Consider the following 143,642-nt stretch of genomic DNA (forward strand, 5'->3'; position numbering starts at 1 on the left):
TGCAAAGTGTACATTTCAGTGGTATTCAGTGCATTTGCATTACTGTGTGGCCATCATGACTGGCCATCTTTGGGATTTTTTCATCTTCTCAGACCAGCTCTTTACCCATTAAACAGTAACTCTCCATCCTCTCTGCCCCCTGACAACCGGCATTCTCCCTTCTGTCTCTATGAATGCGACTACCCCAGGTACCTCACAGAAGTGGAATCCTACAGTGTCTGCCTTTTTATGTCTGACTTAGCTCACTTAGCATGATGTCCGCGAGGTGCATCCATGTTGCAGCAGGTGTCAGAAGCTCCTTCCTTTTAAAGACTGTTTCCTATCCCATTGTATGGATAGGTCACATTTTGTTTATCCTAATTCATCCACGGATGAACTGTTTCCACCTTGGGGTTATTGTGAACAACGCTACTGTCGACAGGGATGTAATAATGCTTTCTTGATTGCTAACCAAAAAAAAAAAAAAAAAAAAAAGAAACGTTTTCCTTAAAATGATAGAAGTTCCCTTTTTCCTCTGTGTCAGTTGTTGCCTTCTTCTCCCCTGTCTTCCTCTGTCTCACCTGCTCTGGCCCTATAATGGATATCCAGCACTAGTGCCTGCTTAAGAGCTAATTCCTCTTTCTTTGGGTGACAGCCTCCTGATTTCCCTGGGGGAAAACACAGATCTTCCACAGGCTCTTGGTTTACCCAGTCTGGGTAGAGCTGGCAGCCTCCCCCAATCATTCGGCTTCCCAGCCTGTCCTCCCCACCCCTTCAAGGGGTGGACCTTGACCTGGGTCCAGCCAAGCAGACACTCCAACCCCCAGGCCCATCTTGACTGGCTCAGGGATGAGTTTATGGTCCATGTGACCATGAACATGAAATTCTGGGGATTTTTTGTGGATATTTTTGGGAATGCGACATGCTCTTTCTTCAGAGTTGCTGGGCTGGGCTGGGGTGGGGGTAAGACACCAGAAGCCACCAACAGCCCTCTTTGCCACTGGGAGGGATGAGCCCAAAGAGAATGGGAAGCACACAGAGGAAAAGGGAGTGAACCCGGAGAACAAGGGGGGGTGATATCTTTATTATGCCCCCTGCAACCTCCACCACCCCCGAAACCAGCTATAGCTGGGCTTTCCCTGGCCTTTTTAGGTCTTTTTCCTTCCTCAGCCCTGTTTGAGCTGGGAGAAAGGAAAGAAAAACAGAATCTGCTGAACACACTCTCTTTTCCTCCATAGCTTTCATTTCAGAAGCCTGACATCTGAGCAAGCAAAGCTTTCCTTTGTGTTTCAAGACCACAGACAATTGCTGGTGGGGGGCGGGGTGCAGGGCAACTCCTTAGTCACAGGGTGGCCACCTTTCCACCCAGAGTAAAGGTGATTAAGAGGTAATCTCTCATGAACTCTACAGTCAAATCAGGGAGATGTGTCAGACACATAAATAACTGTTACATAAGGCAAAACGTGAGAGCAAAAGTCACCTTCAGAAGAATGACCTGGTGTTTATGACTGCCACCATGATGGCCGGCCCCTGGACCGTCAGACACCTTGTGCCCTCTGTCACAATGCCAGAAATTCTGACAGTAATAGCAAACATTTCCATTCCCAATCATCCTCTCTAGGAATGCAAATACCTCAGTGTGAGTTAAGTATCCTCAAGGGAAAGGGAAAGGTGGTGGGACCAAGTGGGACCCCAGCCAGCAGCCCAATGAAGAGGGCTCAAAGGACATGGTGACCTCTGGTTGGAGCTACAGGGTTGCGTCCACGGCCAGGAATTTCTGAGCTGGGGAGAGAATGGAAGTCAAGGGGTGCTGGACTGTAATGGGCACAGGACCCCGGGAGTACTGGGGTAAGGGTGCACAGGAAGAAAGCCAAGGTCAAGGACTCAGCTAAGTGTACTCTGCAGTCAGGCACTGCCTTGCTCAATAAAAAACCAGAAATCAGAGGTATCCGAGTGAGATGGGGAGGGAGGTTAAGTTAAGACCACAGGTGTGAGAGCCCTCGGATAGCAATGGTTAATCCCAGGCACAGCAGATTCCTGCCTTCTTCCTCGAGTCCCACCAATAACAGTGTGAGGCAGATGCTCTGATTATTAGCCCATTTTACAGAAGAGAGAGCTGAGGCCCACCGAGGGGAAGGGCTGTGCTCAGGGCTGCACACCTGTGCAGCTGGAATTCAGCCAAGACTGCATCTGAGTTGGTGCCTTTTTTATTCTTTAAACGTGGTTAAATGTCATCTGAGTATCTTTTTTTTTTTTTAACTCTTTAGGTTTTGGGATTCATTATGCAAATTATTTTGTCTGTAATCATGGTCACACGTACATACAGAGAAAGTACAAATGCAAAGCACTGATAGAGTTAACATTTCTCAGTTCCCAATAACCGTGTCCTTCTGCTCAGGGGAAACAAAAACAATCCTATCAACTCAAATAATAAGAATTTTATTTTTGATACGCAGATTGTTATCTGTTAAAACTTCCAGTTAAAGATAAAGCATACCTTGTTTTTCACAGAATTTTTCACTTAAGGCCTGGAATGAATAAATTGTTAGACTCAAAATACTCAGTTCCTTGTTACCTTGTGAGGTTGTTTTTTTTTTTTTTTTAATGAGTCCTTTTAGGTTCAACTTACACATGGAAATTTATACTGGGGTTCAACATCATGGATTAAAGATGTTTAGATAGTATTAGGAAAACTGGCTAGCCTTATTCAAAAAATAAATAAAGTTTGAATCTCTGCTTCATGTTGTATCTGAAAACAGATTCTAAATAAACCCACGGTTAAAATGTAAAAGAAAGATCATAAAAAAGCACTAAAATAAAGCACAGGCAAATGCTTTCACAATCATAAAAGGGAAGAGGCATGGCATACATACTAGACACATTTTAATATATAGTAAAAGGGTCTATCAACCTAACCAGATCACATATGGGGCTTCTAAAACAGAAAGGAAAAACGATTACCAGGAATAAGAAAAATGAAAAACTGGGGGAAAATATTGCACATAATTATCAAGTGTTCCTCTCCCTACTATGTAAAGAGTTCTTACAAATCAGTGTGAAAAAAATCACAGAGAAAAATGGGCAAAAACCACAAACAAAGAATGTGTAAGTAACAAATTCACAATAACATATGAAAAGACAGTCATAGTAAGTATATCAGTGAGATATCATTTTTTTCCACTTATTGGACTGATAAATTAGAAGTTTGATAACACCCAGTGTTGATAAGTACATGGTAAAACAGCCTCTCTAATACATAATTGATGAGAATGTAAATATAAATGAGAATATTTTGACAATAGAAATCACCAAGTAAAATATCATATGCTCCAAGCTATCAATTCTATTTCTAGGAATTTACCCTTTGGGGGTAAATAGATAATTATGAAAGGATTTACACATATTGTTGACTGCCACAGTATCTATCACAGCAAATCAATATGGAAGCCATATAAATGTACATTAACAGAAGACTACTTAAGTAAGTAGTTATTTTAAATGATGATATACACTTGAGGCTGGCATCCTATAGCCTATAGGCCAGTCCTGGCTGGTTGCCTGCTATTTTATTGACTAAAAGCTAAGAAGTTTTTATATTTTAAGTGGTTACTAAGGACCTCTGTAATACTCTCTTGACCCACAAAGTAAAAAATATTAACTATCTGGCCCTTAAAAAAAAGTTGTCAGCTTCTGTATATAGATCTCTATGTAGTGCTATAGAAATTTTGGATGGTATAAAAGATGTTTTAAAATTCTACCCATGGCCATAAAAGAGGGCCTCATGATATAGAAAGACATCCTGTTCCATATTGTAATGATATTAATTCTCTTTGAGTTATTAATTTAATGCCATCCTAAGTAAGACAACAGGAGTTTGGGAGAACTCGGTAAGGCGATATGAAATATGTAACACTAGCTGCTGTGACATATAAACCTTTCATTTCAGTGGCTAAACACGTTAAATTATGTGTTGTTGCTGTTGTTATCACCCCTGAGTGTTCAGCAGGGGGCCATGTCTGCAATGAGTCACAGACCAGTGGCTTCCATCCTGTGTCCCCAGGATTATACATTTTTAGCTTCCGAGGTGGTCAGAAAAGGAGAACAGGAAAGGTAGAAAGGAGACACACTTCTCAGCCATGTCAAGGTCAGCAAGACCCGTACTATTCCCCTCACATCCCGTTGGCGAGAACTCGTCACAGGCCCACATCTTAGAGAAAGGGGTGCTGGGAAGTGTAGTCTGAGGCTAGCTGGCAGCTTTTCCACCCCCATCTTCCCAACACTAAAGAGGAGATGAATATTTGGGGGATAGGTAACTTGAACTTGCCGGTGAATTTCCTAAGGAAAATTCACGTGAGACTGTCCAGGAGAGAAAAAGGAAAAGTAGACGGAACTGGCTCTACCAGGTACCAAATAACAATAATCAAAATAGATTAAATAGTTTAGAAGTAGAAAAGAAACAGACAAGTCACTGGAGCTGAAGGAAGAGCCTAGGAATAGCGACAAATACTTTTAGGAATTTATGATTAAAGTGAAGTTTCAAATTGGTGGGAGTACAAGGAGAGTGGAGACTAAACAAGGAGAGTGAGGTAAACTTTTGGGAAGTAAAAGAAATCTAGATCATTATTTCTTTTCTACAAAAAAATAACTTTCAGAAAGAGCAAAAATTTTGATATAAAATATATAAGAGAATATGGATTAATTAATTTTTACTGTTGAGATGGGGATGACCTTTCTGAGCAGAACACAAAACAGGTATCACGTACAGAAAACGACTGACAGTTTGACAGGGTTGCATAAGCAGTCCAAAGGAAAAAAAAGCCTTTCCAACAAATTATGATGAAGTAACTGGACATCCACAGGCAAAATAAATAAATAAAAATTTAAAAAAGACCTCAGCCAAAGTCTCACATCTCATAAACAATGAATTCAAAATGGATCACAGACTCATATGTAAATTCTAAAACTATAAAACTTCTAGGAAAAAATATAGGAAGATATCTTTAGGACCTAGGGCGAGGCAAGACAAAGACTTGTTAGATTTGATACCAACAGTCTGATCCATAAAAGTATAAATTAATAAATTGGACTTCATCTAAAACATTTTTTTTTCTCTTCAAAAAATTCTATCAAGGGGCACCTGGGTGACTCAGTGGGTTGAGTCTCAGTCTTCGGCTCAGATCATGATCTTAGGGTCCTGGGATTAAGCCCCGAATTGGGCTGTCCCCTCAGCAGGGAGCCTGCTTCCCCTCTCTCTGCCTGCCTCTCTGCCTACTTGTGATTTCTCTCTCTGTTGAGTAGATAAATAAAATCTTTAAAAAAAAGTTGTTAAGAGATGACATGACCAGCTTTAGACTGAGAGAAAATATTTTCAAACCACAAATCTGACAAAGGACCAGCGTCGACACCACATACAAAACTCTCAAAACTCAATAGTAAAAAAAAAAATCAAAACTAAAACCCTACCCCACAAACCCTCAAACCAAAATCCAGTTAGACAATAGGCAAGGACATGGGAAAAATAATTCACCCAAGAGGATACCCAAATGGCAAATAAGCCCAAGAAAAGATGCTGAACAGTGTTAGACATGAAGGAAATGCAAATCCAAGCCACGACAAGATCACCGCACATAGCTACCAGAATGGTTAAACTCTAAGAAAAACATGTGACCACCCCGAATGCTGACGGGAGTGTGGAGACACTGGATCACTCATACAATCACTGGTCAGAATGGGCAGCACGTTGTCCCACTGGAAAACAGCTTGGCAGTTTTGAAAATCTACCCATGACAAAAGTAAAATAAAGTCCTATTGTTTTATAAAGCAAAGTATGGAATAAATATCCATGAATCCATACTCATGTAAAAAAATAAATAAACAAATAAATGAGGGAGAAGAAATCTCTCATGCAGAATTATCCCAGGTGAATTCTGTAGAAACCCTAATCCTCAAGGAGGTGAATCATGACTGAGCATGGTGACTTCCTTCCAAAGAGGACAGTATGGAAAGGTGGTAAGAAAGAGTAATTTACAGTGGAAAATCTTTCTCTCAATAAGTAAATAAATAAATAAATAAATAAGTTTTAATCGAGCTGACAATACTGTCATACCCCCTTCCATTTTGTTGGCAGCGAAGAATCCTCCTCATACCTATGAAAGGACTTGCTCAAGATCCTTGTCATTGTTCACTTTTTCAATGCCCACACCAGTTTTTCTAAATGTTCCTACACCCCAGGTTTGACTTCCCAGGACAGACACTAGGCAGGACTTGGGGTGAGAGGGACACTCTTCTGTGAGCTAGGAGAACAATGGAGAAAGGGAACCAGTCACACGAGGTGAGGATCTGGAAATGGGAGTCCCTTTCTTCATTGTCCCCCCTCTATGGAGATCTTTCAAGATGGGTTTTCTTCTTAATTACCCCTCTATTAGGTTTAATACCATGGATACACTACTTCTATTTATGTTCTCTGGTTCCTCGGACATGGATGCCTTGCATTGCATCTGTGGGGCCCTCCAGAGAGTGTTCCACGACTCAGGAGGAAATGTGTGCCATTTTGAAGCACGTTGCTCCTGCCAAGGAGTTGCTCCTTCCACGCTGCTCCTCCTCAACCATCCAGACTCTTTTCTGGCCAGAAAGTCTCTTCCCGCCCTGTGGTTGTGAAATGGTCCGTTTTATATTTGAGGCAACTACCTTGGAATGAAGCTCTGCACCTTGTACAGGCTCTTACACTTTCTTAGGAAGCCCTTAACCCCTCCACCTGGCTGGCTCTGAAAAGCATTTGAATCTGGACCACTCGATCAATTTGACCTCCAGGTATTCGCTGGGGGTTCTGACCTCAAACTCACTGGCGGGGAATCTTGTCTAAAATGTCCAGCGTTCAGGGACAATTTTTAGGCACATCAGTTCTGCAGGCCTCTCTCACTGTCCCCAGATTGTTGAACTTCTACTCTTGAATTGATCTAGCGCCCCAGAGATATAGAATTAGACTGCACCATTTTGGCCCCACTGAACTTCGTATTAAGGCACAGGCTCATGTCAAAGGGTCCTGGGGCAGCAGCTGCACACCCAGTCCCCTAGCACTCACAGCTATTTCACTGAGGATGCTCTGGAGAAGCTTCTCGAGTCTCCATGCAGGAGGAATTGTGCCTCTCTTGAGCATGGAGGGTGGCTGTGATTTTATGGAAACTGAAGCATGTTTTCATCCCTGGGAGGACTCAGGCGAGTCAGATTTACAACCCACTTTGTGTGAACAATAAAATATGCACAACTCAGGGTCTTATGTAATTTGTTGAGCTCATGTTTCACTCCCTGAAGTATTTATTTTTGCCTTTTCTGTTGATGTTCTGTCAACCCTCTCAATCCCTTTCATGGAACAAGGAGGGACACAAAAAAGAAAAAATACTTGGCCCATGGCAGGCATTTTATTCATAACCATCTATACCTTCCCCCCTTTCAAAAGAAAGTAAAACAACTCTAAAATTAAAATATAGTTTGATTCTGCTTTGAACTTTGTAGATTTTCTGACATCACATAAATATATTCTCTGTGCAGTACAGCAAATGACCTAAAAGCTTTCCATTCTCCTTCTCTCTTGCCCATCTTGGATTACAAAAGCCAGAAATCCAGACATTGTTTGCCAGCCCCTCTTGCAAGTAGACCAAGTTCCAGGGTGGCCAGATTTAGCAAATAAAAATAAGGAACACCCAGGTAAATCTGAATTTCAAATAAGCAATATATAACCTTTTCTGTTAAGTATGTCCCATATAACGTTACTTATATTTTAAAAATTCTGTGGTGTAAGGGCACCTGGGTGGCTCAGTGGGTTAAGCCTCTGCCTTCGGCTCACGTCATGATCTCAGGGTCCCAGGATTGAACCCCACGTCAGGCTCTCTGCTCATTGGGCAGCCTGCTTCCCTCTTACCCTCTGCCTGCCTCTCAGCCTACTTGTGATCTCTTTCAAATAAATAAATAAACTCTTAAAAAAAAAAAAAAGGAATTCTGTGGTGTTTACCTGAAATTCAAATTTAACTAGGCACCCTATATCTTATTTGACAATCCTACCCAGTTCCTAATATAAGATAGAAGGGGAAAGTATATTGAAGAACATTTGAGAATAATTTTATTCTGGATAAGCAGATAGAGACTACTGAAGAAAAGACCCATCTTTTTTACTACCAAGAATGCAGCTGTGATGCCTGGCAGTCTAGCAGCTACTTTATGATTATAAGGTAACATACAAAAGATTACAAGTCAGCACAGAGAGCAAATCAGGGTCTTTAATGATATTCTTCAATATCATTCAAAACCCACTTGAATTTTGGTGGGTTTGGGTTTTGTTTTCTGTTTGTTTACTGTTCATGGTTAGTAGCCATTTCTGCTACTAAATATTCAGAAGCTGAAAAAAACCTGTAACTTTGGAGAAAAAGAGCCACTCTTCATCATTGACATCTAGAACAGCCCCAAAGTTAGAAATGAGCCAAAATTGATCAGGAGTAGATGAGTAAATGAGACAGGACAACCACACCCTTAAGCAATGTTAGGGCCTGCACTGTTAGGGGCAAGGATAGGGGGGATACATGCAGTGCAGCAGTGAAAAGCACAAGTTCTAGCAGCACTTGGGTGGGTTAGTCAGTTAAATGTCTGCCTTCAGCTCAGGTCATGGTCTCAGGGTCCTGGAATCGAGCCCTGCATCAGGCTCTCTGCTCAGCAGGGAGCCTGCTTCCCCTCTTTCTCTGCCTCTCTACCTACTTGTGATCTCTCTCTGTCAAATAAATAAATAAAATCTTTAAAAAAAATTAACAGAACAAAACAAACAGGAAAAAAAATAAAAGCACAAGTCCTAGAGCCAAACTGCCTGGCTTCACATCTACTTCCATGAGTAATTAGGCTGTATGACTTTGGACAAATTGCCCAATCTCCGTGTGCCCTTATTTCTTCATCTAAAATGAGGATGAAAACAGAATGTGGCATAGACGTGTCATAAGGACAAGAGGAGTTAATACAGTAAAGCAATTAGAAACACAAATATATGATCTATCAGTGACCCCGGCTGGCAGGCTGACATGCTCCCTCCCACACGGCTGATCATCTAGCCAAGGCGCTGTTCCCTCACCTCTTTGTGTCCTACTGCCTCGGGAAAGCCTCCTTGACCAGCTGCAACGGCCAGGCTACTTCAGTTACATGAATCCGTGGCTGTCCCGCATGTGTGCCACGCGGGATGGCAAGTCATGTTTCACTGTGTCTTCTCCAAAATGTAAGAAAGACCTCAAGTCTAAAACTTGAGGTCTAAAACTATACAAATGGCTAACAAGTATTTGAAAAGATGCCCAAGGTCACCAACCATTAGGGAACCACAAAATTACCTTGAGATTCTTCTTCACACCCATTAGAATACCAGTTTGTGAAACAAACTGACCCAGAAAATAACAGGTATTGTGAGGTTGTGGAGAAACTGCAACCTTTACCTTAACTGATGAGAATGGAAAATGGAAAACAGTACAGAGGTTCCTCAAAAAATTAAAAACAGAATTGCCATATAAACTCAAAATTCCACTCTGGGGATATATACTAAAGAGAATTGAAAGCAGGAACTCAAACAGGTGTTTGTACGCCAATGTTCACAGCAGCATTATTCACGGTACTCAGAATCAGAAACACCCAAATGTCCTTTGACAGATGAATGGATAACTAAAACGTCGGAGGAGGGAGGTGGAGGGAGGAAGAAGCCTATGGTGACCCATGAACACCAGATCCTGGGCTTCCAGGAAGAGGAAGCACTGGGCACAAAGAGGAGGAAAAAGGACGGACGGGTCAATGGAAGGGTGTCTAGGAGGTGAAGGGAGGGGCCGCGAGATCACCCCTCAAGGAGAGAGCTGGTCACCCATGTCAGAAGTTGCCAAGAAGTTGAGACAGTCAAGCACTGAGAAGCGGTCACTGAGTATGGTGGTTTTGATGTCACTGATGTCCTTTCTGAGTTAAGCTGTGTGTGTAGAAATGACAAGAGGTTTTAGAAGAGGCGGGTGAGGGGCAAGAACTCCTGTGGAAAGTGAGGTTCAAGTTCCAGCCCGAAAAGCCGACACGTGTTTCTGAAAGCTGTCTCAGTCGGAGATCCGGAGAACGGTGGCAGGGACAGGACATGAAGGCCGACTCCCCAAGAAAGGGGGACCCTCTGCCCCTGGAAGCCCTCTGCGCTCCTGTGAGAAACCGCGAGATGCTGGAGCCACCTCTCCCCCATGTCGTGCTTCTCAACTTCAGCATTTCCAAAATATCTCCTCTGCGATATCTGCAACATCCCTGGACTTAATCTGCTAGTATTTCCCCAGTAACTGTCTTTTTTTTTTTTTTAAAGATTTTATTTATTTATTTGAGAGAGAGACAGTGAGAGAGAACATGAGCAAGGAGGTCAGAGGGAGACGCAGACTCCCCATGGAGCTGGGAGCCCGATGCGGGACTCGATCCCGGGACTCCAGGATCATGACCTGAGCTGAAGGCAGTCGTCCAACCAACTGAGCCACCCAGGCGCCCCCCAGTAACTGTCTTTAAATGGACTCCCCATAAGATGAAATTGGCAGGCACTTTAAGGGGAATCTCATAACACAACTGTCAACAGGAATGGTGCATCATTTGCCTTGAACAAAAGGTAACCCACAAAAAGAAATACTAGGGAAAAAAGAAATATAATGGAAGCAAAGCAAGGTTTTCAATTCTAGCTAGATTCTGCTGCTGTCTCAGTAAGTGAAGTTCGAACACTCCAACCTTAACCTCTGATGAAAACCAAAACCAAAACATCAGGAACAATCTAACATGGTATATATCTATATACATAAAAATGAAATAAGTATTAAAAAGCAATACTCACCCTTCCTACTAGTTATGTGCTAAAATATTTTCTATTCTATATTTTTCTAAAATAGTGGATTTGATCCACTAAATGGATTCACCGTCCACTACTGGCTTGATCCCACAGTTTCAAAACCACTGGATTAGTGAATGTTACAGAAGTGTTAAAGGCCTACCAGTACCAGCCTGAGAGCTTCTCCTTGAACTTCTTAATACTCGAAAGATCTCTGAAAAGGAAGTAACTTTTTCACAGGGCAATTCATTGTTATTTCACGCAGTATCAGTCAACCCCACCAACAGGCATGATGTCCCACTCTTTAGAATACTGACCGAGGATTCCGCTTGATGGGAGAAGGGGCTGTCCTCTCTTTGGGAGGGGAGAGGGCCAGGGGGTGTCCTCACTGCCATCCCACACAGGCAGGGACCAGCCCTACCCAATAACCAGAAGGGTCATCGTGGTGGATGGGCCTTACGTTTCAGAATTGCAGGATAAGCGTCCTGGACCCCATGCATCTGTCCAACTCCATTAGTATCCTGTGACTCCTGTAACAGATCAGCACAAACCTTTTGGCTTAAAACACTAACATTCTCTTATGGTTCAAGAGGCCAGAAACTTGGAATCCATTTCAGTGGTCTCAAGTTGTTGGTAATGCTGGTTCCCTCTGGAGGCCCCAAGAGTCTGTTCTCTAGCTCTTCCCAGCATCCGGTGGCCACCTGCATGGCTGGTTTGGCCCCTTTGCCACTTCCAACATGCACTGCTCCTCTCTAAGTCCGTCAGCACACCTCCTTGTCCTCCTCCACCCCCCCTCCTTGTAAGGACCCTGCGATTGCACTGGGCCTACCGGATACCCTGGGATAATCTCCCCATCTCAAGGTCCTTAGCTTAATCACACCTGCAGACCTCCTTCGCCATATGAGGTAACACATTCAAAGGTTTGAGGGACAGGAGCAGACATTTTAGGGGTCATCATTCAGCCGGCTGCAATAAACTAAGAAGGACCTGGTCCCGACCAGGGCAGGTCCCGGCCAGGGCAGAGACAGGAGCGGAGAAGAGCTCTGGCCTTGGGTGGAGGCCTGGGTCAAGGTAAACGCTCATGTGGACACCAGGGCTTGAGCTCAGACTGACTCATAGGGAGCAAGCCAAGGCTGGAGGAAGGTTTGGGATCTTTGGTATCAGAGCCCACCCAGGGCAGTGGGGAGCAAGCCAAGGCTGGAGGAAGATTTGGGATCTTTGGTACCAGAGCCCACCCAGGGCAGTGGGGAGCGGCGGAGGACCAACGCGTGGGTGATTGGCAACAAATGAGATTTATTTCAACCATAAGTCAACGGGCACAGAAAGGGGTGTGGCAGCCCGAGGAGCTGAGGCTTCTCAGGGTGTGGGATGAGGCTGACGGGCCAGGTCCGGCCACCACCCGGGAAATGCAGCCCAGCGACTCTGGGAAGGTCAGTGACTTCAGCTGCCAGCTCAGCATGGGCCTCCAACAGATCAGTAAGTGATTTCCTTCAAACCTGAGGGAAGGAAGCACACAGATGCTGTTAAGAGATGCACACCAGAGAGCAGCACAGGCAGACAGAAGTGGGAGAATGAGGCCCTGCTGGATACCTCCTCGCCGCAGCTCTGCGCTCCCGAGTGTAAGAGGACATCATCCACAAGGAAGCAAGCAGTTGGACGAGGCTGTGTTTACAGGGATTTTGAAGGGATTCAGAAAGCACTGCCACGGTTTACGGGCTCTGCGGTTAAGGCTGGAAGTCTACCCACTCCGCAATGGACCCTGAGCAAATGCGGAGACAGGACGATCCGCACCTCGCACATACAGCTGCCACAAAGCAGCCCCCGACACAAAAATGGGTGTTGTTGGGTGTTGTTAATTTATAAAAACAAGAATAAGCTTAATAGAATTATAAACAGACTACATTTCCAGAAGTGTGGCAAAGTTGAGTCGGTTCGGGCATAGTGTCATGACAGAAGCTTTATAAGCCAAGAAAATTATATTCTCATGAGATTTTCTCACTGCGAGGGAAAAAGGCTGTTATGATAGCAAGTGGAAAAGATCAGGACTCCAAATACATAAGCACAGAAATTCAATTCTGCTAAAAACAAAAAATTGCTAGAAAAAGAGTGGAAGGAAAAAGTTACCAGAGGTCATCTCTGAGTGACATGCAGCTGATTTCTTTTTTCTTCACTGGACTTTTTAGATGTTTCCAAAGTCTCTATTAAGAATGACAGTTTGGGGCGCCTGGGTGGCTCAGTCATTAAGCATCTGCCTTCAGCTCAGGTCATGATCCCAGATTCCTGGGATCGAGCCCTGCATGGGGCTCCCTCCTTGGCAGGAAGCCTGCTTCTCCCTCTCCCACACCCCCGCTTGTGTTCCCTCTCTCGCTGTGTCTCTCTGTGTCAAATAAAATCTTAAAAAAAGAAAAAAAAATGACGTTTTAAAAACTGGAGGGGGGGGCAGACAACAATATAAAACCCCACTAAAAAATTCTTTCAAATAAAAAGACAAATTTAAAAGGATTTTGTGGGCTGAACTGCTGGGTAAATCTATAAACTACTGGAACACTAAGCCCCAGGGGGGTAATTAACAGCCTCGTGTCAGCATGGAATGTTTGCAAGGAGCCGCCCCTGCTGTGTCATGTTCTGTATTTTGTCTGGACTCCCTGCCTAAGGCTGTATGTCTTTGGGCTAGTCTGCAGGGCAGTGCCCACGGGACACCTGAAGGGGGGCCACTCCAGTTGAGGCTACACTGGGATCTAAAATGGTCTCCACGGGGCCGGGGAAATGCCCAAGAGAGGACCCTGGAGGAAGCAAGACCCATGTAGGGCAGTTGGAAAGGAGCAACTGGGTTGAGACTGAAGAAGCGAGTAACACTGAACAAGGATCCATGCTCACGCCACAGCCTCCCTCTGCCAGGTGAGGGGACGTCACCTTCATCACAGAAGGTAAGGGGAGAAACTCGACCCGCAGTTACATGGGTTTGCTGGAGACATGCTGGACAATTTGCGTGCCTGACCTCTAGTAAACCTGGTTATAAGGTGATTCAAAAGACAAACACTGGTTACTTTTATTAAGATGATTGCTCTAAACTCTGACGGTGTTTTCCCTTCCAACAGAGGAAATGTCAGAGGATACCTCTAAAGGGCTATGGGTTTGTCTATGGAACTGTCTGAACAATTCACCTGCTTTCTGTGCTATAAAAATAGAGGACATGACAGCTCATTTTCCACCTACTGCTCATGGACACACGTGTCTGATACGCCAGTTCTTTCCAGGTATGTCTCACGGTGCTTTGGAGTCAAAAGGTCCCCATTTCTAGGGCAAATCAACAGAAGTAAAATCATGTACCGAGTTCATGTCCTCCTTTGGTTGCCCAACAAAGGCAGTAATGCTGCATGAGCTGTTCGAGAAGCTCCATTTCATCCAGGAACTCAAGTGACTCTATTCTGTGGGGAGAACAAAAGTAGGGCAACATCAAGTTCTACAATTATAAATGAAGATGGCAAGCTGAAGTTTATGGATATGGAAAAGTGTTCGTCTTATACTAAGAGGAAAGAAGCATGGTGCAATACAGTACCTATGATGCGATCTTTATTTTAAAAAAATACCATAAACAAAGTCAAAAGATAAATGACAAACTAGAAAAAAAAACTGCAACACAAATGACAAAGGGTAGATTTCCTTTCTCTGTAAAGAGTTGTTAAACTTCATGAGAAAAACTTTTAAAAAACTCAGGTTTAAAAGACAGGTAAAAGACATATTCACCAGAAAAGAAAAATAAGACGCTCTCAATCTCATTAAAATATGAGATACTTTTTCAACTATCAGATTGACGAAGATCAAAAGAAGGCTGATATGCACTTTAGCAAGGACATGGGGGAAAGATACTTGCTGTTCTGTGTTTACCAGTCAGATTACAAAATGGTACAACCTCTCTGTCCAGCAACTTGATCTCCTCTATCGATGCTGAAAATGCACACCCTCTTACCAAGCAATTCTGCCTTTTTAATTTTTTTATAGATTTTTAAAAATTTACTTATCAGATAGAGATTACAAGTAGGCAGAGAGGCAGGCAGAGAGCGGGGGGTGGGGAAGCAGGCTCCCTGCTGAGCAGAGAGCCCAATGCGGGGCTCGATCCCAAGACCCCAGGATTGTGACCCGAGCCGAAGGCAGAGGCTTTAACCCACTGATCCACCCAGGTGCCCCCAGCAATTCTGCCTTTTAAAAAAATATTTTGCTTATTTATTTGACAGAGAGAGACACAGCAAGAGAAGGAACACAAGCAAAGGGAGTAGGAGAGGAAGAAGCAAGCTTCCTACTGAGCAGGGAGCCTGATTAGGGTCTCAGTCTCAGGACCCTGGGATCATGACCTGACCTTCAGGAAGACACTTAACAAATGAACCACCCAGGTGCCCCACTCAGCAATTCTGCCTTTAAGATTTTGCCCTGTGAGGGGTGCCTGGGTGGCTCTGTTGGTTAAGTGTCTGCCTGCAGCTCAGGTCATGATCTTGGGGTCCTGAGATCAAGCCCCGCTCAGCAGGGAGTCTGCTTCTTCCTCTTCTTTTGCCCCTCCCCTGCTCATGGTCTCTCTCTTGCTCTTTCTCACGCTCAAATAAATAAATAAAATCTAAAAAACTTTTTTTTTACCCTATGAGTACAAAGATGTATATTCCAGAATATTCACTGCAGCATCATAGCATAAAACCTTAAGCAAGAAGAGCTGGGTTAAATAAATTAAAGCACATTCACACAATAGGATATGTAGCTATCCAAAAGAATGGGAAAGTCGCTATGTATCGACACAGAACAGCCTCTACCACTCATCATGGAGTTCAAAATGGCAGCTGTGCAGTCAAGAATGTGCAGGGCACACTGTTATCTACGAAAGGGACAGTGGGGGATCCACATGTGTGTACACACACAAGTCTCCTCTGTAAGAATACAGTTGAAACTGGTAATGGTGCTTGTCTCTTGAGAGGATGCAGTAGTCCGGGAGGGAGGAAAACAGGATTGGAGGGCTGGTTTTTCTTTTTACTCTACCTTACTTTATTCTGTACATTTTCTTTTATAATGTGCTGGTATGATTTTTTTTTCAAAAAAGCATTTAAAAATATTAGCTTTAAAACATACACACACACAAATATGCAAAACATGTAAAATAGATTAATACATTTGTTTCTGTTAAAATATGGGCACACTGTGGGCAATTCCAGGCACTTCCAAAAAGTATTAAGAAGAAAATTTAAAATGATCCATATGCCCACCATTCACAACAGTGACTGCTAACACGCAGGTACTGCCATTAGTCCCGGCTGGCGGTGGGGAGAAGTGCTTAGGTATGTGCATTTGCTATATGTGTTTCTGTGTGTTGTGTTTTTGTTCCTGTCCTGGTGGGCAGGCCTAAGGATCACATCTGAACTGAGAGTGACTAAGCATAACGTACTTGGCTTGCTTCCTACCTCCTCTTACCAGAATTCACACAAGGCAGATTTGCCTAACACCAAGTTCTACAAAACACCAACACCATAATGACGGCTCCAGGATGCTTAGCACCAAGTTCAGTTCTTAGAATACTAGATTGTGAAGCCGTTCCCTCGACCGTGAACTCCAAGGCAGGCATATCTTTTGGTCTGTTGTGATCTCTGTTGTATGCCTTGTGCTTAGGAAAGTACATGGGGCATAGCTGGTGCTCTGTATTTGTTAAAGAAACAGGCTTGCCTTAGATTTTTTTATACATAGTATCCAGCAGAAGCCCTTGGCAAATGTAGACACAAACTACCAGGTATTCAGACCTGGGAGGGCTCTGTGGCCTTGGGCAGACGGACCAAAGCCCATCCCATCTCTGGCAGGGATACACAGTGCTAGCTATACAAGGCCATGGAAACACGAGACAAATGGTGGCCTAGAAAAAATGGGTTCCTGTGATGGCTATTGACAGTTAGAGACTCCTCCCGGGGCATCCAGACGAGCTGCCAGAGCATTTCCATTTTAGATGCCTGACCAGGGCTATTCAAAAGACTCACCTTGAAAACCAGCTTGTGAGCAAGGAAAATTCTGAAAGATTTCAGAAAACAGAGACCTGATCTCATGGAGACATCTCTTTCACAAACCTTCAAGGTCTTGATATAAGTATTTGGAAAAAGTAGTGATCCTTCTAAAAATTAATAACAACTTCTGTGGAGAAGCAAGGTTTAAAATTCTAATTATCCTGTAAAAGACCTACACCTGTAGGTTCCCACAGGCAAGAGGAAACACAAACCAGGGAGCATAAAGTAACAATAAAACAAGAACTTAATTAAAGCTTGCACTAACAGTGCCCAGAGATAAATACAGTGTTGTTTGTAACAGGGAAATTAACGCACAACAAAAATAAACAATAAGGCACAACTAAACGCCCAGCTCTAGATGCAAATTTGTAACTACTATAAAATTATTATCACTAATTACTTCACCCACATATCAATATAAATACTAAGCATCATTGAACAGGACCTGGAAACCTTCTATATGTGGGTATATATTGGTATGTGAAGAGAAATAAAATCAATTGTTAAGTTTCTAAAAGAGGAGGGTGATTTATAGACCAATGCATGTAATATGAATCTACTGATTCAAAAACCAGGAACCTATATATCAATAAATATTCACCTTTTTTTACACACAGAAAAACACACCCCAACTTATTAACAGCAATTTCTGCATGTCATACGCAGCTTAAAATGTGTTTTCAAACAATTTATTTTATAATTAAATTAAAATTTTGAACAATTTATTTTATAATGAGGGGAGAAGTCTGCTTAAGAATTTGTGCGCAAGGGGCACCTGGATGGCTCAGTGGGGTGAGCCTCTGCCTTCAGCTCAGGTCATGATCTTGGGGTTCTGGGATTGAGCCCCGCATGGGGCTCTCTGCTTAGTGGGGAGCCTGCTTCCCCTTCCCCCTGCCTGCCTCACTGCCTACTTATGATCTCCCTCTCTCTCTGTCAAATAAATAAATAAATCTTAAAAAAAAAAAAAAAATCTGCGAGCAGACCCTTTGGAAGCCCTTGGACAACATCATTCTGCTCCTCCTCCAAAACAGAGGGATTGTGCAAAATTTCCACTTCCAGAGGGTGCTCTGGGAATGTTACAGGTGTGACTGCTTATTCTGACTAAAATAATCTGTGTTGTCATGGACCCTATCTCAGCAAGTGGCTAATAAGTTACTCTCAAGGTGCTATCAATGTTTAGTCTGTAATAGATTAACTTCTTTCAAAGTAAGTCTAGTTAGGGTTTGAGGATTTGTTGTTGCTGTTTTTTTACATTAAAGAGAGTTATGCCTTTAATTCATAACTGTTCGCCGTGAGGCTAACTACTGCTGATCCCGCACCTGCTCACTTCAGCTTGAGGCAATTTGCTGTACAGTTCCATCATGTCGACTGCTGACGCCGTTTCCCACCCATTCGACAGGAGCCGTTCTTTCTAGAATGTGTGGTGGAGAGAAACGGAGAAGGTACAAGGCACTGGCGTACAAATCCAAGACACTCTTCAAGCACATGAAAATTTCTCTTAGATGACTCCTCTTTTGAAAGCCTATCTTGGCCCCTACCTTCCTTCTCTTTACTTTGCAATTTTCTACACCAAACATGCACTGTTACAATGGGAGAGAGGTCCCCTAGGTATATTTAAAGAGAAGTACAGAAACTTCTCCAGGAGCAACAGTTTTGAAAGCATTCGAGTGGTAATGTGACGAAGACCTGTAAAATCTAACCTATTTTATGGAGGCAGGAAAAAAAAAAGATATTTAGAAAAATCTACTAGATTCCAGCGGGGTGCCTGGGTGGCGGAGTCAGTTAAGTGTCTGACCCTTGGTTTCAGCTCAGGCCATGATCTCAAGGGTTCTGGGACGGAGCCCCGACTCAGGTTCCATGCTCAGTGTGGAGTCTGCTTGAGATTCTCTCTCCCCCAACCCACCCTTCCTGCTCATGCGGTCTCTGTCTCTCTCTCAAATAAATCTTTAACAAAAAGGTTTATTAGATTCTGAGAAACTTAAAGGAAATGTCAAGTACAAAGGTTGGACCATGTTTGGATACTGTTTCAAACACACCAACTATATAATTTTTTTTTTTTTTTAAACAATTTAGGAGATCTGAACACACACTGGGCAGGGTGCTATGAAGGAGATCTGGTTGATCTGTGAGGTGTGGCAAGGGTATGATCCCATGGGTAAGAAAGTCCTTACTGGCACGAAATTCATACTGAAAGGTTTATGGGTAGAATGATATTTTACCTGGGATTTGCCTTAAAATATTCCCATGACAACACCAACACAAACTGGGGATAAATAAAACAATTTGGACAAAATGTGAATTACTGAAGCGGGCTGATGGGAAAAAGGGTGTTCCTTTTATCATTCCCTGTACTTTCATACTGTTAGAAAATCTGTATGATGAAAGTTTTAAATGCTGGGGTATAGAAAATGTCCACATATATTTTCCACACTGAGGACTTGGCCTTCCCTAGCATGATGAACTAGTGGCCCCCGTGTAGCCCCAGCTTCTCAGATGTGCGAAGGGAAGATGCCCTTCCCTGGGTGGCTCAGGGCAACAGAGTCCCCACTCTCTGACCTGTGACTCTAACGACTTGCAGGTCTGCACTCCTGCCAGGTCACATTGTCGCCTCCGTAGGTTCTCGATCATGATCTGTCCAAACCGGTCATCCATGTTCACCTGGGAAGGGAAAGAGGAGGGTGGACACAGCCAAAAGGGTTTCTCTGCTTCTTGAATATGCAAACTAAGACATCAGGACCCTATTTCTAACCAGTCAAGGCCGACATCTGTTGATACCCAGGGCAGGTCACAGAACTGGGTTGCAGGCACAGCATGCAGAGGTGACAAGGGCGTACACTGTGACAGCCTCAAGGGCAAATGGATGGGCGGCGCTCGGCCTGGGAAGTGGCCACGCCACTGCCAGCACACTGTTCTGTGGGTTTACTCATGCGTGCTCGCAAGGGTGCGAGAATGTTTATGACAGCATTACGTGTAACAGGAAGGACCTGGGAAGGATTTAAACGCCCTTCACCTGTCAAAGAAATTCCAGCATGGTCATTTCATGGAATATTGCATGGCCATGAAAACAGAAAAAAAAGAGGTAATACATGTAGATATAGACACAGACGCAGATATGGAATGATTTCATAGGTAACAAACTCTTGAAAGGTAAGGTACAGAGGAATGCGTAGAATATGCTCCTATCTACCTTTAAGGAAAAAAAAAAAAACCTTTGTCTACATTTATATATGCACAAAATAATTCTGGAATCTGGCCATTTCGCTTCCCAAGTTACAGGGCAAAAGTCCAGGGTAGGAGAGAGGCTTGCCTTTCCCTGTCCATCCTTTTGTAGTATTTGATTTTTTAAAAAAATTTTGCATGTAGTGTTACTTCTTAAGAACCATTTTAAACCAGTTTAAAAGACTACTAAAGTGTATATACACACAAATGCCACAAAACAGAATACAGTGTACATTATCATAAGGTATATGCTATTACCCTGTCACAAATAAAGTATCTAAACTTCATTGCTTTAATATATAGAATGATTCCCAGAGTTCCATGACAACGTTGCCAGACAAGAACCAGTATTACTCTCTTTTGGTGGATGTGTGAGGGTCATGGGGCACTAATGGTCACTGCCCACTATTTTTTCAGGATCGAAGGGTGTCTGTGAGCACACACTTCATCCTTTCACTCTTGGGGTTGGAATCCTGGCCTGACACTTTCTAGCTTTGAGGCTGGGTGGCTGTGGGCAAACTGTCTAATTCTCTGTGCTTCGGCCACCTTACCCACAAAACCTAGGGGGCTATTGTGATAATCAAGTAAGTTAACACATGCAAAACTTGTGGGATGTGCCTGATATCTAGTCAGCAAATTTTACAAAGTTGCTATCTTCTTGTATCAGTACTGACAGGGTCATCATTTATGCGGTTTTTGTCATTTTAAACTACTGATCAGAAAGTCATGGAAGGCATGGGAATATTTAATACACGTGAGTATGCCAATGAGTTTGCATTTGTTAGAAAATTAAGTTAAATGTTTCTGTTCACAAAATGAGGATGGGAGGTGGGAACCGCATCACTTTAGGGATGGCTTGGACAATGGAGTTGACAATGGCACCTCTCCAGGCCTGCCCAAAGTCCCAAAGTGATAGGATTTGTGGTCAAATTTTATATTCATATCCTGTTGAATAAGAGAAAACACGAGTGAGGGGCACCTGGGCGGCTCATTGGGTTAAAGCCACTGCCTTCGGCTCAGGTCATAATCCCAGGGTCTTGGGTTTGAGCCCCGCATAGGGCCTCTGCTCAGCAGAGAGCCTGCTTCCTCCTCTTCCCTGCCTGCCTCTCTGCCTACTTGTGATCTCTGTCAAATAAATAAATAAAATCTTAAAAAAAAAAAAAAGAGAGAAAACATGAATGAAACAAGATAGACAAACCCAGATGAACACTCACAATGTGTGTCAAGCAGAATTCATTTTCCCCAGGCATAGTATCCTGCAAGCAAAGACAGATTCCCAGGATCTACAGAAAAGACAAATGAGGCTGGCTACCGTTATACCCATTCATGAGGACTGCAGACTGAGTCTGAGGAGTGCCCCCAATTAAAAAGAGGTAAGGAAGAAAACTCAACCAAGAAACACCTCTGTAAGAACCTGGCCTATACAAGAACATGGCACAGGGTGTCAAAAGAGTGAACCAGGTCTAGCCTTAGATCTGTCCGTAGGTATGTTGTAGTGGGCAAGGCCTTGACAGCTCTTGTCTGTAATAAAATTTAAAAATAAAATGAGACTAAAAAAAAAAAAAAAAAAAAAGTAAAATCAGTAAAAGCAAAATAAAAGCAATAAAAATAGCTACCATGCGTGGGGGCGCCTGGGTGGTTCAGTGGGTTAAAGCCACTGCCTTCGCCTCAGGTCATGATCTCAGGGTCCTGGGATTGAGCCCGGCATTGGGCTCTCTGCTGAGCAGGGAGCATGCTTCCTCTTCTCTCTCTTTGACTGCCTCTGTGCCTACTTGTGATCTGTCTGTCAAATAAATAAATAAAATCTTTTAAAAAAAATAGCTACCGTGTATTCAGTGCTTGTCATTGGCCACAGCTACACATCATCTCATGAGTTCTCTTAATAATCCAGAGAAGTTTTTCCCTTTAAAAACAAGGCCCTGGGGGATGCCTGGGTGGCCAAGTCCATTAAGCTGCTGCCTTCAGCTCAGGTCATCATCCCAGGGTCCTAAGATTGAGTCCCACATCAGGCTCCTTGCTCAGCAGGGAGCCTGCTTCTCTCTGCCTCTGCCTGCCACCATTATAAGGCCAATGCCTGCTTGTACTCTCGATCTCTCTCTCTCTCTCTGACAAATAAGTAAATAAATAAATAAAATCTTTAAAACAACAACAAAGACCTGAGGCTCCAAGAGATCCAGAACAGCTCAGGCCTGCCTGACAGCCTGACAGTGCCATAAACGCTCCTGTACAAATTAACTCACTCACTCCTCATTACAATCCTATGAAGTCAGGACTGTTATTATTCCCATTTTTCGGATAAGGAGACAGGCACAGAGAGATTATTCAACTTGTCCAGGACACACAGCTAAGCAGTCTACCTCCAGAGCATGGACTCCCAACCACCACGCAATTCTGCTGAAGGTCACTGAGCCAGGCATAAGAGCGAGAGCCAGGATTCAGACCCAAGCTAAGTAATTTTAAACCTCGAAAGCATAACCCTTTCCACTAGGGCAGAAGAGAAAAACAGGCAGCCAGTGGTGCAAACCCAGTGATCTCAGAAATCAGGAAATTTTATTCTCAAATAAAACCAAGACTGGTCTTGGACCAAAGTCCTGAAAAAGAGTTCTCAACCCTAACTCACACACCCACACAGTAACAAGCAACTGGCACCGAGCGGGGGACCGTCCCATCAGATGGGACATGGACACTCGGGTTCACCGTAGTCCTCACCACTCCTGCCTGCCTTACACTGGCCAACTTGATCCATGTGCATCACTCCTGCCTCTGAAGGAATCGGAGTCGGCTACCCCTCCACCCATAGGACAGCCCAAATTCCCTTCACCAAGGTCTGATTCTACAGTAAATGCAATGATAAAAGGAGAACTCAAGAAACTTCTATTAAGGCCAAGACAGAAGTTTCAAAGACTCTGGCTGTAAGTTTGCTGGAAATCAAGAAATCAGGGGGCACATGGGTGGCTCAGTGGGTTAAAGCCTCTGCTTTCGGCTCAGGTCATGATCCCAGGACCCAGGGATGGAGCCCCGCATCAGGCTCCCTGCTCAGCAGGGAGCCTGCTTTCCTTCCTCTCTCTGCCTGCCTCTCTGCCTACTTTTGATCTGTCTGTGAAATTAAAAAAAAGAAAGAAATCAGGGATGCTGGGCACTGGCAGAATCAATGAAAAAGGAGGTATGTGAGTGGGCAGAGGCAGAAGGAAAAGAGGAAGCGGGAAAACATACTGAGGTTGCTCAGAGAGTGTTGAGCCACCACGGAAATAGAGGCAGAAAGCAAATGTCTCACGCTCCCACTTACCTGTTCATAGTTTATGAACATGGCGGGGTCAAAACTGCTGGCTGCCCACTTGAGAAGGCTGGCCGACTGCTCCGGAGTCATATAAACCAGCACACATTCGGCAATCAGGAGTGTTGGCAATCTTAAGAGAAGAAAAAAGGCACATCCACATGTATTCATCAAACGGACTCTCTAGGGATGATCGGGTTGCTCCACTGGGTAAGCACCTGGCTCAGGTCATGATCTCAGGGTAGTGAGATCAAGCCCACATCGGGCTCCCCATTCAGTGGGGAGTCTGCTGGAAATTCTCCCCTTCCCCTCCCTATGCTCCTCCCCCTGCACACAAGCTCTCCCCGCCAAGAAAGAAAGAAAGAAAGAAAGAAAGAAAGAAAGATAGATAGATGTCAAGTACACACTAAAAAAAATGGGACTCTCTAATGGCACCCATGGGGCAGTACTGGTGGGGCAGTAAAACTCTGTTTTTCACACCCCAGGAAAACAAGACACACTGAACAAGCACATCAACAGTCAATGTACTAATAGATGTAGAACACCATCGTGACCCAAAGTTTCAGACTGTAAAAAGGTGAGCAATGAGCAAGGATTTGTCTCGCTTCTGAAACAGTGTTAAAGGCACGTGGTGTTGTGGAGACATAGCTACAAATTCTCCCCTTCCCCTACCCCCGATAGTCCAAAATGGTGGAGGAGTAGGAGACCTTGGTTTTGGCTGGTCCCAGGAACTCAGTTAGAGAGCTATCACATCATTCTGAACACCCACAAACTCAACCGGAGATCGAAGCATAGCTGCAACTCTACAAATAGGAAAGGGACCCCTTTCTGCAAGGTAGGAGGTGCCGAGAAGTGAATCCGAGGCAACATACCGGAAGATAAACCGTGGGGGTTGGGGGAGCCTCCATAAACCGGCACCACAAAGTGACAGAGCAGCAGAGCACAAAATCGGAACTTTCAGACGTCTGTCCTGGCTCACCAGGATGTCCCTGCCTGAAAGGAGCTCCGGTGGTGAAGCAGGGCAGAATCCTGGGGGTGCCTGAGTGTGGCAGAGCTCCTGGGCATCGGAGCAGGGAAGACGGCTGCAATCAGAGAGCCCAGGAGGGGGTTCTCAGCTTGGGGTTGCTAGAAACTGTGAACCAAGGCATGGTCAGGTGACTGCTCCCGGACTAGGGGCCCAGGAAGCAGCAGAACCACCACAAGAACCCCCTTCCTCCCCTGGGAGGCGTGGCACGGGTGCACACTGCAGGAGTCGGCACAGTTTGCAGACTTGAAAGGGATCATGTGCCTGAGATAGAAATGCTCGGTCACAGGCTGGATGAGGATGGAGTGTGGTTGGAGACCAGGGAGATAGGAGTGATTGACTGCTTTCCTCTGAGGGCTCACCGATACCAGACTGGATAAAAAAGCAAGACCATGGAGGGCCACCCGGGTGGCTCAGTGGGTTAAAGCCTCTGCCTTCGGCTCAGGTCATGATCCCAGGGTCCTGGGACTGAGCCCCGCATCCGCATCCGGCTCTCTGCTCAGCAGGGAGCCTGCCTCCTCCTCTCTCTCTGCCTGCCTCTCTGCCTACTTGTGATCTCTGTCAAATAAATAAATAAAATCTTTAAAAAAAGCAAGACCATCGATAATCTCTGTCTGCAAGAGACTCATCTTAGACTCAAAGACACCTCCAGATTCAAAGTGAGGGGGTGGAAAACCATTTACCATGCTAACGGACCTCCAAAGAAAGCTAGGATAGCAATCCCTGTATCAGACTTATAGAGATGAACCCAAAGACCAATAATGGATGATGAAGGACACTATATCATAAAGGGTCTATCCAACAAGAAGATCTAACCATCGTAAATATTCATGCCCCTCACATGGGATCAGCCAATTATATAAGCCAGTTAATAACAAAATTAAAGAAACACACTGGTGATAATACAATAATCGTCAGGGACCTTAACACGCCCTCACTGCCAAGGACTGACTGTCTAAGCAGAAGATCAACAAGGAAACAAGGGCTCTGGATGACACACAGCACCGGATGGACTTCACAGATACAGTCAGAGCATTCCACCCTAAGGCAACAGAATACACAGTCTTCTCGAGTGCACGTGGAACATTCTCCAGGACAGAACACCTACTGGGACACAGATCAGGTCCCAACTGGTACCAAAAGACTGGGATCATTCCCTGCCTATTTTCAGACCACCATGATTGGAAACTGGAACTCAATCACAAGAGGAAAGTTGGAAAGAACTCAAATACATGGAGGCTAAAGAAGAATTTTAAACTTCAGGGAAACCAACGAAAATGAAAGCATAACTGTGCAAAATTCTGGGGATGCAACAAAGAGAGGGAAGTATCTAGTAATACAAGCCTTTCTCAAGAAACAAGATAGATCTCAGATACACAACCAAACCTGACACCTAAAGAAACTGGAGAAAGAACAGCCAATGAAGCCTACACTCAAGAGTAGAGCAGAAATCAATATAATAAAACCAAAAGGACAGGAGAACAGATCAATGACTAGGAGCTCGCTCCTTGAAAGAATTAGGAAGATCGATAATCCCCTGGACAGACTGATCAAAACAAAAAGGAGCAAGGACCCAAATAAACAAAATCATGAATGAAAGAGGAGACGTCACAACCGCACCAAAGAAATACAAACAACCGTAAGGACGTATTACGAGCATCTATATGCCAACAAATTGGGCAATCCGGAAGAAACAGATGCATCCCTGAGATAGATACACGACCAAAACTGAACCAGGAAGAAACAGAAAACCTAAACAGACCCATAACCAGCCAAGAAACTGAAGCAGTAATCAAAAATCTCCCAACAAACCAAAGTCCAGGGCCAGAAGTCTTCCCAGGGGAAATTCTACCAACGAGCTACACGAGAATTAATACCCAATCTTCCGAAGCTGTTTCAAACACCAGCAATGGAAGGAGCCCTTCCAAACTCTTTCTATGAGGCCAGCATTACCTTGATCCCCAAACCAGACAGAGACCTCACCAAAAAGGAGAATTACAGAGCAATGTCCCTGATGAACATGGATGCAAAAATTCTCCCGAAAATACTAGCTAATAGGATCCAACGGTACATGAAGACGATTCTTCACCACGACCAGTGGAATTTAATTCCTGGGATGCAAGGGTGGTTTGATGTCTGCAAATCAATCAATAGGGATAGACTACATAGATGAAGGAAAGGACAAGAACCATATGATCCTCTCAACAGAGGCAGAAAAAGCATAGGACAAACTACGGCATCCTTTCTTGATCAAAATTTCACAGTGTGAAATTTCAATATCATAAAAGCCATCTATGAAACGCCCACAGTGAATACCATTCTCAATGGGGAAAAAGAGAGCCTTTCCCTTTTCCCCTAAGGTCAGGAACACAACAGGGATGTTCAGTATCACCACTGCTGTTCAACATAGCACTACAAGTCCTAGCCTCAGCAATCAGACAACAGACAACAGAAAGAATAAAAGGCAGGGGTGCCGGCAAGGCTCAGTTGGCTACGTGTCTGCCTTCAACTCAGGGTCCTGGGATCGAGTCCTGATGATGCTCTCTGCTCAGCAGGGAACCTGCTTCTCCCTCTCCCTCCGTCTGATGCTCTGCCTACTTGTGATTTCTCTATCAAATAAACAAATAAAATCTTTAAAAAAGTAAGTAAGAAAGAAAGAAAGAAAGAAAGGGCAAAGAGGACATGATACTCTATGTGGAAAACCCAAAAAAGACTCCACCCCAGAATTGCTAGAACTCATACAGGAATTCAGCAAAGTAGCAGGATATAAAATCAATGCCCAGAAATCAGTTGCATTTCTATACACTAACAAGGAGACAGAAAAAAGAGAAACTAAGGAGTCGATCCCATTTGCAATTGCACCCAAAACCACAAGATACCTAGGAATAAACCTAACCAAAGAGGTAAAGGATCTGTACTCCAAAAACGGCAGAACACTTATAGGAAAGAAACTGAGGAAGACACAAAGAAATGCAAAAATGTTCCATGCTCATGGATTGGAAGAACAAATATTGTTAAAATGTCTATGCTATCTAGAGTAATCTACATAGTCAACGCAATCCCTATCAAAATACCATCAACTTTTTTTTCACAGAGATAGAACAAATAATCCCCAAACTTGTCTGGAACCAGAAAAGACTCCACACAGCCAAAGGAGTGTTGAAAAAGAACACCAAAGCTGGTGGCATCCCAATCCCAGTCTTAAGCTCTACTGCAAAGCTGTAATCATTCAGAGAGTACTGGCACAAAAACAGACAAATGGATCAATGAAACAGAATACAGAATCTGGAAATACACCCTCAACTCTATGGTCAACTAACCTTTGACCAAGCAGGGAAGAATATCCAATGGAAAAAAGAGTCTCTTCAACAAATGGTACTGGGAATATTGGACAGCTACATGCAGAAGAATGAAACTATACTATTTCCTTACACCATACACAAAAATAGACTCAAAGTGGACGAAAGACCTCCACATGAGACAGGAATCTATCAAAAGTGTAGAGAACACAGGCAGCAAGTTCCGTGACCTCATCTGCAGCAACGTCTTGTCAGACACGTCTCCAAAGCCAAGGGAACTAAAGGCAAAAATGAACTACCGGGACTTCATCAAGATAGAAAGATTTTGCACAGCATAGGGAACAGTCGACAAAACCAAAAGACAACTGGCAGAATGGAAGAAGGTATTTGCAAAAGACGTGTCAGATAGGGACAGTATCCAAAATCTACAGAGAACTTCCCAAACTCAACACCCAAAGAATCATCTGATCAAGAAATAGGCAGAAGACATGGACAGACGTTTCTGCAAAGAAGACATTCCAATGGCCAACAGACACATGAAAAAATGCTCCATATCACGGGGCATCAGGGAAATACAAAGCAAAACCACAAAGAGATACCATGTCACACTGGTCAGAAAGGCTAAAATTAACCACTCAGGAAACGACAGATGTTGGCAAGGATGTGGAAAAAGGGGAACCCTCCTACCCTGTCAGTGGGAATGCAAGCTGGTGCAGGCACTCTGGAAAACAGTATGGAGGTTCCTCAGAAAGTTGAAGGTAGAGCTTCCCTACAACCCAGGAATTGCATTACTGGAGATTTACCCCAGAGATACAAATGTAGCAATCCAACTGGGCACCTGCATCCCAATATTTATAGCAGCAATGTCCACCATAGCCAAAATAGCTCTTTCTATGGAAAGAGCTTAGATGTGCACCGACAGATGAATGGATAAAGAAGATGTCATGTAGACAACACAGAAAGACAGACAGACACACACACACACACTACTCAGCCAACAAAAAAATGAAATCTTGCTATTTGCAATAATGTGGCTGAACCAGATGGTATTTTAAAAAATAGTTTATTTTTTTGAGAGGGAGAAAAAACAGAAGCAGGGGGAACAGAGAGGCAGAGGGAGAAGCAGACTCTCCACTGAGCAGGGATTCCCAAGGCAGGGCTGAAGGCAGATGATGAACAGACTATGCCATCCAGGTGCCCTGGAATTAGTGGTATTATGCTAAGCGAACTAGATCAATCAGAGAAAGACAATTACCATATGATCTCACTCATATGTGGAATTTAAGAAACAAAGGATCATACAGGAAGAGAGGAAGAAAGGATCATGAGGATCATACAGGAAGAGAGGAAAACATAAAGTAAGATGAAACCAGAGAGAGACAAACCCTAAAAGACTCTTAATCATAGGAAACAAACTGAGGGTGCTGGAGGGGATGGAGGTGGGGCGAGGGGGTAACTGAGGAATGGACCCCAAGGAGGGCATGGGATGTAATGAGCACCAGGTGTTACAGAAGACTGATGAATCACTGACCTCCATCTCTGAAACTAGTAACACATAACACACTGTATGTTAAATAACTTAATTTAAATGAAAATAAGACCCCCCCACCACCACACCTGCACATGGTGACAAGGTGACACAGCAGACTCTTTCACTCCAGATGCAGAGACTCTTCCTTCCCCAGGTATCGGGGTTAGTTGTAGAACTCGCTTTAGCCAAGGGAACAGTAGCAAACTTGACGCAAGCAGAAGCTTTGAAAATCACTTGCACAGGGGCCCTGGCTCTCTTGCCTGGAAACCTAAACCATCATGGGAATGAACCCAAGCTAGCTTGCAACTGGAGGGGAGGCCCTGTGCAATACAATGAGGCATCCTATTTGCCTGCTGTCCACATATAGTGAACCTAAGGGGATATCAGCTATACCTGGCCCCAGCAGACGTACCAACCGGCTAAGCCCAGCCCAAACTCTCCACTCACACAGAACCTTGAGCAACTTGTGTATCTAGATTGTGAGCTGTTCTAAAGTGGAAGTTTTCTAAAGCACTGAGTTGGAGAGATTCTGTTACACATTAAAAACTGACTGACAAATGCAGAAATAGTGATACTTGTTTAATCAAATCAAATTCTTGTATGTGTTTACCATCAAGAATTGACAAGAACACGAACAATCTTAAGGAAATTACATTGATTAGTATGCACTCTGATTCAACACATGAAGTAATGAACAAATTATGAAATAAGAAAAGCAATAAACTCCTAGAAAATCTCTAAAACCCTTAATTCTTAAAAGGGAACACAACCCCGAATGATGTGAGCTCTGCTGGTTTATTCCTGGATCTTTTACTGCTCCTTCTCTCCCTCCTTTACTGTATCCACTTTCTTTCTCTGTCCCTAAATATGGCTATTCCTCATGGCTGGTTGCTATTTTTCTCACAAAGCAAGTGGGTTACTTTAAAAAAAAATTTTTTTTAAAAGATTTTATTTATTTACTCGACAGAGAGATATCACAAGTAGGCAGAGAGGCAGGCAGCAGCGGGTGGGGAAGGGGGGAGGTGGCAGGCTCCCCGCTGAGCAGAGACCGCTACCCTCCCCCATGTGGGGCTTGATCCCAAGACCCTGGGATCATGACCTGAGCTGAAGGCAGAGGCTTTAACCTACTGAGCCACTCAGGCTCTCCTAAAAAAATTTTTTTAAGGATTTATTTATTTATTTTAGAGAGAAAGCATGTGCACAGGGGATGGGGGAGGGACAGAGGGAGAAGGAGAGAGAGCATCTCAAGTAGGCTCCCAAGTAGGCTCCCGCTGAGTACAGAGCCCACCATGGGGCTTGATCCTATGACCCTGAGATCATGACTTGAGCCACAATCAAGAGTCAGATGCTTGGGCGTCTGCCTTCAGCTCAGGTTATGATCCCAGGTCTCCGTGATCAAGCCCCACACTGGGCTCCCTGCTCAGTGGGAAGCCTGCTTCTCCCTCTCCCACTCCCTCTGCTTGTGTTCCCTCTGTCACTGTCTCTCTCTCTCTCTCTCTGTCAAATCAATAAAAAAAATCTTAAAAAAAAAAAAAAAAGAGTCAGATGCTCAACCAACTGAGCCATCCAGGCATGCCACAGGTGGGTTATATTTGTCTATTTTTACTGGTGGGGGTTCTCAAAACGAATACATTGTCTGAACTCGAATACCCAAGAAAGCAGTTGAAAAACACATGGTATATGTTACTGTCAGAATAGAAGTTGTACACCTGGGCTCAGGGTGTACACTCTTTGTCACCGGAAAGGCTCCCCACCAAACAAGTGCGGGCTCTGACCTCATCACAGTACCAGGTGCAGATCATTACCGCTCATGGGTTTCCTTCTTTCCTTTTTTTTGACCATGAAATGGTATATGATTCAAGTTATTTGGAATATATACCCAAATGCTCTCTGTACCCAACTGGATCACAGTATAAAGAAACTGAGGGGGGCGCCTGGGTGGCTCAGTGGGTTAAAGCCTCTGCCTTTGGCTCAGGTCATGATCCCAGAGTCCGCATCGGGCTCTCTGCTCAGCAGGGAGCCTGTTCCCACCCCCCTGCCTACTTGTGATCTCTCTCTCTCTCTCTGTCTGTCCAATAAATAAAAAAATATATTAAGAAAAAAAAAAAAAGAAACTGAGGGCACTAAATCCTGAGGAAAGTCAATGAAGTCTGAGTTGCAAACAATGTTGAAAATCAGAAAGAAAAATATTAAAAATAATTTTTTAAAAATAGCAATAACCTAAGTTTTAAAACCCCAGATTATATCAACAGAAATGATGAGAAAAAGAGAATGAGTGGGGGAAAAGTTCTAAGACTCCAATTAACAGGTTGATAGTTAGAGAACTACAGCTCCAATAACCTTTTTAATGCAAAAGTGTCCTTAAGACACTACCACAGGGGGAAGCCACGTAAAGAAGGCTATATGGGAATTTTCTGTATGATTTTTGCAACTTTTTTGTAGATTTGAATTATTTGAAAATGGAAAGTTTAACATTTTTCAGTGTAGTTCTAGGACACAGCCATTGGTAATATTAAAAACTGGATTAATACTTTTCAAAATAGAAGTGAAAGCAAAGCAAAGACAGTTGTAAAGGAAAATACGGAGCACAAACAAAGCTCCGGATAATTATATACGTAATTCTAATACTTGTCACAGCAACTGCTCTTCATCCATTTTGTAGATGTCCAAAGGTGAGGCAAACTTCCCTTTCAAGAGCTAGCCTGATTTGTAACTGATTATTTCCTGATCTTTTAGCAGATTTGCTCCAAGGGTGGCTTACTACAGTGGCAGTAGGTGGCAGCTGGTTACCATGGTGACCGCAGTAATCTACAGGAGACTGTAGTCTATTTGTCAATTCTGTTCAACCACTTTCACAGCAGACTTAACTTAATCTTCAGGACCATCTTGTGGACTGGTTTTTACCCCAGTTGACAAATGAAATTAAGGCTCAGAGAGGCTTTTGGTGGTGGTGGTGGGGTTTTGTTTAAGAAAAAAACTGCCCCTACTAAATACTTGTAAGCAGGAGAGGTCACTTGGAGCCCAGGATGAGATTCCGACACTCGGGCTTGCCTCATTCTGAGAGGGCTCCAGGTTGAGCACCGTCAGCTTGAAGCAACCTACTGATCACTCGTTAATATGCCCCCAAGAAAACCAGAGGTGTCCTTGAACACTGAGACTTCTCTTTTGCTGAAAGAAGAACACTTTGCTCGCTACCATCTGGGAACCATCTAAAGTGTTCCACAAAGGAAAAAAGAGGCATATTATGTACAGTGCACTGACCCTGCTCTCTGAACACTCAGCGAGACAGACAAAGAGACGATAAGCACTAGGTATGTGAGTGCCATTCCCCAAACTGCAAATGTGGATATGCACATTTCGACGATGACAACGTGGTTTACGATTCTAGGCTACACATGTAAACAAGAACTTCAAAGCCCTGAGGTGACAGCCATCACCACTTTAACAAAAGATGTACCCGAAAGGACAAGCTTCAAGTCCCCACACTTCCTCCCCTGCGTCAGCCCAAATTCCCCTGTATTTGACCTGTCCTCAGCCGCCTTCCTCTCCTCTCGAAGAAGGGCAGCTTTCCCTTCCCTCCAAGGCTCTTGTCCTGTGTCCACTCGATAGCCTCTTCTCTACCAGGGATTTCCCTAACAGCTACTCTCTTTGATCACTGGCCGCTGATTCTTTGCCTTCAATTTATTTTTTAATTAACTATCTGTTTCTCCTACCTTCCCCACTGGCCACTGAATCTTTGCCTTCAATTTATTTTTTAAATAACTGTTTCTCCTACCTTCCCCTCAAACCTCTCTCTTGAGTTACTTACTCCAATATTGTTGAAAGTGTCATCTTCACTAACAGTAACTTTCTAAACATGACTTTACCCTCCACTACTATTAAATTCCAATCTCCTTTTGACCAGTATCAGTGTGCTAAAACCACATATCTCACCCTCATCCACTGTTCCTGAAATATACCTGCTCCCAAGAATTTGATGTGAACCCTTCCGGCCCATTTTTGAAATACTTTTGTGATACATAGATGTAATCATGGAAGTACTGTATTTTGAGGGTTTGATTTTACACATTTGGTATCATCACACTGTACATATTATTCTGTAACTTGACTTTTTAATTTTAATGCAACATTGTGTTTTTGAGCTCTCTCCATGCTGATCTATGTCATGCCTTTTACATACTGCTCACTCACTCCTCTCCTAATGGATAGTTAGAATGGTTCCAATTTTCTGCTACTGAAAACTGTGCCCATGATGAACATCCTCCCTGCACACGCAGACCTTTCTGAGGTACACACAACCAAAAGTGGAATGAACTACTACATCACATGGCACATATGCTTGCAATTTTAGTAGATACTTCCAGACTGTTCTTCATAATGACTGTCCCAAAATCACTTGCATCAGTTGTGCAGGACCATTCTTGTTCTCATATAACCTTGCCAGCACCTGATAATGTCAGACTTTTATATTTTTGCTGACGTGGCTGGAGTAAAATAGAGTTCCATCTGATTATACTGAGGTTCAATAACTTTTCATGTAATATTCAATTCCTTCTTTGAGGTACCTTGTCATCTGTCTTTTGCCTGTTTTCCTATGGGATTTACTTTTTTTTAATAGTAGCTTTTCTTTATATATTCTGCATTCTAATCCTTTGCATATTGCAACTTCATGTTTCTATGCATATAATTATCTTCTCTCAAATTTTATGATGTTAGGCATCAGTATGTTACAAAAGCAATGCACATTATTCTGATGTGAAAATGGGCTTGATTGAGAACTTTGCTTCGAAAAATACTTCCGAAAACCACTCTCAGTAGCAATGAGATAATATCTCAGAATAAAAAATGGACAGAGGTATCATGCTGCAATTTCAACTGGCCTTAACTCGTATGAGCAAGAAGTCACAAATGCATTAAGAGGTTAAAAAAAAATCTCACTGTGGATTCATGTTACATTTCTTTAGTTTCTCTTCCAGTTCAGGTAAATCTCGGAGATCTGCTCCAATAACAGCATATCTCTTTGAATCCAACAGGTGTCCATCTGCAAATCCAAGAAGAGATGATCATTTCAACAAAAATTCATCAAGAAATTATAATTTCAATGGATATGATTTTTTCAAAATTAAAGTAAATTTATTGATTTTCTCCATTACAAAAATACATGCTCCGTTGTAGGGGAAAAAAATCAGGAATGAAGAGGGTAGAAATGAACTAAAACCACATCTTCCAGAGATAACTATTAGTATTTTTGTGTAGAACATCCTGGTCCTTTTTCTATGTGCCCAAACTCATATATATAACATAAACACATTCTCACACAAACATACATACACACCTCACACGGAAAAAAACCAAACAGGGCCAATTCTTTTTTTGAAAACTGCTTTCCTTATTTAACGGTAATATCAATGACATCATTCTCTGTAATGATTTCCTAGCATTCCAGAGTGGATAAAACAACTTACTCAACCAATGTCTCACTATCAGACATACGGTATTTCCAAGTTTTCTCCATCTGAGGCACTGCAGTGAACATCTTTTTATTTTTATTTATTTAAAGATTTTATTTATTTATTTGACAGAGAGAGATCACAAGTAGACAGAGAGGCAGGCAGAGAGAGAGGAGGAAGCAGGCTCCCTGCTGAGCAAAGAGCCCGATGTGGGGCTCGATCCCAGGACCCTGAGATCATGACCTGAGCCGAAGGCAGCGGCTGAACCCACTGAGCCACCCAGGCGCCCAGTGAACATCTTTTTATAGACATTATGAAGCAACTGTCAAGTAGGTCTCAATGAGCAGAATTAGGAGGTCAAAGGATAAGCCTATGTAAACAATGGTACCAATTGGCTGGCTGCTTCTAAACGTTGTGCCAATCTGTGAGATATTGTGATTAAAGGAATAGTGTTTCCGGGGCGCCTGGGTGGCTCAGTGGGTTAAGCCGCTGCCTTCGGCTCAGGTCATGATCCCAGGGTCCTGGGATCGAGCCCCGCATCGGGCTCTCTGCTCAGCTGGGAGCCTGCTTCCTCCTCTCTCTCTGCCTGCCTCTCTGCCTGCTTGTGATCTCTCTCTGTCAAATAAATAAATAAAAACCTTTAAAAAAAAAAAAAAAAAAAAAAAAAAAAAAAAAGGAATAGTGTTTCCATAGCGAAGTGAAATAAAATTATAACATTTGCTTAAAAATACTCCAGCAGAGTTTGGATGAAATGGTCTATATAGTGGTTCTCAAGCTTTGGCAGCCATCAGTATCACCCAGAGGGCCTGTTAAAACAGACTGATGGGCCCTACCCCCATGAGTTTCTGATTTAGCAGTTTGTTCAAAAGTAGAAATTTTTGGGGGGGCGCCTGAGTGGCTCAGTGGGTTAAAGCCTCTGCCTTTGTCTCAGGTCATGATCGCAGAGTCCTGGGATCGAGCCCCGTACGGGGCTCTCTGCTCTGTGGGGAGCCTGCTAACTCCTCTCTCTCTCTCTCGGCCTGCCTCTCTGCCTACTTGTGATCTCTGTCTGTCAAATAAATAAATAAAATCTTTAAAAAAAAAAAAGTAGAAATTTTTTCAAATTCTTTCAAAAGTTAGAAACCTGTATCTCGGGGCGCCTGCGTGGCTCAGTGGGTTAAAGCCTCTGCCTTCGGCTTGTGTTGTGATCCCGGGGTCTTGGGATCGAGCTCCGCATTGGGGTACCTGCTCAGCAGGGAACCTGCTTCCTCCTCTCTCTCTGCCTACTTGTGATCTCTGTCTGTCAAATAAATAAACAAAATCTTGAAAAAAAAAAAAAAAGAAAAGAAAAAGAAACCTGTATCTCTGACAAGTGCTTAGGCAGTGCTGATGCCTCTAGTTTAGGACTACACTTTTAGAACCACTGGTACAGGAAGTTGGTCATAGTTAAAGTTAGGTGTTGCATACATAGAGATTCACAGGCTTATTTTTATGTATGCCTAAAAACATCGTCAAATAAAAGTTTTTAAAATGGATTGTAATTAAAAGAAAACTGCTTGGTAGTATAGGCGAAGCACTGCTTGCTCAGCTCCCTCAAGGGTATAAACCATGGAAGGAACTGGAATATCCAAAAGCCATCCTATATTGTTGCCAATAAATAGCTCAGGTTCTCTTGGCTCTGAGCGGTCACAGTAGAAAAAGGGAAAGGGGCTAAACCATAGTGTGTGTGAACACCCTCATGATGCTGATAGCCCCATTTAGCTGACACAAATACACTGAGCTACACACCATGAGCTAAAAGACATACCTCCTAGGAGCCTGCTAGGTATCAGGGAAGCAGGGAAACCCAAATTCAGAGCTCTAGGTGCCACAATCCCCAAGCAGCAAAAGGAATATAAAGACTATGAAGGCACATCTGCCCTATTATGAGATCAAATAATGATTCCCAAACACTTGTGCACCTTCTTGCAAATAATGTACATGTTGCTAAAAAGTGTGCATGGAGTGAGTTATTCCCTCTCTCATTCGAAAAAGGAAAGAGTTGAGATGTACTACAAAAATACCAACACATTCGTTCGTTTGGCCATTCAGGTGTGTATTTATTCAATCAACAATCTCTGCATGCCAGGCACTGTTCTAGGTGCTGGGGACACAGTGATGAACTGGAGACAGACAGGTCACTACCTCTCATGAGGCTTACCTGCCCCAGAGAAGGGAGAGAGACAATGAATCATTAAAGAAAGGAAGAATTAAGAGGATATCAGAGTATTAAGTGCTATGAAGCAAATAAAAGGTGATGAAAAATAAAAAGAGTAGGAGGGACAGGGTTCAGTCTTTCACCTGGTGGTCATGGAGGCCTTCTCAGAGGAGGCAGTAGCTAAGCTAAGACAGAGGTGATCAAAAGGAGACTGGCAAGCAAAATTATGGAAAAAGAGTTCCAGGCTCATGGTAGAAGGAAGCGGAAGATCCGAAGGTGACAGTAAGCGTGGCATGTTCAGGCTGCAGCACGACAATGTGGCCAGCTCAGAATTACTGTAGTCAAAAGGAAAATCAGGAGGCAGACATAGACCTGCTTAACCATGTGGATCCCAACCAGCAGGAGGATTTAAGGGCAGAGTAAGAGAACCTGATTTACTCCTTCTGAGTTTTCACTGTGTGCCTACTTATGTACTTGGAATTTTCCACTCCATGTGTAATTCAGCTTAACAAAAGTGTCAATTCCAAGATGCATATTTTTTCTACTTTAACATTCCTGAAATCAGGATGCATCGAACAGTCAAGCACATTCCAGTTTACCAACACTTTGCCTTTCCTAATCATAAAGAAATAGTGGTTAATCTTACAATCACAGCCTCATAGGTTAGATGATGCAGGGTAGTATTTAGATGACATTTGTGCCTGCTTTATGATCACCTATGATTTTTCTCAGGTCTTCACTCATATTTATATTTCCCTTATTTTTATTCGAATTCTCCTTTCTCCATATGGTGGCAAGTTCAAAAACTACAAAGCAAAGGGCGAGAAAATGTGTCTGAGACACAAACACACAGTTGAAAAGCAAGCAGAAGACTAAAAAAAAAAATCTGCCCAAAAAAGGCTGACGAGGGACTTTGATCAAAGAATATATCTTTGGGGCGCCTGGGTGACTCAGTGGGTTAAAGCCTCTGCCTTTGGCTCAGGTCATGATCCCAGGGTCCTGGAACTGAGCCCTGCACCCAGCTCTCTGCTTCAGCAGGGAACCTGCTTCCCCCTGCCCCAACCCTCTCTCTGCCTGCCTCTCTGCCTAACTATGATCTCTGTCAAATAAGTAAATAAAATCTTAAAAAAAAAAAAAAAAAGAATATATTCTATGTTCTAAAGCATTCCCAGAAATTGAAAAGAAAATGAAACTGCAACATTTCCAATGGACATTTACAAAGAAATCCAGCAGGCCAGTACAAGGAAGGAAGAATACTCCATTAGCACAAAGTTCTTTAACATTTTTTAAATTAATAGGTTTGATGGTTTGCCAGAATTTTTAAAATGGTAACAACCAGTGTTAGGGTGTATGGAAAGAGAACCCTCATTTACTCTCAGTAAAATACAAACCAGTAAAGAAGGTCTCGAAGAACGGTTTGGCAGTAGCTATTAGAATTCACAAGGGACAATTCCTTGAACCAGCAATTCCCGCACATATGCACGTGTACATGTGCTTTCTACAGCACTGCTTAAGAGAATACCATAAAACACGCAGCGATCTAAAGGACCATCGGTACTGAATACATTAAGGAAAATGGAATTTCCACGCTGAGGAGAACTAGAAAGCCATCAGAAATGAGGAGACAGACCTACAGATGACAACATGAAGATAGTCACAGGTCTCTAGGCTGCAGAAGGAGCGAGCTAGCTACAAAACAGGACATATAAATGATTCACTTTATTAAAAGGACACCTGAATTTACTGATTTTTGAGAAATACAGATTCACTCATTCAACAGATATATACTGAACTACAACCTATGTATTCATTCAATGTATATATATGGTCTCTCGACAAAAATGTATGGAACCCTGGACATGCCAGGCACTGGATTATCTTTCTGTGTGTGTTTTCTCATGTGTGATATTTATCCGTCTCTAGGTGTGCTGTTCATCCACAGGAGAAAACACACTGAACGCTGCTTCTCTTGGTGGGGGGGGACACATTATGGAGCGTGTTTACTTTCTTTTTTTTTTTTTTTAAAGATTTTATTTATTTATTTGACAGAGAGAGATCACAAGTAGGCATAGACGCAGGCAGAGAGAGAGAGAGAGGAGGAAGCAGGCTCCCTGCTGAGCAGAGAGCCCGATGCAGGACTCGATGCCAGGACCCTGAGATCATGACCTGAGCCGAAGGCAGCGGCTTAACCCACTGAGCCACCCAGGCGCCCGCGTGTTTACTTTCTACTTCATACATTCCTGCACTGATGGATCAAAGCTAATGCAAGGTGGTAGCTCTTTTATTACCAGTAATCATCCTGATCCAAGTAGTCACCCAATATGCAAAGAACTGTGACAGCTACAGTGGAGAAAACAGCTAGGCCAGAAAACGGCAAAGCCTGCAGAAGATCTACTTACAATTCACAGGAGGGAAACAAGGGACAGGGGAGATGTTCTTTCTGTGGGAGTTTCTTCACTAGGTGCATAAGTACGGCACTGTGGTTGCACAGAGGCCCGTCTGGTTGTCTGATGTTTCCTGTGTCATCTGTGTCCACCAACCACAAAGACCATCCTCTCTGGGCATGTCTCCTGACAGCAATTAAGAAGTCCCTTGAACTACTCCATCAGACACAGACTGAAAACGATGGAACATTCTGGAAGAGGTTTCCCTGGGTTCAAAAGGCTTAGAGGTGAGCAGAGTGTTGCTGGCAACACTGGTAATTAAAATGTGAGGATGAAAACCTGAGCAGAAGGGCCAAGAAGGAGACCTCATCAGCAGAGCAGGTCAGGTACAGACATCGGGGAGCCGTGGGGATGGGTCGGAGGGTCTGATGCTGCCGGAATGGATGCTCCCAAGGAAAACTGGAAGTGGAGATCTTTGGAAAAAATCTATTTTTGCCTCTTCTGCAAATCACTGAGAAACATTCTGTAAAGACTGAAGAACAGGGACCTATGCACATCTGTTTTAAATTCCTTCACTGTAAATTTGATGCAGTGTAGATGTATCAGAGAAGTATACACCTGTGACATCATGGGCGCACACATGCAGGCTCAGACTCAGACACACACACACACACACACACACACACACACACACACTTTTCAAAGGAAAAGGGGAAAGAAAGCAAAGGGAGTTCTACACTGTAACACGTAGGTGAAGGGTACTTGCCGATTTGAAGCGGGTCCTCTGAATGTAATTCTATGATGGGTTGTAATAAGAAAGGCTTGACTCTGTGGGAAGATAGGGAAGACAGAAATGAGGCAAGGAGCTCAGATTCAGCAAAACTGCAAACACCCTCTCCAGAAATAGCAACACATGCTCCTGTTCAAAGCAAGGGCCTCTCACTGGTCAGGGCCTTCTGCTCTGTGACATCTGGCCCTGGGCACACACAGTCACACTTTGGCAGATCGGGGCTCAGGGGAGGTCACTAAGCAGGACACTCTGAATTGGATGTCCACTCTCAATCTCATCAGGAAATAGTGAACACTCAGAAATCACTCGAGAGAGGTCAGTGAGAATTTGCCCGATGTTCCAGTGTTTTCCAAGTCATCTCTAGTTTCCTGCCTCTTCTCCAACAAAATGTATAACCCAGTGCTTACTGCTCACAGTTATCTGGAAAACCGACTCTTACACAGACCTGAAGTCAGTAACATTTATGTGGTGAGTCCTCTCCTCCAGGATATGCCAAAAATCAGACCTGAGAGACCTGAATCCTCTATCCCAACAACCACACTCAAAGGTCAACGCCTTTTCCAGCCTAGAAGCCACCAACCACACACAAAGGTCAACGCCTTTTCCAGCCTAGAAGCCACCTCTGGGCTTAAGCGAGAGCCCACTTACTCTTATTTCATGCGGGGTTCTACCAAGCTGGATCCTCCTCTGCAGATACACAGTCTTAGATGCCAGGCGGCAACTAAAAAGCATATTTACTGTAACAGAATCTTGTATTTGGAAAGAGTGAAAACCTTGTTTAATAGGATAAACTAAAACAGTCTCATACTTGAAAAATATTTCCAAATGATGAGAACTAGACATCTTTGAAGGACGAACTGAAACTTTTAGGTTCATTAAAAATTTTTTTTTTTAAATATAAGACTTAGCATTTTATTTAAATCACTTAGAAAGAAGGAAGGGAGCACAAGTTAAAACCACCAGGAAGCCCTGACCTTGGCTTGAGGCCAGGGTTTAATCTCAATTCCACCCCTTCCTCCACAGGTGCCCTGAGGGAAATTTACTTCACTGCTTTGAGCCTCGGTTTCCCCACTGGGATTCAGGAGTCTACTCTAAGCATTGAACCGTCCCATTCAGTGACCCCCGATCCCATTTTGCATGATGCCACAGGAGCTCCGAGCACGGACAACTGGATGACTCAGTTGGTTAAGCGACTGACTTCGACTCAGGTCATGATTCCAGGGTCCTGGCAATGAGTCCTGCATTGGGCTCTCTGCTCAGCAGGGAGCCTGCTTCTCCCTCTTCCACTCTCCCTGCTCTTCTGCTCTGTCAAATACATAAAATATTAAAAAAAAAAAAAAAAGAAAGAAAAAAAGAAAAAAGAAAAAAAAAAAACCTCCCACAAGAGAGTCACAGTCTCGTCCTCAACAGCTCTGCAAACTTCTTAAACCTGACCTCAGGGTGGTACCCAGAATATCTCACATGCAGTAAATGCCTAAGTTTAGCCTCCTCATCAATCACTCAAACAATATTTACTATGCATCCCTCTGGGCCGGGCACCTCTCTATGTCCTGGAGATAACAAAGAAGACAAAACACACAGAACAATTCAGATGATCAAACTGTAGGTCATTTCTTTTCAAGGTTCAGACAAATGATGCTCACGGACAGAACTGTCACGATGGAGGGTGTACTGCATTTGGAAGACTGCTCCACAGGTTGGAATGAGGATGCTGGGGCCAGCAAGAAAGTGGGGAGAGGGTCCAAGAGAAGAGCCCCCTAAAATGAGGTCCCCAGCATGCAGACCGGCCCCCTACTAACCGCTGCCTCTGAATCTACCCAGCTCTGTTGTCTGGCCCAAGCCACACTTACTTGATGCTGTGTAGCTTTCTCGTGACTATGACCGGAAAGTCAACCTCAAAATATTTTCTTGGGAGAAGATCTTCATCCTGAGGAAAAATACACAGTAAGTTTCCTAATTCTATATCCCCTCATACATTTACTGACCATCTTCATGCACCAAGTACTAAGCCCCAATCAGGAACAGAGTATTTCAGGGCCCAAATCAGGAACGATATGGTGAAAAATGCATGTTTCAGGTGACTTCAGTCTCTGTGTGGAGAACGGACGGAGGATGAAAGTTAGGAGGTGCTCACAGCCGTCCAGGAAGAAGATCCAGGGAGGAAGTCATGGGGAGCCGGAACTGGGGGAGCCGCCACTGGGATGGAGACAGGGAGGCACTGCGAGGCCCTGGGGAAGTAGGACCTAACGGACTTTGCCAAAAAGCAGATGGAGACAGATTAGGGAGGGTCAAAAAACCGATGTGGGGGTGAGGCCAGCAAGTGGGGGATCAAACAGGATACAACAGCAAATATCACAAAGCACCCGCCACGGTGAGGGCAAGCACTGTTTGTGCTACATTTACTTTTTCCTGTGAGAGGAGAGTGTGGTCGGGGAAAGGGCAGGCACTCTGGAGCCGGGGAATGGGGTTCAGATCCCAGCTCAGCCACTTGTCTGCTGGGAAGTCACTCAACTCCCTGGGCCAAGCTTTCCCCATCCACACAGTAGAGAAGGGACAGCACCTCACAGGGCCGTGACGAGTCCTGTAGAAATAAATACTCCAGCAGCACTCACAGCAGGACCCGCCAGAGTAAGCGGCATGGGTGGGCTTTTATGATGTACTGACATGCGTACACATGTGCAGCCTGTCCTGGGCTGTACGTTTATTTCTACTGTGGGCTGCAGTAAAGAAAGTGTGAAAGCCAGACACACAAACGGAAACACACAAACACATACACTGAGTCAAAGAAACACATCTACACAGACCCACACACAGGGACATGTAGAGACACACAGACCCCACACAGAGACACACAGAGACAAAAGAGGCTAGGATATACATGCAAAGATACACAGACACACACATGCAGGTACACACACCCACACAGAGACATAGACACACGCTCACGGCCCCGATCCCCCATCTGTGTCCCAGCCTGGTCACGCCCTGGCCATCTTAGCACGTTCTCTCCATGTCTGCCATGGCCAGTCACTCAGCCCTGATGACTATCCTATTCTTTTTTTAAAAGATTTTATTTATTTATTTGATAGAGATCACAACTAGGCAGAGAGGCAGGCAGAGAGAGGGGAGGAAGCAGGCTCCCCGCTGAGCAGAGAGCCCAATGTGGGCTCAATCCCAGGACCCTGGGATCATGGCCTGAGCCGAAGGCAGAGGCCTCAACCCACTGAGCCACCCAGGCGCCCCTGGGTGGATGACTATTCTTAAATGCATCCTCTCCTCAACCCCCAGCTGCAGCGACACCCCTTTCTGGCCTCTTCCTACCACACCCTGTGTGTCGCCTGCAGCAGCTCCTCACGACCCTACAGCCTAGCATGAAACAAGGTGCTCCGCACCTGCTGACTTGTTTGGCACCCCCCCACCCCATGTATTCTCTGAACACCCGTGTCCACCCGTACTTCTATTCCAGAAATACAGAGCCAGTTTGCTCAAGGGGAAAAGACGAAAGCAAAGCCAGGTGCTGGCGTCCAGAGTCTGGCCGCGGTGTCGCTACTGCAGCCTGGGAGGACACCCCCGTTTCTGACGTGAGCCGCTGCACAGCAAGAGCACCGGGAATGCAGACAGTCACCCGCGACGGGAAGCAGAGACTGACCCCGGGGTGAGCATGATGGGGACAGAAATCACAAGCAAGCATTTCCTAATAGGAGGGGACCCCGAAGGGTGAGCGTCAGAACTGTAGGTCCAGCTACTGCCCACCCTTGTGGAAAATCTCAGGGGGTCTGGTTTGCGGGAGAGGCAGGGAGAGAGGGAGACAGGAGGACAGAGAACAAGACCGCTTCCTGGCGCTTCAGAAGACACAGGCCGGGCCATCCCCACCGTTCACACTCACAGCTGCCACGCATGCCTGGTTTGGTGCGGAACGTGGCGATGGACGAGCCGGCTGAGGCTACTGGGAGGAAATGTTTAGGGAAGATGAGGACGTAACTTCTGCTAGGATACCCCACAACACCCTTCCAGAATGTTACTCCCACGATAGGAAAGGTTAAGGAGAGTCTAAAATTTCAAGACAAGGGCGCCTGGGTGGCTCAGTGGGTTAAGCCTCTCTGCCTTCTGCTCAGGTCATGGTCTCAGGGTCCTGGGATCAAGCCCCATGTCAGGCTCTCTGCTCAGCGGGGAGTCTGCTTCCCACTCTCTCTCGGCCTGCCTCTCTACCTACTTGTGATCTCTTTCTATGTGAAATAAACAAATAAAATCTTTAAAAAATAAAATAAAATAAAATTCCAAGACAAATAAGAATGATTGAAAGCAAATGAAGGACAGCATACACTCCTATGTCCTGTGCTGGACTTCTTACTTTATTATAAGGAGCGTTCCCTCCGGGCGTCTGGGTGGCTCAGTCGAGCGAGTGGCCAACTCTTGATTTTGGTTCAGGTCATGATCTCAGGGTCTTCATGGGAGTGAGTCATGTATCAGGTACCCAGGTATCAGATACTTGACCCTCAGAAGAATTCTGAGTAAGGGGTCACTGTGGAGGGAAAGCTATCCAGAGGCACACCTGGAGCCTCTAAGGAACAGACATCTTCTTTCTGGGCTTTGGCAAAGGAACAAAACGGCTGCGGCAGTGACACTTCCAGTTTTGGTTCTGGGATTCCTTAAGTGCATCTGACTCCTATTTTTCAGAAGCTGGCATGTCACAGGAGGCGTGGAGGACACCCAGGATGGGGCCTCAGTCCCAGACAGCTCCAGGGACAGCCGTGAAGAAGGACAGCCCTTGGATTCAAAGGGGATCCTGCAGGGCTGACCGCAGCACAGGCTGCCCAAGGTGACACCCATCCCCTGGGTCCTTGATCCTTGGGTTGTGTGGAAATAAAAATTGGGAGACACATAGAAGCCAAGATTCGTTAAAGGGGTTCACTACCCCATGACTCTCTATCTTTGGTGGTACTGGCTTTCCCAGGCCCTACTGCTGCCTGCTGCCGGAAGGCGGGAGCCTTCAACTGTCCCCACAGTCTTGGGCCCGAGATCACACAGAACAAGCTCCCACCGTGGTGCAAGCAGAAAGCCCGTGACCCACTGCTAAGCCTCTGCTGGTGCAGCAGGGGACCACCCAGGGTGGAAGGTGCATGAGACCATGAGACTGGCAGACAAAATTTGCTCCACACTGTCTAGAAGCACAGATCTCTCAATTCAGGGATTAGCAAACTTGCTGCAAATGACCAGAAAGTATTTTAGCCTTTGCAGGCCAGATGGCCTCTCCTCAAACTACTCAACTCCACTGTCATGCTGGTAAAGCAGTCATAGAGAAGACTTAAGTAAATGGGAGTGGCTGTGTTACAATGAAACTTTATTTACAAAGACAGGTGGGTAGGCAAAATCTGGCCTTTTCCACCTAGGCTCTGAAACGCAAACAAGCATTTTTTTTTTTTTAAAGAAACTTAAATTAAAAAAAAACAAACAAACCCCTTTAGAGCAATATGATTATCAAACAAAACACCTCCACAGTATCTGTCCTACCCTGTGCTATTTGCTTTCCTCACTTTGGACAGATAGCCATTTTCTTGGAAGGGGTACCTAAGTCTCAAGTACCTTGAAAGGAAAGAAAAATGTCAGATTTATTCATTATTAACCCATTACTGACAGGGGAAGAAACCAAACCCCGGGACCAATTCGAAAGGGTGTGGGGCCTAGAGGAGGCATTCCTCCAGTGGCTTCTGCTCACACGCACACAATCCGTCCCTGCATTCTGCTCCAGCTCCTTCCACCACACCATGGTCACTGAGGTTGAGACGCACCACCGACTGACGGACCACAAAGACCCCCCTGCGCAAGCACAAGGCTCTGGACAGAGAACAGGGAAGCGACCTGGACTTGCGGTACCTGCAGTCTATTCGCTCCTGGTTCTGCCACTAACCGGACCCGTCTCGTTTCCTGTGAGCGTAGTTACACCTGTGCTTGCTCGTTAACAGAGCGGGCGAGGGATCAAATCAGGGAAGAGCTACGAAAGGCCTCTGTGTCATATCACTATCACCAGCCGTGCACATCTCTAAACTGTAGACACTGTCACGATGACAATAAAATCTTCATGATCATCAACACGGCAGACACAGAGGCTCTAGGGCTCACAATCCCACTGGCAGGGTCTTTCACACGTGCGGAGGACACATCTACAAGGGTTTTTATCTGACGCCCAGTTTGTAACAGGAAAGAATGAGAAGCCAGGCACCCATCCTTCACCAGGGCCCCGGTGACATCAAGTCCGTGTCTAAAGGCGGCAGCAGGCCCAAGCAGCTAGGGACAGGGGCACGAGACAGGCAGTCACTGCATTCCCTCTGAATATATTTTTAACATTTTGAACCAGCCGGGCACCTTTACAAATGAAACAATTCGGGAAAGAAGAGGGCAAATGTTCATTTACCTTTAGTCTCCAGAAGGTGGTATCCATCCCAGCCCCAAGATTTATAATTTGACAATGACATTCTGTCTTCCGCAGAAATGCCTTTATCAGCTGACTGACACCATGGACTCGAGCAAAATATCCTGAGAGAGAGACAGAGACAAGCCCTCCCTCAGTGAGGTCGGAAAGCACCCCTGCAGAGGAGAAGAGCACAGGAGGATTCTGCGGCTCTTCTTTGAGGTCAGTGATTTTTCTGTGGACTCATGGGAGAAATCAGGACTTTTACATTCTCTCTTTTTTAAAAATTTAAAGTGGCAAGAACTAAAGTAAGTACAATCTATTTAATGGTGTAATTAACTATCTTAAAAATAAAATGTCCCTTAAATTTACATATGAGAGACAACCATATTATAGCAAGACATTGGATCTAAATATTCCTCTGGGAAATGTGCTTTTTTACAGCTAGGTGCAAGCCACTCAAGAGTCTGCAAAATGTCAAAATTCCAAGATCGTGATGAAAATAATATTTTGAGGACAGGAAACGGGAAGGACAAATGACAGAGGAAAAAAGAAAGTCTTATTTCTTACCATGTTTCTGCAATCTCCATCCTGTGTGGGTAAAGCCTCTGTTTAGAAAATGGCCTCACAGGGGTACCTGGGTGGCTCAGTCAGTTAACAGTCTGTCCTCAGCTCACGTCATGATCCCAGGGTACTGGGACAGAGCCCCCCTTGGGCTCCTTGCTCGGTGGGGAGTCTGCTTCTCCTGCTCCCTGTGCCTGCCATTGCCCCTGCTTTGCAACTCTTTCTCTCTCTCTCTCTCTCTCAAATAAATAAAATCTTTAAAATAAATAACAAAAATAAATAAAACGGCCTGACAGACCACTTGGGAGAGGGGAAAGCACAAGTAAATGTGCTTCTTTCTAATAAATGGACTTGTTCAGCTACAGAGTAGTGAGCTGGAGCAAAGGTGGTGAGAAATAAAAGAGGGGAAAAGGAAGATAAAATCTGAGTTCTAAAACGCTGCTGCTTGGGACGCCTGGGTGGCTCAGTTGGTTAAGCCACTGCTTTTGGCTCAGGTCATGATCCCAGTGTCTTGGGATTGAGTCCCACATCTGGCTCCTTGCTCAGCGGGAGCCTGCTTCTCCATCTGCCTCTGCCTGCCACTCTGTCTGCCTGTGCTCACTCTGACAAATAAATAAATAAAATCTTTAAAAAAATAAAATAAAATAAAACCCTGCTGCTTAAGTTTTAACTATTTTAAGAGCAAAATTTGAGTAGCATTTAGAAATGTTTCACAATGTTAAAAAATAATATTGGGGCACCTGGGTGGCTCAGTGGGTTAAAGCCGCTGCCTTCGGCTCAGGTCATGATCTCAGGGTCCTGGGATCAAGCCCCACATGGGGCTCTCTGCTCAGCAGGGAGCCCGCCTCCCTCTCTCTCTGCCTGCCTCTCTGCCTACTTGTGATCTCTGTCTGTCAAATAAATAAATAAAATCTTTAAAAAAAGAAAAGAAATGTTCCACAATGTGATACATGAATTCTAGGTCTATTGATTCTCCCAATAAATAATTTGAGCTTTATTTTAGGTGTCTCTTGTATCTTATGTTTCTAGGAAATAAATTTTTTTTGAGAGTTTTTAAAATAATAATTATTATTATTTTTATAAACATATAATGTATTTTTATCCCCAGGGGTACAGGTCTGTGAATCGCCAGGTTTACACACTTCACAGCACTCACCATAGCATACACCCTCCCCAAAGTCCATAACCTCACCCCCCTCTTCCGACCCCCCACCCGCCAGCAACCCTCAGTTTGTTTTGTGAGATTAAGAGTCACTTACGGTTTGTCTCCCTCCCGATCCATTTGGTTTCATTTATTCTTCCACCCTCCTAACCCCCCATGTTGCATCTCCACTCTAGGAAATCATTTTTAATGTATGTTACAGAATATCATCCACAACAGACTGGATATTGAAACAAAATCTTTAAAGATGCTCACCACACCCTATCTGGGCCACAACATGGAGATGCCAGCCCAGGCAGAGAGAGAAGGAAGGCAGGCCGCTGACATGCTGCCTGGGGCACCCAGGTCCCGGGGCTTGAAGGGGGCATCCTTGCCTCCGGTTAGGAAAGCTGCCTCAGGAGCCCAGGACTGAGGCTTCAGGCCTCTTAGGCAGGCCTGGCCCCATCTTTCTAAAGCCTGGTTCACCCTCAGCTCAAAGTAAGGAGCATGTCCTTACTGTCAGGGACCACCACTTTAAACTTTCTTTGCATTTCCTACAGAATCTACCCACAAGCTCCATCTTTAGGGCCAGGATTCCCTGCATGCCCAAGCACTTGGGGTCATTTGGCTAATTTCTCAATCTGATTGGGAATGAGTCACCCTCCCCTCTCAAATCCTTTCACTGCCTTGACAGAAAGGGCTTGCAGAGCCTAACAGTGTTACTATCACTTTAAGAAGGCCAAGAAAGGAATTCCTTCCTTGAACAGACAGTTCACAGTAAAAGATAATGTAAATGGCCTGAAACATATAAAAATGATTTTCAGCTTCACTCCTAAAATAAGAGGAATATAAAATAAAACTACTTAAGATACCATTTTTCATGAATCAGATTTTCACAAATCAAGGAAAAGGTTCCTAATACATGGAGTTGGTGAGGATGTTGGGAAATGAGCACTTTCATATGCCCCTGGAGAGAGTGAACACTGGAACCCTCAATTTTGAAGAATGAATCCCTAAAACCTCAGGCCTCTGGGCTGATGAGGGGATGTTGGGAAGGAGGGGGTCACTTGCCTCTGTTAATTTCGGGGGCCTTCCTCTCCTTAGACAGTCTTACAAAGTGCTGAATGTATGGATCATGCCAGTAGCCAAGGCTTACTGCAAACCTAGAAGGGAGGAAAGGAGGCACGTGAGTCGAGGTCAGTAGGTTCTAGCCCAATTCTCAGCAACCAGGTCAAGGACAATCAGCTACCTCCAAAGACCAACACAGGAACGTTTCACGCTCCATTACGAATCTCAGCAGACTCAGTCGTCTGTCTCGGTGCTCCTCATCACCCCACCCCTCCCCAGCAGCTATTTCTTCTCTCTCTTTGCTCAGGTGCCCAACTCCTTTCCCAGGACCCTGCAGAGCACAGCACCTCACCTCATACCTCACCTAGAAGACCTGCCACCATTTATTCCCTCAGCAAACTCACTGGCAAGAGCCAGTCAGACAACTCTGCTCGACCACAAGTTCTGTGTCCATAGGAAAGGAAATCCAAGATTGTTTCCTAAAACTCACAAATGACTACTTAAGCCTTTCCCCCAGCTCTGTATTAGGTACCAGTCCTTCCACATCTCTCAGGAAGGTCATAGTGGGAAAACCAGGAACCAATAAACACAACAGCTACAACCTAGAAACTGGTGCAGCAGCCTGAACTCTGGTCTACAAAACCTGGAAAATGCTATGGTAGCCTAAACTCTCCCCGGTCTATATAACAAGGAACCAAGGGTTTAGTGTTCTAAACCAGAAGCAAAAGCCCAGCTTACCAGTGGAGGTCTTCTGCCAACTGTAAGGAACCAGTCTTAGGAAAACAAGAAGTAGTGGAAGGAGCCTGGATCCCTAAGGCCACGTGAAGCCATTTTGGCCCTTCCCCTCAATGGCTATCTGGAAGTAAAATGTCTTTATCACTGAAACTAAATGGAAGGGCTCCTGGGTGGCTCAGCCAGTTGAGCGACCAACTCTTGGTTTTGGCTCAAGTCATGTCTCGGGGTCCTGGCATCAAGCCCAGCATCAGATTCCATCCTCAGTGGAGAATCTGCTTCAGGATTCTCTCTCCGTCTGCCCAATACTCTATCAAATAAACAAATCTTTTCTTAAATGTAATAAATAGATCAAATGCAGATGGTCTTCTGTTACATACAGCCTCAAACATCCTAAGTGCTATCCTGAGCACATTATCTCATTTCTACTCACTTGGTGAGTAAGATGAAAGGGGTAGGGTGTGTGTGTGTGTATGTTTTCACCCAACTAGGTTCTAAGTTCCCAGAAGCAGATAGACATCATATGTTCTCATTATATACACTGACAAGGGTTACTCCTGCCCTGACTATGGTCTGTGCTGATCCTGTACATGTCCCCACCAGTCTCCCACAGATGGTCATGTGCCCACTGCAGCAAAGACCCATAGGAAGCACGTACCTTCGGCTACACAAGGCAGCAACTCAACACAGAAACACATCAAGTACGCACGAAGAGACACAATTACCTACAAGCCCAGACTGTCAAGGCAAACTGACCCACAGAGTTTTACAAGGGTGAACATACTCCATTGTCTGAAACAGTGCTTTTCAAACAAAAGATTGTGACCCACCCATATCATAAAATCAATGTAATAGTCTGCGAATCCCGGGCTTATAAAATGCAGACGACAAGAGTTAAACAGAAAGTATCAGTATGCATTAAGAGTTAAAGATTGTTTTGTGAAGCTGTCATTGAAATATGTATTCGGGGTATAAGTGCCATGAAAAATCTCTTCTCCAACCAAACAAAACAAAAGAGACTCTTCAACACACAAAGCAACCTAGAGATTGCTAGAGGGAAAGTGGGGAGGAGCGAAACTGGTGATGGTGAATAAGAGTACATATTTCTGCTTATATAAATAACTCACAAAGATGAAAACTATGTTAGGAATATCGTCAGTAATACTGGAATAACACTGTACTGTGACAGATGGTGACTATTTGTAATCGTAGTGAGTGCTGAGTAACGTATAGATGTGTCAAATCACTATGCTGCACACCTGAAACTGACATAATGTTATACAGATCAACTATACTTCAATAATTAAAAGAGAGAAAATTGGGTTCTCACCGTTCATGGTATGAAGAACACTGTCCTCAAAGGCATCATCTAGTACCCTCTAGTGGTAAGAGTCATATCTGCAGTTGAGAAAGACCCATAGACCAGTGAGAATAGTCCTCAAACATGGACGTCAGGTTGGAAGGGGCCTTCCCAATGACCTGGTCAACGCTGACATCCAGGGCAAGAACCCTTCAAACAACACCAAGCCACCGCCTGAGCACGCCCTACAAAGAAAGCACTCGCTCCACCGCTGAGCAGCTCTACCTGCTGAAAAGCTGACCAAGCTGCCTTCCTCTGGGAGCTCCTCCCTGGACTTCCTACTGCCCTCTCCTGGATGACACGGAGCAGCTTCTGTATCTGACCTCAGCCAGCCCTATTGATCCAGACAAGCAAAGTACCAGGCATTGGGAATACAGCAGGAACGCTGGAAAGAGATAGAGACAAAGAGAAGTAAGAGCTTATGCCAGATGAAGGACAACAGCATGGGGGATGAAGGACCTGCATCAGACAAGGTCAGAGGGCAGGCCTCTCTGAAAAGGGTCCCACAGAATTGGAGAAAGCTGTGCAAAAGGCACTCTGGATGGGACGAGTAGCAGACAGAAATGCTCTGGGCAGGAAGTGCCTTGGATGTTCCAGTAGCAGCAGGGAGGCAGGGAGGCTGAAGAACAGCAGAGAAACAGGAGAAGCCGCAGAGATATCTCATGTCTCTGTGTGTGTGTGTGTGTGTGTATTAATTTGTTTACAATTTTTTCTACATTACCCATATGCTACATTTCATTCTAAGACACCATCAGTTGTAAGACTGAAAAAAGAAACACACCAGTTTGTTAATGTTTTTTTTTTTTATTGCTTAGAATCTTAGTTTTCTGCTTATGAAAAAGCTGTTTAGACTTATTTGAAAAGAATGAAAGGCTTCAGATGATTGCTAAGAGTTGGTTAAATCCTCCCTTTCAGTTGGTTTAAGTCTTTTCCCCTTTCGACATGATTGATAAGAGTTGGTTAAGCCTTCCCTTTCCACACAACATTGACCTTCATGCTGCCAAGGGCAATAGCAAGGCTGCCTTTCTCAAGAGATGGCTATCATCGCCTCTGAGATTTTTTCCCCACGCTCTGGAGCCACAAGATGTAGGCTGTGTTACTGAGTCTTTCTTGATCTCATCAGAAGGTATGGATGGATGGTTCTTGAATAGCAATCAGGATTTGTGCTCCTTCTTCAAATGGCCCACAAATGGTATGTGGACTGAACCAGCCAGGGGCTGCAGGTGCAGTTGTCCAGCCACATCACAAGGGAAGACTGACCACATCCACATGGAAAGGTAATGGCAACTCTAACACAATGTGCCAGTGACTGCAGGACACAAAAAGAATGAATTAGGGGCGCCTGGGTGGCATAGACTGTTGGCCCACCAACTCTTGGTTGTGGCTCAGGTTGTGACCTCAGAGTCTTAACACTGAGTCCCACGTCTGGCTCCACACTGGGCACGGAGCCTGCTAAATGACTTCTTCCCTTCCCTCCCTACAGGTTCTCACTCTCTCTCTCAAAAAGTTTAAATAAATAAATAAATAAATCCAAAAGAACCCCAAATCTCAGATTTATAAAGACCTTTCTCAGTCTTCACTGAATCAACTACTGCTTTTAAAATGTTCATGTCGTTCACAAACCACGTGCTCCATTTAACATTCCTTTAAGTCAACTCATTCTCTGCATAGTATTTTCTTCTAACACACCCTGTAATAAATACCTTCTAAAGCATAAAACATCTACCTGGGTGCCCCTAAAGTCATCTCACATTCCTCCCGTGGGAAGCACTGATCTGCTCCAGCCACCTGTCCATTCAAGCAGTGCTGCCTGACGTTCCCCTATTGGCAGGACTGTCCTGCCCTCCGCCGGTGTTTCTTCATCTGAGGGAAGAAGAAGGGGCCCTCATTGCTGTCTCAGCCAGTGAGGGTCGAGGCAGGGGCTCCTTCATTTCACTTCTACTCAGCACTCATGAGTGCTGGCTGCAACGCAGGCATTATTCCACATGCTGGACAAATAGGAACACGTACCACCCTCAGAAGTCCCCTATGTGAAAGGCACCGCTTTAGAGACAGAGGTCAAGGTCGTTTCCTCAAGCTGTGCAACCTTGGATGAAACTTAATTCTATTGCCTTTCAAACCAATTTACCCACTTGGACTGTGATCCCTCCCCCAACACTTCAGTTGCTGAAATGATGTCTGTGTGTATGCATGTGTGTACATGTGTATTTATAAGCAATGTATGTACATAAACACGTACCTACAGTATTTATACCTGCAACTACAAATATAAATCCAATAGTCTTAGCATCAGTTTTCAAGTTTGGAGTTTTACTGCAAGCTGCATACTGGCCTTTAAGATACTGCTTTATCTCTCATTTTTATTTTTATCTTTGTTCTTTTGCATGGACTAGTCTCAGTTTTTGGTTTCTATTTTCCATTGGTTTTATTCTTGGTTATAAATGGGAGGCAGGAAGCAAAGTCTTAAGGGCAGTAGACTTTGCACCTGCACAGACTTTAAGTCTGTTTCCCTTCTTATGAGCTCTGTTGCTTTCCTCAGCAGATCCGCAAGGCCTTAAGTGTTTAATCATATAAGGAAAACAAAACAAAACAAAACGAACCCCATGAAAAACAGGGGTGCCTGTGTGGCTCAGGCATTTAAGTGTGACTCTTGATTCGGCTCAGGTCATGATCTCAGGGTTGTGAGACAGAGCCCCGCATTCAGGGACCACACTCAGAGCAGAGTCTGCTTCCTCCTCTCCTTCTGCCCTCCCCTCCCCTCGCACTCACTCTCTTAAATAAATAAATAAATAAAATATTTTAAAAACCAAAAAACAACGGTGGGCCTCAATTAACTAAGACCCATAAGCTATCATCTCCTCTCAAAGAAAGCTACTGGTACTGTCTTCCAGCTTCACCTAATAGCCAACTACTTCACAAGGATTAATAGGATCTAAGGTCGACTTTCTCTGTGCGAGGAGACCCTGAATAGTCTGGGCAAGACTTCAACTGAAAAGGAATCAACATTTACGACAGAGTGAATAAGGAGGAGAAGCCAATCAGAGACTTCCCGTGGTACAGTGTCGCATATCTGACTTAAACAAACAATTAAAAAAAACGTTAGCAAAGATAGAATAATGGGATGCCATGGATATGAATAATGCCAACATACTTCAGAAAAAATTATACATTTAAGAACATGTATTCTGAATATATTCTCCCAGTCTGTCTTGTTGTTAATTTTCTTAGTGTATCTATTTTTCTGTTGTAATTAGTGTTTCTGGTGTTCTGTATATGAAAGATTTACCTACCTCAAGGTTGTCAAGATATTCTCCCATGTTTTCATACAAATGTCTTCTGGTTCTAGCTTTTTTTTCTTTTTAAATATTTATTTGAGAGGGGGAGAGAGCGCACACAGGGGGAGCGGTACAGGGAAAGAATCTCAAGCAGACACCCTGCTGAACATGGAGCCCAACACAGGGCATGACACTGCCTTGATCTCATGACCCTGATATCACGACCTGAGTCCAAAATCAAGAGTTGGACTCTTAAGAGTCTGGGTCGCCCAGCTGCCCTGGTTTTAGTTTTTATAATTAGGTTTATAATCCATCCCAAATTAAGGTGTGTGCTCAGAATCAGGGAGGGGTCAAGGTCCATATTGTTTCTGCCTGAATACCATGCAGAATTATTCATTAAAAAGACTTCCCTTTCCCCCACTTAACTGACTTAACACTCTGAGCGAAAATCAATTGACAATACTTGTTGTGCTTGCTCTATTTTTGGACTCTATTCTGTTTCACTGATCCAACTTTATGTCAAAGACTTTGATTACTGTGACTTTACTATCAGTCTTAAAATTCAGCAAGAATAAGCAGTGTAACTTCTTCAACTATGTTCTTTTTTGGAGAATTTTTTGGCTATTCCATACCCTTTGCCTTTCCATACACATTTCAGAATCAACTTCTTCATTTCTTCTAAGAAAAAAAAAAGGGCCAAGATTTTGACTGGGATTGCATTGTTTGCAAGAATCAAGCTGTGAAAAACAGAAATCTCGACAACATCAAATCCTCTGATGCATGAACAAAGCTTATCTCCCAATTATTTTGGTCTTCGTGAATTCCTCTCAACAATGTTTTATACTTTTCTGTATAAAGGTGTTTCTTGTCTTCCATGAGATTCATTCCTAGCTAGTTTCCTTATTTTTTGTTTTTTGTTTTGTATACAGGCTCCACACCCAGCATGGAGCCCAAAAAAGGGCTTGAACTTATGACCTTGAGTTCCACACCTGAGATAAAATCAAAACTCAGGTATGCTTCCACAACTGAGCCATCCAGTCACGCCAACCAGTTTGTCTTAGATGCTACTGTAAAATATTTAAAATTTTCATTTTCCTATCCATATAGATTTACAATGCATCTACCTGACAAAGAATTCCTATCCAGAATATATAACAAACTCCAGTAAGTCAAAACCAAAAACATTAACAACAAAAATGGCCAAAAGACATGAACAGTTCACAAGAGATGTGGGAATGCCCAATAAACACATGAAAAGGCACCTAAGATCATTCATGACCACACTATTTCATCCTCACAGACAACACAGAATGTTAACAAAGATGCTGAGCAACTGGAGTGTTACTACATTGCTGGTGGGAAGTGTAAACTGATCAACCACTTTGGAAACTAGGCTAGTACTTCAATATGTCCCCACCCTGTGACTAAGCAATCCCACTAACAATTCCTTTTTCTTTTTTAAAAGATTTTTATTTATTTATTTATTTATTTGACAGAGAGAGAGAGAGATCACAATTAGGCAGAGAGGCAGGCGGGGGTGGGGAGCAGACTCCCTGCTGAGGACAGAGCCCCATGCGGGGCTCGATTCCAGGACCCTGAGATCATGACCTGAGCCGAAGGCAGAGGCTTAACCTAACACTGAGCCACCCAGGCACCCCACCCCACTAACAATTTCAAGAGAAATTTAAGACTTCCGTAAGAATGTTTATTGTAGCCTATTCACAATGACCAAAAACTTGGATACAACGAAATGTCTAATCATCAGATGAACAGAGGAACAAATCGTGGTATACGCACACTACATACAAAGGAGGAAACTATACTGACGAAGACTCCTTCCTTGACCAAACTCTAGCCAGACTGCTCTGAGCCCTCTTCTCAAACCTGGTTCATCATATACAAACTTGAACAAACATTAACATAGTTTCTAACAGCTCCAGGTCCCACCCTGCAACACCAATCCCCCTTAGTGCCTGCCTGAGGAAGCTCAAGGCATCTACTCTTTGTTCAATCAACACTGAAAAGTCAGGCCCTTGTCTCCCAGTGAGAAAATACAAGTGGTTTCATATGGACCAATACCTATTCTACTTTTTGTATGTGTTACTTCTCTGACATTATTTGTCCCTGGCCTTCCTTCTTCATTCTCTCCTTGAAATGCCTTCTTACAAATCGAGGTGGAGTTTCATTCATGCGGGACTCTTTTCCTGATTGCTACAGTTATTACTGATTAAAATCTGTCCTCTCCACTTTAACCAGGATCAGGCTTTCTTTATCTTTGGTAAGTGCACACAACATGGATAAATCTCAAAGAACCCGCTGAGTGAAAGAAGACAAAGGAATTACACAAGGCAAGATTCCATTCACACGTTGTTCAAGACCGGGCAAATTTAACCTACCACAGATCCTGAAATCAGAAAATGACCAGCAGCAGTAAGGAGACTAAATACAAAGAGATACGAGGGTAACTTCTGGAGCTTCAGATCCACTTTATGTCTTGTCTTTGGGGCTGGGACACAGATACACAGTTGACCCTTCAACAACATGGTGGTTAGGGGTACCCATTCCCGTGCAGTCAAAAATCTGCATGTAAATTCCATCTCCCCCAAAATTTCACTACTACTTGCCTACTGTTGAGCAGAAGCACTACTGGTAATAGAAACAGTTGATTAAAGGTGTTTTGTACGGTATACATATTACACATTGTATTCCCTCACTAAAGTATGCTAAAGAAAATACTCAGAAAATCATGAAGAAAATACATTTGCATTACTGTACTTATATACCAGAAAATCTGAGCTGAGATCAATACTCACACACATATACGTGGACTCATGCAATTCAAATCCATGTTGTTCAAGAGCCAACTGTGTACATTTCTTAAAGCTCATCAAACTGAACACTGAAGACTGAGCATTTCCTTTTATGCATTATCTCCTCTCCCCTGCTCTCACCTCTAGTCTCTTTCTTCCTTCCCCTCCCCTTCTGTCTCTTAGAATACCTGGGGAAATTTTTCTTTTCTTTTCTTTTTTTGTTTTCTCTTAAGAAGGCTATGTGCCAACATGGAAAGTAACATGGGATTTGAACTCCCCCTGAGATTCTCACCTAAGCTGAGATCAAGACTCACATGTTCAACCTGACTATGTCACCCAGGCACCCCTACATAGGGAAATTCTAAAGGAGAAAAAAAAAAAAAGATGAGAGATGTGGCTGATCCTCGAAGTTCCCCTTTCAATATCCACCTACCTGTACTTCCTGAGTAAGGGCACCTCAACTTGTATGAGGTACCCATCTGTCCTGTGAGAAAGTCTCCCCTCCCACATGTTCCTGCAGCTAGGGGTGAGGCCACATGCCTAGTTCTGGCCAATGACATGTTTGTTGAAGTTTACATGATAGGGTTTCCTGAAAAGCTATTGCTCTTAAAGAATTAGACAAGTGCCTTTTGTCAATGTCCCTTTCTTTTCTTCCTTCCTACAGTACAGTGGCTCAAATGAACTGAGAAAACAGTTCCCTGGCACAAACCTATTCTTAGTCTGAGAAGCAAGCTATGGGACCTCTCAATGAATTCACAACTAAGTTATACCGCAAGTCAAAAGGTTTAGCTATCAAAATGAAAAAAGCAAGTCCAACTGGAAGTGAAGAAAAATATACACATGGCTGTGCTAAAATATATGTAAGAATTTGGTATCTAAGTGATGTTTCAAAGCCATGGAGGTTATAGACCATCACTAGATGGTGTACAGACAAAAACAGCTACTTTATATCATGCAAAATAATAAGGATAAAAAGGTCCAAGAAATAGAAGCCAAAACCATAAAAGTGCCAAAAGAAAATGTAGTAATGGTTGAAAACGGTCTTTTAAAGCATCATCTAAAAGCCACAAACCATGAAGTTAAACTTTCAGATTTGGCAATATAAACATTCAGAATGAAAGGTAACATGATAGTGATCTGAAGGGGCATGTACACCCGAATGTTTATAGCAGCAATGTCCACAATAGCCAAACTATGGAAAGAACACAGATGTCCATCAACAGATGAATGGATAAGGAAGATGTGGTATATATATATATATATATATATATATATATATATATATATACACACACACACACACACACAATGGAATACTATGCAGCCATCAAAAGAAATGAAATCTTGCCATTTGCGACGACATGGATGGAACTAGAGGGTACTATGCTTAGCGAAATAAGTCAATCGGAGAAAGACATCATATGATGTCCCTGATATGAAGAAGTCGAGAAGTAACATGTGGGGTTTGGGGAGTAGGAAAAGAATAAATGAAACAAGATGGGATCGGGAGGGAGACAACCCATAAGAGATGCTTAATGTCACAAAACAAACTGAGGGTGGCCGGGGGAAGGGGATAGGGAGAGGGTGGTTGGGTTATGGACATTGGGGAGGGTATGTGCTATGGTGAGTGCTGTGAAGTGTGTAAACCTGACAATTCACAGACCTGTACCCCTGGGGCTAATAGTACATTATATGTTAATTAAAAAGAAATGTATCATGAAATGTTTGGTACAAGCGAAACTCAAAGACAAGAAACAGTTTGGAACAAAATATTGTACCAAGTACAGAGGCAAAGGACCACCATCCTACATATACAAAGTTCTTACAAATCAATAAAAGGGGCACCTGGGTGGCTCAGCCTTTGGCTCAGGTCATGATCCCAGGGTCCTGGGATTCAGCCTTACTTTGGGCTCCTGCTCTGGGGAAGCCTGCTTCTCTCTCTCCCTCTGCCTGTCACTCTGCCTACTTGTCCTCTCTCTCTTTCTCTCTCTCTCAGCACTCCCCTTGCTTGTGTCCATGTGCTCTCTCTCTCTGTCAAATAAATAAATAAAATCTTTAGGAAAAAACAAACAAACAAACAAACAAAAAGTCAATAATAAAAATATAAATAACAAAAAAGACAACCCAGTGAGAAAACGCTAAGGACAGAGCGTTCATATAAAAAAACTGTCAGTGACAGTGACCAACTAAAAATACTCAGTCTTACTACTGATTATAAAATATAAACTTAAGGGGCAGCTAGGTGGCTCAACAGGGTGAGCATCTGAGTTTGGCTCAGGTCATGGTCTCAGGGTTGTGGGATCTGGCCCTACACAGGCTCTGTACTCAGCAGGGACAGATTCTCTTTCTTCCTCTCCTTCTGCCCCTTCCCCATTCTCTCTCTCTCTCAAAATAATGAAATCTTTTTCTACCTGTCAGCTGACAATTTAAGAGACTAAGGTGATTCTGTGAGAACATCTCCTTTACCATGGGTGAGAACAGAAACTGATGTAACCTTTTGAGGATGATTTTGTAGAAGCTTCCTCCCTGAAATCCATCTCACTGGGAAATTCAAACACACATGCAAAAATGTTCATCACCACCCGAATAGCCACCCAAATGATGAACAGAAATATCATCACATAAGTACAAACACACTGTGGAATACCACTCAGCCAATTAAAAAAAAAAAAAAAGGGAAGCAAGAACTTATATGCCCACTTTATTTAAATTAGGTTACTGGGTGGGGGAAATGTATTCACTTTTGTCATTGAGAAAGTTAATCCTGAAGGGGCACCTTGCTGGCTAGTTGGAAGAGCAGGTGATTTCTCAAGTGGGGGTTTGGGGACAGAGATTCTTTAAAAATAAAATCTTTTAAAAAATTAACTGTAAGAGGAAAGTAATTAGTATTCTAGATGTGAAACCATTGTTTTTCATGATTTTTTTCCAAAATTTAATTAATTACCTTTTGGAAAAAATGGGGGGAAGGTGGCAAAAATCCAGAAAAGCCAAGATTTATTCCATTTTCTTGATGGTCAAGTTTGGCAGCTAATTTATGCTCACCAGAATATCCTCATTCTATAGTGACATGTCTTCTCTGGGGAGGGAAAGCAGCAGCCCCCACTTTCAGAATGTGTCAGGTCAAAATCTCAACCCTGCTCTCTGGGCTGAGCTGTGTAGATGTCAACACTGTGCTGGGAAGGAAGGCCTTGGCCTCTGGAAAATGCTGCCTCTGCCAAGACGTGATCCTGTGACCCACTTGCACATCAACAGTGACATTTTTCAATGTGGTTGACAGCAGATTAACTGCTGGAATTTTCACAACAGAATTTCAGTCTTACAGCCCCTGGTCAGCATTTGAAAACACACAGACCGCTCAAGACTAGTGAAACAGAACATGGCAATTTGGAGCCCTCATCAGGAAACAGAATCTTCAGCATCTACATTCAGTTCCTCGTCACTCTGCTGGCTGAGAAGTACTTACTGGGCTCTACAGGGCATGAGGCACTGAGACACACCTGGTCCCTCCGGGCACCATTATTCCCACGGGGTAGATAATCATTAAACAAGATGTCTGCGTTGCAGTGGGACTGACTGCCACATGCACAGAGAAGAGATAGTGGGCTGAACCATGTCTGCGGGTATCAGGGGCCTCCGGAGGGAGCCATATCTGACATGAACCAGAAGAGCCAGAGGCTGGGCACCTTCTTGACTCATGGGCCTCACCCACCTCCAATCTGTCAGCACATCCTATCAGCTCCTCCTCAACATGTAGCCAGACTCGGGTCGATTAGCAGCACTTCCACCCCTACCACCCTGATCCAATCCGACAGCATCTCTTCTTTTGGAATATTCCAGCAGCCTCCTAAGTGACCTTCCTGCTTCCACCCCCACTGTTCTCAACAGAGAAGCTGAAGTGATCCCAATAAAACCCAAGTCAGGTCACTTCATTCTTCGCTTCAAAGTCCCCCCGTCAGTGGCTCCCACCCCAGGTCCCTAACATCTCCTTCTCCCTCACTCTGGCCTTGTCATTCCCAGAACAAGTCAGCCCAGCTCTCTCCACGGAGGCCTTCCTACTCCCCCCTCCCTCTGCCAGGGACACTGTGCCCACAGACATGCACAGGGCTCACTCCCTCACCTCCTGCAAGACTCTCCCCACCTTTGTCCTCAGGGAGCCTTCCCTGGCCATCCCAGCTCAGATGACAGCCCCTTCCAACCATCCTACAGCATCCAGCACCCCTGAAACACCAGATTCATTGCTTCTCTGTTTCCTGGCTGCTTCTCTCCCTAGAAGAAAGACTCGCTAACTGCTCCACCCCAGTCTGTTTGGGTCCCATCCAGAACTGCAGGAGAACCATGCCTCTGGCCAACTGAGCAGGCATTCAACAATGTGGAGTCACTGCATTCATCTGAGGGGAGATGAGAGCTCATGAGGGTTGGGGAGAACCTAGGAGGAAGCAAGACTGAAGACGGAGGACGGAGCAGCCGTGTAGACAAAGAAGGAACGTTTGCGTCCCCCTCCAATGGCAACAAGAAGCCATGACCCTAGGCAGGGTAAGAATGCATGGGGCTTCCACAAATCTCTGGAATCCGGAGGAGATGTCCTTGGGGGAGGTAGGAGCACCAGGAAGCTCACCGATCACACTAGCACCATGGCTCAGACCACAAATGGCCATTAATCAGGCTGAGAGGGCAGAAGGAGAGGTGGAGAAAAGGAGGTAGATCCCAGAAATATTTAGCAGATAAAATCACAGGTCTGCGTGAATGATCAGAGAAGAGGGAAAGGAAGTAAAAGCAGAGTGCCAAGGTAACTCTTCCCTTTTGCACGTGGGAGAAGAAGGACACAGCGGTTCCATTCACAGAGTTCGGAGGGGGTGGTGGTGAAAGGGATCTCGAGAATAGTTTTGGAAAGACTGGATTTGGGATAACTCTGAGACATCCAAATGCAGATCACCAGTCTGCAGCAGGAGACCCAGGGTACCGTGGGAGGATCACGAAAAGCAAAGAGAGTCACACCACACAGTGCAGATTCCACCTTGGAGCCAATGGGGAATCAAAAGCTTTCCAGTAACACAGTAACAAAAGAAGATGTGGGATTCCAAAAAGATTACCCTCGCCAGAGCAGGAGCATGTGGTTGGGAGAGGGAGCTGGACGAGAAGCAGGTAGGACGAGGAGGACATGTTACAACAGAGCAGGCAGGAGAAGGGACCTGAGCAAGGGGTGTGGCCACATGGAAGGAAAAGGGAACAGACTTGCCCTTTGTCACCAGTGTGGCTCCCACACGGCTCCTGGGGGATGGTCGAAAACCCAGAGCATGTCACCTCCCCGATTTGGAACCCCTCGGTCCTCCCGCATTTCACTCTCTGACAGCCTCTCTGGAACGCTCTCTTGCTACCTGCTCCCTGACAAAACGTCAAGTGCCGCTGACACAGCCCTGGACTTCAGTGTCCAGGCTAGCTTCCCCTGTCTGGCAAACACCTGTTTGTCTTTTGAAGACTTCCCTCCTCCACGGGGCAAGAAGGAAGAGCAGTGCTGACACCGAGGAGGTGGGCTGGCACCATGAGCAAGGCTGCACGGCTGGTAGGAGTCGGCCCGGCACGTACAGAGAGGCCATGTGCTTCTACTGTTTGACACAAAGGACCTTGCAGAACAGCAACACGAGGTGACCTGGCTGTGGTGAAGAAGGGAGAAAAATAGGCCCACTTCCTCTCTTGTCCAAACACACAAAACCAGGTTGTTGTGCCCACCACAAAATACCAATCATCCTCTTTCCTGGCTCATACTAGTGAGCGCCTTCCATCTGAATGACACTGTTCATCATGCTACTCACACCTCCTTCTAGAAAAGACTGATAGAGCTAGCTAATCCCAGAACTATCTTGCCTCCTGTCAGCCTTCAGTCCAGAGCACAGCCCTGCTTCCTTGAACACTCCCAAAATCATCCGCCCAAAGCCCAAATCCAGTACGTTTCTTTCAAACACCCATTTCTCACTGATCAGCGCCACAGTTCCCAATATGTGGGCTCTCCCCCACAATGAGTAACGAACCCACTGTGCTTAAGGACAGGTGTGCTCCCAGTGGCCTCTGGGGAGGATGCTGAGAACTGTCAAGGGAGGAAAGGACGGTTCCCTTTCTTGGAGGGATGCTCATGGAGTTCCAATCTGAAGGTTCCCATCTTCTCTATGAAGCACTACCCAGCCCAATGCCCATGCTACACAGACAATGAAAGACGAGGGCGGCGTCAATCACAGGGTTGAGGAGAGTGGGAAAAGTCTGCTGGAAGGATTCCGGAGAGTGGGAAAGGGAGCTGCCCGGAGAACCACAGAATGAGGGAGCTCCATGAGGGCACAGGTAAGGCTGGTTCGCAAGAACTCAGTCATTCCGAGCTTCCCTGCTGTGTGATTCCCACCATCAGGATTCGAGGTGAACATGGATGCTTTGGTTTACCCAGGGTTTGGGGTTTACTCGGACGAAAGACAAGGGTGGTAGAAGCATTGCCAGGACAACCGCTGAATCATGGGCTGGGAACGTCAAGCTCAGCTGAGAGATGAGCGCCTTGAGGGAGAATAAAGGACAGAAAAATTCAAGGAGGTCCTCAGGAAGAACACGCAGATAGCAGAGCAGAAATGATAGAAGGAACACGCTGGAAAGAAGAGATCAGGGCTGAAAGGAGCAGCACTGCTCACGCGCGAGGTGGTGCAGCACCAGGGTGGGAATCCAGGGCACCACGCTGGGAGTGGTGGCAGAAGTGATCATGCCAAAGTAGGCATTTGAGAAAATGATTTTGAGAAAATGAGTGCCCTGTGTGGAAACACAAAGTGTTACCAACAATTAAATAAATCAATATCAACAACTTCTCAAGAAACATACTTGTAATATGCACACGGAGGCCACCGAGGCCTGTATCAGGAGTGGAAGACTGTGGGCCCAGCACCCAAGTCTTCCATGAATTAGTTTAATAACTGCAGGTGGTTGGGAGAAAACAGTAATGATGAGGAGGCCAGAGTGCTCTCCCTAGGGACCACAGATCTCAAAGAAATGGCATGGGGGCCAAGAAGGAGGAGGACACCAATCTTGAACCCCCCAGACCTGAAAGAGAATACAGAGAACACCCTATGGGTCATCAACAATGGATGCCCCCCCCCCCCCGAGGGATCGTAGCACAGAGTAGGATGAAATGGCTACGGAGAGGTTGAGGAAATAGAGGTGGCTGGTGATTATGGACTTCTAATTTCCCAGGACACGGGGAGGGGTTGGGAGTGGGGGTCACAGGAAAAAAAAAAAAAAGAGGGAATAGCCTTAGGGGAAGAGCAGGATGGGGAAGATAAGGAGAGGAGAGATGAGGAAAATGTAATGGAATTATTAGAATAGAATACCATATAAGCCCAATATGTCCAAGGAGAAGTGTTCTAACTGTAGAATGGTAGGAATGAGAGCACTAGTTCATCATGAAGGTGACATGGTGCCGACACTAACTACCCGTCTTGTACACCTGCTGTGTGCCAGGCACTGCGGGGAGCCCCTCACATTTCATCTTCCCAGCGGCCGTCTCAGACAGTTCACTGTTGGTCCCAGGAGGGCTCTGTACTGAAGGAGGAAACACACCAAACCTGCAGCACCTTAGGTCTCCTGGGAGGCTAACTGGCTTTCTTAACATTATTTTAGGGATTTTTCACCATAATCTATTGAGGCAGGAACCAGTGCGATCCACAGCGAGGACAGAGTCGGTAACTTCATCCCAATGATATTCAGATGGAGGGAAGTCAAGGGGCGCACAGATGGCCCAGTTGCTTGAGCATCTGACTGTTCATTTTGGCTCAGGTCATGATCTGAGGGTCACAAGATCAAGCCCCATTTTGGGCTCCACACTCAGTGTGGATTTTCCCTGAGAGTCTTTCCCCCTCCCTCTCCCTCTAACCATCCCCTGTCACATGCATGACGTCAGTCTCTTAAAAAAAGAATTCAATCAGAAAAAAAATGGAGGGAAATCAAAAGTAGTCATAATAATTTGTGGAAAGCTTCACTCTGTGCTAGATCCTGTGCGACTGCCATGGATCCATTTCTCATTTAGTCCTTACATCCCACAGGCTAGTTACCATTCTTAGCCCCACTCCAAAGAGAGGACTGGGGCAGAAAGGCATCTGTCCACGATTCATGCAAGGAATCCCTGTGTTATCAATAACATGACTCTGACAAGGTTTAAGCATTTAACGCACCACAGTGAAGATGCAGATCACAAAATCACGGAACTTGAAGGACAGAGGCCTGCAAAATGGTTTCAAACGTTAACTTGTGGATTTTCCCAATCTTCTTGCATGTGGTTCCAATGAAGGAAAGCCCAGTGCCAAAAAAGCTGTCATGGAACGCATCCACATGGCAAACATACCTGGTCGTTACAGCCCGGGACCTATCCCAGAAGATTCTGACTCAGTGAGTCTAGAGGAGGATCTCAGAATCCTCCTCTTTTTTCTTTAAAAAGCCCCAGAGGCTCTGCTGATGTGCCCTTTGGCCTGGGTACGAGTACCTTAGAGTCTCTGCGATTCCAAACCCAAACTTCCCCTACAATGTGTAGCTGTCTGCAGACACAGGGGGGCATTGGAAACTGAGGCAGAGAGGAACAGAGAAATTATAAAAACTTTCCCACAGAGAGTCCCGAATAGGCAAGCTCTACTTAACACTACTTCTCTCTCCTTTTGCTGTATCTGAGTTACTCCACAGTTGATTTATGTTCTTTAAAGTAAGCAAGTTTGCTCAAAGTGTTACCAACAATTAAATAAATCAATATCAACAACTTCTCAAGAAACATACTTGTAATATGCTACTGAAAACTATTTTCTTTCTCTCTGATCATTTCAGTGGCACATCAGATTCCCTTAGCAAATAACAGTCATTACAAATAACAGATTCCCTTAGCAAATCAACAAAATTGTTGATTTCAACAATTTTGATTTTTTGAATCAAATTACATCTGATTCAACAGTGCCACACATGTCGTCAACAGCACCTATGAACTGGAGAAGAAATGAAGTTGGGTAGAAGCCATTTCAGTTCAAAAATACACCACAGACAACCTAAAGTCTTCAGTACTTATGTATGTATTTATTTATTGAATCAAACACCAGTAACATCTACTACACGACAGACATGGCTCTAAGTCTTTTATTAATGTTAAATATCATTTCATCTTTACAATCAGCTATGAAGTGGGCTTAGTCACACAGCTCCTAAGTGGCAGCGCGAGGATCAGCTTGGCTCTGGACTCCACGTTTTAAATCACTATCCTTAGTCTCCAGGCACCTACAAAACCTGCAAGTCTGAACACCAAACCTTGGTTTTCCCAACCCTACAATCCCCACCTGGCCCCAATTCCAAGAACATTCCCTCAGTTCCTTTAACAGTGCACACTCCTTCCTGCCCTCACCGAAACCAGCACCCCAGCCCACCCCCCACCCCTCTGTGTTTCGCTCTTAGCCCTCTGTTCTCCAGTTAAACATCATTCCCTAAATGACAAACTCTAATGCACGGCTGTCCTTCTCAGCACTCAAAACAAAAAGCTTAACGACGTATTTCACGGGTGATTATTTGCTTCCTGTGTCGTCCAAAGAGGGGGTGAGAACCTCAGACACCTCAGTCCTAATTACCATGTGCTCCCAATCACTGAATACTCACCACCCACCCAAAAGGAAGGGCCCGCCACAAAGTACGCTCTCAACAATTTCTGCTGGACGAACTACACTCCGGCCTCGCGCTTGCCTATATGGGACACATCTGTGCTCACCACGCTGCCCCCGCTACACCCCTCAGAATGGAGACCCCGGGGGACTTTCACCCAAGAGCTCTGGAAAGGACTGGCTCTGGGCACCAATATTACCCGGTCCTGGGACCGCACTCCCTCCGACCGCCCCCCACCCCCGCCGCCATGACTGGCCTGATGTCAGGTGCACGATGGGCATCCTGACACCCCCCAGTGGAACGTCATCTACTCAAGAGGGAGAACCCGAACTTCTTCCCCGTCAGCACGACACATACGCCTTTCACGCCGGTTTTCCACCAAGACCTTAGCCCCAAGAAGGCCGACACCCCGTCTGCCTGGTTCGGGCCGCACCCCCAGTCCCGCTCTCCCCAGGCCCGGCCCACAGCACAGGTCGATAATTAACAGCTCCATAAATGAAGCCCCCCGCTCCGGGCTCTTCACAGGTTGGAAACCAGGGGCGCACGAGGTGACGGCTACCTTTTGGCGAAGGAGCGTGTTCCTGAGACACAGGCCCGCCTCCCACCGAAGCCCCAACCCCGCGGGGACACCGGCCCCTGAGCCCGCGCCCCGCGGGGACACCGGCCCCTGAGCCCGCGCCCCGCGGGGACACCGGCCCCTGAGCCCGCGCCCCGCGGGGACACCGGCCCCTGAGCCCGCGCCCCGCGGGGACACCGGCCCCTGAGCCCGCGCCCCGCGGGGACACCGGCCCCTGAGCCCGCGCCCCGCGGGGACACCGGCCCCTGAGCCCGCGCCCCGCGGGGACACCGGCCCCTGAGCCCGCGCCCCGCGGGGACACCGGCCCCTGAGCCCGCGCCCCGCGGGGACACCGGCCCCTGAGCCCGCGCCCCGCAGGTACCTCTTGCACATGGAAGCATCTTCACAAGTGCCGCGCACTCCCTCGTCGTCTGTGCCTGTCGAGGCGGAAGAACATGAGGGGAAAGCGGGCGTCCTCAAGCTAGTGGCCATGGGCGTGGAGGTTCCGGGATGCCGTGCCCACCGGGGACATGGAAGCGGAGGTCCACAGACGCCGAGGGAGCCAGGCAAACGCCGAAAAGACGGGAGAAATGGGCTGGGTTCCACCGCTCTCAGCTGGCGCGGCTCAATGACGTCACTCACGTCAGATTCCAGAAACCTTCTTGCTCATTGGCGCGTCGATCCAGAAGCTTATTGGCCCGGGTTTTTTTTTTTTTTTTTTTTTAAACCTCCTCGGCCTGGCTTCCGTGTCACTGGATAATCCTTGCCTTCCCACCCACACAACACGGAAGCCCCCTCAGGCGGAAGGGAAAATTGTCCAATCAGCGACCGGGAAGACGCGCCAATGAGCGGCAAGGTTGTTAGCGTAGCTGACGGGAGCGGCGTCGCTGCGTCCGCGGAGCCAGCGCTTCTCACCTGCGCCTCAGAAGCTGGCGGTTCCGCTCGGTGTGTGTGGACCCCGCTTCCGTCTCTCCGCGGGGCACAGCATCAGCACCCCGGAACCCGCGCGTGCAAGGACAGCGGACTGAGGACGCCCTCTTTCACCTCCTGCTTTTCTCCTCGATGCCGACGACGAGGGAGTGCGCGGCGCTTGTGAAGATGCTGCTTTGCTCAGAGGTACCTGCGGCGCGCGGGCTCGGGGGCCGGCGTCCTCTGGGAGCGGGGACCTGGCTGGGAGGCGGGCCTGTGTCTCAGGAACAGGCTCGTGCGCCCCTCCTTTCGCTGCCGTGAAGAGCCCGGAGCGGGGCTTTGTTTTATGGAGCGGCTGATGGTCTCCCCTGTGCCGTGCGCCGGGCCTGGGGATGGCGGGGCTGGGGATGCGCCCGTAGCCAGGCAGACGGGGTGTCGGCCTTGTTGGGGGCTAAGGTCTTGGTGGAAGACCGGCGTGAAGGGAGTTAAGTGTCGTGTTGCTGGGGGAGAAGTTCGGGTTCTCCCTCTTGAGTAGATGACATTCCCCTGGGGGGTGTCAGGATCCCCGCTGTGAGCTTGAGATCAGGCCGATCGAGGCGGGGCGGCGGGTGGTTCGGAGGGAGTGCGGGCCCAGGACCGGGTAATACTGGTGCGCAGAGCCTGTCCTTTCCAGAGCTCTTGGGTGGAGGCCGCTGGAGTCTCCGTTCCCAGGGGTGGAGTGGGGCCCTTTGCGGTGGGGCCCTTTCCTTTTGGGTGGTTAGTGGGTGGTGATTGGGAACACATGATCGATAGGTCTGACCAGTGTTTGGACAAGACAGGAAGCAAATAAGTACCCGTTAAATACATAATTACAGTTTTTCCTTGAGTGCTGAGAAATACAGGATGTGTTTGAGTTTGTTAAGTTTGGAAATCGTGTTTCAGCGGAGACCGGAAGTCTTAAGACAAATGGTAGATGTGGGTGTGTGTTCCATTAGAACAGGACGGGACTGTGAGCTGTTAAAAGAATTGACTGTCCTTGAGGCTGGAGCCGCGTGGGGACTGTAGGGTGGGGAAAACCAAGGTTTGGGGTGAACACTTGCACTTTCTGTAGGTACTTGAGGACTTAGCAAAGTGGTTTTAACCATGGAGTCCAGTGCCAAGCTGATCTTAGGTCTGCCACTGAAGAGCTGTGTTACTGAAGCACTTCTTTATCTCAGTTTCCTGATGGGGGAAATGGGGATGGGAATAATCCCACTTCATAGACGATGGTAAAGATGAAATGGGATTTAACAGTAATATAAGACTTAGCGCCATGTATGACATGTTAGAGGCATTAGTAGTGGTTGATTCAAAAAATAGATAAATACAGACGTTTTGAAGACTTGGGGACAGTCTGTGGTGATATATGTGAATGTAAATGGCTTCGACCCAACTTCATTTCTTCTCCAGTTTGTAGGGGCTGTGGACCCCATGTGTAGCACTGTTGAATCAGAAATAGTTTTTCTCTTATTGAGTGTTATTTGCTAAGGGAATCTGATGTGCCACTGAAATGATCAGAGAGAAAGAAAATACTTTTCAGTAGCATATTACAGTTATGTTTCTTGAAAAGTTGTTAATAATGGGTTTAATATCTGTTGGTAACAGTTTGTACAAACTTGGTTACTTAAAAAAAGTGCATCAACTAGGGATCTGAAGCGCCAGAAGTTACCCTCGCATCCCTTTGTAGTTAGTCTCCTTACCCCCGCTGGTCATTTTCTGATTTCAGGATCTACGGTAGATTAGATTTGACTGGTCTTTTTTTTTTTTTTTTTAAGATTTTATTTATTTATTTGACAGAGAGAGATCACAAGTAGGCAGAGAGGCAGGCAGAGAGAGAGGGAAGCAGGCTCCCCGCTGAGCGGAGAGCCCGATGCGGGACTCGATCCCAGGACCCTGAGATCATGGCCTGAGCCGAAGGCAGTGGCTTAACCCACTGAGCCACCCAGGTGCCCCAGATTTGACCGGTCTTGAACAACGTGTGAATGGAATCTTGCCATATGTAATTCCTTTGTCTTCTTTCACTCAGCGGGTTCTTTGAGATTTATCCATGTTGTGTGCACTTACCAAAGATAAAGAAAGCCTCATCCTGGTTAAAGTGGAGAGGACAGATTTTAATCAGTAATAACTGTAGCAATCAGGAAAAGAGTCCCGCATGAATGAAACTCCACCTCGATTTGTAAGAAGGCATTTCAAGGAGAGAATGAAGAAGTAAGGCCAGGGACAAATAATGTCAGAGAAGTAACACATACAAAAAGTAGAATAGGTATTGGTCCATATGAAACCACTTGTATTTTCTCACTGGGAGATAAGGGCCTGACTTTTCAGTGTTGATTGAACAAACAATAAATGCCTTGAGCTTCCTCAGGCAGGCACTAAGGTGTTGCAGGGTGGGACCTGGAGCTGTTAGAAACTATGTTAATGTTTGTTCAAGTTTGTATATGATGAACCAGGTTTGAGAAGAGGGCTCAGAGCAGTCTGGCTAGAGTTTGGTCAAGGAAGGAGTCTTCGTCAGTATAGTTTCCTCCTTTGTATGTAGTGTGCATATACCACGATTTGTTCATCTGTTCATCTGATGATTAGACATTTCGTTGTATCCAAGTTTTTGGTCATTGTGAATAGGCTACAATAAACATTCTTACGGAAGTCTTAAATTTCTCTTGAAATTGTTAGTGGGGTGGGGCGCCTGGGTGGCTCAATGGGTTAAGCCTCTGCCTTCGGCTCAGGTCATGATCTCAGCGTCCTGGGATGGAGCCCCACATCTGGCTCTCTGCTCAGCAGGGAGTCTGCTCCCCACCCCCCGCCTGCCTCTCTGCCCAATTGTGCTGTCTCTCTCTCTCTCTGTCAAATAAATAAATAAATAAAAGTCTTTTTATGTTTTTGTTTTTGTAGCTTGTGGATATAAATTGGTACTCTCTCCTTGAAGGGCAATTAAAAATAATGACACATTTAAAATACATGTAACTTTTGATCAAGCAATTCTATTTACCCTGCAGGTGTACCCCCCATGCTTGAAAAGGTGGATATATAAGAATGTTATAACAGTAAAAGACTAAAAACAACCTAAATGTCTACATGGTACATCCATACAATGAAATTCTATTCAGCCGTTAGAGAGTACAGTTGATCCTTGAACAACATAGGGGTTGGGTGTATGACCTCTCATGCTGTGAAAAATTCATATATAAATTTTGACTCTCCCTAACTTAACTATTAATAGCCTGCTGCCAGCTGGAAGCCTGGCTGATAATACGAACATAACACAGATTGTGTATTCTGTGTACATTATATACTGTATTCTTACAATAAGGTAAGCTAAAGAAAATGTTATTAAGAAAATCATAAGAAAGAGAAATACATTTATAGTGCTGAACTGTAAAAAAATCCACACATAAGTGGACCCACACAGTTCAAACCTGTGCTATATTCAAGGGCCAACTGTAGATATATAGAGATAAATAATCCCAAGTCCAGTTGTTAGGGGAAAAGGAAGATGTAGGACAATGTTAACAGTATGCTCTTATCTGTATAAGAAATAAGAAAGTATAAAAGGGAGATTACAAATTTCCATGCTAATATATAGGTACAGAGTATTTCTGGAGTCAGACCTAAGAAATCTGTAAAAATGGTTCCTCTGGAGAGGGATCTGGACATCTGGAATGTGAGAGAGGTTTAGTTACTCTTCTGCAAGATTCTTTCTTTAGTAACCTCATACGTGTCTGTTACTTTTTTTTAGTTAGAAAAGGTATTAAAGATGTTTAGAAGGATCTGCAATTCTAGCATTCAGAAATATCCACTGTTAACATTTTGATACCTTTTCTCCCAGTCTTTTCCTTTGTGTGAGTATTTATAGGTATGTGTGTGTGAATATATACATAGCCCTGTATATATGCCGTTAAGAAACAATCCCCCAAATAATGTCAAAATTGGTATCAAACTGTACCTATAATCTTCTATATTGATTTCTAACATTTATTACTATGCTGTGATGTTTTTATGTCTGCATATTGTTTGAAAACAAAGAATATTTTTAATTTCTATAAAAATATATATGGATGTATAAAATGGGATGCATGCCAAATGTGAGCCTCAGGTGACATCATAGGGAGTTCTTGTGCTAGAATGGCCTCTCAGAGCTATCCCAAATTGGACTGAGATGGACAGGCCTTTTTACACCCTGGTATTGATGAGTCACTGGGTGTGGGCCATCCCAGGAAGAAATAAGCCTCTCTGCACTGGAGGCAATCTCTGAAGCAGCTCATAGCATTCCCAGAAGTTAGGGTAACAGATCCTTCACTCAAGATGGATATGGGTAGCATATTATGGTCAGTATCCACTGCAGTCTACCCTTTTCTATGTTCAGATATATTTCTTCATATATGTTCTGGGAGTAGCAACATTATTGTTAGTGTGGGCCCCTTTCTCTTTGGGAAACTTTAAAAAAAAAGAAGGTTGATGAAACAAACTACAATTCCTGGTCCTGCAGCTAGTCTGCAAGTTTCCCTCTTGCTCTGTCTATTCTAGATTCCTCTTACCCTCAGCCATCACCCTCCCTGGTCCCAGTGGCTTACTTGGTGACATGACCTAGACCCTCATCCTTGAAGGGGAGGAACTCCTGGTCACTATGCCCGTTTTAGACTGAAATTGCCACACTTGTGCATTTCTGGTCAAAACTGGGGAAGGGTACACCAAGAAGTGTCCAGTTGGGTCTCTTGAATGCCAAGCATATTCCTCCATGCCTCTGTTGTATAACCTTCTCATGCCAGAATGGTGACTCCTATTTTTGCCTGCTGGTTCCTGGATTCAAAGAACACAAAGAGCTCAGGTTGGCAGCCATAGCTCATAAGTTCAGGGGAAGTCTTGCTGTGTTCCCTTTGGAGATCTGTACCTTCCAACAGTGCAAAGCTCAGCTCCTCAGTCAGGAGGTATGGTTGGGGTTCACCACCTTTGCATCCTTAAGCTCTTTAAGAATAGCTCTATTTTCCACTGTCCCCGCCCCCCAGCAATACTGTTGTGTTTTTGTTATTGTTGTTTTTTAATTTGTTTCTTGGCTAGGGTGCATTTCAGAGGCTTCCATTTGGCCTTCCTCATAGCTGTTACTTCATAGGCCAAGGACCCAATGAGGGGTTTGTATTATCTATGAAATACATATATTCTGATTATGTATTTGAGGATAGAAGAAATAACTCACATGTGGGTCTGTAGACCAGTGGACTTCCTGTAGCCTGGACTTCGGATAGGATTCCATTTATTACCTGACACACCCCACCCCCCCAATATGCACGTACTCTAAGAAAGGGACCGTGTTGATTCTTTGGGTCTCTAAGTATCATTGTCAATTCAGACTCTGTGGTCACAGTCCTTGAAATATTTACATATCCCCATTTTCCCAGTGCATAGTTGTCTGAATAAATGGTCTTAGGTACAGATGTTTTAGAATAATCTTTGGGGAAATACTGAAGAAATCATTACTGTGTACATTTCCCATAGTGTTGCAGGTTCCCTCCTCACGGGGACATGATCTCTTCTTGAGTTAATAAGCTCCAGGTAGAAAAACAGATTCATGTTTTGAAACTCGGCAAGGAATCATGATGTTAATTGGGGTGATTGACTCAGTCTCCTGGCTATATATTTTTTTAAATTCATCTGAAGACAGAAATGGTATCATCAGATGTAGTAGTACCCTCATTGGATATCCATCTATGTTTCCCCTAGGGACACCATGTTCTATTACTTATCTCTGTGATTCTTTGTAGATCACTTCCCTTGGATTGCTCCTCTGACTTTATATTACAATAATTGTCTAACTTGGCTTCTGAACATTAAACACCATAATCTGGACTCTATAATTTTTGGGGTCATATTTTACCTACTGCTCTCAGTAAACCCAGTTCTTTAATGGCTTCCTTTGCCATCAGATCTGGCCCATAGAGAGTCATCACTGAAGCTCCTAATGAGACAGGTGCCCCTCACAACAGTACATTTCTTATGTCCTTGACATATGGTACAGCCTCCTGACCTTCTGTAAGTGAATCATCTGGCATGTTTTTCATCTTTACATAGTGTATGGTCTCCAGCATAACCAACTGTCTGATCTTTTCAATTCTTTGTTCCACTGTCTCCCATGGCAACTCTGGTATTTTAACCTCATGTTGTATTGGGCCATCACCTTTTCCATGCTTCTAGAAACTATCCTAATAGTAAGTCACATGGTCTCCTGGGGTTCTTATGATGATGTTAAATCTTGAGTACTGGGAGATTGCACCCAAATCTAACTTTTCTGTTATCCGCTTTATGTTCCTTTCCTTTTTATCATTGATAACTTCTCTGTTTCATCATTGATGACGTCTCTGTTATCCACCTTATGTTCCTCTCCTTTCATCAAGTGCCCTCAAAGTTCAATCCTACACATTCAGTCTCAGTTCATGCTGACTAGATATTAATTACAGTTCCTTTGGGGTATAGTTCCTTTCCTCTGTTATCCTATCTAGAACATTGAGACTGAACATCATTAAGGTCTACTGGACAGTAGACATCCAAGAGCAAATCTTTTGAGGGAGGTCATTTGTTGCCTTGATGGGAAGAGATCTCTGCATTATCTCAGAACAACGTGGGAGGAATAGATCTTAATATGAAACTTTGGGCCACGTCTGGGAATATCCTCATCTAATGTATTAAGTCCCCCCCCCCCCCCAACCAGGGCATTGACCTTGGCTTAGTATATTTGTCTTGATTACAAATTTAATCTTTGTAGCTTAGCCACTATGACTGAGTTTACTCTTTACCTTACTTTAATTTCCCACTATAGGAAATGAAAGCCACTTTGTATACTACTGAAAAGACTGTAGTTTTTTTTTTTTTTTTAAGATTTTATTTATTTATTTGACAGACAGAGATCACAAGTAGGCAGAGAGGCAGGCAGAGAGAGAGGAAAGGAAGCAGGCTCTCTGCTGGGCAGAGAGCCCGATGCGGGGCTCGATCCCAGGACCCTGGGATCGTGACCTGAGCTGAAGGCAGAGGCTTTAACCCACTGAGCCACCCAGGCGCCCCTCTTTTTTTTTTTAAAAGAATTTGTTTTAAAGTTTTATTTATTAATTTAACAGAGAGGGAGAGTACAAAGTAGGGAGAGCAGCATGCAGAGTGGGAAGGAGAAGCAAGCTCTCTGCTGAGTGCTGAGCCAGGAGCCAGATGTGGGACGCGATCCCAGAACCCTAGGATCATGACCTGAGCCGAAGGCAGCCGCTTAACAAACTGAGCCACCTGGGCGTCCCAAGACCGTAGTCTTTACTTTTAACTTTCAATTGATGATTAATCTCTCTTAGCTTTTCATTATATTTTTCCCAGCACATCAATCTGGCTAAGGAATAACTACCTGTTTTAGTCAGCTTGGACTACTATAACAAAATGCCATAGACTGAATGGCTTGATCAAATTGATTTCTTACAGATCTGGGAAGTCTGAGATCAAGGTGCCTGCTGCTCAGTTCAGTTCCTGGTTAGAGCTCTCTTCTTGGCAGGCAAACACCGACCTTTGTGCATTTGTTTCCATACTTGGGAGGGAAAGAAAATAGTGCCATTTAATTTAATTTATTTTTTTAAAGATTTTATTTATTTATTTGATAGACAGAGATCACAAGTAGGCAGAGAGGCAGGCAGAGAGAGAGAGGAGGAAGCAGGCTCCCTGCTGAGCAGAGACCCGGATGCGGATGTGGGGCTTCATCCCAGGACCCTGGGATCATGACCTGAGCCGAAGGCAGAGGCTTTAACCCACTGAGCCACCCAGGTGCCCTGAAGATAGTGCCATTTTAAAGATTTAAAAAATAAATCAAGAAACTTTACATAAAATCTGGTTTTGTGACTGTTCCTGAAGACAAGAAAAAGAAAAAAGGCGGTGTTGGGGAGAAAACCTGGCAGTATTGGACAACATAGCAAGAAACAGTTGGCTCTGAGAATAAGCTGCCTGTCTAAACCAGTCTAAACTGGCTTTGAGCTACCCCATAAGTCATAATCTCCACCCCTCCCAACACGGAGGCCAAGTGTCAGTTTGTCATTCACCTTAAGGCTTAAACTGTTGATTTTGAGTTTCCCCTGCTTCCCGGTACTTACTTAGGTTATCTGTCTGACTCCTGTAGGTATTTGAATTACTGGCCCTTGCTCTATAGTCTTTTTATAGTCCACCTAAAGACCAAATCCAGTGAAACAAAATCACAGTGTCTGAGTATTCAGCAGCTTTATTAGAAGACAAAAAAATGTGTATAAAATATCCATCAGCAGATAGTGGATAAATTGTAATGTAATCATACAATGCAATACCACAGCAGCACTAAAAAGGAATGAATGATTGATAAACACAAAAACATGGTTGAATCTCAATAATGCTGAGTGAAAAAATAAAACAAAAAGAGTACAGAAGGGTATTATTCCACTTATATAAAGTTCCAGAAAATGGAATTACCTGATAGTGATAGAAAGCAGACCAGTAGACGGAAAGCAGAGCAGTGGCTGCGTGGGGATGGGACGAATAAGTGAGGCAGGGGAAATGAATTACAAAGGGCTGGCTATGAGGCGACTTTTGTGGTTGATGAATATATTTATTATCCTGATTGTGGTGATGGTTCTGTGGGTTTATGTATGTGTCACAGCTTAGTAAGTCATACTTTGAATTTGTGTAGTTCACCTCAGTAAAACTCTAACCAAACCAAACCTAAGCAAACAAAAGCTCAAAACACAAACAAACAAAAAATCACACCAATTCTCTGCCCTATATACTAGCAGGAGCTCCATAAATGTCTACATAAGTGTTATCGACAAGATATTTGTAGTCATTGATTGCTTACATTAATTCAGAAAGAAAAATCTGCAATTCTGATCCTCATGGCTTGCTATTAAATTTTTATCCCTAGAAATGTCACAACATTCAGATAAAAGAGCAAGTCCCAAACTTCTGGAAATGAATAACAGTCTGCCTCTGGAAAGGGGAAATAAGATGTCAAGGGAAAGGAAAGGCAAATTACTTTTATTTTTCAATTGGTTTCGTGCCTATAGTATTTCTATTAAAAAGTTTTTTTTTAGAAATTAATTGATTATAAAAAACATGCACTGAAAGATTATATAGGAAGTGATTTGAGTATGTTTTCATTATATAAAACATACTCAAATATGTGTGTGTGTGTGTGTGTGTGTGTGTGTGTAGATAGATAGATAGATAGATAGATTTTTTTTTTTAGAGAGAGAATGGACATGAGTGGGGGAAGTTGGGGAGGGGGCAGTGGTAGATGGAGAGATAGAGAATCTTGGGCAGTCTCCGTACCGGGCTCAGAGCCCAGGCAGGGCTCGCTTTCACAGCCCTAAGTCGAAATCAAAAAGAGTTGAACATTAATCAGCTGAGCCACTCAGGAGCCCTTGTTTTTATAAAATATTTCAACCCAGAGATGACTTATTTTATTATTTATTTGAGAGAGAGAATGTGCGAGCATGAGAGGGGAGAGGGTCAGAGGGAGAAGCAGACTCCCCGCCTAGCAGGGAGCCCAGTGTGGGACCTGATGCTGGGACTCCAGGATCATGACCTGAGCTGAAGGCAGTTGCTTAACCAACTGAGCCACCCAGGCGCCCTTAACCCAGAGATGACTTATAGCTAATAAAGTAAATTAAACATGTATGAACTTCTGGTGATGAGAGAATTAAGAAACTAGTCATTTATCAAGAATAAGGCTACACTTACACCCAATTTATTAATAACACTGAACACTAGAGTACACCAGACAATGCCTTTAGAGTTCCAAGGAAAGTAAATCAGGTATACAGACCAGACTGAATGAAAATGTTTGCAAATGTTAAAAGACTGAAAGTAGGGCGCCTGAGTGGCACAGTCCGTGTCTTGGTTTCATCTCAAATTGAGATCTCAGGGTCATGAGATTGAGCCCCAAGGCAGGCTGTGTGCTCAGCGCAGAGTCTGCTTCAGACTCTCTCTCCCTTTACTCCCCTTACTCCGCTGCCCCTGCTCTTGCATTCTCTCTCTAAAATAAGTAAATAAATCTTGGAAAAAGAAATAAAGTTTCCCTCCAATTCTTTTATAAGTAGTTATTGAGGATATTCTCCAGAAAAACAAGAAGATAAACCAAAAAAGTAGAAATGGATTTTAGAAAAAGTGGCTCCAACCATGCAGCAGAGAAAAGGAAAGGTGGGTAGCAGGGTTAAAGAAAATTAGGTTAAGGGGAGGCAAAAGCCCAGTTTCATTCGATGATTAGGGATAAGTACCAGGGAGCAGAAGAAAGAGAATCTCTAAAGGAGTAGAGAAAATGAAGACTTGATAGGAAAAATTAGGTAAAATACACAGTTGGGAGAGGGAGGCAATCTGAAACTCTAGGAAAAACAAAGCCGTATAAGCGGTTTGTGGCTCACATATGAAGCATAAATATTTGGGCAATTGATAGTAAGGGAAGAGAATCCATTTGATCTTCATGTTCTGCACATTTTCCTTTGACTTTCTAGTGGTTCTGACAGAAGTTTTGTGAAGAAGAAAATGTGATTTTGGCACTCTTCTTAGCTTGGAAGTTTGCTGCTAACTTTGAGTACTCAGAGGACAGACTAGGAAAGACTTATTGACTATTATGTTGAAGGGAGGTGAGTGGGATGTGAGAAGAAAGAATGGCAGTAGTAAAACTGGAGAATTGAAATACTTTCTAATTAAGGTTGAAATATTATCTAGAGTTTCACAGTATATTATTAAAAGTTTCAAAGATAACCAACAAAAAAAGCTAAAATGGCTGTAACTATTAAACGCTGAAGTGGATGTTAGCCTAATCCTTACCTTTACAGCCAGGAGTCATTAGATACTGTGTAAAGCTGATACGAGCATATTTAGAAATGCTTAAACAATCACAAACAAACAAAAACATGTAAAAGAGGTTGGCCCTGGGGATTGATCCTAGAAGTAGAAAGGGTTATATATTTGTTGCTTTTCATCATAAATTCTTTTGTGCTAATGTTCTGTTATAATTTAATTAGTTTCTTTTTATTTATTGCCATGCATGCATTTTTTTGACTGGAAAAAATAGATGCTCTTTTTTTCTGTTTATATAAAAACAATATTTTATTTTGTATCTATCCTATTGAGGATGACTCCCTAAAGTGGGTCAGGCTTCTTTCCAGATCTTTTAAAATAAGCAATGATGTGGAAATTCTAAAAACACCAAGAAAATTGGAGTAAGCAATTGGTTATTTTACTGATATTTTATTCTCTACCTTAAGGAATGTATAAGAATCTTTGGCTCCTATTCACACTAGTTTTACAGTGTACAAGGTAAACAGTGTACACTGTACACAGTACATTCAGTGTAGTACACTGTACATGGTACATTCACAAATGTACAGTGCACATTTTAAGAATACAAAGAATTCTTAAAATGCAACAGTAAGTAAACAAACAGCACACACACACACACACACAGAAAAATGGGACAAAGACCTTAACAGGTATCTCACCAAAGAAGATATGTAGTGGCAAACAGGCATTGGAAAAGATGTGACCAGCGAAATGCAAACTGAAACAACAATGAGATACCACTACATATCTAGCGGTATGGCCAAAATCCTGAACACTGACAATACCAAATGCTGACAAGGATGTGGAGCAATAGGAACCCTCATATATTGCTGGTTAGAATGCAAAATGGTTCAGCCACTTTGGAAGACAATTTGGCAGTTTCTTACAAAACTAAATATATTCTTACCATATGATCCAGCAATCACACACTCCTTGGTATTTATCCAAATGAGTTGAAAACTTGTGTTCAGGAAAAAACCTGCATAGGAGTGCCTATAGCAGCTTTATTCATAATTTCCAAAACCTGGAAGCAGCCGAGATATCCCTCAGTAGATGAATGGATAAATAAATTGTGGTACATCCGGACAATGGATTATTATTCAGCACTAAAAAACCATGAACAATCTAGTCCTGAAAAGACATGGAGGAAGCTTAAAGCATATTATTGAGTGAAAGAAGCCGATCTGAAAGGCGGCATACTGTATGATTTCAATTATATGACATTCTAGAAAAGACAAACTGTGGAGACAATAGAAAGATCAGTGGTTGCCAGAGGTTGCCAGAGGTCAGGAAGAAGGAAGGATGAGTATACACAGCACAGATTTTTATAGACAGTGAAAATACTAGTATGTTATTATAATGATGGATATATATCATTATACATTTGTCCAAACCAGCAGAATATAAATCACCAAAGGTGAACCCTGAGGTAAACTATGTACTTTGGGTGATTATGATGTGTCAATATAGGTTCATCTCTGGTAACAAATATATCATTCTGGTGAGTAATAGTGATAATGGAGAAGGAGGCCATGCATGTGTGGGCAGGGGGTATAGGGGAAATCTCCATTCTTGCCTCCTTCCATACCTTCCTTTATTGTACCTAAAACTGCTCTAAAACCATAAAATCATTAAAATAAAAAGAGACTTCCATGAAAGGAACACCATCATTATCATTATGAGAACAAGTTGGCTGATTGTCTTTCACTTCAAACAGAACTTAAAGGATAATTCTGAAATTTTATTTGTGCAAAGATTATCCAAACTGGAAAAAGACAATTTTTTTTTAAAAATTTTTATTTATTTACTTGACAGAGAGGGATGACAAGCAGGCAGAGAGGGAGGAGGAAGCAGGCTCCCCGCTGAGCAGAGAGCCCGATGCAGGGCTCCGTCCCAGGACCCTGAGATCATGACCTGAGCTGAAGGCAGAGGCCTAACCCGCTGAGCCACTCGGGCGCCCCGTGCCCTTGGATATTTTTTAAAATGGCTAAAAAGTTCTTAGCAAGATAAAAATAACATGGCAATAATACCAATGACATTTCTATAGAATTGCTAATTTGTTTAATGCTCATAGTGACTCTATGAGATAGGTACCCTTGTTTTTTCCAACAACTGAGGAAACTGAGGTACAAAGAGATTTGTCCAAGGTCACACAGCTTTCTAGAGCAGTATTGTTTCAAAGTCCTTGTTCTTAATTACTACAGAGATTATAATGTTAAGAGAAATTGGGAAATCTGAATTTTAAGAAAGCATTATTTTAAATGTTTAAATTTTGAACTGGAGCAAATTTTGAACTGGAGCAAATTTTGAACTGGCAAGAAAGTGGAACATGAGGAATCTTAGCTGAGGAAAAGTCAGAACCAGTAATTTTGGGAGACTTTAAAAATGCAAGAATGTGGGGGCACCTGGCTGGCTCAGTGGGTTAAGCCTCTGCCTTCAGCTCAGGTCATGATCTCAGGGTCCTGAGATCGAGCCCCACATCAGACTCTCTGCACGGTGGGGAGCCTGCTTCCCCCTCTCTCTCTGCCTGACTCTCTAGCTACTTATGATCTCTCTCTGTCAAATAAATAAATAAAATCTTAAAAAAAAAAAGTGCAAGAATGTGTTTGAGGACAATTAGGAGTTGAACTGTCGGATGAAGAGGAGGAGCTAGCAAAGGAATAAGACCAGTAAATCAGGTAGCTTGTAGAAATCAGGAATTGTCCTTAAATAAAGGGAAGTAGGATTTTAAGAAGGGGCTAGGGGTTGGATATACCAAGAAAATGAGGAAGGAGAAAATGGTCGGAAATTATAACTCTGTCGATCTTAAAGTGTAAGTTCATTTTGTTGTTATGAAGTCTGATTAAGCTAAGGGATAAAGTGCAAATGAAGGTAGTGACTCCTTCTTTTCAGAAATGTGTGTGAAAGAAAAGTTAACAATACAGTACCTGGAGAGAATAGTAGCACTGAAATTAAAAAAAAAAAAAAAAAAGACAGCGGTAACGGTGTGTTGAAAAGCAAAAAGGAAGAAGCTGGTGGGTAAGGACATTGAAGATACAAGACCTTACAAAAGTAGTGGTGGAGGGAAGTGAGAAGGGGTGGCGTACACCGTCCAAGGAAGACTGGCTTTGGGAAAAAGAGGAGAACAGGTTGATTTGGTGAGAATTTTTGAGATCAGGAACACATTGTGACTACAGATACTTCAAGATGGAGAGAATATCAAACTGGAGAATTTGTAATCACATTGCTTTGATCCCTGGAAACTAAATGAAGTTATCTTTTTAGTATATATTGCACCTGGCACCTTTAATAACAAGGAAAGCTGTAAACAGTCTTTGCAAAGAATATAAAAGAAATCAGAGATTAGTGCGTGTGTGTGTTTAGGTCGGTTGCGACTTCCTCCAGTCAAACCGCTACACACTTTGTGCCCTTTTTGGAAAAGAAACCAGAAATCGGGGTAATTTATTGAAGATGGACTCTGAGGACTTTAAAGGAATTGAGCCATTCTAAGGCAATATTAAAACAGAGCTGGCTCTACCAACAGAGAATTTAGTTACAAATTGGGTTGATGAGCCGGGAGATTAAGGATTCACTTTTGTACTGAAAAGTGGTGAGCAGGTGAAAGGTAGGCGCCGCCGTCACGGAAACGCGCGGCTAGGAAGAGGCGACATTCAAGGGCACATTTTGATCACGATCTCACGTTAGTCACTTCTCACGTCCATTTCCGAGCCACTGAAAATAGCCCTCTGCGGTGGGAAGAGAAATCGCATTCCAAAACCGAGGCTGTCTTTCCCCGGTCTAGCTACATTCCTTTCTCACTGACTGGCCGGCGCTGCCGCCTTACGCAGTCCGCTTTCCAGCGGCACGGACGACGCCGGTGGGCCCGGAGCAGGCGCTGCAGCGTCTAGATCGGCAGGGAGGGCCTGAACAGTTCTCCAGACCTGCTCAGCCTTCCTCGAGAAAGCGCCTTGCCAGCAGTCAACAAGAAGTAGAGCTAACGCCATGCTAAGCTCCGAGACCCTCTTCCAACCCAGGAGAGGCGGGAGAAGGCTCTGGCTCCTTTACCCCCTCCCGTTTCCGCAGCGGGCGACCCAGCGTCGGACGCGGACAGCACGACTCCGGCGGAGCGGCGGAGCAGCACTAGTCTCGAGACCTGGGCCGGGGCGCCGGTGAAGGGGCCGGGGGCAGGCCTCCCAGGTCTCGGGAAAGCTCCCCAAATGGCAGGCGGGAACTCCGCTAGGGGGGCGCGCAGCCGCCACCGTGGCCGTCCTTCCGCCAGCCTCAGGCGGCCCCAGAACCATCTACAATGTCCTCACCGAGAGGTACCCGCTCATGGCGACTGGCTGAGCCCGGTGCGGCTCCGCGCGGGGGCGGGGTCTCCGCGCGGGGGCGGGGTCTCCACGCTGCGGCGACGGTTCCCCGCCCCGCTGGTGCGCATGCGTGCAATCTCCACAGGAAAGCGTTTGCGCGCGTCCGGGTCGCGGCCGGCAGAGGGCGGTCCGGACCCGAGTCTGCCGCGGCGCCCCTGGCGTGTGGAAAATACCAGCAGATGGCGGGCTAGGATCGCAGTTGCGTTGAAGGCGCGAAGTTTCTGCCCATTCCCGAACCGCCGGCGACCACCCGGTAACAACCCCCCCCCCCCCACACACACACATTGGGAATAGCACACCGGAGACTTTTTGAGGGAAACTAGGTCGACGGCCCGCGGCGCCCGGAGACTTTTTGAGGGAAACTAGGTCGACGGCCCGCGGCGCCCGGACGGGCAGCTGAGGTGAGTGTGGGCAGCGGCAGTGGCGCGCGGGCTGGAAGCGCGGACCCAAGATGGAGTCCGGGCGAGAGCGAGGGAGCGCGGGCGAGGAGCCGGCGGGCGGGCGGGCCGGGCGCAGGCCCCGCGCGGGCGAGGGAGGCCGGGCGCGGGCGAGGGAGGCCGGGCGCGCGGGCCTGTGCGGGGCGGGGCAGTCGCTCGTTGTCCGAGCGCGGGCGCCTGTGGGCGCGGCGGGCACCCCGGAGCCCTCGTTCCTCCCCACCCCTCCCGCGGGCCCGAAGTTTCTGCCCCGGCCTGTTCGGGCACTGCAGCGACGGGCGCCGAAGCCGTTGTGGCGCGCTCGGGACCGCCGCCAAGCTAGCCCTCCCCCTCCTCCCTCGGCCAGTCTCTCGGGACTCGCCCGCGCCGGTGGGGCCGGGCCGAGGCCGGTTAGTGCGAATGCCGCCCGCCGCCCTGCGTGTCTGCGGTGCTGTAGCGGCGGCGTCCCAGGACCGCGAGCTCGCCTCCGCGGAGGGGCCTGGGGGTCGCTCGGCGTGGCGGCCGGCCGAGGCTGCTTGCGGCGTGGTGGGGTGCGGCAGGGGTTGGCGACGGGGGGAGAAGGGGCGTCGAGGCCAGGCTTTCCCGCTATCTGCCTTCCCCGGCGCGAGGAGGCCGCCCTGTAAAACGTGTTCAGGCCAGAGCCCTGCCCCGCTGGTTTGCCAGTTCCTGGGGAGAAGAGGCCGCCAGAAGTCGGTTTCCCTCCTTTCTCGGGGCGGGGGCGGGGGCGGGCTGGGAAACCCGTGCCTGGAGTTGGACCTGGGCCTTGTTTGGAGGGTCGGAACTGGGTGCTTCGTGTGTGCTCTAGGGGCTGAAGAAATTTTTCCGGTCTCAGGATTGTCACGTCACCTTTTCTACCCACGTTTGAGATGTTCTCGATTCTCTTCACAGAGAATCGTTGCCCGGGGCGTGTAAATCGTGGGATGGTTTCGGAAGCTTATAGACCCAAAACAGTGCTGTGTGTGTGTGACGACAGCGAATTATTTGCTGTGGAAGTTCTTGTAAAGGTGGTGAATATAGTTTATTCCTAATTGTGGTCGTGACTAGAAAGGAGTATATTTTGCATTTTCTTAAGGAAATACAGTGTAAAAGTATTTGAATTGGCACAGAGAAAGTTTAGTGTTTTGTGAAATTTTAGTATGAGTTTCCCTTTTAGTTTTCCGTGTGTTTTTAAGAAAACTGCAAATTTTGATGGTGATATACCTAGGAAAGTATACACAGCAATGAAACTAAAAACGATTTATTTATTGTATGTATATTGTACTGTATTTTCATATTTATAGCGATAATATCAAGATTTTTTTTTAAATTGCAGAAGGCGGTGGGCGCCTGGGTGGCTCAGTGGGTTAAGCCAATGCCTTCGGCTCAGGTCATGATCCCAGGGTCCTGGCATCGAGCCCCGCATTGGCCTGTTTCTCCCTCTCACTCTGCCTGCCTCTCTACCTACTTGTAATTTCTCTCTGTCAAATAAATAAATAAAATCTTAAAAAAAAAAAAATTGCAGAAGGGGGGATATTGAAAGATCCGGAAAGGTGGTCTGTTTGCTTTTGATATTTGTGAATACTTACAACACAGATTGTTTGCTTTCTAAATAAAATTCTGGAAAACCTACAGGGTTCTAATTTTTTTTCTTTATATTTTTTGGGATGTATTTTAAATTTATTTAAGTGGTTTACCAGTGGTCGTTTTTACAACCCAACCAGCTACTGTTGGGTGGAAATTTCTCAGTATCCATTTTAGTTTTTGATGTTCTGACAGCTAGGAGATGCTGAAATAGATGGGAAATGATGTGACTTGCATTCCTTCTGTTGAAGACAGTAATATAATTACTGTAGATTCGAATGGCTCTTTCAAAGCCTTAAGGAGTGCTGTGGTGTAGGGGAAAGAGCCCTGGACTGAAGTTACTTTATCATTAACTAAGCCCTGGACTGAAGTTACTTATCATTCCCTAAGTTTGTCATCTTAGGGTGTCACTCTTTGAGCTTTACTTTCCTCATCACTAAAATGAAGGTACTAAATTATATGATAGCTGTTTAACAAGATCTGTATGAAAAAGCCCTTTTTAATAGTTAAAACTTCAAACATTTTGGGGCGCCTGGATGGCTCAGTGGGTTAAAGCCTCTGCCTTCGGCTCTGGTAATGATCCCAGAGTCCTGGGATTGAGCCCCACATGGGGCTCTCTGGTCAGCAGGGAGCCTGCTTCCTCCTCTCTCTGCCTACTTGTGATCTGTTTGTCAAATAAATAAATAAAATCTTAAAAAAAAAAACTTCAAACATTTTATGTAGTTTTTACCTTTTCCCCTTGATTCTGGATCTGTGTATCTTCATAATCAGTGCTGTGAGGATGTCTAATGCACCATGAGGGAAGAATATGCATCTCTTTTTAGCCTGGGTTCAGGGGTACAAGAGTATCTGGCTCTAGGGGTCCCAAACAGACTAGGTTCAGGCACTTACTGCTGAGAAAATCCAAAGGCTAAGAGACAAAAGGTGGTGAAACAAGTTTATTTCAGTGAGGCAACCACTGGGAGAACTGTTTCTCCCAAATGCTAAAACTTCTAGGTTTCCGTATGGAAAATGTGAATCTAAGGTGCGTGGGTACATGCAGGGGGGACAGTGAAGGTCAAGTCAGTCATTGTCCTAGAGTTCGTCACGTGGGGTCTTGGTGGCCCAGGGCAGTCCTTATTGGTTGTGCGTGTAGTTTCGGTTCTTATCAGGGGATGCTTTGCTGGTAGGGTTGTTGAGGGAGCAGGAGGCTGACTGAGGACAAAGCAAACGCTGGTACCTTGCACCCCCTCTCCACTGGCTTCCCTCAGTAATATGCGTAACATTCCTCAGGCACCCCTGACTGCCATAAACGAGAAACAGATAATTAACTTGCAGAGATCCCAATCCTACCAGACAGGAGTCTCCCAACTATCTTGATGTTAATGGCTTGGCAACACTGGTCTCCCGGCATCTCGCAGGCCCTCTTGAGCATATGAAGACTCCGTTGAAACCTCCCTTCCCTCACCTTCCCCCAACCGCGGGGTACTTAACCTGCCATCCCTCACAGCCCGGGGCAGCAGCTCTTTCTGCCCATGGGCCCTGTCTCCGTGTTTTAATAAACCACCATTTTGCACCAAAGATGTCTTAAGAATTCTTTCTTGGTCATCGGCTCCAGACCTCAGCCCACCGAACCTCACCTAGGTTCTAGAACTTCATCATATGGTGCCCAGCGTGGGGCTGTGAGTCTTTATATTTGGACTCTGAGCTTCGGTGCAAAATTGGTGAGGACTTTCTCTCTCCTTTTCCTTTAGTCTCATTTCAGGGGTTTTTCAAGGAGTGTGGTCTTATTGGAACACTTGCATGTCAATTGCTCAGGCTGTAATCCTCTAGCCGGTGGCTTCTCTACGGGGAGGAGAGCATCTGCCTTTTGGCTGTAAGTTAGTACCCTGGCTGGAATGGCAATAAGACCCAGAAACTTGATGGCCTCTCTTTATTTCTGTTCTTATATAAAATTGTCTCTCTTGGGCACGGGACAGCCACCTAAGTCACCAGGACGGCTGCCAATCTTAAGACTCCCGTGTGAAGGGCGCTCAGTGGGTTAAAGCCTCTGCCTTCGGCTCAGGTCTTGATCCCAGGGTCCTGGGATTGAGCCCTGCTTCGGGCTCTCTGCTCAGCAGAGAGCCTTCTTCCTCCTCTCTCTCTCTCTGCCTGCCTCTCTGCCTGCTTGTGATCTCTGTCAAATAAATAAAATCTTAAAAAAAAAAAAAAAAGATTCCCGTGTGAGATTTCCTCCTGATTGATCTAATGTGATCCCCTCCACATCCCTGGTCTAGCCACTTCTGGCTGCGGGGACCTCCACCGGGAGCCGGCGGAAACCAGTACCCGATTGAATTAAAACGCAACCGGGGGACCATTTCCTGGGGAAGTTGGCTGTAAGGACCACATGTGTTGGAATGTCGCATAGACCATAATGGATTTCAGCCTTTACTGTTTCTTGTCAGTGTCTTCTGGTAACTACTTAAAGCTACAAAACTGGGTAATTTCCCCTTGCCAAACTTTTCTAGGATTTCCATGGGTTAAAATGACAAAACGGTATGCAGTGTTCAGGACAGAAGATGGCATGGCATGGCACAGTATTTTGGTCCATTCACCAGGCACCCATCAGCAGCCTAGGATGTGGGAAAGGGGAGGGACGCGGCACCCCTCCAGGGCCTTTAACAGCAGGAATGCCTTCCCCGGGAAGGCGGGATGGTGATCAATAGCGATTTTTGTTGAGGGACTCTGGTCGCTTTGACACACGGGAACCTCTGACGTATTTTGTGTGGAACACCACCCAGGAGTCAGGGTGGGAGGGATTTGGTAACGGACTTTGTTTACTTTTCTGGGAGCATGGCGTCAGTAGGTTTCTGCAGTTCCCAAGGACTCTACCTTAGGGTGCCTTTTAACCCACTGGAAATAATTTGGATTGCAAAACTTGGAGGGGCACCTGGGTGGCTCAGTGGGTTAAAGCCTCTGCCTTCGGCTCAAGTCATGGTCCCAGGGTCCTGGGATTGAGCCCCACATCGGGCCCTCTGCTCAGCAGGGAGCCTGCTTCCCTTTCTCTCCCTCTGCCTGTGACTTTGCTGACTTATGAGCTCTGTCTTTCAAATAAATAAATAAAATCTTTAAAAAAAAAAAGAAAGAAATTACTAAACTGATGATTGTCTGTCTCAAAGTTTTAATGGGTATTGCTGAAGTAGCTTTCAAAGTCTTTGGTAACCTGAAACTTTAAAGTTTTGGTTGGATGACAAATGGAATTAAATTGTGGACATCTAGGTCTTAACCAAACAGGATAAAATGCTAAGTCATTAATTACTGGATGTAGGTTTGTGCTTTTGAATTCTTACTGCAAGGAAACTAAGAGTATTTAAATCTGTTGGTAAACGTGTTTTGCGCTTAACTGATTCATAAATTTGCCATCTGAAGAATTCTGTTGTAACAGTTCACAGTAGGTTAATACTTAGTCTTCACTAGAGGTTAAGGTGTTTCTTTTTTTTTTAATTTTTATTTTTTATAAACATATATTTTTATCCCCAGGGGTACAGGTCTGTGAATCGTCAGGTTTACACACTTCACAGCACTCACCAAAGCACATACCCTCCCCAATGTCCATAACCCCACCCCCCTTCTCCCAACCCCCCTCCCCCCAGCAACCCTCAGTTTGTTTTGTGAGATTAAGAGTCACTTATGGTTTGTCTCCCTCCCAGTCCCATCTTGTTTCATTGATTCTTCTCCTACCCCCTTAAGCCCCCATGTTGCATCCCCACTTCCTCATATCAGGGAGATCATATGATAGTTGTCTTTCTCCGCTTGACTTATTTCGCTAAGCGTGATACGCTCTAGTTCCATCCATGTTGTCGCAAATGGCAAGATTTCATTTCTTTTGATGGCTGCATAGTATTCCATTGTGTATATATACCACATCTTCTTGATCCATTCATCTGTTGATGGACATTTAGGTTCTTTCCATAGTTTGGCTATTGTGGACATTGCTGCTATAAACATTCGGGTGCATGTGCCCCTTTGGATCACTACGTTTGTATCTTTAGGGTAAACACCCAGTAGTGCTATTGCTGGGTCATAGGGCAGTTCAATTTTCAACATTTTGAGGAACCTCCATGCTGTTTTCCAGAGTGGTTGCACCAGCTTGCGTTCCAACCAACAGTGTAGGAGGGTTCCCTTTTCTCCGCATCCTCACCAGCATCTGTCATTTCCTGACTTCTTGATTTTAGCCATTCTGACTGGTGTGAGGTTAGAGGTTAAGGTGTTTCTAAAAGTACAAAATTCTCCTAACTGTAAGACTGATGGAAATAAAGGAAGCAACTCTGTATGTAGGAAAGTAGGAGATATGTAAGAAAGATTTAAGGAATGGAAGTACATTTTATTGAAGGTAAAAAGAAGGTAATTTGTCCTAAAGGAGCTGGTTGTTTGGAAGGAAATGACTTGGGACAAAACCTGAATGCAAAGGAAAGTAGAAGGTTTATGAAGGGAAATCTTCAGAAAAGGAATTTTAGTTATGGTCAGGACAGACTAAGATTGAAATGAAATAAAGGTATATTGGTGTAAGACTGAAATTCTCTCTGTTCAAAAAAGATCAAGTTTTCTTAGATTAATTGATCTGCTGTTAAGAAAATGTAAATGGTTTTCTCTTTGCCTGCCCAGAAAACCCAGTTTCTATGTTTTGTTTTATCAGGTGTTTAACATCCTAATTACATTTAGGCATGTGCTTTAAAACTTTATAAGATTTTAGCAAGTAAGAATTAGTTTAGTAAGAATTTCCAAAACTAACTAAAGCTGCATTCACCAGATTTAGTAACGTGGGACTAAATGAACTAAAAAATTCTAGTGTTGTATCCCTTAATGTTTTGTCTTATTTTAGACACTGCTGGTTCTCTAATGTTTGCTCTTCCAGACTAGGGATACTTTTTCTTAAGTTATCGGTAACTTACAGAGAGGTAAAAGTATTGATTTGTAAACAAATCAAGGCATTCAACTTTTCTCTCTATCTGAACTCTCTGAAAATCGGAAGGTCTCAGTAAGTATTTTTTCCATGGCAGTCAGTCATTTGCATAACTTCAGTAAGAATCTGTTCTCCTTGTAACAGGACACCATTGGAAGCATGGGTTATTTTACCAAGGCTTTGACTGGAGTATCATATTTGAGAAAGACATGCAAAGACTCAGATATGACCAGACAGCTTTAAGGACCTAAGGTTGACTTTATGAAACCTGGAGCCGTAAAGCCCCTTGGGACTATTGGCCTGATGCCTTGCTTACAGAGTTCCCAGCAACCTCACCAGGTGAGTAAAGAATGTCACTTCCTGGCAGGATACTTTGGGAACCTCAGGAAAAAGAATTCACACAAATTGACAGGTATTGCAGGCATGCCTGATGGCAAGTACGTGGCTTGGCTTCTGGCCCGGAGAGGCTACTAAAAGTTCAACCTAGAGGTTCCTTATAAGAAGTTCCAGCAAAGCAGATTCTAAAAGATCTGTATGATCACACTCACTGTTCTTGCTGAGCTTTTGTAAATAATAGGCCAAGTTTGTTAAAACTGGACTTGTTTCTCAAATAAATTAGTCCTGATTTGACTATGTCTGGAAGTGAGGGTTATTTTAGAGAGAAAAATTATGTTTTAATAACACACCTTTATGGATGTTAAATTCTAGATTTTATTATCTTTAAATGTTTGTTTACCTAAGCTAAACAATTTGAGGTAAACCTCAGAGAAGTTGCACAGTAGCTTTTTTAGTCAATCTTACTATTTTGTGGGGCTGTTAGCAGAACCCCTTGGCACATGATTAAACAACTGGAAAAATGGGATTGGTTCCTCTACCATTGTATAACTATCACCTTGTGTGTGGCTGGAATAATGAAACTGCCTAAAAGCCAGCATACCACACTCCATAGGATTAACTGTGGACTTGTGGAGATAATGGAGGACTCCACTTTCTTTATGGTTGGATTGGATGATGCTTGGGGACTCTTCTTACCTCTTGACAAGTTTTCTCCCACTTGCCAGTGATCTTCTGTAATCAGGATATTGTTAAGCCTGGACCACTCAAAGGGCTTTTTATTGGTTTCATCCCTTAGTCATATTTATCCTAGAAGCCTCCTCTGTTGAGGTGCAATTGTAAACAGATGCTTTAGCGAAGCATAGGACAGCCCTCCTGGTAAAAAGAGCATCGAAGCTCACTATGGGACAGTCCCTGATTGTAATGACCACATCAGGTCCAGATTTGTCTTAGAAGCCAAAGGCCACCAATGGATGATGGAAGCTGACTTATTAAATACTGGGCTATACTTACAGATATGCCAGAAATAATACTTAAAACTTGTCAAACTTTAAACCTAGTTACGTGTATGCCTGAACCTGACCACTGTACTTCTTTCTCTATAGAGCAAAAAAACTGTTCAGAGGTTATTGATCTTGCTTACTCTGGCTGGCCAGATTTAAGATGCCCCTGTTAAAAATACAAATGACAGTTGGTTTACTGATGGCAATAGTTTTCATAAAAAGTGTAAGAAAAGCTAGGTATGCCATAGTGCTCACTAGCACTTTGCAATTGCCAAAGCCTTAAAAATAAACATTAACACTGAATCCAAATATGCCTTCCTGGTCCTTCATGCCCATGGAGCTGTTTGGAAGGAAAGGGGATTGCTGTCGAGCCATAACTCCCCAATCCAATATGGGCCTAAGTTCCAAAACCCTCCTTACCGCTATACTAAGGAAGGCATATATCAAATCTGGGATTTGTGACTCCCGTATTTGTGACTCCCACCCACTATTAGACAGCTCAGTCAAAAGGCAGTTTAATGCCAGGAACAAAGAAATCATACGTTTGATACTTGGGCAAATAACGCACGACATCTAGGATGGCTGTCATTAGAAATGTGTTCCCAAATAATAGTATTCCAGGCTACTGACTGGTTTGCTACTGATTGGATAAGGCGACCTGGCATTAGATGGTCAGCTCCAAACGGAACCCACTGGATATGTGGAACTGACCTGTGGCCCTGCCTTCCTCCAGCGTATATAGGTCGCCTGTACTTTAGGTTTTGCTTGGATTCATGGGTGCATTACTAAAACCATCACCACTCCAGCTAATTTCCCCAACTTAGAGCAAAGATGGGCATGATCTGCTTTTAAATGGTATGATCACTTAGTATCCATTTTTGTTCCATCTGTGGGACTAGAGGATGTCATTTGGCATGAAAAAGCCCTTAATAAATATACTACAGAGGCCCTCAGTGATTCACTAAATAGCATCTCCTTACTTAATATCAAAGTCTCACAGATGCACAAGGCAGTCCTACAGAATAGGATGGCCTTAGATGTCCTGACAGCAGTACAGGGTGGCACGTGTGCAATTATGAAAGCAGAATGTTGCGTGTACATCCCAGACTATCACAAAAATGTGACAGGACTAATAAAAGATATGAATACCCAGATTAAGGCTCTACAAGATCCTTCTCTCTCTGGGGAGGATATGTGCTATGGTGAGTGCTGTGAAGTGTGTAAACCTGGCGATTCACAGACCTGTACCCCTGGGGATAAAAATACATTATATGTTTATTTTTTAAAAGTAAGTAAATAAATAAAGATGGGTTTTCCCATGCTTAAATTAAAAAAAAAAAAAAAAAAGATCCTTCTCTCTCTCTCAGTGAACGGTTAAGTTCCTGGTTTGAGGGAGGACTATGGCCAACAATTAAAAATCTCCTTTTTGGGCTTCTCATTCTTACCACCTTATTAATCTTAATATGTTGCTTTGTTCAGTGTTTCTCTATTTGGTGCTGAGAGTCCATTGCTGCAATGATTTCGCCACGACAGATGATCCTGACCACGCACAGAGACACTTCTTCACTGTCAGCGCTGGCTTCAGCTGCCTCCGCCTTTCGTAACTCCCCTACACATTCCTCAACTGATCAATGTTGACCCGAGTAGGTAGGGACAGCTCCACGCCCCTATTCAGCAGGAAGAAGTTACAGAAGATGAGACCTTCCACCTTCAACTACCTTAAAGATTTAAGGGTCAAAATTGTTCAGGGGGGAATGATGAGGGAGCAGGAGGCTGGCTGAGGACAAAGCAAACGCTGGTACCTTGCACCCCCTCTCCACCCTCTCCCCTCGGTAATATGTGTAACATTCCTCAGGCACCCCTGACCGCCATAAACGAGAAACAAATAGTTGACTTGCAGATATCCCAATCCTGCCAGACGGGAGTCTCCCAACTACCTTGATGTTAATGGCTTGCTAAAAGACAACACTGGTCTCCCGGCATCTCGCAGGCCCTCTTGAGCATATGAAGACTCCGTTGAAACCTCCCTTTCCCTCACCTTCCCCCAACCGCGGGGTACTTAACCTGCCATCCCTCACAGCCCGGGGCAGCAGCTCTTTCTGCCCACGGGCCCTGTCTCCGTGTTTTAATAAACCACCATTTTGCACCAAAGATGTCCTAAGAATTCTTTCTTGGTCATCGGCTCGGACCTCCTCCCACCGAACCTCACCTAGGTTCTAGAACTTCATCAGGGTGTTTTGCCTGATTTAAGAGAGGAGCCAGAAAGAGGAGCCTAATTAGTAAGAAAGTACAGACTGAGGCAAAATGGAGATCAAAATGGAGGCAGCTGAAGTCCTGTTTCATCTTCTCCTTTTTTCCTTTGCTGCTTGGTCCCGTAGTGAGGGAGTGTATTCATTTTCTTTTGATGTATAGCATGGTACAACTAATTTAGCAGCTTAAATAACACCCAGTTCCTGTCTCACAGTTTCTGTAGGTTAACAATTTGGGTACTTGGTAGCTGGACTTAGTAGCTGGAGATGTAAAACATCTCACCAAGATGTCAGTTTTTATCTGAGGTTTAGAGTGTTTTTGCAAGCTCAGTACTTGTTGGCACAGTTAAGTTCCTTGAGGCTGTAAGTCCCTCTTTTGGCTAGCTTTTGGTTAGTTTACCACTAGTCCACATAAGCAGTTCCCATATGATTATGGTTACTTTTCAGACAAGCAGGAGCCAGTCTCCTTGACTTCCTCCGTCTGACCTCTAAACTCTCCTGTAAGACCCCTTTTTTAAAGCTCATCTGGTCCCGTCAGACCCACACAGGATAATTTTTTTTGGGGCCATTCCATTGATTAGGGGCCATAAATACATATGCAAAATCTGTTTGCCTTATAACAACCACTGGAGTGATGGTATCTCATTATATTCACAGGTTTCCTCACAGTCAAAGAGAGTGGAATTTATAGGGTGTGGGTCATTGAGGGTTCTTAAAATTTTGTCTGCCATTTTGTCTGCCTTTTTAGAATCTGGATATACGTAGGAGCAGAGCACAGGAGAGCAATAACCGATGTGGCAAGTTTATTTCTATGTCTTTAAACCTTTCCTTCCCATATTTTCTGGTATCTCACTTTTAAGTGCCTCTATGAAAACATTTTATTGCATTTAGAGGAAATTAAAAACTCTAATTATAGTAAACTTTAGGTAATAAGAAGGGCAATAGGACATTGTGTAATTATCATTATTCCTTGATACCTATTGTTTTAGCCATTTTATTTTATTTTATTATTTTTTAAAGACTTTATGTATTTATTTGACAGAGATCACAAGTAGGCAGAGAGGCAGGCAGAGAGAGGAGGGAAGCTGGCTCCCCGCTGAACAGAGAGCCCAATGTGGGGCTCGATCCCAGAACCCTGAGATCATGACCTGAGCTGAAGGCAGAGGCTTAACCCACTAAGCCACCCAGGCGCCCCTGTTTTAGCCATTTTAGAGATGAGATTGAGTCTCATAAGATAAGAGATTTTAAAGCTAAAGATAACACTCCTGTTAAGTGACAGGTAGATTCACACTCATTGCACCAGGCAGTTGTTGTGGTGTGATTAGTCCACAGTTTGTGAGGAAGAAATTCTTAACGAAAAAGAATAGTTACTTGAAAGGGTTAGAGTAGGGATATTATTGGTTGAACAGAGAAGATAGCAGAAGTTGGGTCATGATGGTATGTGGGATGGTTTGAGTCTAAGAAAAATATTTTCAAGAGGAGGCGATTAGTTTTAGTTAAGGATATCAAGCTTTAATAAATATAACAAGGATGAGGCGCCCGGGAGGCTCAGTCGTTAAGCGTCTACTTTTGGCCCAGGGATCTGGGATCAGCCTCGCACCAGGCTCCCTGCTCCACAGGAAGCCTGCTTCCCCCTCTCCCATTCTCCCTGCTTGTGTTCCCTCTCTCACTGTGTCTTTCTCACTCTGTCAAATAAATAAATAATCCTTAAGAATGTAACAAGGGGTTAAAATTGTGAGGGAGATACAACTTAATTTCTTAATAGAGAGGGGATGGATATACTAGGGGCTTGGTAAATCTTTGTTAACTGAATAAACATATAAGTCTTTGGAATTAAGAGGTCTCTAGTTAACTGTGACACTCCTTAGGGAAGGGTAGAAAGCAGAGACCTGAAAGAATACTCTTGCATGAGGCCTAGAATTAGTTGAATCTTGAGATGGGAATTATGTCTGTGGAGAAGGAGGGGTCAGTTTTCTGTCATTTCAGTAGTTAAGAAAGGATAAAATCCCATCTTTCTGTCTTAGTGTTGAAAGAAACCTTGTTTTGTTGAGAAATGTGATTATTTTGAAGTGAGCTTTAAGTAGTTCATAGATCAGTTGGTTTTGTAGAATATTTTCTCCATATAATTCACCCCTTATTGCTTCCCTCAGGTTTTTTTCTTTTCCCTTTTCTGATTCTGTTTTTGCCAGTTCATGCTGGAAGGACATCTCAGGTCCTACTTTCATAAAATACATTCCTTAGTGTCATGGTCCTGAATGGTGCCCTAATAAGTTGCCCTGATGTTTCTATAGAGTTGTGCTGTAATGAAATAGCTATAAAAATGACTTTTAACTTGCTAGAAGCATACAGTTAACAAAAATAATTTATATTGTGACCCAGTGTAAGCATATACACAATGGAAATAGAAGTTTCATGGAATAACATTTAACCTTTATGCAGTGCCCTCTGATATTTTTTCATTTTGTTTTTTAAATTAAGAATGTTGGTTCCAACTCACCTAAGTGATACCGTGAGTCAGAGTTGGAAAAGCACTGAACTTTGGTAATCAGAATAGTACAGAGGAAAACCATAAGAAGAAATAATTGGGGCACCTGGGTGGCTCAGTGGGTTAAAGCCTCTGCCTTCGGCTCAGGTCATGATCTCAGGGTCCTGGGATCGAGCCCTACATCGGGCTCTCTGCTCAGCAGAGAGCCTGCCCCCCCCCCCCGCCTGCCTCCCTGCCTACTTGTGATCTGTCAAATAAATAAAATATTAAAAAAAAATAAGAAATAATTTCACTTCTATCAAATTGGTAAACATTAAGCATTCTGATAATATTAAGTGTTGGTGGGAATGTGGAGAAATTATACTCCCATTTTTGGCAGGAGTATAGATTGACAGCCATTTTGCAGAAAAATTTTATCTAGTAAGTTGAAGATAACATGTGAATAAAAATGTTCACAGTAACTTTGCTTGCAGTAGCCATAATTTACTTTTTGTTTATTTCTGAAGATTTAGTTTATTTATTTGTCAGAGAGAGCGCGAGAGAGCGCGTGGGCATATGGCACACAAGCAGGGTAGGGGGTGGGTGGCAGGCAGAGGGAAAAACAGTGGGACTCTAGCTCAGAACCATCATGACCTGAACGAAAGGCAGATGGTTGGTTAACTGACTGAGTCACCAGGTGTCCTACTAGCCAAAATGGTGGTAGAATGAATAAAGAAATGGTGGTTTTCGAGAGTCCAAATAACCTTGATTCCTAGGTTAATTTCATGTTGTCACAGAGTATTATCTTTTTTATATTTAATGTTCGGGATTTGGGATATTCATGAGGGATATTGCTTTGTAGTTTTCTTTGGTTGTAATGTCTTTGTCAGGTTTCAGTGTAATGATTATGATGGACTCAAAAATTAGGTTGGGAGGTGTTCCTTTATTGCCTGAAAGAATTTGTTAGCATTGATATTCTTAATTGAATGTTTGTTAGAATTCAGTGATACCGTCTAGAATTTTTCTAAAATTCTAGAATTTTTCTTGGAATTTTTCTTTGTGGGAAGGTGTTTGGTAGTAGTCCAATTCAGTTTTGTTATTAGACGTATGGCTATTCAGGTTTTGTTTCATCTTGTCAGTTTTGGTAAGTTGTATTTTTAAAGACGTTTGTTTTTCTCCTTTCATTTATTGATCTAATTGTTTATAAGATTCCATTGTAATCCTTCTAATGTCTGTAGGCTCTGTAGTGGTAGAGCTCTTCATTAATTTCTTGTGTTGTTAGTACACTTTTTTTTCTTGACCAATATCATTCTTGGTTTACCAGTATTGTTACCTTTTCAAATAATAACATTGCTAGTTTTCTCCATTTATCTTCTCTATTTCATTTGTTCTTTTCCTTATGATTTTCTGTGTTCCACATTTTTGCTCTTTTTTTTAGCTTCTTAAAGTGGAATCTTAAGTTATATATTTTAGACATTTCTTGTTTTTGTTTTTTAACTTAAGCATTCAAAACTATCACTTTTCCTGTAAGTATTGCTATATTCCACAAATTTTGATAATGTTGTATTTTTCGTTACTCAATTTGAAATAATTTCCAGTTTGCTTTGTAATTTCTTTTTTTGACATGTGGGTTACTTAAAAGTGCATGTAATTTTCAAATATTTGCGATGGTTTTAGGTACCTTACTGATTTCCAACTTAATCTTCTTTGGAGGTCAGATAATATATTCTGTATGATTTTAATCCCTTTAAATTTATTGAATCTTGTTTTATGGTCTGTCTTGGTAAATGAACCTTTTACAGTTGAAAAGAATGTATTGTGCAGTCATTGGGTATAGTATTCTGTAAATATCAATAGGTTAAGGTGTTTTTCTGGCCTTTTCAAACTATTTCTGTATTTGCTGGGTTATTTTTGTTTTTGTTTTCTTTTTTTTGGGGTGGGAAGGGCTTATCGTTTTATCAGTTGCTGAGAGGTTAAAATATCCAATTTCTGTTTCATGCAATTGTCTTTTCCGCCTTTAATTCTGTCAATTTTTGGCTTGTGTTTTGAAGCTGTGTTATTAGGCACATACAATATATAATACGTCTTCCTGATGAATTGATCTTTTTATCATTTGAAATATTTATCTTTCTCTTTGGTGATACTTTGTTTTTGGGTCTACGTTATGTGGGGTTGATACAACTACTTCAGTTTTCTTGAGCTTACTATTCCCATTATATATCTTTTTTCTCTTAGTGTGGTGCATTACATTGGTTTTTGTATGTTGAACCATCTTTGCTTTCCTGGGAATAAATCCCATTTTGTTATGGTATATAGTTCTTTGAATATGCTCTTGAGTTTAATTTGCTAATGTTTAGGTGAGTCTTGAAACATTCAATTTTTTTTATTAAAAATTTTTTTAAAACATTTTGTTTGTCAGGGAGAGCACATGCATGCACAGAATTAGGGGGGAGTGGCAGACAGAGGGAGGGGCAGGCTCCCTGCTGAGCGAGGAGTTCATTGTGGACCTCCATCCCAGGACCATGCACTGAGCCAAAGGCAGACTCTTAACTGACTGAGCCACCCAGGCGTCCCAAGTCTTGAAACATTTTTATTTTTTAATTTTTTTAAAGTTTTTATTTATTTTTTTGAGAGAGAGACAGTGAGAGAGAGCATGAGCGAGGAGAAGGTCAGAGAGAGAAGCAGACTCCCTGTGGAGCCGGGAGCCCGATGTCGGACTCAATCCCGGGACTCCGGGATCATGACCTGAGCCGAAGGCAGTCGTCCAACCAACTGAGCCACCCAGGCGTCCCTGGCACATTTTTAAAAATAGTTATTTTGGTTGATACAATCCAGTCTTAGTAAATGCCAGGGGTTATTTTCATTTTTTAAATGGAGAGTGTGTATTGCATGGTATTGCTTATACATGATCTCATGCTTATAAACTGCCTTATTTGGATTACGCCTGAGTTAAGTGAGTTTATGGTTACCCTAAAGCTATAGGCAGGTCCATAATATAACTTTGAAAGGCTTAATTTCACATTTGAGCAACAGAGATTAATTTCACATATGCTAGTTTAAATCATACAATTAAATATTGGTGAGTTTGATACAGTTTTCAGTTCTAGTATGTAAGATGCGTATTCTAGGGCACCTCGGTAGCCCAGTTAGTTAAGAGTCTGCCTTTGGCTCATGTCATGATCCCAGGGTCTTGGGATCTAGCCCCATGTCTGGCTCCTTGCTCAGAGGGGATCCAGCTTCTCCTTCTCACTCTACCTGCTGCTCCCCCTGCTTGTGCTCTCTCTCCAATCAGTCAAGCTTTAAAAAAAAAAAAAGATGTGTATTCTGCAACTAGAGCATAGGTAAGTTGTCAAAACATTCTGAATTATTTAGATTAACATAATTTTAGTCTCAGAGGTATTATAATTTGAAATAACAGTTTCTTGTTATGATTCAGTTGAAACTTCATTTCTAGCATTATGTATTCTTAACACTAAATTTTTAGTGTGTGTGCTACAACAACCAATATTTAGTGTTTCTTTAGAATTATTTGTGAATGTATTTCTTTCATTTTTATATTTGTAAAATTTATATCTTGATGTCTCTGCTTGAGATGGAAACATATTAGTTTATAATTTTACATAAAGGCATAAATGAGAATTGATCCCCTGTGACATTCTTTTTTTTTTTTTTTTTTAAGATTTTATCTATTTGACACGCAGAGAGAGAGATCACGAGTAGGTAGAGAGGCAGGCGGAGAGAAAGGAGGAAGCAGGCTCCCTGTTGAGCAGAAAGCCCCATATGGGGCTCCATCCCAGGACACTCCTGAGCAGAAGGCAGAGGCACAACCCACTGAACCACCCAGGTGCCCCTGCTGTGCCATTCTTTTTGGATTGGTTCTCAACTTCTGCTTCCCACTGCATCAGATCCATCCCCACCTCAAACTAAATCTGGTAGATAGCCTAGCATTCTGTATTGCTCCATATATTGATCTCTCTGTTCATATAATCTCATATAAATAATTGTGTTCCCAATTACGTATATAGGCTTGTTGTCCTGATCAGTTTGGGAAAAAAAAAATGGGATCATTATACATACTAGTTTGCAACTTTCTGTTTTTATTAATACTTCAGAGAAATCCACCATCTAAGATGTAATTCTGCTGTTCATCTAATGTATAAGTCTAATTATATTATTTTTATGACTCCATAATAAATGCTTCGTGGTGTGTTGTGTAAAACTTATTTAAGCATTCCCACATTTACAGGAACATTGTTTCCATTTCTTTCATATTTTAAACAAGGATGCAGCTTTGAATATGTTCTTAACTTCCAGATGCTTGTATTTCTGTGGGATAGATTTGCAGAAATAGAATTGCTGGGTTGAAGGTAGGTGTTGCCAAATAGCTCTCAAAAAACTTTTCTAGTAGCAATGTGTGAGAAAACTTTTCTTTCCCCATATGTCTCTGCCAGATCGTGGGCTATAGTTTTTAAAACATTTGTAAGTCAAGAAGACGTGATGTTACATTTTATTTATTTATTTATTTATTTATTTATTTATTTTAATTTATTTGCCAGAGAGAGAGAGCGCAGAAGCCAGTACACACAAGCAGGCAGAGAGGCAGGCAGAGACATTGAGAGAAGCAGGCTCCCTGTCAAGCAAGGAGCCGGATGCGGGACTCGATCCCAGGACCCCGGGATCATGACCTGAGCCGAAAGCAGCGGCTTAAACCACTAGCCACCCAAGTGTCCCGTGATGTTACATTTTAAATCAGAATTTTCCTGATTATTAATGATTTTAAACCTCTTTTCTTGTGTTTGTGAACATTTGTGAATGCTCTTTTCTGAATCATTGTTTTCATATCCTTGGCCCAAATTCTGTTGTTTGTCTTTTTCAAATTGTAGGTGCTCACTGTGTATAAAACATTAATACCCTTTACCGGTGTTGCAAATGTTTTCATTTTCCCCCAGGTATGAAAACTTTAATTTATATGAATTACTTTAGACTTCTTAGTTTTGAGTTGTGAATAAGATGTTGCCCATACTCTTCTCCCACAGATTTTTATTGTCTTTTCTTTACAATTCATGTTCATCTAGTGTTCATTTTTTTAAGTCTTATACCTAAGGGCTCCCAGGTATTTTCCTACAAGATTACTAGCACTTTCTAAAAAATTAAAGGGATCATTCATTTTCCACTGATTTGAGTGACTGCCCTTGCTTCATTCAGAATTTTCATTTTTATGGTATTCTGTTAACTATTATTTTATTGATAGTATTCTGTTTGTATATTAATACTATGTTGAGTTTTCTTTGATGACCTGTTTTGAAACTTTTAAGCAGGTTCAACTTACCCTTTTTCATCTTTGGTTGGTCTGGTAGCAACCAGTTCTTAAATATAAATGTGGTAATTTCTTCCTTAAAAATACAACCAAACCCTTTGAGTTCTAATTTGAATTACATGAAATTTGCTAATATAGGGGACAACTGACATTCCTACTATAGTCATCTTCAAATACATCATAGTGTTTATATTTTTAATAAGAATGTACAGGGGTGCCTGAATGGTGCAGTTGGGTGAGTGTCTGACTCTTGGTTACATCTTAGGTCATGATCTCAGGGTCCTTTATCAAGCCCTGCCTAAGGCTCCACACTCAGCAAGAGTCTGTTGGAGATTCTTTCTTCCTCTCCTGTTATCACACACGTGTGTTCTCTCTCCCTGATCCTTGGGAAAAAAGTATAGTTTACGTATATGAGTGCCAAATTCTTTAATCCTTCAAAAGTATTATATAGGTCTAGACTTTTTAAATGATCACTGGTGGCTGGAAGTTGGTTGGGGAAGAGATGGCAGAGAATGAGATTTAGGTCAGAAACTTCCTGGTACAGTGGGCTTTCCCATCTAGATCCTTATTTTGACTAATATTGATTGTTTCACACGTGAAAAGGACATTTGTTGTTGGTTTCATAGGCTCAGTTTAAGTGGTTTTCCCAGCTCACTCAAGTTTCTTCTTTTTTCAAGTTATCTACATTTTTAGTGTTTGTCTGTAGCAATTTATTTATGGAAAAGGGAAGAGGGGACTAATTATTCAAGACACCATTTAGGTTTTTTGTTTTTTTTTTCTCTTGAAGTTTTACTGAATTAGAATGGACATCCCATAAAGTGTACATATTTACAGTGTATAGTTTATTAAGTTCTGACATAAGTGTAGACATATAAAACATAAGTCACCCCAATCAAGGTACTTTTAAAAAAATGAGTGTCCTCTTTGAAATTGAAGTATAATTAACATATAATATTAGTTTCAGACATGTATGTCATGATTTGATATTTCTCAATATTGTGAAATGATCACCCTAGTAAGTCTAGTTAACATCATCCTTTTTTTTTTTTAATAAGAACCTTTAAAAATGACTCTCAGCTTTCAGGTATGCAATATAGTAGTATTAACTAGAGTCATATATGGAGCTGTATATTACATCCCCAGACCTTAATTATTTGATAACGGGAAGTTTGTTCCTTTTGATTGCCTTACCTGTTTTACCCACCCCTACACCCTGCCTCTGGCAACCACCAATCCACTCTCTGTATTTGTGAGTTCATAGTATTTTTCATGGTGGTTTGTTTTTGTTTCTGCTTTTGTTTTTGTTTTGAAGATTCCATGTTTAAGTGAGATCATACAGTATGTATCTTTTTCTGTCTCACTTCCCTTAGTGTAATGCCCTCAGGGTCCATCTGTGTTGTTACAGATGGCAAAATTTCGTTCCTTTCTATGCCTGAACAATTGTGTGTGAGTGCATGTGCATGCACACATATGTGCATGTGTCTCTGATGTTTGTAAAAATCCCTGCACCTGTCGATGGAGATATCTTAGTTATCGTAAACAGGGGTGCAGTGAACATGGAAATGCCGCTGTCTCTGGGAGATAGTGTTTGTTCCCTTTAGATAAAGAACCAGAAGTTGAATTGCTTGATCCTATGGTAGTTCTACTTTGAGCTTTGTGAGGATACTGTTTTCCGTAGTGGTTACATCATATCCATTCTACCAGCAGTGCACAAGGGTTCCCTTTTCTTCCCCTCCTTGCCAGCAGTGGTCACTTCTCGTCTTCTAGTCTAGTCTTCTAGTCTTTTTGATAGTAGCCATTCTAACGGGTGTGAGGTGATAGAACTCACGATGGTTTTGATTGGCATTTCCCTGATGACTTGTGATGTTGAGCATTTTTTTTTTTTTTTTTAATGTGTCTGTTGGCCATCTGTATGTCTCCTTTGGAAAAATGTCTCCTCAGATCCTCTGGGCATTTTTAAATCAAACTAGATTTTGCTGTCGAGTTGTATAAGATATAGATGTATGTCTTACATCTATACAGTATCTGTTGTATAGATACTGGATGTTCATCTCTCATCAGATATACGATATATAAATACTCTCCCCTATTCACCAGGCTGCCTTTTCATTTTGTTTTTTTCTTGGCTGTGCAGAAGTTGTTTAATTTGATTTAGTCTGAGTTTGTTTGCTTTTGCTTTTGTTGCCAAATCAAAAAATTGTCAGCAAGACCTCAGTCAAGTGGCTTACTTGACAGTGTTTTCTTCTAGGAGTTTTATGGTTTCTGGTCTTACATTCACGTCTTTCATCCATTTTTATTTACTTTTTGTTTGTGGTGTAAGGTAGTGGTCCAGTTTCATTCTTTTGCATGTGGCTGTCCTGTTTTCCCAGCACTATTGATGGAGGTTACTCTTTTTTTTCCTTATTGCATATTCTTGGCTTTCTTATTATATGTGATTAAACCCATATATCTATACATATATGTATGTTTATTTCTGAACTCTCCTCTCTTTCATTGATCTGTGTATTTGTTTTCATGCCAATGCCATTTCGTTTGATTTCTGTATCTTCGTGGTAACAGTTTAAAATTGGGAAAGGTGGTGCCTCCTGGTTTTTTTGTTTTTTGTTTTTTGTTTTGCTATTTGGGGTGTTTTGCGGTTTCATACAAATGTTAAGATTGTTCTTTTTCTGCGAAAAATGCTGGGATAGCGTTGAATCTGTAGGTTGATTTGGATAGTGTGGACATTTTAATAATACTCATTCATACATGAACACGGGATATCCTTGCATGAATTGCATCTTTTCCGTTTCGTGCAGGTCTTTCACTTTCTTGGTTAAATTTGTTCGTAGGTATTTTACTCCTTCTAATGTAGTTATGAGTGGGATTCTTCTCTCGATACTTGTTACAGTCAGTGTGATTAGGGAAATCGTGTACAGTGTGTGTATTTTAAGTGTATGGCTTTTTGTTTTTATTTTTTGTATATTTGATGTGCAGTGTTACATGAGTTTCAGGTGTACATGCCTAATTTTCGTTTTGACAACTGTATGCATTTTTAGAACCACGACCAGCATGGTCAGATGAAAACATTTCCAGGACTCCAGAAAGTTTCCTCATGCTCCTTCCCACTCCTTTACCCCACCATTACCCTTCTCTTTGCCAACCACAGGCTGCTTTCTCTCACTGTATAGGACAGAATTTCTAAATAGAATCTCATTTACATAGAATCCTATTGTGTATACTGTTTTAGCTGCTTTTGGGGAGACAGTGTGTTTAAGTCGTGCATGTTTGTTGCATTGATCAGTAGTTGATTCCTTCTTTACCGGTGTATAGCATTGCCTTGTATGGATATACTCAGTCTGTTTCTTCATTCACATGTTGTTGGACATTTACGTTGTTAACCCATTTAGGCCTATGTTGAATAAATCTCTTCTTTTTTATTTTTCTTAATTAAAGATTTTATTTATTTATTTATTTATTTATTTATTTATTTGACAGATCACAAGTAGGCAGAGAGGCAGGCAGAGAGAGAAGGGGGGAAGCAGGCTCCGTGCTGAGCAGAGAGCCCCATGCAGGGCTCAATCCCAGGACCCTGGAATCATGATCTGAGCCGAAGGCAGCGGCTCAACCCACTGAGCCACCCGGGCGCCCCTTGAAGCAAATATCTTCATCCTGTCATTGGACGCACAGCTACTTCAACATGTGTCTCCAGAACAGGGTTTCCCAATCTTGGCGTTGCCCACATCTTGGGCCCCATCGTTCTTGGCTGAGGGCCCTGTCCTGAGCTTACTAGGATGCTTAGCAGCACCCCTGGTCTCCACACACCAGAGGCAGAGAGTGTCTTCCTCACTCCTGCTTCTGACCACCGAATGTGTCCTAGACGTGGCCAAACATCTCCCAGGGAACAAAACTGCCCTTGTGCGACACACACATAGATAGACCCACAAAAGTATCGTCACTCTTTAAACATTTCAACATAATTTCTCAGTGGCGTGACATGTCAAGTCACAGTTCAGATTGATCTGATTATCTCACAAATATGTTGACTCTCTGTATCTGTTAAGTCCCGAGTGAGAAGACGACGCGTTACCTTGCCGTTGGTGAACAGGTCTCACACGCCTCTTCTAATGACAGGCCTCACTTTGTCCCTGCTCTTTCTTTAGCCTGGCCATTTATTTTCCTGTAAGGGTGCCTGGGTGGCTCGGTTTGGCTCAGAGTCCGACTCTTGGGATCAGCTCAGGTCCTGGTCCTGATCTCAGGGTCCTGGGATCCAGCCTCTTGTTGGGCTCCCTGCTCAGCGGGGAGCCTGCTTCTCCCTCTCCCCCTGCTGTCCCCCCCTGCTTATGCTGTCTGGCTCGTTCTCTGTGAAATACATAAAATTGATGTACAAAACCAAGCAAAAGAAAAAACAGTCCGTAACGTTTTCAAAATTTTTAAATTTATTTTGTTTTTTAAAGGTTTAATATATATATATATATATATATATATATATTTCTTTTTCCCAGAGAGAGATCACAAGTAGGCAGAGAGACAGGCAGAGAGAGGAGGAAGCAGGCTCCCTGCTGAGCCGAGAGCCCGATGCGGGGCTCCATCCCAGGACCCTGGGATCATGACGTGCGCCGAAGGCAGAGGCTTTAACCTACGGAGCCACCCAGGCGCCCCAATCCATCCCTTTCTGACAAGACCTAAGGGTGTGTAACACGTTACACCAAACATGTAGCTCACGCTATCCCAGACCCTGAAGGGCAGAGCCCTGCTAAATGTCATCAAACGTTAGTTTATTGGGTTCTCCCAATCTCGCTGAATGTTTTTTTCAGATAATGGAAAGCCCAGTGCCAAAAAAGCTGCCGTGAAGTGCATCTAGATGGTAAACATGCTTGGTCCTTGTACCCTGGGGCCTATCCCAGAGGGCTCTGACTCCCTGAGTCTAGAGTTGGACATAAGCATCTGTCTTTTCTTTAAAAAAAAATGGCCACAGGGGGCGCCTGGGTGGCTCAGTGGGTTAAGGCCTCTGCTTTCGGCTCAGGTCAATATCTCAGGGTCCTGGGATCCAGCTCTGCATCGGACTCTCTGCTCAGCAAGGAGCCTGCTTCCCCCTCTCTCTGCCTGCCTCTCTGCCTACTTGTGATCTCTCACTGTCCAATGAACAAAATCTTTAAAAAAAAGACAAAAAACGCCAAAGTCCTTCATGCTTTGCTGGTTAGCACTGGGTTGGGAACCACTATTTAGTCTGCCATTCCAAACCCAAACTTCCCCGACAATGTGTGGGCTGCAGACGCAGGAAGGCGTCGGGAGACTGAGACAGAGGAGAGCAGAGAAATGATAAAAACGATCCCAGAGAAAAGCGGCTGCAGCACGAGGCCGGCTCCCAGGGTGGGTGGCGGCGGCGGCAAAGGCGAGCGAGTCCGGGGCCCCGCCTGAGGCCCAGGCAGGGAAGGTGCGGCCACAGAGGGGGCGGCAGCTCGCGAAGTGCTGGCCACGGGGCCTTGCAGGCCTCCAGCAGCTTCCTGGGCCTCAGCCCCGGGCGCTGCCAGCGACTCCGAGCCTGGCGAAGCCGGAGCTGCAGGTGGACTGCATGGGGTGTGGGCACATGTCGAGCGGCAAGCGCTACAGCGTCTTCCCCTGCGAGGGCCCCGAGAGCTGCTTCCAGCGGAGGCATCCACAGCAACCGCAGCTACCCCGGCTACACCCGCGGCTCCGACCGTCGCTGCCAGGTCGGCCAGCACCACCTGTGCCAATACCGCCGCCTGAAAATGGGCTTCCGCGTGGGCATAAGGAGGCGGCGCAGAGTGGGTCGGCGGCAAGGGACAAGGATGCTTCGTCCTCCCACGGAGCTGCCAAGCGGCGGACCTTGGCTTCTCTCCTCAGACTCCTGTGTTTTTAAAGACGGTGAAACGTTTGTCTCCTCGGTTTTCTTAAACGATCCCGAAACCAAGGAGAGTGTCGGGCTCCAGCCTCGGCCTCCCCAGAACTGCTGGCCGGAGTAGAGGGCCAGGAACCAAGGGGCCCATTCCTGGGACAGGCTGGCGCTCAGCACCCCAGGCATGAACTTTTGGGGCCGGTGGGGTTGGCTTCCCTCGGGGGACGGCCTGACGTCTGGACCAGAGCGGCCAGCGGAGTAATGCGCCAGGCAGGTTGTCAGGACACGGAATCCACGTTGGACACTGTATGATGAATGAGTCAAGGCCAATAATAAAGATGTTTCCTACCTGAAAACAAAAACAAAACAGAACAAAACACCTATCCCATAGAGAGTCCAGAAAAGCCAAGCTCTAGCCATACTACTTCTCTGTCCGTATTCTGTGTCTCAGTGACTCTAGAGTCAATTGACTTGAAGCAAGTTCGCACAAACGGTTACCCACACATACGAACTAAATCAATTGATCAGGGCATTTTAAGCACAGCTAATTGGGACACGGTACTGCAAAGCCTTTTATTTCCCTCTCGTCATTTCAGTGGCGCTGCAGACTCTCTGGACAAAGAACTGTCCATTTGAGAAAAATTCTTTCTCATTCAACAGTGTGACACATGTGGTCAAGAGCATCTGAAAGCTGGAGAAGAAATGAAGTGGCATGGAGTCCACGTATGTTCACAAACGTCACCACAGACTGTCCCCAAGTCTTCCAAACTAATCTGTGTATTTCTTTACGTCTTGAACGAGCCACCACGGACACCTCCTGCGTGTCAGACATGGCGCTAAGTGTTTTGTTAATGTTAAATTTCACTTCGTCTTTACAGTCCTCTATGACGTGGGATTATCATCATCCCCATTCGTCCCGTCAGGGAACGGAGACGTACAATGCTTTAGCAACACGGCTCATAAGAGGCAGAGGTAGGATCTGCTTGGGGTCTGGACCCCATGTTTTAAATCACTATGATTCGTTTCCAAGACCCTACAAAAACGACAAGTCGTCACCCCAAACGTTGGTTTTCCCCACCCCACGGTCCCCACGTGGCCCCAGCTTCAAGGACATTCTGTCAATTCCTTCAACACTACACATCCTTCCCGGCCCTAACGGAACACCTTCCCACATCCGCCTGGATTTCTTAGCCTCCTGGTCTCCGCTTGAACATTACTCAGCAAATTACAAACTCTAACGCACCCTGTACTTCCCAGCACTCAATGCAAAACAGTAATGACGAATGTCACGGGTCGTTATTTCCTTCCTGTCTTGGCCAGCCAGGGGGTGAGTCCCTCACGCATCCTGTCAGTCCTGTTCATCATGGGTTCCAATCACTGATAGCCACAACCCACCCAAAAGGAAGGCCATTCCCCCTACAGACACACACACACGCACACAGACACACACACACACACACACACACACACACACACACACACACACACTGACCCCTGACTGGCCTGATCTCAGGTGCACGGTGGGGATCCTGACAACCCCTCGTGGAACGTAACCTACTCGAGGAGGAGAACGGAACTCCTCTCCCATCAACACTCCACTTACGGGCTTCAAGTCGGTCTCTTCTAGCGGGACTTGAGCCCCAGCAAGGCTGAAACCTCATCTGCCCGGTTCGGCCGCATTTCCGCTCGCTCTGTCTCCAGGCCCCCCACATAGTTAGCAGCTCCATCAACGAGGCCCCGTTCTGGGCTCCTCTCAGCTGCGAAAGGAGGGGCACACAAGCTGACGGCTACCTTTTGGCAAACCGGTGTACTCCTGAGACACAGGCCCGCCTCCCAGCGAGGCCCCAGCCCCCCCGGAGACACGGGGCCCTGACATCATGCCCTACAGGTACCTCCGTGCAGAGGAGCATCTTCCCAAGGGCTGCTCACTTCTTGGTCCTCCGCGCCGACCTTGAGGACGAAGTACAGGAGCTGGAAAGGGGTGTCTGTCCTCAGACCAGTGTCCGTGGGTCTGGAGGTTGTGAGGTGCTACGCCCACCGGGACAAGGTTGTGGGGTCTTGAGACGCCAGACAAGCAGCAAGCCTCACAGAAGCCTGGAAAACGGGAGGTGCTTTTGCTCAGACTCCGCTCAAGTGTCTCAGTGCCCCGCCCGTCAGCTATCCTAACCACCTTCCCGCTCCTGGGTGCCGGGCCCCCACGCTGAATGGACAGTTTCCCTGCTCCCCCGGCCTTCGGAAGGCATCGCCCGCCGGATAGGTCTTTGGGCCCCGCCCACACAACCCTGGGCACACAGTCTCTCTCCCATTCCCACCTGGCAGGAGCTCGGTCACACCACCATCCTCCCCCTCTGCTGCTGCTGTGTTCTGAGGGTGGCCTCTCTGAGCTCCTCACAAGCTCTAGATGGCTGTGGTCGGCACCAAACCGAGCTGTCTGGAATGGAATTGCCTCAGCACCCTTTTCAAAACTCAGATGGGCATACTTGTGGGGACTGTTTCTGGAGTCTTTGTTCTGTGGGACTGTCGTCCTGCCAATACCAACACGGGCTTCCTTGTTACAACTACTACTAAGCTCTGACACTCTAAAGACTGCGTTCCCAAATTACTCTTCTTTTCAAAACCGGTTTTGAAACTACTCTGATTCCTTTGTCCTTCCACATAGATTTTAGAATATTTTTGTCTATCTCTACGAAAACACACGAAGCTGACAGGATTTTGATAGACATGGCGTTACGTCTCTCTATCAGTCTGGGGAGAATTGACATCGTGACGATGCCTAGTCTTCCAGATCACGAACGTGGTGTATCTCTTCCATTTATTTCTATCTTGGACTTCCTGTATCAGTGCTAAATAGCTTTCAGCATGGGATGCCTGGACAGGCACTGTTAGATTTATCCCGAAGTAGTTTCTTTGCGAAGGTGTGTTGGATTGTGGAGCCTCCATATTCGTTGCCGGCATAGAGGAATACAGCTTACCTTTCTGTGTTTAGCCCGTATACTGTTTCTCTGGGACGTTCCGTTGTTAGTTCTAGAAGCATTTGTCGTACCCTCTTGGGGCATAAGGCCTGCAATGAAGATTCCGTGTCAGGGGCTGTGTTGACACGCGGAAGATCAAGGAGGGACCCGAATGGCATCCTGCACGTTCTCCTCTCCCTCTTCCCTCACAGGGGAGGTCTCTTCCCCAAACACCCTTCTCATCCTAGGGACTAGCCATAGTGCCTGTTGGTTTTGGGGGAGCAGCGTTCGGTTCCCTAGAAGCCCACTGAATTCTTCAGGCCAGCCACTCACCCCCTCCCATGGGAACCAGGACTTGCCACACCCTCTTGTTTCAAGAAGCGAGTCTTGCCTTCGAAGGCCCTGCTGCCGGTTCTCTCTGTTCTCAAGCGCGACGTCTGTGTCGTCCTGCACGGTGTGTGGTATCCTCCTCCCCTGAAGCGTGAGGGTATGTGACGAGTAAACCGTTGGTCAGTCACCCGTGTCGGGTGTCAGGGCATCCCACAAGTCTGGAGCAGGAATGTCTCTCTCATCGGGGACCTGAGGAGATGGTGATTAAAACAAGCGGCAGCATCCCAGGCACGGTGTCCGTATGTTAACTGAGGACGCGGGGGTCAGCTTGACCTGCTCCTTCGCTAACTAACTGGCTTCAGAGGGGACAGTCACGATCCGGGAGGGAACTGGCCATCGCCGGCCAGCTTGTGTGTTGGCCCGTGTTCTGTTATCTCACACGGAGGTCGCCATCCATTTCCAAACTAAGGTCCCCTCCTTGCCAACAAGGTGAGAATGAAGGAGAATGGACTGTATCTTGGGGGGAGGCGTCACCCATGTGACCTGCATGTGGCCTGTATTGGTCTCCAGGGCTCCCCCCTGAGGTTGGCAACCGCAGGACATGCTTGACTGGTGTGCCTCAGTTCCAGGGACTGGGTGTTGGGCCAGTGATGGATGCGGACGTCCGGATCCTATGGGGGAAAGCACACCCCAAGCACAGCCCCGGGGGTGACCCTCTGTGTTGTGGGTGCAACGGAGGAGGGAGGCCCCGACGCAGGGAAATGTAAGAATGGCACACTGAGGGGATCCGGTCCCACCTTGACTTCCGCCAGGAGGCGGAGGCGTGCGACCATACAACCCTCGCCGCGACAGAAGCCCCAAGGCTGATGATGCTGATTTGAGACTCTCTGGAAGAAAAAACCGAGAACGAGGAGCAGGGCAAAAGACACCCCCCCACCCCACCCCCAGTATATCCAGGAAGACACAAACCCGAGCAAAGGAGGAGTGGGAGAGAGAAAACTGAATACAGGAGGTAGGGGGACCCCCCCCCCCTGCCGGGGCCCCCACGAACTAATTCATCGTAGGTTCAGAATTTGACCCGGTTGTAGATCCAACATGTACAAGGGCACCCGGGTGGCTCACATGGTTAATCACCTGACCTCAGTTCAGGTCTTGATCCCGGGATCCTGGAATAGAGCCCCATGTCAAGCTCCCTGCTGGGCAAGGAGTCAGTCTGCTTCTCCCTCTGCCTCTCCCTGCTGCTCCCCCGGGGTCCTGCTCTGTCCCACCTGCTTGCTCGCTCTCTCGCTCTCTCGCTCTCTTAAATGAATACATCAAATCTCTAACCAATAAAAAGTAAAAAGGAAATCATAAATTCACTAAAATAATTTAATTGGCAAAATTCCAAGGAGGCCGATTGCCTCCTGTGCCTCTACAGCGTAGGTTCTGAATGAAGTGTACTGTTGCCAAGATGCACCGGTTGGCTAACCTTCACGGACTTAATGCACGTTCTGTTTATAGCGAGTATAAGAACCATAGATTGTGCCTTCTGTCTTTCCTGCTTTGACATCTCGGGCCTTGCTGACTTTGGAGGGACTTTCCCTGGCAGGCTTACTTAATTCCTAGAGATGGTCCGCAGCTTGCCTACAGGCAGAGCGTTCACATGTAAAGCAACCAATTTGGAGCCTTTACCCCCAACCACCTCTTTTAAGAAACTCTCACTCTGGGCCACTATCCCCTGCCCTGATCACCCCAGGGGCAGGGACAGACTACTCCAGACAGACACCACTGTGTCCCGGAACCCACTGACATGACACCGACTAGGCAGTCTTAAATGTGCTTAGCCGGATTCACCTGCCCCTTGCCATGGAAACCCCAGTAAAGGGTCTTGCCCGTGTCGTCTGTCCCTTCACTCCCTCTTTCTCCTGACCGCCCCTGGTACTTCCCTGGGTGGCCCTCCATGGCTCTCAGGACCTCCTCTCTCGGGATCAGGGAGTCGATGAACGCTTCTTGCGTTGGGAGAGTTCCTTGTGTATCTGCTTGTCTTACCGTCCCTGATAAAATAAACCCCTGTACCCTGAAAACACCGGAGACACCTGGGGGGCTCAGTGGGTTGAGCTTTTGGCTCAGGTCAGGCTCTCAGGGTCATGGGCTAGGGTCCCATGTCGGGCTGTGTGCTCAGGGTGGAGTCCGCTTGGGATTTTCTCCGCCTCTGCCTTTCTGTCCCTGCCACCACCCCGGGCCCCGGCTCCTTTGCTAGCTTTTGCTCTTGCTTTCTCTTTGAGGTTAAGTCGTTGAAAAAGCCATGAGGGAGCCCCACAGATTTAACGATGGTGAATATTTTGCTCTAATACATTTGGCCAGTATGTTCTGTTCAGTGCCTCTCGGTCGCATGTGCCTTGACCTTGAAGGAGACAGGATTTACCTTGTTACGCGCGGGGCACCCAAACCGCTCTGCTCTAAAACAGGCAAACTTTGTGGGCAGGATCTTAGCGCATTCGTCTTTCTCCGGGAATACAGATGGGACATCACATCCAGGAGATCCTACTGTGAGGATATTTGTTGGGCACACTCGTTAAGGACCTGCAGGGGTGGCTCTGTCTGTCAGTCAAGGGTCTGCCTTGGGCCCAGATCCTGATCTCAGGGTCCTGGCAACAAGCCTTGCATCAGGCTCCCTGGTCAGCAGGAAGCCTGCTTCTCCCTCTCCCTCTGCCCCTACCAGCCCTTTGTCCTCTCTGTCTGTGTGTCTTTCTCTCTCTCGTGATCTGTCAAGTCCCTAAGTAAAATCCTTACAAAGAAAAAAGGACATACAAGTCCAACATCTTTCCGTACTTTTTGGGTACTGGAGGCAACATATTCCTTGTTTATCGGTTTTACAGAAACCCATTTCAGCTGTTCCTTGTTAACGAGCCCACGCAGAGGGGGGAGGGTCTCCCCTCAACAGAAGGCTCTCGGATCTGTGCAAGCAAAATTGACCTGTTGGGGGTGACTGGGTGGCTCAGTTGGTGAAGCGTCTGCCTTTGTCTCAGGTCCTGATCTCGGGATCCTGAGATGGAGCCTGGCAGGGGGTTCCCTGCCCTGCTCGGCGGGGAGCCCGCTTCTCCCTCTCCCTTTCACCCCCTTTTCCAGCCAGGGCGCTCTCTCAACTACAAAAACAAAAAGCTTGAGGAAAAAACCAGCTGTTCGTGCCCAGGTCAAAAGGCTGTAGCAGCCTCCTCTCCTGCTTCCTGGAGTCCCTGGACTCTCTGTCCATGCTATCTGTCAATCGTCCATGGGCTCCCAATGCAAGAAACGGCCCTCCTCGGCCCTGGTGAGAGACCATGAGAGCAGCAGTTGCTGGCCATGCACTGGGCTCTCCTGGAAACAGCATCTCTCACAGACTCTGAGCCTTCCTCTCCAGCTGTCCATTCTTCTCTGGGTCATGGGACACCCCCCCCCCCACCACCACCACCACCACCAGCTGAATATAGTTCCCAAGGCCTTCCCGCTCCAGGCTGAAGCCCAAGTCTGCATATCCTACCTGCAGGTGGAGGTGGGGGCTTCTGTCCACAGTGCATTGCCAGATTCCATGGTGCCGGAGGACGTCCGCTCTTCCTTCTACCCCTTGGCCACCCAGCGATTCCCTTGGGATCAACTGCGTGAACATCAATGGAAGTTACTACATTTTGGATTTGATGACCACGTCTCCCTCCTGGTCACATGACAGCTTCACATCCTAGAGAAGCACCTGTCCTACGCCTTAAGAGTCTCAGCAGGAAATGGATGTCCATATATCAGAGTCCGTTCTGATGGAAAGCCTGAGGTGAAGGTTCAATAGGAAGTGTTGTCTTGGCATCCGGTAACTTTGGAGGGCCTCGGATGGCCTCACCCCAAGTTCCCTTCCCACTCTGCTCCCCCAGATCGGATCCCCTGGCCAACAAGCCCTCCTTAGCACGGGGACCAGGCACAGTTTCTTCCCAGGTAAGCTCCAGTTCCCTGACAGCCTGCGCCATGATCCAGCAAATGAAGATTTGAAGGGGCTTCTGAAGAAATGAACAAGGGAGTCGACCATGGACCTTCCAGTTACAAACCGCTTAAAGGATGATCAAGAGGAGCTACTTCTAGAACTTAGGGCAGAACCGTAAGCCGCTGGGTTTTCCATTTAAGAATAAGATGGAATTCATTCCCATTTCAAAAATGGTCTCTAAGGCAGAGTGATTTGGCGGGGTTGGGGGTGGGAAGCAAGTCAGAGAATAAGTAGTATACTCCTAAGCAGGCCAACCTACATAAGGCCCGAGAGAAATCAGGTTAGCCATAGCGTGCTTTTGCAGACAACAGAAAAGGAAATGATTTTTAAAAATTAGAAGATAAAAAATTAAGAGAAATGAGACTTACCTGGGAAAAGCAAACTTTTTTTTTTTTTTTTTTTTTTTTAAACGTCCTCTTCATCGTGTACTTTTGTGCTAGTCACCTGGTTTCCCATACAAGGATTGTGTGGTCGTGTATCTGATACATTTGGAACACTGAAACAAGTTGATGTGTTCTCTGCATAAGGTATCCGTAGACGCTTGGCCCTTGTGTAAACCTTCCAGCATTACAGACCACAGCTTCCAAGGCCATCAGTGTCGACTGTCCTACGAACGTCACCACTGCTGTGGCATCTGGGTGGCTCAGTCTGTTAACTGTCTTTGGCTCATGTCATGATCCGGGGGTCCTAGGATCAGGTCACAGGTCAGGATCCCTGCTCCGGGGAGAGCCTGCTTCTGTCTCTCCCTCTGGTGCTCCCCCTGTACGTGTGCCCTCAATTTCTGTCGAAAAGATCAATAAGATCTTAAAACATAAAAAGGAAGTCACCGGTGTTTTCACTTTGGCGAATACTTCTGCAGTCATTGAGAGACCCCTTTTTTGTTAAGTCATAAAAGAAAGATGTTTCTTCAGCTGAAAGCAAAACCGTGAAACATTTGGCATTTTGAAAAAGAACATTAGGAGATAAGGTAGACACGCAGAGTGACTTGGGATGTTCAAAGCGTGGTGTCACTCTGGCTCACAATCGTCTATTTCTTTGAGAGGTCTTTGGCCGCCTTTCCAACCTTCTGGGCAGGTGATAGTATATGCGGCGTGTACACGGGTAAAGCGTCAGTGACAGCATTTAGAAGAAGGTGCTCCGATCCATCCATTTGCGGTCCAGGTGGATTAATAAGAGACACAGCTGTGGTGCGGGGCTTGACGTCCTTTTTTCCGGGTGTGGATGCCAGGGTAGCGTTCCGTCGTGATGGGCCTTGTTTCTTAGGCGGCTTTCCCCTTCCTCCTGAATCTGGGGGCTTCACGACACGAGCAGAGGGTTTTGGCGGTGGAAAAGCTGAATGAGATTCCGCTTCTAGAAACTGGACAAAAAGGTCTGAAAAGGAACGCTGGGCCACAGCTTGGTGATTTGGTTTCGCAGGGGTGTTGGGGGCGCTTCTGGATCCAGGCCCCCCAGTCCCCCCGCTGGGCACACCCGCGGGCTCCCGGCTGCGCAGCTGCCGCAGCTGGTCTTCTCGGATCCCCAGCGTGCTTGCCATCAAGCTCAACGCTTCCTGCCGTTCCGCATCCGCTGCCTGGAAAGCTCCCACGAAGAGTCTCCTTAGGAGGGCTTTGTCCGCCATTCCTTCGGACTGACTGACTAAGGTCATCAGTCTCCTCTGTGTGTCCTCCAGGATTTCCTGCTGGACCTCGTTCTGTTTCTTGAACTCTTGGAGTCGGTCCTCCTTCTCCTCCAAGTCGGCATTGGTTTGATGCAAACGTCCCTGTAAGGACTTCAGGTTTCCTTCTAGGGCGTCTGCCTTTTCCATCCATTCGGCCAGTTCCAGCTTCAGGCTCGCTAGGGTCTGATCACAGCGCCTTCCCTCTTCCTGGGAGGCGGCAAGCCGGAGCACAGCTTCCTCCTTCTGCTGGGTGACCACGTGCAGCTGCTCCCGCAGCGACTCTACCTGCAGCCTGGCTCCGTGGCTGGCCTTTTGCATGGCAGCGGAAGACCAAACGAGTTTTCCCTGCAAGACCGTCACTTCCTCTCTCAGCTGAGCCACTCGGTCCTCCGAGGCCAAAGCTTCCCGGCGACGAGAATCTTGGGCTTCTGCAGCGAGCTGCCGCCCTCTCTCCAGCTCCTGGGTGAGGCGCAGCTCTCTCTCTCGTAGCTGGTGAACCTCCTTCTGGAGGGCGCGGGCTTCCGTTTCTTTCTGTGTCAGTGCCAACACGACGTCATCTCTCTCCCGCTGACACGCAGCTGCCTTTTCCTGCGTGGACCGAACGGCGGCGGCGAGCCGGTTCAGTTCCCCGGTCTCGCCCTCCTCTTTCTCTCGCAGCAGTTGCTCCAAGGCCAGGGCCTTCTCTCTCATCGCAGCATGCTGGGATGCCTCCTCTCTCTGCGTCACTGACAGCAGCCGATTGGTCTCTTGCAACGCCCGATTCTCCATGTCCTGTTCTCTAGATCGTTCCACGATCTTGGCGTTTTCCTCTCTCAGGCGACACACGTCCATTTCGAAGTCTGCCACCCTCTCCTTCAGATTGGTGACCGCCTGCCTCAGCAGCTCGTTCTCACTCAGCTGGCCACAGAGCTTCTCCTGTAAGGAAAGCAGCTCCTCACTTTTCGCTTGGGTTCGGAGCTCCTGAGCCCGAAGGCAGTTTCGCAGAAGGGCCGGTTTCTCCGTCGGCCGTTCCGTGTGGGAATCGGCATCGCTGTGTTCCCGTGCTTTGCCTTCTCCTTCCCCCGTGGCAGCCCCCGAAGCAATCCATCTCTGCTGATCTTCCCGGAGGGTTCGGATCCTTGTCTCTTTTCCTCGCCCTGGTTTTCGGAGCTCTTCTACCTCCTCTCCGATCACCTGAGAGGCCTCACTCACGGGGTCAGATTTCACGGCCTTCCGGGAGTCGCTGGAGGTCTGGAGGAAAATCACACCAAGGTTCCCTAAAAGGAGGTCCTTGGCATTGCAGAGCTCCCCGATGCGGAGCTGCAGTTGGGCCAGTTCCTTCTCTAGCTCGTGGAAGTTTATTTCATGTCCCTGGTAAGTTGGGATCTGGTCCAGAGAGGCTGCCTGCGGTTTCAGAACGTTCTCGCTGTTGGGGCACGCCCACGCCTGCAGTTGTCGCAGATGTGTCTGAAGCTGGGGGGACTCCCGCTTCAGATTTTGGACGGTGGTCAGCACCTGCTCTTTCCACTCCTCCAGGATCTTCACTCGCTGTGTTAACGTGTCCCGTTCCTGGAGAAGCTGCTGGAACTGATGGATTCGACCTCCTCGAACCCCATGACCAGGGCTGGGTGTTTGCAGGATCCTCAGGAAGGTCTGGCATAGCTGACTCAACGCAGCCACCTCCAGGTCTTTTTCTCGAATCACGTGTGACAAGTCCCGAATCCTTTCTGTACACACCTCCTGGCCGCTGCTTTCCACTCTGGTGGACAGTTTTTGGTTTTCCTCTTGCGCCCTCTGGAGGTCCGCTTCCTTGGCAGCAAGTCGATGGGTCATTTCGTGATAGTCCCTTTCCAGATGGCTCTTCTCCCTCATCTTCTCGTTCAGGATGGCCAAGATCTGTTGGCTTTTCAAAGCACACTCTTGCAACTGCTGCTGAAGCTGTTCCACGTGCCTGTTCTGGCTGTGAGAAGCCTCCGAGATTCTGCTGGAAAGACCCTGAATCTCCACATCCTTTTGCTGGATGATCCGAGTGAGTTTCCCGATCTCCTCTCTGGAGAGCCGATCCACTTGCGCGGTCAGCCGGACGTTCTCTTCAGTGAGAAGCTTCGTCTCCGGGTCCTGTTCTTGGATCCCTTGGACTAACCTTTGAATTTCAGCTTGAGATGGATCACGCTCTTCACTTGCGTTCTCTCTGGGGAGAGGCTGGCTTGCTCGCACCTCCTCGTCCTCACAGGGTTCTCTCGGAATGTGCGGGCTTTTGTCGGGCACCTGGGCTCTCAGCTCTTCCAGCGTGACTTGCAGATTCCGAATCATCTCGTCTTTGGCTGCGAGGAGCTGAGCGCGTTCGGTGTTCATCTCCTCCTGCCGGTGTTGAAGACGGTCCACCTTCTCCTTCTGCTCCTGTAAGGACTGAAGCAGTGCTCTCTTCCCCTGCTGCTGGTTGTGAATGATCTTCTGTTGTTCTTGTATCTCCTCCTCGAGATCATCTTTTAACCTGTTGAGCTGAAAGACCTCACACTCGAGTTCTTCAATCTCCTCTAGGACTTTCGGGTCAACCAGAGGGACAGCGCGACTCTGTTGTGTGAGGCGCTCCGGGTCTTGGTCCACAGGAGGGTGTTGGTCGGTCGTGGATGGGAGACGCACGTCTTTGTCCTCCACGGATGCGGGTAAGACGTCATGGCTTCTGAAGGTTTCGGTCGACTGGCCGAGTTCCTCCTGAAGCTCTGGCCTCTCTCGGAGTTCCTTGATGTACTCCTCTTGCTCCCTGAGGCATTCTGTCAGTTGGTTCTGCTCCTCCAAAGCAAAGGACAGCAGTTCCTTCGTTTCCTGGTGCTCGGCGTCCATCTGCTCGATCCTCTCTTGGAGGTGTAGTATCTCCAGGTCTTTCTCCTGACCGAGTTTAACGGAATGGCCATTGTCTGCGGGTGACCATTCTCTGAGGCTTTGTTCCGTCTTGTGTTGGAAAAGCTTCTTTTCGGCCCGACACAGTTTGGCCACTAACCGTCCTTTCTCTATCTTTAAAGCCCTCACGGCGATGTTGTTCTTTAGGGAATCCTCGTTGTTGCGCAGAACGGATTCCTCCAGCTGATGGGTTGCGTCTTGGAGCTGACGAACCAACTTCTCCTTTTCTGCTCGGAGGTCGGAAGCAAGGTTGTTCAGACTGTCGTTGAGCCGCTGCATTTGTGTAAGCTGCTGCTTCAGCCTTCTGAGATCCATTTCCCTCTCCTCCAGAAGGTCACGGTTCACGTTCCCGGCAGCATCTCGGTTTTGCAGGTCTTGCACCTGTCGCTGGTAGTCCATCAGTTGTTTGCGGTGCCGGTCAGTGAGGTCGGCCAGCTTCTGCCGGTGGGTGTTTTGCAACACGGCCACTTCCAGCTGATGTTTGTCCATTTCCCGCATCTGCTTCTGCTGTAGGTCCCTGATGTGGCTCTTCAGTTTCCACACTGTTTCTGGGTCGATGGTATTTGGTCCCTGGGTGGAACACGGGCACAACATCTTCCAGTGAGTCACTTCAGCCTCCAGCGTTTCTGTCTCAGGGAGGCGTCTATTGATCTGTGTCTGGGATGAGATGACATCAGCCACATCCATGGCGTCCCCAGGGAAGGTCCCTTTCCCCAGCACATGTCTGTGAATATCAGAGATGTCCCTGGTCAAAGAGGTGTGGCTGCTGTCCACGGCCCCTAGGGTATGGCCTAGGCCACAGCCCAGCCCACCAGCCCAGGAGAACATCTGGCGGTCATACAACTGCCCTGGTCCGCGGTGAGAAAGCGTCCAGTCCAGCCGGACTACCCCGCCAAGTGTCACAGAACCCCTGCGTGCGCCAGGCTAAGAATCAAAAGCCAACCGCCATTGTTTCCAAGCAGCACCTCGCGCGCGCTCCCGCGCCCCCCCCCCCACCTCGCGCGCGCTCCCGCGCACCCGCGCTCCCGCGCTCCCGCAAGCCGCCTCCGCAGCCGCGGCCGGTCAGGTAGTTCCGAACAGCCAAGACCCTGGGGCCCCTCATCGCGGCAGCTCCCCACACCAGGCTTGGGCCCTTGCCCTCCTTCCCCTGCTTGGCTGGCTGTCCTGGGGCGGCCCCTCGTGCATGCTCCTGCCTGACTGCACCCAGGTGCCTGCCGCCAGAAAATGCACCTGGCCCTGGACGTCCCCCTAAGTGGGGTCGCAGTACACAAAGTGCGGCGGCATGAGCTTTCCACGCAGTAGCATCTCTTTCATTGAGGTGGAAAGTGCAGTCAGACGCATCCGTCCAGCGAGGAGAGGGGACCCGTGGTGCATTTCAGGGATGTCTACACCAGCGCAGACGACGGGCCTCACGGAGCCTTTGGGTATTGCCAGCCTCCAGAGACTCCAGAGGGTCCTGCCCCTCCTTGCCCCGTCAGCCCTGCAGGAACAGCTCCGCCCGCACCTTGGTTTGGCGGTTCCCGGGCCGGGCCGCCGCCTGCGCCGTGCCTCTGTGGCCTCCCGAGGCTGTGCGCCTAGACCAGGCGTGGGGTTGCGCCGGACGGTGGAGGTGCCCGGTGCCCGGTGGGCGGGTCCTCCGCTCTGCACAGAGTGGCCCAGGTGTGGGGCGGCAGAGGCCTGAGTCAGCCGGGCCTGGCGCTAGTGCACCGGTTTAGGAATCGCTTCTGCAGCTGCCCCGCCGGAGCCCCGCTGCCCCCTGCCGTCGCCATGGTGAAGCCGCAGCTGGCCAACCAGAGCCTGGCCGGGGAACGCGCCCGTTCCCTCCCGCCGCTGCGACTGCGCCGGCTGGGGCCTGGGCTCCCAACAGGAGGTTCTGGGCTGGCGGCTCTCTCGGTGGCGGCGTGCTCCCGTCCCCTGCCGCCACCACACAGCAGGCACAGGGGGTCCTGGCCCGGGACTGGGCCACGGCACACACTGGAGCCCGGGTCCGGACCGGTGCCGGAGTCCCAGAGCAGCCCTTTGGTGAGTCGGCCCTCGGAGACCCCCACCCCCACCCTGCGCGAGTCCTTGCCGCCCTTGGGGCCCTGGCCCCGCCCCTCATCGCCCTGGGGCACTGCCCCTGAGCCTTCCCCTGCCTTCCCCTATCTAGGGAACTTAACATAGAATAGAAATCTTGTATATATTTATGCTGGTGTCCTATAGATTGGTGCATGCATACATATTAGCCTTTCTGACCATTGTGCAATGGTCTCTCTTTGTGGTTTGGCTTTGTGTTTCCCTGACGCCCAGTGATCCGGAGCATTTTTTCATGTGTCTGTTGGCCATTTGAATGTCGTCTTTGCAGAAACGTCTGTCCATGTCTTCTGCCTATTTCTTGATCAGATGATTCTTTGGGTGTTGAGTTTGGGAAGCTCTCTCTAGATTGTGGATACTGTCCCTTTATCTGACGCGTCTTTTGCAAGTACCTTCTTCCATCCTGCCAGTTGTCTCTTGGTTTTGTCGACTGTTCCCTATGCTGTGCAAAAATCTTTCTATCTGGATGAAGTCCCGGTAGTTCATTTTTTTGCCTTTAGTTAACCCTTGGCTTTGGAGACGTGTCTGACAAGACGTTGCTGCAGCTGAGGTCACGGAACTTGCTGCCTGTGTTCTCTACAATTTTGATGGATTCCTGTCTCAGGTGTAGGTCTTTCGTCCACTTTGAGTCCATTTTTGTGTATGGTGTAAGGCAATAGTGTAGTTTCATTCTTCTGCGTGCCGCTGTCCAATATTCCCAGTACCATTTGTTGAAGAGACTGTCTTTTTTCCATTGGATATTCTCTCCTGCTTGGTCAAAGGTTAGTTGACCATAGAGTTGAGGGTGTATTTCCAGATTCTCTATTCTGTTTCATTGATCCATTTGTCTGTTTTTGTGCCAGTACTCTCTGAATGATTACAGCTTTGCAGTAGAGCTTAAGATTGGGATTGGGATGCCACCAGCTTTGGTGTTCTTTTTCAACACTCCTTTGGCTGTCTGGGGTCTTTTCTGGTTCCAGACAAGTTTGGGGATTATTTGTTCTATCTCTGTGAAAAAAAAAAAAAGTTGCTGGTATTTTGATAGGGATTGGGTTGACTATGTAGACTGCTCTAGGTAGCATAGACATTTTAACAATATGTGTTCTTTCAGTCCATGAGCGTGGAACATTTCTGCATTTCTTCGTGTCTTCCTCAGTTTCTTTCCTATAAGTGTTCTGCCGTTTTTGGAGTACAGATCCTTTACCTCTTTGGTTAGGTTTATTCCTAGGTATCTTATGGTTTTGGGTGCAGTTGCAAATGGGATCGACTCCTTAGTTTCTCTTTTTTCTGTCTCCTTGTGAGTGTATAGAAATGCAACTGATTTCTGGGCATTGATTTTATATCCTGCTACTTTGCTGAATTCCTGTATGAGTTCTAGCAATTCTGGGGTGGAGTCTTTTTTGGGTTTTCCACATAGAGTATCATGTCCTCTTTGCCCTTTCTTTCTTTCTTTCTTTCTTTCTTTCTTTCTTTCTTACTTTTTTAAAGATTTTATTTGTTTATTTGATAGAGAAATCACAAGTAGGCAGAGCATCAGACGGAGGGAGAGGGAGAAGCAGGTTCCCTGCTGAGCAGAGAGCATCATCAGGACTCGATCCCAGGACCCTGAGTTGAAGGCAGACACGTAGCCAACTGAGCCTTGCCGGCACCCCTGCCTTTTATTCTTTCTGTTGTCTGTTGTCTGATTGCTGAGGCTAGGACTTGTAGTGCTATGTTGAACAGCAGTGGTGATACTGAACATCCCTGATGTGTTCCTGACCTTAGGGGAAAAGGGAAAGGCTCTCTTTTTCCCCATTGAGAATGGTATTCACTGTGGGCGTTTCATAGATGGCTTTTTTGATATTGAGGTCCATTCCCATATGGGAATGGACCTCTCCCTACACTGTGAAATTTTGATCAAGAAAGGATGCCGTAGTTTGTCCTATGCTTTTTCTGCCTCTGTTGAGAGGATCATATGGTTCTTGTCCTTTCCTTCGTCTATGTAGTCTATCCCTATTGATTGATTTGCAGACATCGAACCACCCTTGCATCCCAGGAATTAAATTCCACTGGTCGTGGTGAAGAATCGTCTTCATGTACCGTTGGATCCTATTAGCTAGTATTTTCGGGAGAATTTTTGCATCCACGTTCATCAGGGACATTGCTCTGTAATTCTCCTTTTTGGTGAGGTCTCTGTCTGGTTTGGGGATCAAGGTAATGCTGGCCTCATAGAAAGAGTTTGGAAGGGCTCCTTCCATTTCTGGTGTTTGAAACAGCTTCGGAAGATTGGGTATTAATTCTCGTGTAGCTCGTTGGTAGAATTTCCCCTGGGAAGACTTCTGGCCCTGGACTTTGGTTTGTTGGGAGATTTTTGATTACTGCTTCAGTTTCTTGGCTGGTTATGGGTCTGTTGAGGTTTTCTATTTCTTCCTGGTTCAGTTTTGGTCGTGTATCTATCTCAGGGATGCATCTGTTTCTTCCGGATTGCCCAATTTGTTGGCATATAGATGCTCGTAATACGTCCTTACGGTTGTTTGTATTTCTTTGGTGCGGTTGTGACGTCTCCTCTTTCATTCATGATTTTGTTTATTTGGGTCCTTGCTCCTTTTTGTTTTGATCAATCTGTCCAGGGGATTATCGATCTTCCTAATTCTTTCAAGGAGCGAGCTCCTAGTCATTGATCTGTTCTCCTGTCCTTTGGGTTTTATTATATTGATTTCTGCTCTACTCTTGAGTGTAGGCTTCATTGGCTGTTCTTTCTCCAGTTTCTTTAGGTGTCAGGTTTGGTTGTGTATCTGAGATCTATCTTGTTTCTTGAGAAAGGCTTGTATTACTAGATACTTCCCTCTCTTTGTTGCATCCCCAGAATTTTGCACAGTTATGCTTTCATTTTCGTTGGTTTCCCTGAAGTTTAAAATTCTTCTTTAGCCTCCGTGTATTTGAGTTCTTTCCAACTTTCCTCTTGTGATTGAGTTCCAGTTTCCAATCATGGTGGTCTGAAAATAGGCAGGGAATGATCCCAGTCTTTTGGTACCAGTTGGGACCTGATCTGTGTGCCAGTAGGTGTTCTGTTCTGGAGAATGTTCCACGTGCACTCGAGAAGACTGTGTATTCTGTTGCCTTAGGGTGGAATGCTCTGACTGTATCTGTGAAGTCCATCCGGTGCAGTGTGTCATCCAGAGCCCTTGTTTCCTTGTTGATCTTCTGCTTAGACAGTCAGTCCTTGGCAGTGAGGGCGTGTTAAGGTCCCTGGCGATTATTGTATTATCACCAGTGTGTTTCTTTAATTTTGTTATTAACTGGCTTATATAATTGGCTGATCCCATGTGAGGGGCATGAATATTTACGATGGTTAGATCTTCTTGTTGGATAGACCCTTTATGATATAGTGTCCTTCATCATCCATTATTGGTCTTTGGGTTCATCTCTATAGGTCTGATACAGGGATTGCTATCCTAGCTTTCTTTGGAGGTCCGTTAGCATGGCAAATGGTTTTCCACCCCCTCACTTTGAATCTGGAGGTGTCTTTGAGTCTAAGATGAGTCTCTTGCAGACAGAGATTATCGATGGTCTTGCTTTTTTTTAAGATTTTATTTATTTATTTGACAGAGATCACAAGTAGGCAGAGAGGCAGGCAGAGAGAGAGAGAGGAGGAAGCAGGCTCCCTAGCAAGCAGAGAGCCCTGATACGGGGCTTGAGCCCAGGACCCTGGGATCATGACCTGAGCCGAAGGCAGAGGCTTAACCCGCTGAGCCACCCAGGTACCGCATAAATGATGGTTCTCAAAAAAAACAATTTTTTTTTTTTTTTTTAAAGCAGAGGAACCTTTTTCATCCCCTACAGTTTCCTAGCTGCAATGCTAAACCAAAAATGTTCCCTTTTAAAGAAATTTTTTAATGTTTACTTGTCACCAAATGCCTTGGAATTGTCTCCGTAGAACCTTGGCGTTCCCTGGAGCATTGTTTGAAAACCGTTATCTTAAATTAGTCCTTTATCACATTTAGCTGCTGCTCTTTGAATTCCCTCTATGTTTCCTCTTTCCTCGCTCATGCTGCTGTTTTCTTCATACTACTCTTTACCTCTGAATGTTAAGGATGCTTTTGGGTGGCTGCAGTTCAGTTCTGATCAGTGATGTCATTTAATGGAAATTCCTACTTGAGCATTTGGCCGGAAATTGGAGATATGAATAGGATAGTCTCAAAATGATCATTAAACTTCAAATCCTGAAAGAACATTTCTTCTTACGCCTTCTATGGGCTAAGCCCGTGGTTCTCCAACTTTCACATGCCTACGAATCACCTGGAATTATTTTTGAAATGCGGCTTTCCAGATTGCATCTGTGGGGATCTGATTGAGTAAATCTGTTAGAGGAACTGGAAAGTCTGTACTTTTAACAACAGCCTAGGTGATCTTTGTGTGAAGCGTCCACATAAACACTGGGAAACACGACACTGAGCATTCTTGTTGTCCTCAGGGAGCGGAACACTCTGCTCAGACTGCAGACAGCAATACCCAGTCCTGAGGCTGAACTTGCGGCTACCTTGGATATCTGGTAACGTCTGCTGAGCATTTTCCCCCAGCCCTTTGACTTTCGTCTGTAGGAGAAGTGTAAGTGAATTGGCAAAAAAGGGGGCCCTCAGCACTAGCAGAGGGAACAGAGCGGGCTTGTCTGATACTGAAGCCCACAGTGTGTGTACCCTTCAGCCATCCTGCCGCTGTGATAATACTGTGATCACAATAAATAAATGTGGACGTTAACCTTTAATCATCAAAGAACGTTAGAAAATACCAGCAAAAAAGTAAAGCGAGCAGTCTGGTTTAGAAAGATTTAAGTGAAAAATGTTAAAACCATTATGGTTTTGAAAGAAGTAACCCACATCCAAAACACTGCAGCCCTTGCCAGAACTGGTTACGTGAAATCGTAATTCATCTCTTTCGCTTGTACCGGGAAGGTCCCAGTCTTTTGTCTATTTGGGAAATTGGGCCCTGTGTTCCCTGGTAAAATGACATCCAGTAAAATTTCGTTCTATTTCAGGTTTCCGCTTTGAACGCCAGTTACTCAGATTCTGGACCCTTTGGGATTTACACCAACTCGCAGGCTGCCGCAGCTGGAGACGTAAGTTGCAAACTCACCAATTCTCCCAAGAGTTTTTCCTCCATTAACATGTTCTTAGTAAAAAAAAGAGAGAGAGTGTTTGAAAGCCATGACTGATCAGAGCTCTGTATAGTGTAATATCATTACCATGTGTCTGCCTAGAACCAACTTAAAAATGTTTATGTTAAACATTGTGGGTTGAAGCCTCTGCCTTCAGCTCGGGTCATGGTCCTTTGATCCAGCCCCGCCTCAGGCTCCCCACTCAGCACAGAGTCTGTTGGAGATTCTCTCTTCCTCTCCTGTTAACGCACACGTGCGTTCTCTCTCTCAGATCCTTGGGGAAAAAAGTATCGTTTATGTATATGAGTGCCAAATTCTTTAATCCTTCAAAAGTATTATATAGGTCTAGACTTTTTAAATGATCGCTGGTGGCTGGAAGTTGGTTGGGGAAGAGATGGCGGAGAATGAGATTTAGGTCAGAAACTTCCTGGTACAGTGGGCTTTCCCATCTAGATCCTTATTTTGACGAATATTGATTGTTTCACACGTGAAAAGGACATTTGTTGTTGGTTTCATAGGCTCAGTTTAAGTGGTTTTCCCAGCTCACTCAAGTTTCTTCTTTTTTCAAGTTATCTACATTTTTAGTGTTTGTCTGTAGCAATTTATTTATGGAAAAGGGAAGAGGGGACTAATTATTCAAGACACCATTTAGGTTTTTTTTTTTTTTTCTCTTGAAGTTTTACTGAATTAGAATGGACATCCCATAAAGTGTACATATTTACAGTGTATAATTTATTAAGTTCTGACATAAGTGTAGACATATAAAACATAAGTCACCTCAATCAAGGTACTTTTTAAAAAATGAGTGTCCTCTTTGAAATTGAAGTATAATTAACATATAATATTAGTTTCAGATATGTATGTCATGATTTGATATTTCTCAATATTGTGAAATGATCACCCTAGTAAGTCTAGTTAACATCATCCTTTTTTTTTTTTTTTTTTTTCTTTTCTTTTTAATAAGAACCTTTAAAAATGACTCTCAGCTTTCAGGTATGCAATATAGTAGTATTAACTAGAGTCCTATATGGAGCTGTATATTACATCCCCAGACCTTAATTATTTGATAACGGGAAGTTTGTTCCTTTTGATTGCCTTACCTGTTTTACCCACCCCTACACCCTGCCTCTGGCAACCACCAATCCACTCTCTGTATTTGTGAGTTCATAGTATTTTTCATGGTGGTTTGTTTTTGTTTCTGCTTTTGTTTTTGTTTTGAAGATTCCATGTTTAAGTGAGATCATACAGTATGTATCTTTTTCTGTCTCACTTCCCTTAGTGTAATGCCCTCAGGGTCCATCTGTGTTGTTACAGATGGCAAAATTTCGTTCCTTTCTATGCCTGAACAATTGTGTGTGAGTGCATGTGCATGCACACATATGTGCATGTGTCTCTGATGTTTGTAAAAATCCCTGCACCTGTCGATGGAGATATCTTAGTTATCGTAAACAGGGGTGCAGTGAACATGGAAATGCCGCTGTCTCTGGGAGATAGTGTTTGTTCCCTTTAGATAAAGAACCAGAAGTTGAATTGCTTGATCCTATGGTAGTTCTACTTTGAGCTTTGTGAGGATACTGTTTTCCGTAGTGGTTACATCATATCCATTCTACCAGCAGTGCACAAGGGTTCCCTTTTCTTCCCCTCCTTGCCAGCAGTGGTCACTTCTCGTCTTCTAGTCTAGTCTTCTAGTCTTTTTGATAGTAGCCATTCTAACGGGTGTGAGGTGATAGAACTCACGATGGTTTTGATTGGCATTTCCCTGATGACTTGTGATGTTGAGCATTTTTTTTTTTTTTTTTTACTGTGTCTGTTGGCCATCTGTATGTCTCCTTTGGAAAAATGTCTCCTCAGATCCTCTGGGCATTTTTAAATCAAACTAGATTTTGCTGTCGAGTTGTATAAGATATAGATGTATGTCTTACATCTATACAATATCTGTTGTATAGATACTGGATGTTCATCTCTCATCAGATATACGATATATAAATACTCTCCCCTATTCACCAGGCTGCCTTTTCATTTTGTTTTTTTCTTGGCTGTGCAGAAGTTGTTTAATTTGATTTAGTCTGAGTTTGTTTGCTTTTGCTTTTGTTGCCAAATCAAAAAATTGTCAGCAAGACCTCAGTCAAGTGGCTTACTTGACAGTGTTTTCTTCTAGGAGTTTTATGATTTCTGGTCTTACATTCACGTCTTTAATCCATTTTTATTTACTTTTTGTTTGTGGTGTAAGGTAGTGGTCCAGTTTCATTCTTTTGCATGTGGCTGTCCTGTTTTCCCAGCACTATTGATGGAGGTTACTCTTTTTTTTTCCTTATTGCATATTCTTGGCTTTCTTATTATATGTGATTAAACCCATATATCTATACATATATGTATGTTTATTTCTGAACTCTCCTCTCTTTCATTGATCTGTGTATTTGTTTTCATGCCAATGCCATTTCGTTTGATTTCTGTATCTTCGTGGTAACAGTTTAAAATTGGGAAAGGTGGTGCCTCCTGGTTTTTTTGTTTTTTGTTTTTTGTTTTGCTATTTGGGGTGTTTTGCGGTTTCATACAAATGTTAAGATTGTTCTTTTTCTGCGAAAAATGCTGGGATAGCGTTGAATCTGTAGGTTGATTTGGATAGTGTGGACATTTTAATAATACTCATTCATACATGAACACGGGATATCCTTGCATGAATTGCATCTTTTCCGTTTCGTGCAGGTCTTTCACTTTCTTGGTTAAATTTGTTCGTAGGTATTTTACTCCTTCTAATGTAGTTATGAGTGGGATTCTTCTCTCGATACTTGTTACAGTCAGTGTGATTAGGGAAATCGTGTACAGTGTGTGTATTTTAAGTGTATGGCTTTTTGTTTTTATTTTTTGTATATTTGATGTGCAGTGTTACATGAGTTTCAGGTGTACATGCCTAATTTTCGTTTTGACAACTGTATGCATTTTTAGAACCACGACCAGCATGGTCAGATGAAAACATTTCCAGGACTCCAGAAAGTTTCCTCATGCTCCTTCCCACTCCTTTACCCCACCATTACCCTTCTCTTTGCCAACCACAGGCTGCTTTCTCTCACTGTATAGGACAGAATTTCTAAATAGAATCTCATTTACATAGAATCCTATTGTGTATACTGTTTTAGCTGCTTTTGGGGAGACAGTGTGTTTAAGTCGTGCATGTTTGTTGCATTGATCAGTAGTTGATTCCTTCTTTACCGGTGTATAGCATTGCCTTGTATGGATATACTCAGTCTGTTTCTTCATTCACATGTTGTTGGACATTTACGTTGTCAACCCATTTAGGCCTACGTTGAATAAATCTCTTCTTTTTTATTTTTCTTAATTAAAGATTTTATTTATTTATTTATTTATTTATTTGACAGATCACAAGTAGGCAGAGAGGCAGGCAGAGAGAGAAGGGGGGAAGCAGGCTCCGTGCTGAGCAGAGAGCCCCATGCAGGGCTCAATCCCAGGACCCTGGAATCATGATCTGAGCCGAAGGCAGCGGCTCAACCCACTGAGCCACCCGGGCGCCCCTTGAAGCAAATATCTTCATCCTGTCATTGGACGCACAGCTACTTCAACATGTGTCTCCAGAACAGGGTTTCCCAATCTTGGCGTTGCCCACATCTTGGGCCCCATCGTTCTTGGCTGAGGGCCCTGTCCTGAGCTTACTAGGATGCTTAGCAGCACCCCTGGTCTCCACACACCAGAGGCAGAGAGTGTCTTCCTCACTCCTGCTTCTGACCACCGAATGTGTCCTAGACGTGGCCAAACATCTCCCAGGGAACAAAACTGCCCTTGTGCGACACACACATAGATAGACCCACAAAAGTATCGTCACTCTTTAAACATTTCAACATAATTTCTCAGTGGCGTGACATGTCAAGTCACAGTTCAGATTGATCTGATTATCTCACAAATATGTTGACTCTCTGTATCTGTTAAGTCCCGAGTGAGAAGACGACGCGTTACCTTGCCGTTGGTGAACAGGTCTCACACGCCTCTTCTAATGACAGGCCTCACTTTGTCCCTGCTCTTTCTTTAGCCTGGCCATTTATTTTCCTGTAAGGGTGCCTGGGTGGCTCGGTTTGGCTCAGAGTCCGACTCTTGGGATCAGCTCAGGTCCTGGTCCTGATCTCAGGGTCCTGGGATCCAGCCTCTTGTTGGGCTCCCTGCTCAGCGGGGAGCCTGCTTCTCCCTCTCCCCCTGCTGTCCCCCCCTGCTTATGCTGTCTGGCTCGTTCTCTGTGAAATACATAAAATTGATGTACAAAACCAAGCAAAAGAAAAAACAGTCCGTAACGTTTTCAAAATTTTTAAATTTATTTTGTTTTTTAAAGGTTTAATATATATATATATATATATATATATATATATTTCTTTTTCCCAGAGAGAGATCACAAGTAGGCAGAGAGACAGGCAGAGAGAGGAGGAAGCAGGCTCCCTGCTGAGCCGAGAGCCCGATGCGGGGCTCCATCCCAGGACCCTGGGATCATGACGTGCGCCGAAGGCAGAGGCTTTAACCTACGGAGCCACCCAGGCGCCCCAATCCATCCCTTTCTGACAAGACCTAAGGGTGTGTAACACGTTACACCAAACATGTAGCTCACGCTATCCCAGACCCTGAAGGGCAGAGCCCTGCTAAATGTCATCAAACGTTAGTTTATTGGGTTCTCCCAATCTCGCTGAATGTTTTTTTCAGATAATGGAAAGCCCAGTGCCAAAAAAGCTGCCGTGAAATGCATCTAGATGGTAAACATGCTTGGTCCTTGTACCCTGGGGCCTATCCCAGAGGGCTCTGACTCCCTGAGTCTAGAGTTGGACATAAGCATCTGTCTTTTCTTTAAAAAAAAATGGCCACAGGGGGCGCCTGGGTGGCTCAGTGGGTTAAGGCCTCTGCTTTCGGCTCAGGTCAATATCTCAGGGTCCTGGGATCCAGCTCTGCATCGGACTCTCTGCTCAGCAAGGAGCCTGCTTCCCCCTCTCTCTGCCTGCCTCTCTGCCTACTTGTGATCTCTCACTGTCCAATGAACAAAATCTTTAAAAAAAAAAAAAAAAAAAAAGACAAAAAACGCCAAAGTCCTTCATGCTTTGCTGGTTAGCACTGGGTTGGGAACCACTATTTAGTCTGCCATTCCAAACCCAAACTTCCCCGACAATGTGTGGGCTGCAGACGCAGGAAGGCGTCGGGAGACTGAGACAGAGGAGAGCAGAGAAATGATAAAAACGATCCCAGAGAAAAGCGGCTGCAGCACGAGGCCGGCTCCCAGGGTGGGTGGCGGCGGCGGCAAAGGCGAGCGAGTCCGGGGCCCCGCCTGAGGCCCAGGCAGGGAAGGTGCGGCCACAGAGGGGGCGGCAGCTCGCGAAGTGCTGGCCACGGGGCCTTGCAGGCCTCCAGCAGCTTCCTGGGCCTCAGCCCCGGGCGCTGCCAGCGACTCCGAGCCTGGCGAAGCCGGAGCTGCAGGTGGACTGCATGGGGTGTGGGCACATGTCGAGCGGCAAGCGCTACAGCGTCTTCCCCTGCGAGGGCCCCGAGAGCTGCTTCCAGCGGAGGCATCCACAGCAACCGCAGCTACCCCGGCTACACCCGCGGCTCCGACCGTCGCTGCCAGGTCGGCCAGCACCACCTGTGCCAATACCGCCGCCTGAAAATGGGCTTCCGCGTGGGCATAAGGAGGCGGCGCAGAGTGGGTCGGCGGCAAGGGACACGGATGCTTCGTCCTCCCACGGAGCTGCCAAGCGGCGGACCTTGGCTTCTCTCCTCAGACTCCTGTGTTTTTAAAGACGGTGAAACGTTTGTCTCCTCGGTTTTCTTAAACGATCCCGAAACCAAGGAGAGTGTCGGGCTCCAGCCTCGGCCTCCCCAGAACTGCTGGCCGGAGTAGAGGGCCAGGAACCAAGGGGCCCATTCCTGGGACAGGCTGGCGCTCAGCACCCCAGGCATGAACTTTTGGGGCCGGTGGGGTTGGCTTCCCTCGGGGGACGGCCTGACGTCTGGACCAGAGCGGCCAGCGGAGTAATGCGCCAGGCAGGTTGTCAGGACACGGAATCCACGTTGGACACTGTATGATGAATGAGTCAAGGCCAATAATAAAGATGTTTCCTACCTGAAAACAAAAACAAAACAGAACAAAACACCTATCCCATAGAGAGTCCAGAAAAGCCAAGCTCTAGCCATACTACTTCTCTGTCCGTATTCTGTGTCTCAGTGACTCTAGAGTCAATTGACTTGAAGCAAGTTCGCACAAACGGTTACCCACACATACGAACTAAATCAATTGATCAGGGCATTTTAAGCACAGCTAATTGGGACACGGTACTGCAAAGCCTTTTATTTCCCTCTCGTCATTTCAGTGGCGCTGCAGACTCTCTGGACAAAGAACTGTCCATTTGAGAAAAATTCTTTCTCATTCAACAGTGTGACACATGTGGTCAAGAGCATCTGAAAGCTGGAGAAGAAATGAAGTGGCATGGAGTCCACGTATGTTCACAAACGTCACCACAGACTGTCCCCAAGTCTTCCAAACTAATCTGTGTATTTCTTTACGTCTTGAACGAGCCACCACGGACACCTCCTGCGTGTCAGACATGGCGCTAAGTGTTTTGTTAATGTTAAATTTCACTTCGTCTTTACAGTCCTCTATGACGTGGGATTATCATCATCCCCATTCGTCCCGTCAGGGAACGGAGACGTACAATGCTTTAGCAACACGGCTCATAAGAGGCAGAGGTAGGATCTGCTTGGGGTCTGGACCCCATGTTTTAAATCACTATGATTCGTTTCCAAGACCCTACAAAAACGACAAGTCGTCACCCCAAACGTTGGTTTTCCCCACCCCACGGTCCCCACGTGGCCCCAGCTTCAAGGACATTCTGTCAATTCCTTCAACACTACACATCCTTCCCGGCCCTAACGGAACACCTTCCCACATCCGCCTGGATTTCTTAGCCTCCTGGTCTCCGCTTGAACATTACTCAGCAAATTACAAACTCTAACGCACCCTGTACTTCCCAGCACTCAATGCAAAACAGTAATGACGAATGTCACGGGTCGTTATTTCCTTCCTGTCTTGGCCAGCCAGGGGCTGAGTCCCTCACGCATCCTGTCAGTCCTGTTCATCATGGGTTCCAATCACTGATAGCCACAACCCACCCAAAAGGAAGGCCATTCCCCCTACAGACACACACACACGCACACAGACACACACACACACACACACACACACACACACACACACTGACCCCTGACTGGCCTGATCTCAGGTGCACGGTGGGGATCCTGACAACCCCTCGTGGAACGTAACCTACTCGAGGAGGAGAACGGAACTCCTCTCCCATCAACACTCCACTTACGGGCTTCAAGTCGGTCTCTTCTAGCGGGACTTGAGCCCCAGCAAGGCTGAAACCTCATCTGCCCGGTTCGGCCGCATTTCCGCTCGCTCTGTCTCCAGGCCCCCCACATAGTTAGCAGCTCCATCAACGAGGCCCCGTTCTGGGCTCCTCTCAGCTGCGAAAGGAGGGGCACACAAGCTGACGGCTACCTTTTGGCAAACCGGTGTACTCCTGAGACACAGGCCCGCCTCCCAGCGAGGCCCCAGCCCCCCCGGAGACACGGGGCCCTGACATCATGCCCTACAGGTACCTCCGTGCAGAGGAGCATCTTCCCAAGGGCTGCTCACTTCTTGGTCCTCCGCGCCGACCTTGAGGACGAAGTACAGGAGCTGGAAAGGGGTGTCTGTCCTCAGACCAGTGTCCGTGGGTCTGGAGGTTGTGAGGTGCTACGCCCACCGGGACAAGCTTGTGGGGTCTTGAGACGCCAGACAAGCAGCAAGCCTCACAGAAGCCTGGAAAACGGGAGGTGCTTTTGCTCAGACTCCGCTCAAGTGTCTCAGTGCCCCGCCCGTCAGCTATCCTAACCACCTTCCCGCTCCTGGGTGCCGGGCCCCCACGCTGAATGGACAGTTTCCCTGCTCCCCCGGCCTTCGGAAGGCATCGCCCGCCGGATAGGTCTTTGGGCCCCGCCCACACAACCCTGGGCACACAGTCTCTCTCCCATTCCCACCTGGCAGGAGCTCGGTCACACCACCATCCTCCCCCTCTGCTGCTGCTGTGTTCTGAGGGTGGCCTCTCTGAGCTCCTCACAAGCTCTAGATGGCTGTGGTCGGCACCAAACCGAGCTGTCTGGAATGGAATTGCCTCAGCACCCTTTTCAAAACTCAGATGGGCATACTTGTGGGGACTGTTTCTGGAGTCTTTGTTCTGTGGGACTGTCGTCCTGCCAATACCAACACGGGCTTCCTTGTTACAACTACTACTAAGCTCTGACACTCTAAAGACTGCGTTCCCAAATTACTCTTCTTTTCAAAACCGGTTTTGAAACTACTCTGATTCCTTTGTCCTTCCACATAGATTTTAGAATATTTTTGTCTATCTCTACGAAAACACACGAAGCTGACAGGATTTTGATAGACATGGCGTTACGTCTCTCTATCAGTCTGGGGAGAATTGACATCGTGACGATGCCTAGTCTTCCAGATCACGAACGTGGTGTATCTCTTCCATTTATTTCTATCTTGGACTTCCTGTATCAGTGCTAAATAGCTTTCAGCATGGGATGCCTGGACAGGCACTGTTAGATTTATCCCGAAGTAGTTTCTTTGCGAAGGTGTGTTGGATTGTGGAGCCTCCATATTCGTTGCCGGCATAGAGGAATACAGCTTACCTTTCTGTGTTTAGCCCGTATACTGTTTCTCTGGGACGTTCCGTTGTTAGTTCTAGAAGCATTTGTCGTACCCTCTTGGGGCATAAGGCCTGCAATGAAGATTCCGTGTCAGGGGCTGTGTTGACACGCGGAAGATCAAGGAGGGACCCGAATGGCATCCTGCACGTTCTCCTCTCCCTCTTCCCTCACAGGGGAGGTCTCTTCCCCAAACACCCTTCTCATCCTAGGGACTAGCCATAGTGCCTGTTGGTTTTGAGGGAGCAGAGTTCGGTTCCCTAGAAGCCCACTGAATTCTTCAGGCCAGCCACTCACCCCCTCCCATGGGAACCAGGACTTGCCACACCCTCTTGTTTCAAGAAGCGAGTCTTGCCTTCGAAGGCCCTGCTGCCGGTTCTCTCTGTTCTCAAGCGCGACGTCTGTGTCGTCCTGCACGGTGTGTGGTATCCTCCTCCCCTGAAGCGTGAGGGTATGTGACGAGTAAACCGTTGGTCAGTCACCCGTGTCGGGTGTCAGGGCATCCCACAAGTCTGGAGCAGGAATGTCTCTCTCATCGGGGACCTGAGGAGATGGTGATTAAAACAAGCGGCAGCATCCCAGGCACGGTGTCCGTATGTTAACTGAGGACGCGGGGGTCAGCTTGACCTGCTCCTTCGCTAACTAACTGGCTTCAGAGGGGACAGTCACGATCCGGGAGGGAACTGGCCATCGCCGGCCAGCTTGTGTGTTGGCCCGTGTTCTGTTATCTCACACGGAGGTCGCCATCCATTTCCAAACTAAGGTCCCCTCCTTGCCAACAAGGTGAGAATGAAGGAGAATGGACTGTATCTTGGGGGGAGGCGTCACCCATGTGACCTGCATGTGGCCTGTATTGGTCTCCAGGGCTCCCCCCTGAGGTTGGCAACCGCAGGACATGCTTGACTGGTGTGCCTCAGTTCCAGGGACTGGGTGTTGGGCCAGTGATGGATGCGGACGTCCGGATCCTATGGGGGAAAGCACACCCCAAGCACAGCCCCGGGGGTGACCCTCTGTGTTGTGGGTGCAACGGAGGAGGGAGGCCCCGACGCAGGGAAATGTAAGAATGGCACACTGAGGGGATCCGGTCCCACCTTGACTTCCGCCAGGAGGCGGAGGCGTGCGACCATACAACCCTCGCCGCGACAGAAGCCCCAAGGCTGATGATGCTGATTTGAGACTCTCTGGAAGAAAAAACCGAGAACGAGGAGCAGGGCAAAAGACACCCCCCCACCCCACCCCCAGTATATCCAGGAAGACACAAACCCGAGCAAAGGAGGAGTGGGAGAGAGAAAACTGAATACAGGAGGTAGGGGGACCCCCCCCCCCTGCCGGGGCCCCCACGAACTAATTCATCGTAGGTTCAGAATTTGACCCGGTTGTAGATCCAACATGTACAAGGGCACCCGGGTGGCTCACATGGTTAATCACCTGACCTCAGTTCAGGTCTTGATCCCGGGATCCTGGAATAGAGCCCCATGTCAAGCTCCCTGCTGGGCAAGGAGTCAGTCTGCTTCTCCCTCTGCCTCTCCCTGCTGCTCCCCCGGGGTCCTGCTCTGTCCCACCTGCTTGCTCGCTCTCTCGCTCTCTCGCTCTCTTAAATGAATACATCAAATCTCTAACCAATAAAAAGTAAAAAGGAAATCATAAATTCACTAAAATAATTTAATTGGCAAAATTCCAAGGAGGCCGATTGCCTCCTGTGCCTCTACAGCGTAGGTTCTGAATGAAGTGTACTGTTGCCAAGATGCACCGGTTGGCTAACCTTCACGGACTTAATGCACGTTCTGTTTATAGCGAGTATAAGAACCATAGATTGTGCCTTCTGTCTTTCCTGCTTTGACATCTCGGGCCTTGCTGACTTTGGAGGGACTTTCCCTGGCAGGCTTACTTAATTCCTAGAGATGGTCCGCAGCTTGCCTACAGGCAGAGCGTTCACATGTAAAGCAACCAATTTGGAGCCTTTACCCCCAACCACCTCTTTTAAGAAACTCTCACTCTGGGCCACTATCCCCTGCCCTGATCACCCCAGGGGCAGGGACAGACTACTCCAGACAGACACCACTGTGTCCCGGAACCCACTGACATGACACCGACTAGGCAGTCTTAAATGTGCTTAGCCGGATTCACCTGCCCCTTGCCATGGAAACCCCAGTAAAGGGTCTTGCCCGTGTCGTCTGTCCCTTCACTCCCTCTTTCTCCTGACCGCCCCTGGTACTTCCCTGGGTGGCCCTCCATGGCTCTCAGGACCTCCTCTCTCGGGATCAGGGAGTCGATGAACGCTTCTTGCGTTGGGAGAGTTCCTTGTGTATCTGCTTGTCTTACCGTCCCTGATAAAATAAACCCCTGTACCCTGAAAACACCGGAGACACCTGGGGGGCTCAGTGGGTTGAGCTTTTGGCTCAGGTCAGGCTCTCAGGGTCATGGGCTAGGGTCCCATGTCGGGCTGTGTGCTCAGGGTGGAGTCCGCTTGGGATTTTCTCCGCCTCTGCCTTTCTGTCCCTGCCACCACCCCGGGCCCCGGCTCCTTTGCTAGCTTTTGCTCTTGCTTTCTCTTTGAGGTTAAGTCGTTGAAAAAGCCATGAGGGAGCCCCACAGATTTAACGATGGTGAATATTTTGCTCTAATACATTTGGCCAGTATGTTCTGTTCAGTGCCTCTCGGTCGCATGTGCCTTGACCTTGAAGGAGACAGGATTTACCTTGTTACGCGCGGGGCACCCAAACCGCTCTGCTCTAAAACAGGCAAACTTTGTGGGCAGGATCTTAGCGCATTCGTCTTTCTCCGGGAATACAGATGGGACATCACATCCAGGAGATCCTACTGTGAGGATATTTGTTGGGCACACTTGTTAAGGACCTGCAGGGGTGGCTCTGTCTGTCAGTCAAGGGTCTGCCTTGGGCCCAGATCCTGATCTCAGGGTCCTGGCAACAAGCCTTGCATCAGGCTCCCTGGTCAGCAGGAAGCCTGCTTCTCCCTCTCCCTCTGCCCCTACCAGCCCTTTGTCCTCTCTGTCTGTGTGTCTTTCTCTCTCTCGTGATCTGTCAAGTCCTTAAGTAAAATCCTTACAAAGAAAAAAGGACATACAAGTCCAATATCTTTCCGTACTTTTTGGGTACTGGAGGCAACATATTCCTTGTTTATCGGTTTTACAGAAACCCATTTCAGCTGTTCCTTGTTAACGAGCCCACGCAGAGGGGGGAGGGTCTCCCCTCAACAGAAGGCTCTCGGATCTGTGCAAGCAAAATTGACCTGTTGGGGGTGACTGGGTGGCTCAGTTGGTGAAGCGTCTGCCTTTGTCTCAGGTCCTGATCTCGGGATCCTGAGATGGAGCCTGGCAGGGGGTTCCCTGCCCTGCTCGGCGGGGAGCCCGCTTCTCCCTCTCCCTTTCACCCCCTTTTCCAGCCAGGGCGCTCTCTCAACTACAAAAACAAAAAGCTTGAGGAAAAAACCAGCTGTTCGTGCCCAGGTCAAAAGGCTGTAGCAGCCTCCTCTCCTGCTTCCTGGAGTCCCTGGACTCTCTGTCCATGCTATCTGTCAATCGTCCATGGGCTCCCAATGCAAGAAACGGCCCTCCTCGGCCCTGGTGAGAGACCATGAGAGCAGCAGTTGCTGGCCATGCACTGGGCTCTCCTGGAAACAGCATCTCTCACAGACTCTGAGCCTTCCTCTCCAGCTGTCCATTCTTCTCTGGGTCATGGGACCCCCCCCCCCCCACCACCACCACCACCACCAGCTGAATATAGTTCCCAAGGCCTTCCCGCTCCAGGCTGAAGCCCAAGTCTGCATATCCTACCTGCAGGTGGAGGTGGGGGCTTCTGTCCACAGTGCATTGCCAGATTCCATGGTGCCGGAGGACGTCCGCTCTTCCTTCTACCCCTTGGCCACCCAGCGATTCCCTTGGGATCAACTGCGTGAACATCAATGGAAGTTACTACATTTTGGATTTGATGACCACGTCTCCCTCCTGGTCACATGACAGCTTCACATCCTAGAGAAGCACCTGTCCTACGCCTTAAGAGTCTCAGCAGGAAATGGATGTCCATATATCAGAGTCCGTTCTGATGGAAAGCCTGAGGTGAAGGTTCAATAGGAAGTGTTGTCTTGGCATCCGGTAACTTTGGAGGGCCTCGGATGGCCTCACCCCAAGTTCCCTTCCCACTCTGCTCCCCCAGATCGGATCCCCTGGCCAACAAGCCCTCCTTAGCACGGGGACCAGGCACAGTTTCTTCCCAAGTAAGCTCCAGTTCCCTGACAGCCTGCGCCATGATCCAGCAAATGAAGATTTGAAGGGGCTTCTGAAGAAATGAACAAGGGAGTCGACCATGGACCTTCCAGTTACAAACCGCTTAAAGGATGATCAAGAGGAGCTACTTCTAGAACTTAGGGCAGAACCGTAAGCCGCTGGGTTTTCCATTTAAGAATAAGATGGAATTCATTCCCATTTCAAAAATGGTCTCTAAGGCAGAGTGATTTGGCGGGGTTGGGGGTGGGAAGCAAGTCAGAGAATAAGTAGTATACTCCTAAGCAGGCCAACCTACATAAGGCCCGAGAGAAATCAGGTTAGCCATAGCGTGCTTTTGCAGACAACAGAAAAGGAAATGATTTTTAAAAATTAGAAGATAAAAAATTAAGAGAAATGAGACTTACCTGGGAAAAGCAAACTTTTTTTTTTTTTTTTTTTTTTTTTAAACGTCCTCTTCATCGTGTACTTTTGTGCTAGTCACCTGGTTTCCCATACAAGGATTGTGTGGTCGTGTATCTGATACATTTGGAACACTGAAACAAGTTGATGTGTTCTCTGCATAAGGTATCCGTAGACGCTTGGCCCTTGTGTAAACCTTCCAGCATTACAGACCACAGCTTCCAAGGCCATCAGTGTCGACTGTCCTACGAACGTCACCACTGCTGTGGCATCTGGGTGGCTCAGTCTGTTAACTGTCTTTGGCTCATGTCATGATCCGGGGGTCCTAGGATCAGGTCACAGGTCAGGATCCCTGCTCCGGGGAGAGCCTGCTTCTGTCTCTCCCTCTGGTGCTCCCCCTGTACGTGTGCCCTCAATTTCTGTCGAAAAGATCAATAAGATCTTAAAACATAAAAAGGAAGTCACCGGTGTTTTCACTTTGGCGAATACTTCTGCAGTCATTGAGAGACCCCTTTTTTGTTAAGTCATAAAAGAAAGATGTTTCTTCAGCTGAAAGCAAAACCGTGAAACATTTGGCATTTTGAAAAAGAACATTAGGAGATAAGGTAGACACGCAGAGTGACTTGGGATGTTCAAAGCGTGGTGTCACTCTGGCTCACAATCGTCTATTTCTTTGAGAGGTCTTTGGCCGCCTTTCCAACCTTCTGGGCAGGTGATAGTATATGCGGCGTGTACACGGGTAAAGCGTCAGTGACAGCATTTAGAAGAAGGTGCTCCGATCCATCCATTTGCGGTCCAGGTGGATTAATAAGAGACACAGCTGTGGTGCGGGGCTTGACGTCCTTTTTTCCGGGTGTGGATGCCAGGGTAGCGTTCCGTCGTGATGGGCCTTGTTTCTTAGGCGGCTTTCCCCTTCCTCCTGAATCTGGGGGCTTCACGACACGAGCAGAGGGTTTTGGCGGTGGAAAAGCTGAATGAGATTCCGCTTCTAGAAACTGGACAAAAAGGTCTGAAAAGGAACGCTGGGCCACAGCTTGGTGATTTGGTTTCGCAGGGGTGTTGGGGGCGCTTCTGGATCCAGGCCCCCCAGTCCCCCCGCTGGGCACACCCGCGGGCTCCCGGCTGCGCAGCTGCCGCAGCTGGTCTTCTCGGATCCCCAGCGTGCTTGCCATCAAGCTCAACGCTTCCTGCCGTTCCGCATCCGCTGCCTGGAAAGCTCCCACGAAGAGTCTCCTTAGGAGGGCTTTGTCCGCCATTCCTTCGGACTGACTGACTAAGGTCATCAGTCTCCTCTGTGTGTCCTCCAGGATTTCCTGCTGGACCTCGTTCTGTTTCTTGAACTCTTGGAGTCGGTCCTCCTTCTCCTCCAAGTCGGCATTGGTTTGATGCAAACGTCCCTGTAAGGACTTCAGGTTTCCTTCTAGGGCGTCTGCCTTTTCCATCCATTCGGCCAGTTCCAGCTTCAGGCTCGCTAGGGTCTGATCACAGCGCCTTCCCTCTTCCTGGGAGGCGGCAAGCCGGAGCACAGCTTCCTCCTTCTGCTGGGTGACCACGTGCAGCTGCTCCCGCAGCGACGCTACCTGCAGCCTGGCTCCGTGGCTGGCCTTTTGCATGGCAGCGGAAGACCAAACGAGTTTTCCCTGCAAGACCGTCACTTCCTCTCTCAGCTGAGCCACTCGGTCCTCCGAGGCCAAAGCTTCCCGGCGACGAGAATCTTGGGCTTCTGCAGCGAGCTGCCGCCCTCTCTCCAGCTCCTGGGTGAGGCGCAGCTCTCTCTCTCGTAGCTGGTGAACCTCCTTCTGGAGGGCGCGGGCTTCCGTTTCTTTCTGTGTCAGTGCCAACACGACGTCATCTCTCTCCCGCTGACACGCAGCTGCCTTTTCCTGCGTGGACCGAACGGCGGCGGCGAGCCGGTTCAGTTCCCCGGTCTCGCCCTCCTCTTTCTCTCGCAGCAGTTGCTCCAAGGCCAGGGCCTTCTCTCTCATCGCAGCATGCTGGGATGCCTCCTCTCTCTGCGTCACTGACAGCAGCCGATTGGTCTCTTGCAACGCCCGATTCTCCATGTCCTGTTCTCTAGATCGTTCCACGATCTTGGCGTTTTCCTCTCTCAGGCGACACACGTCCATTTCGAAGTCTGCCACCCTCTCCTTCAGATTGGTGACCGCCTGCCTCAGCAGCTCGTTCTCACTCAGCTGGCCACAGAGCTTCTCCTGTAAGGAAAGCAGCTCCTCACTTTTCGCTTGGGTTCGGAGCTCCTGAGCCCGAAGGCAGTTTCGCAGAAGGGCCGGTTTCTCCGTCGGCCGTTCCGTGTGGGAATCGGCATCGCTGTGTTCCCGTGCTTTGCCTTCTCCTTCCCCCGTGGCAGCCCCCGAAGCAATCCATCTCTGCTGATCTTCCCGGAGGGTTCGGATCCTTGTCTCTTTTCCTCGCCCTGGTTTTCGGAGCTCTTCTACCTCCTCTCCGATCACCTGAGAGGCCTCACTCACGGGGTCAGATTTCACGGCCTTCCGGGAGTCGCTGGAGGTCTGGAGGAAAATCACACCAAGGTTCCCTAAAAGGAGGTCCTTGGCATTGCAGAGCTCCCCGATGCGGAGCTGCAGTTGGGCCAGTTCCTTCTCTAGCTCGTGGAAGTTTATTTCATGTCCCTGGTAAGTTGGGATCTGGTCCAGAGAGGCTGCCTGCGGTTTCAGAACGTTCTCGCTGTTGGGGCACGCCCACGCCTGCAGTTGTCGCAGATGTGTCTGAAGCTGGGGGGACTCCCGCTTCAGATTTTGGACGGTGGTCAGCACCTGCTCTTTCCACTCCTCCAGGATCTTCACTCGCTGTGTTAACGTGTCCCGTTCCTGGAGAAGCTGCTGGAACTGATGGATTCGACCTCCTCGAACCCCATGACCAGGGCTGGGTGTTTGCAGGATCCTCAGGAAGGTCTGGCATAGCTGACTCAACGCAGCCACCTCCAGGTCTTTTTCTCGAATCACGTGTGACAAGTCCCGAATCCTTTCTGTACACACCTCCTGGCCGCTGCTTTCCACTCTGGTGGACAGTTTTTGGTTTTCCTCTTGCGCCCTCTGGAGGTCCGCTTCCTTGGCAGCAAGTCGATGGGTCATTTCGTGATAGTCCCTTTCCAGATGGCTCTTCTCCCTCATCTTCTCGTTCAGGATGGCCAAGATCTGTTGGCTTTTCAAAGCACACTCTTGCAACTGCTGCTGAAGCTGTTCCACGTGCCTGTTCTGGCTGTGAGAAGCCTCCGAGATTCTGCTGGAAAGACCCTGAATCTCCACATCCTTTTGCTGGATGATCCGAGTGAGTTTCCCGATCTCCTCTCTGGAGAGCCGATCCACTTGCGCGGTCAGCCGGACGTTCTCTTCAGTGAGAAGCTTCGTCTCCGGGTCCTGTTCTTGGATCCCTTGGACTAACCTTTGAATTTCAGCTTGAGATGGATCACGCTCTTCACTTGCGTTCTCTCTGGGGAGAGGCTGGCTTGCTCGCACCT

The 143,642-nt window shown here is 45.8% G+C and overlaps 1 protein-coding gene, 3 long non-coding RNA genes and 2 pseudogenes across 11 annotated transcripts in view; 1 reads left to right on the plus strand and 5 right to left on the minus strand.

The window, feature by feature from the left end:
- Nucleotides 1–12,104: 12,104 nt before the first annotated feature.
- LCMT1 (leucine carboxyl methyltransferase 1) lies at nt 12,105–68,363 on the minus strand. 4 transcript variants are annotated; one of them, XM_082714715.1, is made up of 12 exons: nt 67,953–68,363; nt 49,190–49,281; nt 46,417–46,538; nt 41,855–41,931; nt 39,981–40,042; nt 34,143–34,245; nt 23,363–23,483; nt 21,291–21,359; nt 19,414–19,515; nt 18,177–18,268; nt 14,159–14,256; nt 12,105–12,324 (listed from the first exon to the last, which is right to left on the minus strand). In XM_082714715.1, exons 1-12 carry the CDS (start codon nt 68,060–68,062, stop codon nt 12,302–12,304), a joined length of 1,071 nt encoding a protein of 356 aa, XP_082570841.1. In that variant the 5' UTR covers nt 68,063–68,363; the 3' UTR covers nt 12,105–12,301. The 4 variants fall into 4 exon arrangements, 2 of the variants coding, with proteins under 2 accessions (XP_082570841.1, XP_082570842.1); XR_014306499.1 differs by lacking the exon at nt 18,177–18,268; XM_082714716.1 differs by lacking the exon at nt 21,291–21,359.
- Nucleotides 68,364–83,685: 15,322 nt separating this feature from the next.
- Nucleotides 83,686–94,269, plus strand: LOC309854988. Of its 2 annotated transcripts, none has more exons than XR_014306531.1 (3): nt 83,686–83,920; nt 90,727–90,921; nt 93,399–94,269. It is a non-coding gene; the product is annotated as an uncharacterized lncRNA (long non-coding RNA). The 2 variants fall into 2 exon arrangements; XR_014306532.1 differs by lacking the exon at nt 83,686–83,920 and adding an exon at nt 83,933–84,068.
- Nucleotides 94,270–108,064: 13,795 nt separating this feature from the next.
- Nucleotides 108,065–110,678, minus strand: LOC309854971. 2 transcript variants are annotated; one of them, XR_014306509.1, is made up of 4 exons: nt 110,098–110,678; nt 109,678–109,879; nt 109,389–109,542; nt 108,065–108,134 (listed from the first exon to the last, which is right to left on the minus strand). It is a non-coding gene; the product is annotated as an uncharacterized lncRNA (long non-coding RNA). The 2 variants fall into 2 exon arrangements; XR_014306510.1 differs by having other exon boundaries at nt 109,389–109,879.
- A 5,400-nt stretch (nt 110,679–116,078) lies between these two features.
- Nucleotides 116,079–120,690, minus strand: LOC309854246 (thyroid receptor-interacting protein 11 pseudogene; annotated as a pseudogene). Its single transcript has 2 exons — nt 120,585–120,690; nt 116,079–120,130 (listed from the first exon to the last, which is right to left on the minus strand). The product of its transcript is annotated as a thyroid receptor-interacting protein 11 pseudogene (transcript).
- Nucleotides 120,691–134,570: 13,880 nt separating this feature from the next.
- On the minus strand, nt 134,571–135,534 carry LOC309854978. Its single transcript, XR_014306516.1, has 3 exons — nt 135,493–135,534; nt 134,833–134,951; nt 134,571–134,614 (listed from the first exon to the last, which is right to left on the minus strand). It is a non-coding gene; the product is annotated as an uncharacterized lncRNA (long non-coding RNA).
- A 5,280-nt stretch (nt 135,535–140,814) lies between these two features.
- The window catches only part of LOC309854247 (thyroid receptor-interacting protein 11 pseudogene), a 4,612-nt pseudogene continuing 1,784 nt past the window's right edge, over nt 140,815–143,642 (minus strand). Inside the window, exon 2 of the transcript in view lies at nt 140,815–143,642. This exon is cut by the window's right edge and continues 1,224 nt beyond it. The product of the transcript in view is annotated as a thyroid receptor-interacting protein 11 pseudogene (transcript).

The sequence above is a fragment of the Mustela nivalis genome (assembly GCF_964662115.1).
Source record: "Mustela nivalis genome assembly, chromosome: 19".
In the NCBI taxonomy this organism is placed as follows: domain Eukaryota; kingdom Metazoa; phylum Chordata; class Mammalia; order Carnivora; family Mustelidae; genus Mustela; species Mustela nivalis.

Bases quoted from the DNA above. Each gene is read 5' to 3' on its own strand.
- LCMT1 (XM_082714715.1), bottom strand. From the start codon at position 68,062: ATGGCCACTAGCTTGAGGACGCCCGCTTTCCCCTCATGTTCTTCCGCC. The intron at 46,539-49,189 runs GCAAGTGACCCC...TCTCTCTCTCAG, and splicing joins GGCCCCCGAAATTAACAGAG to GATATTTTGCTCGAGTCCAT. The intron at 21,360-23,362 runs GTAAGTGGGAGC...TCTTTTCTGTAG, and splicing joins TGTTCATAAACTATGAACAG to ATCCTGGGAATCTGTCTTTG.